The sequence below is a fragment of the Heptranchias perlo genome, chromosome 15 (genome assembly GCF_035084215.1).
Source record: "Heptranchias perlo isolate sHepPer1 chromosome 15, sHepPer1.hap1, whole genome shotgun sequence".
Classification (NCBI taxonomy): Eukaryota; Metazoa; Chordata; class Chondrichthyes; order Hexanchiformes; family Hexanchidae; genus Heptranchias; species Heptranchias perlo.
In genome coordinates, this window is record NC_090339.1 from 38,827,073 (window position 1) to 38,954,431 (window position 127,359).

General features: G+C 42.7%; 1 protein-coding gene across 2 annotated transcripts; it reads left to right on the forward strand.

The window, feature by feature from the left end:
- The first annotated feature begins 24,237 nt into the window (after positions 1–24,237).
- Positions 24,238–110,772, forward strand: LOC137333025 (CMRF35-like molecule 3). Of its 2 annotated transcripts, XM_067997107.1 has the most exons (8): positions 24,238–24,454; positions 44,531–44,642; positions 72,927–73,283; positions 80,464–80,520; positions 95,683–95,733; positions 98,328–98,441; positions 101,034–101,055; positions 109,161–110,772. In XM_067997107.1, the coding sequence occupies exons 2-8, from the start codon at positions 44,627–44,629 to the stop codon at positions 109,315–109,317; spliced, it is 774 nt and encodes a 257-aa protein (XP_067853208.1). In that variant the 5' UTR covers positions 24,238–24,454; positions 44,531–44,626; the 3' UTR covers positions 109,318–110,772. The 2 variants fall into 2 exon arrangements, with proteins under 2 accessions (XP_067853208.1, XP_067853207.1); XM_067997106.1 differs by lacking the exons at positions 24,238–24,454; positions 44,531–44,642 and adding an exon at positions 59,873–59,932.
- The last annotated feature ends 16,587 nt before the right edge of the window (positions 110,773–127,359 follow it).

Genomic DNA, 127,359 nt, shown 5'->3' on the forward strand with positions numbered 1-127,359 from the left:
CTGCTGAACCAATTCTCAATAACCTAAACCATTTGTCAACAATGCTGTGAGCCGTAACCTTCTCTGCTAATCTCACATGATGAACTTTATTGAATGTTTTTTGAAAATCCATGTAAACTACTGGCTACCCTTGTTATCTCAGATTTCCAGTAGCTTTTGTAAGTCACAACCTGTATTATTTCTAAAATCATGCTGTGTAGGATACCTGTGATTTTTAGGTGTTCATTCATAGCATCCTGTAGCATGCCCTCAAGCACTTGTCTTCACTATTCATGTTGAATTGGACAGACTGATTAGTTGGTTCATGCATAATTTTTTTTGAATATTGGAACTAGATTTACTAATGTTATTACTTCAGCAAAAGCATCTCTGATTTTTCTCTCCATTCCTTGACAATGATAGGAAATATCTCAGCCTAGTGGATGTTTAATCCTTCCTATTTCTGCATACTTATTAACGAACCTCTGTGTTATGGATCACTTAGCACATTTACTATTACAGGAGTTTGTCTACAGTCCTTGTGTGTGACACCTGATGGGAAGAATCGATTCAATATATCTGCCATATCCTGCTCATCTGTGATTTTGACTATCCCAAGATATCCTGGGATAAAGGTAATGTATGTGTTCAAAGTGGGGAATGGATCTGAGACTGCTTCCTAGATCAATATGTTTTTAGTCTAATGATGAAAGAAGTACTGTTTGATTTAGTTCTAGGAAATTAAATGGAACAAAACATTAGGAGAACAATTGGGAAGTAGTGACCACAGCATAGGTTCACTGTGAAAAGAGGAAAGGTTAACTGCTGGCCTGGAAAAAGGCAAAGTTCAGTGAGATAAGATGGACTCTGACCCAAATTAACTGGGCAGAAATGTTAGCAAAAAGGGTATTGATTAGCAGTAGGGAATGTTCAAATGAGATTGATTATGTATAAAATAGATACTACTTTAAGGTGGAAGGAGCGCAGCAAAAGATAGTTCCATGAATAAGTAGAGATTAAAACAAAACTGAAACTTAAAAGCTGAGGCACAGTATAAGATGGGCTAACAAAAATCGTAAATATGGAAAATAGAGGGGAGGTGAGAAGGGAGATTAGAATGCTAAAAGGGAATATGAAAAAAAGGCTAGCAGATAAAAGGAAATATTAGGTGCTTTTAAAACTAAAAAGTAAAAGTAACGGCTGAAGGGGAGAATTGAGTTGTGGCGGATGAAGGTACGATGGAGTTATTACATACATTTGATGCATCAGGTTTACTAATGGTAGTGAAAGTGAGCTTACTAGAAGAGGATATGGAACAATTGATAGTAACTGTAGAAAGGAATTGGTTTGAAAAAAATAACAGCCAGTGGGCCCTGGTGGCATGCATCCTAGGCTGTTGCCAGAAGCCAGGGATAGCAAACATTTTGACTGAAATTTTTGAATTCTCTTCAGATATGTAAATTGTGCTGGGGAGAATAGCCAGTGTAATGGCTCTGTTTAAGAATCATAGAAAGGTTACAGCATGGCAAGAGGCCATTTAGCCCATCAAGTCCACGCGAGCTCTATGCTAGTCCCACTCCCCTGCCCTAACCCTATAGCCTTGCAATTTTTTTTTTCCTTTCAAGTACTTATCCCATTCCCTTTTGATGGCCATGATTGAATCTGCCTCCATTACCCCCTCGGGCAATGAATTCCAGATCCTTACCACTTGCAGTGTTTTTTAAAAAAAAAAAGTTTTTCCTCATGTCACCGTTGGTTCTTTTGCCATTCACCTTAAATCTATGCCCTCTGGTTTTTGACCCTTCCGCCAATGGGAACAGTTTCTCTCTCTACTTTGTCTAGACCCTTCACGATTCTGAATACCTCTATCAAATCTCCTCGCAAGCGTCTCTGTTCCAAGGAGAACCCCAACTTCTCGAGTCTATCCACCTAGCTAATGTCCCTCATCCCTAGAATCATTCTAGTAAATCTCATCTGCACCCTCTCTAAGGCCTTCACATCTTTCCTAAAGTGCGGTGCCCAGAAATGGACACAATACTCCAGTTGTGGCCGAACCAGTGTTTTATAAAGGTTGATTGTGACTCCCTTACTTTTGTACTCTGCCTCTATTTATACAGTCCAGGACCCCGTATGCTTTTTTAACAGCTTTCTTAACCTGCCCTGCCACCTTCAACGATTTGTGTACATACAGCCCCAGATCTCTGTTCCTTTACCCCTTTTAGAATTGTGCCCTTTAGTTCATATTGCCTCTCCTCAATTTTCCTACCGAAATGCGTTAAATTTCATTAGCCACGTGTCTGTCCATACCACCAGCCTGTCTATTTCCTCTTGAAAGTCTATCACTATCCTCCTCACTGTTCACTACCCTTCCATGTTTTGTGTCATCTGCAAATTTGGAAATTGTGCCCTGTACACCCGAGTCCAAGTCATTACTATATATATCAAGAAAAGCAGTGGCCCTAGTACCAACCCCTGGGGAACAGCACTGTACACCTCCCTCCAGTCCAAAAAACAACTGTGCACCACTACTCTCTCTTTCCTGTTACTTAGCCAATTCTGTACCCATGTTGCTACTGCCCCCTTTATTCCATGGGCTGCAATCTTGATGACAAGCCTACCATGTGGCATTTTATCAAACGCCTTTTGAAAGTCCAAATACACCACATCAACTGCATTGCCCTTATCTACCCTCTCTTGTTACCTCATCAAAAAACACTCTCAGGTTAGTTAATCACGATTTGCCTTTAACAAATCTGTGCCGTCTTTCCCTAATCAATCTACGCTCGACCAAGACTCTTAATTCTGTCCTGGATTATCGATTCTAAAAGTTTACCCGCCACCGGAGTTAAACTGGCCTATAGTTGCTGGGATTATCCTTGCACCCTTTTTTGAACAAGGGTGTAACATTTGCAGTTCTCCAGTCCTCTGGCATCACCCCCATATCTAAGGATGTTTGGAACATTATGGCCAGTACCCCTGCAATTTCCACCCATACTTCCCTCAGCAACCTATGATGCATCCCATCTGGACCAGGTGACTTATCTACTTTAAGTACAGTTAGCTTTTCAAGTACCTCATCAATTTTTAGCCCATCTAGTATCTCAACTCTATCATCCTTTTACTGAGACTCGCAGTATCTTCTTCCTTGGTAAAGGCAGATCCAAAGTACTCATTTAGTACCTCAGCCATGTCCTCTGCCTCCATGAGTAGATCTCCTTTATGGTCCCTAATCAGCCCCATCCCTCCTGTTACGACCCGTTTACTGTTTACATCCCTGTAGAAGAGTTTTGGATTCCCTTTTTTATGTTGGCTGCCAGTCTGTTCTCATACTTTATCTCTCTGCTCCTCATTTCCTTTTTCACGTCCCCTCTGAATTTTCTATATTCTGCCTGGTTCTCACTTGTGTTATCAACCTGACATCTCTCTCTCTCTCTCTCTCTCTCTCTCTCTCGCTCTCGCTCTCGCTCTCGCCATCCAGGGAGCTCTGGCTTTTGTTGTCCTACCTTTCTCCCTTGTGGGAATGTACCTAGACTGTACCCTCTTTAAAGGCCAATATTCAATTAGAGTTTTGCCTGCCAATCTTTGATTCCAATTTACACAGGCCAGATCTGTTCTCATCCCACTGAAATTGGCCCTCCTCCAATTGAATATTTTTACTTTAGAATGGTCTATGTCCTTTACCGTAGCTATTCTAAACCTTATACTATGATCGCTGCTCCCTAAATGTTCCCCCACTGACACTTGCTCCACTTGGCCCGCCTCATTCCCTAGAACCAAGTCCAGCAATGCCTCCTTCCTTGCTGGGTCAGAAACGTACTGGTCAAGAAGGTTATCCCGAACACATTTCAAAAATTCCTCCCCCTCTTTACCCCTTATTATCCCACTCTATATTAGGATAGTTGAAGTCCTCTGTCACCATTCTATAGCTTTTACACCTCTTTGTAATTTCCCTGCAAATTTGCTCCTCTATATCCTTCCCACTAGTTGGTGGCCTACAGAATACACCCAGTAGTGTAATGGCACCTCTTCTCTGTTTATTAACTCTAACCAAATAGATTCTGCCCGTGAGTCCTCCAGGACATCCCCTCTCTCCAGCACTGCAATATTCTCCTTGCCACCCACCCCCATCCCCCTTTCCTTCCCTATCTTTCCTGAACACCTTGTATCCAGGAATATTTAGTACCCAATCTTGTCCTTTTTTGAGCCAGGTCTCCATTTTCGCCACGACATCGTATTCCCATGTGGTTATTTGTGCCTGCAGCTCACCAGCCTGGTTTACCACGCTTCATGTGTTTACACACATGCACTGCAAACCAGTCTTAGACTTTATTGTACTCTTAGTCTGATCCCACCTAATACGATACTATTTATTGCTCTAGTGCTGTTTTTCTCTCCCGATCATTTGTGCCCCTTGTTTCTCATTTCCAATGCTACACCCTGGTGCCCACCCCCCTGCCAAATTAGGTTTAACCCCCCCCCAACAGCACTAGCGAACCTCCCCACGAGGACGTTGGTCCCAGCTCTGAGGTGCAACCTTTCCGGCCTGTACAGGTCCCCACCTCCCCCAGAACTGATCCCAGTGCCCCAGGAATCTAAAGCCTTCCCTCCTGCACCATCTCTCCAGCCATGCATTCATCTGCTTTATCCTCTTATTTCTATACTCATTAGCATGTGGCATCAGGAGTAATCTGGAGATTACAACCTTTTGAGGTAGTAAGAAGGATAGACAAGGTAACTTTAGTTCAGTTGCAGGCAAATTCTTAAGAATCCATAATTTGAGTCAGATTAATGAGCATTGAGAGATTTAGATAATTGAGGCCAGCCAGCATGGACTTGGTAGACTCATTCTGTTTGACAAGTGTAACAGTTTCTTTTAAAGGAGTGACCGACTATAGATAAATGGAATGCATTGGATGAAATATATGTGCACGTTCTGTAGACATTCATTAAGGTGTCTTTCGGCATATGGTATATGAGGAAATGTTGAAGTGTGGATATGAAGTTGATTGTTAGACAGGAAACAGTGTTCGAGGGTTAATGGGTGTTGCTTGCATTGGAGATGGGTTGGAAGTAGTGTACCCCAGGGGCCAGTGCTGGGCATACTCTTTGTTAAGCTATCAGAATATATGCATGATTTTGGTTTGAGATTTAGGTAGTATGACAGATTTGCTAATGACCCAAGGTAGGTGTAACAAACTGGGGATCACTATCAGACTTGAGGGCAGAATGCCATACAGGTGGCAGATGTAATTTGTGAAGAAGTGTGAATAACGTACTATAAGGGAAAATGAGGACTGAGAATATAAACTAAATGAAAAGGTGCTGCAGGGTCTGGCGAAACAGACATCTAGGGGTGTAAACAAAAATCCTTGAAAGTGTGGTTAGATATGCCATAAACAATCCAATAGGATTCTGAGGTTTATAAATTGGGGCGAAGAGTACCAGACCATAGAGCTGATAAGTTTGTACTATGCAATGGTTAGGCCACAGTTAGTGTGCTGTGTGCAGTTTTGGGCACCCCATTATAGAAAAGACAGAGGGGTAGATTTTCACCCTGCCTGATAGTGCCAGCGGAAGCCCCAATCCATTTTGAGCCAGATCTTTAGTATTCGGCTGCAGGTGAAATAAGAACGCAAACCCGCCTGCGGTCGTCTGAACATCTGCAGATGGGTCAGAAGAAGGTGGGTCTGTGAGGGGTGGGAAGTGGCAGTAGACCAGCACTTCTGCTCCTCCCCTCTCCACAAAAATAAACAACTTGCATGTTGGCTCCTCATCGGCTGGACCACCAATGGATACTGGGCGAGGTATGTGCAGGGCGCGCTGGAGCCTGGGACTGTTCTAAAATGGCCGGCCGGCCAGATTCCGGCAGCCACAGTGACTGTAGAGATGGGGTGATAAGTCACTTCCCACCATATTTGGGGCGCTAGCACCCCGCTTCTGCAGAGTGGGAGGTCTCGAAATCTACCCTGGAGAGTTTACAGTGTTGATTCAGTATGTTGGCACAAGGGATGGGAAAATGCAATTAGGAGAGACTTGAGATGATGGGACTATTTCCATTGGAAGAGGGAACGCCAAGGGAAAATTGAATAGAGGTTTTAAAAATTATTATGAAGTGTTCTAATAGGGTGAATGGTAAAAGACTATCACCTCAGGTTGGTGAGCCAACGTTGAGGGATGATCAATTTAAAATGGTCAGAAGAGAAGTTACGAGAAATTTCTTTACGCAGAGTGGTTAGAAGGATGGAATGATTTGCCACAGGGAGTAGTTGAGGCAATATAAAAGATAAACGTTTGAAGTGGAGAAAGATAGGAGCTAAGGAACAAAAAAGGGGCAGTCACACTATTGGGGGTGTACTATAGACCCCAAACAGTCAGAGGGAGATAGAAGAGCAAATATGTAGGCAAATTTCTGAAAAGTGCAAAGACAGTAGGGGATTTCAAGCACCCTAATATTAACTGGGACACAAATAGTGTGAAGGGAATAGAGGGTGCAAAATTCTTAAATTGCATTCAGGAGAACTTTTTAGCCAGTAGGTAGCAAGCCGAACAAGAGAGGGGGCAGTTCTGGATTTAGTTGTAAGAAATGAGGCTGGGCAGTTGGAAGGAGTATCAGTGGGAGAGCATTTTGGTGGTCGTGATCATAATTCAGTTAGCTTTAGTATAGTTATGGAAAAGGACAAAGATAGAGCAGGAGTTAAAGTTCTCAATTGGGGAACGGCCAATTTTGCTAAATCATTTCTTAGCTTAGCAAAAGTGGACTGGAAACAGTCAGAGCAGTGGGAGGCATTCTAGAGGAAGATTCAAGGGGTGCAGAGTAAATATGTTCCCACAAAGAAAAAGGGTGGGACTGCCAAATCTAGAGCCCCCTGGATGTGGAGGAGCATATAGGGTACGATAAGGCAGAAAAGTAAAGCTATGTCAATCCCTGAGAACTCAATACTACAGAGAGCCTGGAGCAGTATAAAAAGTGCAGGGGTGAAATTAAAGAAGAAATTAGGAAAGCAGAGCACAAAAAAATATTGGCAAGGAAAATCCAAAGATGTTTTATAAATACGTAAAGAGCAAGAAGATAACTAAGGAAAGAGTAGGGCCTATTAGAGATCAAAAAGGTAACCTATATGTGGAGGTGCAAGATGTTGGTATGGGTCTTGATGAATACTTTGCGTCTGTTTTCACAAAAGAGAGTGACGATGCAGACATTGTAGTTAGGGGGGAGGGGTGTGAAATATTGGATGGGATAAACTTAGTGAGAGGGGAAGTGTTAAGGTGATTAGTATCTTCGAAAGTAGATAAATCACCAGGGGCGGACGAAATGTATCCAGGCTGTTAAAAGAATCAAGAGAGGAAATAGCGGAGGCTCTGACCATTATTTTCCAATCCTCATTGGATATAGGTGTGGTGCCGGAGGACTGCTAATGTTGAACCATTGTTTTAAAAAGGGAGCGAGGGATAGACCAAGTAATTACAGGCCAGTCAGTCCAACCTCTGGTGGGCAAATTATTGGAATCAATTCTGAGGGACAGGATAAACAGTCACTTAGAAAGGCACAGAGTAATCAAGGACAGTCGGCATGGATTTGTTAAGGGAAGGTCATGTCTGACAAATGATTGAATTTTTTGAGGAGGGTAGCAAGTTTGATGTAGTCTACATGAATTTTAGCAAGGCTTTTGACAAGGTCCCACATGGCAGACTGGTCAAAAAAGTACAAGCCCATGGGATCCAAGGGAAAGTGGCAAGATGGATCGAAAATTGGCTCAGTGGCAGAAAGCAAAGGGTAATGGTCAACGGGTGTTTTTGTGACTGGAAGGCTATTTCCAGTTGGGTTCCCCACGGCTCAGTACTAGGTTCCCTTTTGTGATGATATATTAATGATTTGGACTTAAAAAGTTTGCAGATGGTACAAAAATTGGCTGTGTGGTTGATAGTGAGGAGGAAAGCTGTAGACTGCAGGAAGATATCAATGGACTGGTCAGGTGGGCAAAAAAATGGCAAATGAAATTCAATTTGGAGAAGTGAGAGGTAATGCATTTGGGGAGGGCAAACAAGGCAAGGGAATACACAATAAATGGGAGGATACTGAAAGGTGTAGAGGAAGTGAGGGACCTTGGAGTGCATGTCCACAGATCCCTGAAGGTAGCAGAATAGGTAGATACAGTGGTTAAGAAGGCTCATGCAATACTTTCCTTTATTAGCTGAGGCATAAAATATAAGAGCAGGGAAGTTATGCTGGACCTGTATAAAACACTGGTTAGGCCACAGCTTGAGTACTGTGTACAGTTCTGGTCACCACATTACACTAGAGAGGGTACAGAGGAGATTTATGAGGATGTTGCCAGGACTGGAGAATTTTAGCTATGAGGAAAGAGTGGATAGGCTGGGTTGTTCTCTTTGGAACAGAGGAGGCTGAGGGGTGATTTAATTGAGGTGTACAAAATTATATGGGGCCTAGATAGAGTGGATAAGAAGGAGCTATTTCCCTTAGCAGAGAGGTCAATAACCAGGGGCCATAGATTTAAAGTGATTGGTAGAAGGATTAGAGGGGAACTGAGGAAAATATTTTTCACCCAGAGGGCAATGGGGGTCTGGAATTCTGCCTGAAAGGGAGGTAGAGGCAGAAACCCTCAACTCATTTTAAAAATTAACTGGATGTGCACCTGAAGTGCCGTGACAAGGCTACGGACCAAGTGCTGGAAAGTGGGATTAGGCTGGGTGGTTCATTTTCGGCTGGCGCGAACATGATGGGCTGAATGGCCTCCTGTGCCGTAAATTTTCAATGATAGCAGATAAGGAAGAGAATGGGACGTTGGGAGTAGTTTTGAATAGCTCCAGGACAGAGATGGCACAGACATGATGGGCTAAATGGCTCCTGTCTTTGCAGTAAACCTCTGGTTCTATGTTATAGAACTACATAATTTATCCTTTTAATAAACCTGGTTCTTTGACCATTCTACTATCGATGTGATTCTAAGAGTTTTTATTTCCCTCTTGATGCTCTGCGCTTCACTTTTTAAAAAGAAACATATTATCTATTTTCAGTTAATTTATGAATCCCAGTCCTTTTTTTGTATCTTTTAAAGTATTTTTGCTTGTTTTTAGTTCCTTCTCTCATTAAATCACTGTGGTCTAGGCCTTGCTAGGTTTCTTTCTTTTTAAAGATGATCAATATTTTCTCTCCACATCCTGTTTTCGTCTGTTCTATTTTTATGCATGGTCCCCTGAGACTCTTCTCATAGCTTAACAGTATGTTCTCGAGTCTTTTAGCACTGTCTCATTTTTGCAATGGTGTTGACAAAAGTAACAACTTTAGCAATACAAAATAATTGCTAGATCTGAGGTGATCAACCTCTAGGGTAAATGGACAAATCAAGGATAACAGGTAGAGATGAGTGAAAATAAAAACAAGTTCACTGAGGTGGTTCCTCGCATGCGGCCAGTTACTAGAGCAGAAGCTGTGTTGGATTGGAGTGTCGCATTCCACTGGAACTGATTAGCATACTGTGATCTGCAGCCCTCCTGTCCTACCCCAAAACCCCCCTCTTGCCTACTCATTTAGTGGCCTATGGCAAGTACCAAATAATAATTTGCTGCCCTTATTATTATCCATTTTATTTCAACCTGATTCCCCATTTGCTACAACCTTTTTTACAACCGCTGAATTGTTTATCAATAACCTAACTTGTACGTCTATCTTTGTGAAACATTTTATACCCTGTCAGCGACTGGCTATTCTCTGCTGTTGGCCATGTTTGAGATGCCAGTACTTCATTCCTGATGTGCCTGTGTTTTGTATATTAAAAAAAACATTTACGGCTTTGCTTCAAAACATTGCTTCTGTGTGATTTTTGTGCCGTTGATAGAAATCTATTTTCTTTTTGGTTTGTTTTATTTATCTCATGCCTTATTAGTATAAATTCTTTCCCCATGCCCTATTCTTGCTGAAAAACATTGGTACCAGTTTGGTTCATCTCTTCCCTTCCTCAGAACTTGTCCAAATGTCCAGAATCTGAAACAGCTTGCATTTGCATAGTGGCTTTAGCATAGAAAAAATTTCTTGAGGCTTCCCAAAAGCATAATCGGACAAAAATGGACGCTGAGCCAAAGAAGGAGATATTAAGAAGGCTTTGATCAAAGAAGTGGGTTTTAAGGAGGGCCTTAAAGGAGGAGAGGGAAGTGGAGAGGTTTTGGGAGGAAATTCAATAGGGACTTGAAGACACTACCTGGGGTGGGGGGGAAGAGTACAGGACAAAGCAAAGTGGGGGATGTACAAGAGGCCAGCATCAGAGGAAAGGAGAGTTTGGGGGTTGTCGCGCTGAAGCACATTAGAAAGGGAGATGTGAGGCCATGTAGCGATTTAAATACGAGGATGAGATTTTTAAATTGGTACTGGACAGGAATGATGGGTGAGCAATACTTGGCGTAGGATAGCATATGGGCAGCAGAGTTTGGGTGAACTGAAGTTTAGAGTGAGGAGAATTGGCCACCCGGAGCATTGGAATATTAGATTCTGGAGTTGACAAATGCAAGGGCAAGGATGAGCATTTTATTCGCAGATGGGCTGAGGGAGGAGCAGAGCTGGGTGATGTCATGGAGGTGGAAGTAGGCGGTAAACCCTACATCTTCGTGATCTCTCTCCAGTCGCATACAGACATATTTGTTTCTCCCTAACTAACCTAGTGCATAATTCCTACCCTTGAGGTCTTGTACTGTAGATCTCAACTCAAATTCCTTCTGCAAAATCTGTGTCCTATTCTCCTGTGCCAGTGGCTCAAATGTGAACCATGACCTCTGATTGTTTTCCCTCCTTTTCCAGACATTTTTCTATTCACTGTTAATTCCTTTACTCATTGGGAACTCTTGTTTAAGGGTGCAAATCAGGCGGATGCCCCCTTATTATGGAATCCACACTACCATTGTGTTTGTCCTCATAGTGTTCTACTTTCCCATGGGTAACTGCTTGCCCCATGATGCTACAGTGGTGGTTTTGGTTACTTTCCAAATCATAGGTGTTGAACTGTATACCTATTAGGCAAATCAGGCCAGCAGAGTTTACCTTTTCTGGTTTCCCCTGGAGGTGATCACCTGATTCCTCCTCTATGCTTCATTGTTGTTTTCAATCTGGGTGACCACCATTTGGAATGTGTCTTCCTTGTATGTTGTGAGCACAGCCAGTTGACCCTTGTTCAGTGTTTCTCTGCTGGAGCAACATAACTGACATTTCATGTGTATGTATTTCCTCTTGAATATCTAAATATGTGGAATAACCCACATCATGCATGTTGCACACAAAACTAATGTGCCACCATTTTTATACTCCCAACTACAGTGCTACTCACATTAACTGGAATTAATTTCACTTACTTACCCTGGTCTTGACAGACTGACTCGTTGCTGAACTCCTGCTCAGGCTAAATTCCCTTCTCACCTTTTCTCAGTGCAAACTCTCTCAGCTTTTTACTTTTTTTTGCAGTTTAAGTAGTTTCACCTGCAAACCAATTACATTTGTACTTATTGAAATAACTGGTTAATGATATTTGTGTTTTTGGGGGAGGAGAAATTTCTTCACTCTTTCTGATTCCTATTTTAGATCCCAAAGTGATGTTCACCACAATGCTCGTGAAGCATTTATGACCTTGGAAGATACATTATTGGTATAAACTTAATTCTGCTTCCTTATGCAAATGTTACTACTATGTACCTTTTTATTTAAGTGCATATAGAAAATTGTACCTTTACCAGAAGGCTTCCATTTGGCTGAAGAAAACCGGGGTAGATGCAAGTAAATTTATACTGACAAGAAATTGGTGACTGAATTCAAACTGAATTACAATGGAAGAATCTCTGAAATAAACCCGGGCTTTTACAGCTTTATTTCTAAATACAGTGGAACTTCCATTATTTCCATTGAGTTGCCCACCAGAATTTTTGTGGGCGGTGGGGAGGGGTTGGGGGAAGAGAACCTGGTAGGAAATATTAAAGCTGTATAATGTAGGTTTTGTTTGTATTTTTTCTCATGAATATAACGAAACAATGTTTCTTTTATTTATAATGTTCTTGTCTTTCCTGTCTCTGATGTACCATACATACAAGACTAAAATTGAACGATGCAGAAACTTGATTAATTGCCAATTTCCAAATGTTAGAAATTCCACTGTATTGGGGGGGGGGTGGGGGGTTGCTTTAGTTTACTGTGTTTATTTCAACGTGTGTCATTAGTGACTGGAATACATCAGTTTTGAAGTCCAGAATTATGTGCTTAATCCACAAGGCTGTGCACCCAGCTAAAAATAACATTGCTTTATTGTAATGTACAGCACATGTGCTGAACTGTGGCCAAATTGATGTACTGTACAAATGTGTTTAAATACTAAGTAAGAAGTTTTAAGTGCTTATGGGCTGCAAAAAAAAAAGCCCTTTTTTGAAAAGCAAATCTCTTGGTAAGTTGCATACCTATGGAAACTAACTCCAATGCAGATAGTGTTAAATCTCATTGTATTGCTTATTAGGTATTTTTCTTTTCCTCTCCTTCCTTGCCTTCCTCTTTCACCTCTAAATTGCCAAGAAAGATCCCAAGTAAAATGAGTTTTATGGTTCAGATGTTTGTTTATCTTTTTAAAGCATCCCAAATTCCTAGTAGTTAACTTAAGCATCTGAATTAATATTTAAAGGTTCCCGATCTTCAGTATTGTTGTCAATTTGATGTTGCTGCTCAAGTTCTTAAAGGAAGTTCTGGACAGCATTAGGTATGTAGATAAAAGGAAAAACTTCTGCACAATAATTGGACATTCTCACAATGTTATTGTGGGATTTTAGATTTGGTATGCTTTTTCAGTTTGCGACTGCACCAGTTGGAAGAGTTCACACAGTAAAAACATAAACAGGAGCAGGAGTAGGCTGTTTGGCCCCTTGAGCCTGTTCTGCCATTCAATAAGATCATGACTGATCTTCTACCTCAACTCCACTTTCCCACCCTCCCCAATATCCTTTGATTCCCTTAGTGTCCAAATATCCATCGATCTTAGTCTTGAATATACTCAACAACTGAGCATCCACAGCCCTCGGGTAGAGAATGCCAGAGATTCGCAATCCACTGAGAGAAGAAATGCCTCCTCGTTTTGGTCCTAAATGGTCGACCCCTTATCTTGAGACTATACCCTCTAAGAATTTTATACGTTTCAGTGAGATCACCTCTCATTCTTCCAAACTCCAGAGAATATAGGCCCATTCTACTCAGTCTCTCCTCATAGGGCAACCCTATGAGACGAGATTGAGGAATGCAATAACATTTAAGATCTTGAATTTCTCAACACAGGTCATATTTGTGCTCAGAATTTAGAAGTGATGCAAAGCTATTTTAAGGCAGTGAACAAGTTTCAAAGAAGAAACATTTAGTATTTTTATATGATGTTCGCAAACCTTGGTTTTGACTGACATTTTCACCAGAGATTCCACCATATCTTATTTGGCAGTTTTGACTGTTGAACACAATGCAGAAGTTCACTTGCTTTTCAATACCCATTGCAAGTAAGCTACATAGTTATAGTCAAACCAATATTTGCCTGTCTGTTAATTTGTATGGAGGATTATATGCCTCTCTGCAATGGAGGAAAAGAGATTGTTCTAAGATCTTGGTGCAGATTTCAAAAGGGCCTCTATTTGAAGATAGTGGATTAAAAAATAACTATTACAGGAAGCATGAAAAGTAAAAGGACTTTGTTCTTGGTTGTCTTGTGATACTTCTGTACTTTTATCTGTTCCTTTTTTTTTTGCATTTCATTCTATTTTGTCATTTGCTATGTAGTTGTATTTCTTCCCTTCTAACAGCCCTCAGGTGTCAGCTGTGGCTTAGTGGTAGCACTTGCCTGTGAGTCTGTTGGTTGTGGGTTCAAGTCCCACTCCAGATACTTGAGCACAAAATCTAGGCTGACACTTCAGTGCAATACTGAGGGAGTGCTGCACTGTTGGAAGTGCTGTCTTTCGGATGAGATGTTAAACAGACGTCTGCCCCCTCAGGTGGCGGTAAAAGATCCCATGGCACTATTTTGAAGAGCAGGGAGTTCTCTCCAGTGTCCTGTCCAATATTTATCTAAATCAACGTCACTAATTCAGATTATTTGGTAATTATCACATTGCTATTTGTGGGACCTTGCTGTGTGCCCATTGGCTGCCGTGTTTCCTGCATTACAACAGTGGCTACCATCAAACGTACTTCAGTGGCTGTAATGCGCTTTGGGATGTCCTGAGGTGGTGAAAAGCGCTATAAAAATGCAAGTCTTTCTTGTGGCTTTTTAAGCTGAAACCTTTATACTGAATAATTTAGCATTTCCTTCTACTTCCTTATAGCTTGTTCCTTTATTGTTTTTCCTCCTGATTTTCTACTTTGCTCTCCTGATTCTTGCTGGGATATGGTTCCGTGAATACAGTGTGCGCTCTGTTAATATACACAAGTGGCCAGCAAGTATTTGGATATTCAACTATTTGTCGAATTTTTTTTCGCAAACCTACCATTCATGAATCAGCACAGCCAATCAAATTGCTCAGTTTTCCTGCACCTTCCTTTGAGGATATGATGCTTTTTGAGTCACAAACTGGGTATAATCTAAAAATTGATCTTATAACAAACATTACAGTAAATGGTTTTTCAACAAAATTACACGTGGCCATAAACCTATTTTATCTTTATAATCACTGTAAAATCTATCTTCTACATTGGCCTGCCCTGTTTTTGTGCCTTGAGGGCTAGGGTGCTGCCAGGTTCCTGGGCTTGTGAGTATGCTCCACCTATTTGCAGCCTCTAACAAATTGTAAGGCTACCATTTTTATGCCTGTAAAAATATTTCTGGTTTTGTAATATCTTGCTCTTCACTGCTGCAATAAGTTGATGTAGGGGATTTCAGAAATAGAGATGGACTGCAAGAAATAGGTTGTAAAATGGACTAACAGACCGCATTTATTTTTGCGGCATTCTGGGCTGTAACTAATATATTTGGAACTAGTTGTGTGACTAAACTGACTTGCACAAACTCCTGAGTTCATTTTCAGTATCAGCCAGACTTTGACCATCCTCAATACTAATAACAACTAATGTAAGCACTCTCGCACCGTTGACTATGAATAAAACTCTATCCTACTAATACTGTGTATAATTATAAAATTGAACACAATATATAATATGGCCAAAACTGCAGCCCATTAATAAGACAGCACTGAGCAGCAATATTATTAATACACCCAGAACTGCATGCCTAATGTATGATCTGTCTTGCCATGAGCATTGGGAGCAAACTTATAGCTTTGTGGTAGCATTCCCACCTTGAGTCAGAAGGTGCAGGGTTCGAAACCTGCTCCAGGCAGTCCCAAAGTGTGAACTGGAGCTTTACCTCTGAATTCTTGTTTGATATCCAGTGGGATCCTTGCGTTGGGTGGTCATAGGTTGTGGGAGCCCATAAAACCCTCCTGCTGCATAAGACCATCAGTTGACATAAAAGTGTTACGGCCATGGAGGTGTGTACACGTCGCATTGTTTGGCCTGCAAATCCTTCCACCATGTCACACTTTTCCAAGGGAAAAAGTGTGAAGAGACGAAAACAGCCACGAGCAATGCTCTACTATTATTGCACAATGCATTGCATATCTTTCAGAATGCTGCTGTCATAGATATATCTTCCAACACCATAGGGATATATCTACCTCTACAGGATGTGGTAAAGTCATTAGTGTAAGAAAATTTTTGTGACATACAGCACAGAATATTTTGATCAGCTCACGTTTGGGGGAAACACTCTGTATATGTCTCAAAAAATTATAGATTTCTCACCAACTCCACTATTTATCACTACAAATAAAGATTTATAACCAATACTGAAAACATCTTTTAAAAATTGCATGAAACGCACCAATGAATTCATAAACTTCCATGTTTCAACTCCTTGCAGTGCAAACTTTTTCCCACAGGCTTTCATTTTCTCAGCAACATCAGCCTTTAGTTATCTTCCAGCGCCAGAGGTGCCGTCTTTTGGAAGAGGCATTAAACTGAGGTCCCGTCTGCACACTCAGATGGACATGAGATCCTATGGCACTACTTAAAGAAGAGCAAGTGTCGTAGCCAATATTTATCTCTCAAACAACATCACTTTTTAAAAGAAAATTAATTATCTGATCATTTATCTCATTGCTGTTTGTTGGATCTTACTATGTGCAAATTTGGCTGTTGTGTTTTCTTATGTTACAGCTGTATTTCATTGACTGTAAAGTGCTTTGGCATACTGTGAGCTCCTGAAAGCTACTATATAAATGCAAATTCATTCTTTGCAATAGCTTCCATCTTTTCTGGATGAGGTTATTCGGGGCCTCCATGCATGCAGACCTTGATTGCCTTTTACACACTGCAGTCTTAATTCCGTGTCTTCTGTACCCTGCTGAAGTGCATCCTCTTGGGCTTCTGTATGCAGGCCTTACTGAATCTCTCTTGTGAGGACTTTTATCTTGCACACTATATTTTCCCACCCTGCACAATGCTGAAAATAAATCCTTCTTTCTGTCCTGCTCACTGCACTCTCGGGCTCTGCCAGCAGATCATCAATCACCACCCTTCTCTGCATTTCTCTCCAGAATGTCTGTTCGCTTGCAAACAAGGCCCTTGACATCATGATCTTACTGTGGATGGTTGCATTGACAACATGGCTTTGACTGAAACTTGGCATATGGGTGGGAACACTTAATCTTTTAACGAAGCCTCCCTGCTTGGCTATACTTTCCACCACGTGTCTCTCCCAAACTGCCTCAGTAGAAGTGTGGCCTTGGTTTCTCCCTCAATTTCCAGCAAAGGCTTCTCTTTCTACCCCACACTGTTACGTCTGGAGTCCCCCAAGGAGCTATCTGTGTTGGCCACTTCCTCATCTGGCTGTTGCCCCTTTGGGGCATCATCCTCATGTACACTGATGACACCAGCTCTATCTCTCCTCAACTTCTCTCAACCCCTCCACTGCATGTGAACGGTCAGACTTTTTGTCTGACATCAAGTCTTGGATAAACCATCGTTATCTTTGGCCCCTGCCACAATCTCTGCCCGTGCCACTGATTCCACCCACCTCCCTGCCATTGTCTTAGGTTGAACCAGACTGTTCGCAACATTGGCGTCCTAGTTGACCCCGAGCTGAGCATCCGACGTGTAACCTCCCATCACTGGTGGCTGCACTTTTAGCTTTCTAGGCTCTCTAATTCCCTCCAGCTTTCCACCTCGGTCTCCTCCTTTAAGACCCTCCCTAAAACCCACCTTTTTGTCATCTCTCCTAATATCTCATTGCTTGGGGTCCATTTTTTTTTGGCTGATTATGCCTCTGTGAAGCAACTTTTGGGGTATCTTTCTATATTAAAGCCACTATATAAATGCAAGTTGTTGAAACATGCAGTAAGTTCTTAATACCAGCTATCACTTTTAACCATCAACAGCTGCCTCTTCAATTCCTTCATCAGACTTCTCGTTTCTAACAGTTTATTTTGTGGGTAAGTTCAAGATGGTTTCTAGTCATGAGAAGAGATAGTTAATCCTTCTTGCTATTGACTGCAGGTGGAATTGTAGAAGCTGGTGATTATGGTGGCCAAGTGGGTGTAGAATACAGTGAACTCAAATCCCAAAGATTTTTTTGAAAAAGCAAGTTTGTTTTGGGATCATTTCACTTTCGTTATGTTACATTAATGTGCATTTAGCCTTCAGTGAACATGCACTAATATGCTCCACCAGACGTGTGCATCCAGTTCAGAGCTGTATAATACATGTATTGTTACTTATCAACATTTCCTCTGACTTGCTGTGAGTAATGCTATCATATATTTAAAAAAAACAAATTTACTAATTACAGTATAAGTATCAAAGTATGGTACAGCACAGAAGGAGGCCATTCGGCCCATCGTGCCTCTGCTGGCTCTTTGGAAGAGCTATCCAGTTAGTCCCACTCCCCAGCTCTTTCCTCATAGCCCTGTAAATTTTTCTCTAGTATTTATCCAATTCCCTTTTGAAAGTTACTATTGAATCTGTTTCCACCATCCTTTCAGGCAGTGCATTCCAGATCGTAACAACTCACTTTTTTAAAAAAAAAAGTTTCTTCGTGTTGCCTCTGGTTTTTTTTGACAATCACTTTTTTTATTCGTTCATGGGATGTGGGCGTTGCTGGCGAGGCTGGCATTTATTGCCCATCCCTAATTGCCCTTGAGAAGGTGGTGGTGAGCTGCATTCTTGAACTGCTGCAGTCAGTGTGGTGAAGGTTCTCCCACAGTGCTGTTAGGAAGGGAGTTCCAGGATTTTGACCCAGCGATGATGAAGGAATGGCAATATATTTCCAAGTGATTTGGAGGGGAACGTGCAGGTGGTGTTCCAATGTACCTGCTGCTCTTGTCCTTGAATCTGTGTCCTCTGGTTACCGACCCTTCTGCTGCTGGAAACAGCTTTGCCTTATTTATTCTGTCAAAACTGTTCATGATTTTGGACACCTCTATCAAATCTCCTCTTAACCGTCTCTGTTCTAAGGAGAACAACCCCAGCTTCTCCAGTCTCCACATAACTGAAGTCCCTCATCCCTGGTACCATTCGAGTAAATCTCTTCTGCACCCTCTCTAAGGCCTTGACATCCTTCCTAATGTGTGGTACCCAGAATTGAACACATTACTCCAGCTGAGGCCGAACCAGTGTGTTATAAATGTTTAGTATAACTTCCTTGCTTTTGTACTCGATGCCTGTATTTATAAAGCCAAGGTTCCCATATGCTTTTTTAACAACCTTCTCAACTTGTCCTGCCACCTTCAAAGATTTGTGTACATACACCCCCAGGTCTCTCTCTTCCTGCACTCTCTTTAAAATTGTACCATTTAATTTATATTGCCTCTCCTCATTTTTCCTACCAAAATGTGTATCTTCACACTTCTCTGCATTTAATTTCTTTTGCTGTGTGTCTGCCTATTTCACCATTCTGCCTGTGTCCTTCTGAAGTCTGTTACTATCCTCCACATTGTTTACTATTGTATTAATGTATTCAGGCTAGTGAAGCTTTTATTGGGAATAATGCTTATTGGTTACTGATACTATTCACGCAGTATTACTTTAATACTTTATTATATAATAATGTACTATTTTTAAAGGGAGTAGTTAATCTTAGACACCAATACTTTAAAGTATTTTGTAGGAGCTAACTCAACAACTAAATGAGAATTAAGCTGTTTAATTCTTTTGTCCTTTTTTATAATGAGATGACATGGAAATTGGAGTGAGGCAGTTATAATCCCAAATATATGATCGAATGTAAAAATAAACTGCAGTTTTGTAGATTACTGAGTAATGTTTTTAGAAACTCTTTTTCTCTCTCGGTTTCTCTTACTATAGTTGACTAAGTTCCTTTCACTCTATCCAAGAATGTGCCTCAGCCCAAATCTCAAAAAACCTTTTCTCCACCATGCTGCGCAGTCGGATTCTTATATTTGCAATCCTTCAGCCTCCCTGATTGATTTTGCCAATTTAGTGGTGAATTGGGACAGATTTGTAGGTGGATAATATAACTGATAGGGAAACTATTGTAATTAAAAGACTACCTAACTTAACAGCGAACAAGAATCCACTTTCCATGAAACTGGATTTTTTTTTTGCAATTTAACTTTTTTTGTTATTCCAGGCCTCTTAGATTGGGAAACCAGGTGGCAGGTGCAAGAACCAAGGGAATTAAAGAGCAAGCCAACACTACACACTCTGGTATCTATTTATATTCAGGGAAAATGTTTCATAGCTGTAAAGATCAATACAAATACAAGATATGTTCTACATCAACCCTACCTCCTTTTTTAAAAAGAAAGTCAATATTGAACAAGAAATATGGCAATATTCATCCTTTGACAAAGTAGTGAAATAATTTCTTTTTTGCTTACACTAACGCTTTAAACAGGGCACTTAAGCCATTTTTTATCTCTCATTCCAAGTGAAGAGTGGGCCAGTGGATGTCTTGTACTATCAGAATTTGAACTCACTGGATTGGAAACAGAACCTTTGAAAAGCTGCTCAATTTTTCTACATGCACTTCATTATATTTTTTAAATAATACATAAGGACTTGTATTCAAAGCAGTGATGGGGCAGCTGCAAAGTAAAAAGTGTGTTCGTGTCACCATACTGATGTTTCCTGGTTGCCTGATTACAGGATGCCTGTCTCAAAAGGAAAATTGAGTCAAGTTACACCCCAGTCAAATCATCATCAGAAGAGGTGAATTTTTATCGGCAGTGAAATGGGAAGTGAATTTTTATTTGGCGTGAAGTGGCAGTCCACTATTGTGTGAGGATTGTGCTGTATTTTACTTGAAATATTCCTTGCAGAAATGGATCACAGGGCCTCCTTTTTAAATTAACACTAGAATGACAATATAGTATTGTGATCTACAGCCTCTTAAATACAATAACATCTTTTCACCAAGAACAAGAAAATAATTTTCTTACGCCAGGTGATGTTTACAGTTAAAATGAATGGCCAATATAAAGGTTATGCTGTTTTATTTAATATTTCCCTTTTATAGAATTATACATTTCAGATGTATTCACTAAAATTTAATACGCATTCAAACCTGTCCACTTGTACTAAATTTTGCATTGCACATTTTTTCTGTTCTAAGATGCAAATTTTAATGCTTTTTCACGACATACTTCTGCACTTAAAAAAACATTTTAAATAAGATGTATTTTATCCCCATGTCCTCTGATCGATCTTTGCCTCATCAAGATCCCTGATCAAGAAGTCATGCAGACAACTGCTCCCAGAGTTCTGTCAGTTCTGATATATATTTCCGACAACTAGGAGGTGAATTTAGGTGTGCAAAATGAGGATTTCTGGTACTGGGGTATGATACACATTTATCTTTGAATGTTGTGCTCATCAAGGTGAGTGGTGTTGGGAATGGAGCACTTTCTATTTTAGGCACCCATGTCAGCATTAAACATTCCCAGGTCAGCTACAGCAAGGTTAGCTATGTAGTAAAGCTAATTTTACACTGCTTCAGATGCAGAACCGCATTCTCCATTGTACTAATGTGACATGTTTACATTTTCCACGCAAGGTAGCCTGTGGCAGCTGAGAGAGATTGCTAAATAGTCCTGGATCAGGACATTGTTATGTTGTAGGCCCAGGTGCATTAGGAAATGGATGAGACTGCTCAAAATCTTAGAACTCTTACTGCCAACAGACAGAGGAGTCTTTCAGCCCATCAGTCTGGGCTAAACTTGAAATTGGTCAGAGAAATGAAAGGCCACTGTCCAAAGTACTGCACTATCCACTTCCTCCTCCCTCCCCTCAGGCGGTGAGGAAGCAACTTTTTAAAGTTTGGGCGTTTTCTCAAGGCCTTCACTTGTGCAAATGTTTAGATGACAAGTTTCCATTCAAAGACTGAGTTTCACATGAACTGAAACCTGTATCTTTATTCTTTGCCAATTCACAAAAGCATGAAGATGAGCAAGATATTAATATATAGTCGCCAAGCTTACACTGTATATAAACTGCATTGACTTTTTTTTAGAATGGCAGAATTGGTCATGCAGTTCCTCTTACCAAATTCTTAGAAACACTGTCTGGTGGTAAATATGAATTTCTTGAATTCCTATCGCCCCCCTTTACATAGAGGCTCAGCAAATAGAAATCTGAGAATGCCCCTCGAAGTAGCAGTTTCCTTGATTGTCCTTTAGCAAACAGAATCTGACCAGACTTGCATCACAGTACATAATGAGCTAGTGGTCTAGGAATTGTTTCTCCTTTTGATAATATCTTCTCAGCTGGAATGGTTTTCAACACCTGCTAGCTGACACTGAGACAAATTCATGTAAAATAGTCTGTGGAGGATACCACAGACACTAAACAATGGACTGTATTTTGGGCAACCCACTGGCGATATGAAACAGCTCCAAAAATACATTTAGCGCATTGAATAAGTTGATAAGGGCTTACATATGTCCTGCAGCCAGTTATGTGTATTAGCCATCTAGACTAACCTTGCCACATAAAAGAAATTTCATGGATATCCAAGACGCAGCTGGTTGTCATTTCTAACATGGATTTACCCTTCTTAAAATCATATGGAATAAAAAGGGAAATGGCTATTTTTGTCATGCATCTATCCTCCACTTGTGATATCCTTATGACTGCATTGCTTGCTGAGGGGCATTGTGGCAGTGAACACTTGCCATACCATTGTAGCATAACTAATTGAGTATCATTGTTACTGCCCTTTAATTGACTTTGTTTTATATCTGCTTGAACTAGCCAATATGTTTGTTCACTTCACCTCCCTTTCCTCAAATGTAATGGCCAATTAGGACAAATGGTTACCGTTACAATTTAAGGATTTTAAAATACACGTTTTCTTTTGGTGGTTTTACTGGTTCCAGTGGGCAGATCTTATCCCCTAAAATCCAGAAGCTGTACCTTTTTAGATAAACTGTCCTCAACAGTGGTGTATATCCAGAGGATTAACAGTTGCTCTGCTTGTAGTAATTTGTTTACTGGACTAAATATGCTTTTGTCCTATGTTACACTTTGGAATAACAGATATTAAAAACAGACCAGGTTTTACAAACTACAGCAACATATGAAGCACAAATGTTCAGTAGCAATAAGTGCATTATATGAACATACATATTAGAAAGCTTTGTATTGTGGTCAACCTTGCATAAGAAAGATTTATGGACTGTATTTTGGGCAACCCACTGGTGGTATGAAACAACCCCAAAAATACAGCACGTGTTAAACAAAGTTCTCTCAATGGTTATTTCCTCCCTTTCCCTTGGCTGAAACGGCTACATGGAAGCAAAATATTACTTTTAACATGTTAATTCTTTTGAAGTGAGATTCTATGACAAACTTAACTCACATTAATTTTACAATTTATAACATTACATACAATATGCTCATAAAATACACTATGCAAGTGTGGAGCTGAACAAGATTCATGCCATAAATTGCAGGAAAATGCATTTGTGTCAGAAGATCATTGAAGATTCAAGCACTATTAATCCATCAATGAATGTAACAATGACTGGTGAAATTGATTTTTTGAAATAAAAATTGTATTGATTTTTAGAACAGTACTGAAGGTTAGGTTTTGCTCTTTATATTGCCATTTCTAACAGTAATTGTTATTTTGAACACTGAACTACTGATTGGTAATTTCCTTTGTTCTTCATACTGAAAGGGATTGATAAGACTGTATATTGATGCATAACTGTTTATGCTGAAATAAGGAATTTTTTTGCAGTAAATCAGCTCACTGCATTATCTAATAATATATCAAATCTTACAGAATCATAGAAATTTCAGATGGAACAAGGCCTCTTGGCTCATTTTGTCCTGATCTCAAGCTATCTACTTTGATCCTATTTCCCAGTTCTTTCCCCATAACCGTTAATATTTTTCTTTTTGTGTTGTAACTTGTTTAATCCCCTCCTGAATAAAAATAAAATTGAATTATCTTCTGGGAAATGCCCCTAGGGAGGTGCCCATAACTTGTTTTAGAGAAGGTCCACTATTTGTAAATTAACTCACTATCACATGAGTTGGTATTGAATCTAATCCAAACATTCATTTTACAAAATAACTTCTCGAACAAGAAATTTCAGTGTATGAAAAATGGCAGATATTAATTGTGCAACATAATGGAAGTGAGGGATAATGTTTGAATCAATATTTTAAGTGTTGGGTAAGGAATTTGATAGTTTGGGATTTCTTTTTTTCTTTTCGTGTGCTTATCCTCTTCCCAGAAATGTTTCTGTTCACGATGCTCCTGCTAAGAAAGTGGATTGGCTGAAATGGCAACTTCTGTATTTTTTCACTAGTTTTCCTTTTTTCCCTTGAACTCCTGAAAGTTGGGGTAAAGTTCCTCAGGGACCAGGAACCTTTAAGTATCTTGCCCAAATGGCCCAATTGTGAGCCTGGACAGTGAGTATTGGCAAGGTATTTGACCTTGGAAAGAATCATAGCTGAGCCTGATATCCTGACCCACTTTCAGTGGCCCCATGTGATAGCAGTCAGGATTGGGAACCTTGCTTGATTTCCTTCCCCACATTAGCCCACGGCTGCTGAGAGCAATTTTAGTAACCTGGTTGTCCACTCTTACTGGAATAGAGTCTAGGACCTCCTGGTCTGTATGCCTTAGTGAACTTGAATAAGTGTTTTTAGTTGAATTGATTTAGTTCGGCTCCTGATCGCCTAGCTATCTGATGAATAGCTGAGCCACTTCGCAAGAAGGTCCCAGGTTTGATACCTGATCTGTACTGAGTTAATTATTGCCAGTAGGGGTGTCACAGTTGGACCCAGTACCGTGAGGCTAAGGAGGGGAAAATTGCCCATTGTCTTGCTTCTGATTATTATCCAGTGACTCCTGAAAGCACACGTGTGGATGTTGGTGACGAATGGATTGGAAAGCATTATCATGAAGAAGAACCAAGGAATACTATTGGGAAGGTAAACTCATTATCTGGAATCTTTACATTTCAGTGTCTGCAGCTATAGGATTGTGATGGCTAGCTCACGATAAACTTAAACTAAATCCAGTTTACATTTAGATCAAAGGTTTAATGTAACTTTAAGACAAAGTGTCTATGAGAAGCAGGTTGAATCCTTATTTCATATGGGTTGCCAAAACATATATGGAACTTTTATGAATGAACGAACCTCCAGGCACGACATTATTAGATATAAGATTTCATACTACTGAGGACATTTTGTTCCCTTTGAAGAGAATTGCCTATATTCATTAGGATAAGGCAGTTGAGCCCCTATTGGAGCATTGTTCATTGGCTTACAAGGACTGAATGTTGAAATCGAATTTTATTGCATAGGATTTTTAACCAGTGTTTTAAGGATCGTATTCTACAATTCTGTCTGCTGTTCCATGAAAATCTTGTCTACAATATTCAAAGGGACTGTTAATTGTTACGATTTGGGGCTTTTTAACTCACTCTCACTGCAAAAGGTAGCGTCCATAGGCGAACCCAATGCCTTATGGTCTGAAACTTAACCTGTGAATAGTATAAACTATATAATGTGCTGTAAGACAAACAATCCTTCCTTTCATTGCACACTTTCTACTGATAGTATGTAAGATTCCATTGTGTCTGATTCCACTGTGTCTTGCATCATTTCAGAAGATCGAAACATCAGCCATGCAAGATACTTTTCGTAGCAGGTTTATTCATAAATAAATTATTTACAAAAAATGATGCTCAGGATCCTGTCTACACACTTCCTGCTACCACTTTTCATGACATTAACCCAGCCCCCTCTGCACTTGGATGCCTCCTATCGCCCCCAACTGGACCTCAAGCCGTAGCTCATGCTGTCTCCTGTCCCTTGACCTGATCTTGAAGCTCACCTGCACCAAAAGCTTCATTCTGGACTGCTGCTGGGAGCCAGCTTTTGGTGTTTTCATTGTTTTTAAAATCAATGCTGATTTTAAAACTGCAGAAAGAACTTGAAGAAGCTGATACCCAGCAGCAGCTGGGAATGTGGTTTGGCACTGGGCAGATCAAGAAATTTGGGACTCCAATGGCTCACAGGAGACCAGGAACAGTGGAAAACCTATATTATTTAAAATAGTGATATTTATTGAAAATAAAATAGATTTTTCCAGTCATTAAGAAATCAACTAACCCCAGTTTATGACCAGATCCCACAGCTGCCCCTGCAGTGAATGGACCCCAAGGCCGGCATGGGGTCCGGTTATGGCAGGAAGTGGTGAGATTTGTTGAAAGGGTTCTCCCAGCAGTGACTGGAGAAAGACTGCATTATAATTAAAATAAATGTATGTGGCTGCACTTTAAGTCATACAGGTTTCCCCACATCATTTAAAAGAAAAATCAATCCCACCTGCTTGCCACAATCCAAACCCCTCCCAGCCTATTTTGAGCACCTCTGGCTTCTCTGTTCACTGCTGTCTCGCTCTTGAGATAGCCCCTATCGCCTTTGCTTTGTCAGCAGCATCCTGAAACCCATCCCCTAGTTATCCTGCACTCAGTACCCTCTTTTGCAATGCTTTTATACCCTGCCACCATGATCCTAATGTGGCTATACCCTAAATCCACCTTCCTACTGTCTCAAGCAGCACTTTTTCCCAGTGCTAACGCACCCTGAGGCCCCACTGTTACTCCCCAGAATTACATCTCCCTCCCCCAATGTTTATATTCTGACACACCTCCCCTACACCTGCCAGCCCCCTGTACCCTCTTCTCAGTGGGCCCAAAGTGACCATTCCCTCTAGTTCTTCCTCTTGCATCTCAGACCTTTGTACCTTCCCCAGTGCTCTTATATCCCATGACCCTTGCACCCAAAGTCCCACCCTCCCAATGCTACTAACTGACTTGTCCCTTTGATTCCTCATCACTTTGATTCCCCATCACTACTACACCCAGTTTCTATAACCTACCTTCTATCTACCAGTAATGTGGAATACTTTCTGCTGTAGCCTGAACTTTAAAAGAAGCGTAGAGATAAAATTAATTGCTTCGTTAAACAAAATTTTAATGTAATCAAGTCCACCGATTTAACAGCCTCCATGCAAATATCAAATGGTATGAGTCTGCAAATATAATTAACACATCTACACTACTTTGTAATAAAAATGCAGTTTGACTTAATCACCTTCAGGCACTAGCCCTGATAATATCTTGTGCATTACATTACATTATTCTCTTAACTCACTATGAGCAATGCCATGGGAGATTTAGTAATAGTCTGACATGGAGTGTGCAATTTTTATCATTTTTCCTTTGAGTTTTTCTGACACTCTTGATTGGCTCAAAGTAAGATAGCAAATCAGAGCTGATGAGGTATGGAATGTATGAATCAAAAGAAAAGTAACCAACACTGAGGAACCGTTATGGTCTCATGAGAACAACCAATCCTGAATGACCAGTCAGAAGAACACCCCACTAAAAGAAAAAGGTGATCCAATAAAATTGCTCAAAACACTCTGAATTTGTTTTCTTAGCTTGGCATGTATTACTTAAAAATAAGATTCAATCTTTCTACCCTCAGTACACTAATATGGCAACGGGGATCTGTTCCGCTGGGTATTTGCCAGTTTTTATGGTAGTTTGATTGTCTCACTCCCTAATCTTAAAAAAAATTAAATCAAGGCATAATGAAGTTTTGGCATCATGCAAAATGTTTTTGGTCATTATGCCTTCCTTTGTGACTCATTTAAGGGACATCTGTATAAAAGAGGTGTTCCTCATTACTAAGACTCAATAGTCAAGGTGGAAGTGCCTTCAAGCTATCATAATTGTGTATTTGGCTGTTACTGGCAAAAACTTATTGTTCAGCCTTTGGTCAGTTCTGTCACCAGGGTTATAATGGAGCACAGAATTATAATGTGGAAGGCATACTTCCAAGTGCCTTGGATCTGCTGCAGCTCTGCAGTAAAGTATGGTAACAAGAAGTGGTGGTGTACTGAATGGTTAACAACTTGGCTTTGGAACGAAGTCATGGAAGAAGACAACCAAAGGCATCAGGGCTATGAGGAACATGACCAGCAGCAGCAAAATGAGTTTGCCCAGCTGATTTGGGAAATCTGAGAACAACATCTTCCCACTGCATTAATAGTCCTGTCAATATTCCATGCCTATCCCTGAGAATTCACTATGCCTAGAATCTTAAGCAATCCCATCAAAACACCCAGCTTCCATTCATCAGATATCATCCCAGCCACTTGCTAGCCATTTTTTTGTCTTTTTTTTCTGTCATACCTTTCAGCTACACTTTTTGTCATACTTAGATGATTGGCTCAAAACAAAAGCAGCAAATCAGAATTGAATAGATAGGAAACATACAAATCAAAGCAAGGAAAGGGGCTAGAAAACTAATCCTGGATGACCAGTCAGGAGAATTTATGCATAAAAGGAGATGGTGACACAATTGAATTTGTATGCCAGTTTTTTCTCAGAAACTGAAATTTGTAATCTTCAAAATAAAGATTAACCAAAATAAAAACATTTAAAAAAATTGAATGATAACGTGATTAAAATTACTCATAGAATTGTCTTTTGTCTCTTTAATGCCTTCATTTTTGCATCAAGGGCAGAGCTGTCTCAAAAGCATAGGCTTCACCGGATAGTGTTTCTGCAGAAGGAGTTACCAACCATACATGCGCAATCTAAGCATAAATATTTTTCAGAATTTCCCATCGTCCGTTAGTAAGTTTCTCTGGATTTTTCAAGCACAAACTTTATCCTGTCATACTGTGACAATATTTCTGTTTCTTTGTATTTGAAAATATTTGAATACCATCCAGACCATACCATTTGTAAACACTACATTAATTTAAGCTATTACCAAATGTCTAATTTTTATTTTGGCGCTAGCCTTGGCTCAGTGGTAGCACTCTCACTTGAGTCAGAAGGTCATGGGTTCAAGCCATAAGCACATAGTCTATGCTGACATTTCAGTCTGCACTGTCAGAGGTTCTGTCTTTTGGATGAGATGTTAAACCAAGGTCTACTGTCAGGTGAACATAAACGATCTCATTGAACCATTCGAGGAAGAGCAAGGGAGTTCCACCAGTGTACTGGACAATATTTATCCCTCGACCAACATCACCAAAGTGGATTATCTCATTCTTTGTTGGACCTTCCTGACTGCTGCATTTCCCTACATTCCAACAGTGACTACTCTGCAAAAGTACTTCATTGGCTGTAAAGTACTTTGGGGCATCCTGAGATTGTGAAAGATGCTATGTAAATGTATGTTCTTTCTTTGAAAGAGCATAATTTAAACATTGCTGGAGAGAAATAGGGACATGCAGATAGAGGGAGGGAACAGCTTTAGTAGGTATTGGAGAAACAGCACAGATTTAATCATATAATTGTAAAGTTGTATTTTTGTGTGTTTATTATCTTAGTTTATTTTGGAGGTTTTATTTCTTATATATGACAAACAAATAAAACTTCAGTTCAGCAGAGCAAGCTAATTACATCAGCTATGTTATCTAATTGTAAACATAATCAACTACAGCTGTGTTAGTTATCGAATATGTGTACAGTTAGCAACTATATTGTTATAAAGTGCATTTCGTGCTTAAAACTGGCCTGAGGCTCATAGGCCCACTGTACCCCCGAACCAACCCCCATAATTGCTGCAAAACCCTACAACCCTATTCCTACTACTGTTATGTCACATATGCCTATCTCCATCTTTTTTGTATCCTGGGTTTTAAAAAAGGTAAAAGATCAAAATTAAATATGTAGGTAGAAGAGCATCTAATAATAATACGTGCTACTCGTTTATGGTTTACCGTCTTTTGCACAAGATGTAAAATTGAAGCACCTTCTGCCTGTTCAGATGGATGTAAAAGATCCTGTGGCACTATTCAAAGAAGATCTGGGGAGTTTCTTCTGGTGTTCTGGTGAATATTTATCTCTGAAACAATTAAACCAAAACAGATTGACTGATTATTTGTCTTAATTTGTTGGTTGTGGGACCTTGCTATGTTTAAATTATCTGCTGCTTTATCCAACATAACAACAGGTACTACATTTAAAAGTAATTCATTAGCTGTGAAGTACTTTGGGGCATCTTGAGAATGTGAAAGGTGCTATATGAATGCAAGTTCTTTTCTTTCATGAAAAAAATGAGCAGAGTGCAGAATTCAACTTCCAAAATACTAATAAAAATATTAAGATACAATGTAATAAAAACAGAATTTGACTTATACATTACTGTAAATCCATGGTACTGGTAATATATTGTGCATTATGTGGTATAACACCCCTATTGTTAAAGAACAACATATTCCTTGTCACACTTACAAGCTTGTTTAATCTAGGCAAATTTCTTGTAGCTGATTGGCTCATATGCACATTTTTCTCAACAATTTATTTTTAGAAAAAAGGTAAAGAAAGTAAGTCATTGAAATTTAAAGAGCAACTTCTTCCCCTACATGAAAAACTTTATCAACACAGGAGTCAGAAATCAAAATCTTTAGTTTGGCCATTGTGCTAGCAGAAGTGTGCGGGCCGAGGTTTCTCCTGATACCATGCGTAAGTTGAAGACCTTAACCGATTTTCTAGGGTCAGCGAATTTAAATAATGTTGGGCTTCCAGGAGTTGGTAGTTTGTTTCAGGTGGAAAACCTCATGCTACTACAGGATTTAGTATTGCAGCAGTTTAAATGGCCAGACAGTACAGGAGTAAACGAATTAAATCACTGGCAGCGAGGACTACTTTGCTATGCCGGGCAACAGATTTAACTGCTAGTGAGCTGGAGGTTCTTCTGCAGGAGTTGAGGCAGAGGAGGCATGATCTGTTTGGTGTGTTAGGCAAAAGATCAAGGTCAGTGGCTGCAGCACAATGGGGGGAGGGGGCACTACCAGTAAGATGCCATATGACCTAATGCTATGTTTACTTAACAACAATTCAATTTTGTAGCTTTAAAGGAACACAGGTGCAATTTAGTGGCAGAATAATACATTGTGCATTACAAGGGATAACACTCCTGTCCTTATACATCAGTACAGCATCCAACTTACCAGGAGCAGTGCCACAGAAGACCTGCTGGTATAATAATAAATATGGTATGTGTGAGCATTTATTGTACCTCATGTCACACTCCCTGTGCTGCCATTTCTGTCATACTTAATTATAGGGAAATTCTAAGCATGTAATTGGCTCATGCAAAATGTTTCCACCAATCTTAAAAAAGGTCACTAATTTAGAATGTAAAGAGAAACTCCCCCACCAACAGAAAAGTGAAGAGGATCCGGTACCAAATTGGTAGGACTGGAGTGTGCAGAGCATTACACCCACCAGTATAGACAAGTACCAACTGCATGGGATTTTCCATAGTCAGCTGATTTAATATATTCAGATTTAAGCAGGTGAGCTCTTGTGCTAAATTGAGTTTGCACTTGGAGTTCTTGGTGGGGGAAGGAGTCTTGTCCTCTTCAAAAATTAAAAGCAATGTGGCCACTTAAGTTGGAAGTGGTGGCCAGCTGAACTCTGTGTGTACTATCCAGGAGACCTGGAAACAGATGTGGAAGCAGATGGCACATCTTCAGTGTCAACATAAGCCTATCCAATGGTACCCAGTATGCATGCCAAAAAGTAGAGCATACTGTTGTACATTTATTAATGGCCTTGTCTACTTTGGAAATAAAAGCAGTGCAGCTGTGTGATGCTTCTCGTGCTATTGAGAAGCAAAATAGATGAAATGGCTGTACTTACTGATATATCAGTTCCATGTAGTTGTGGGCAGCGCATTAGCTAATATTGGAAATGATCCTTAGATTGGAAGAAAGCGAAGAAATAAAATTGAGTGCACTGGTACGGGGAAGTTTTCTAATTGGGTATCAAATGGGACACTATTGGTAGTGCGTCGGCAGTCCCTACCCAATGTGGCAACCTAGAAGCGCACACTTTTCCTGGGCGCTCCGCTACAGTTCACTGGTGTCCTGCGACAAAAAAACGGTCGGCTGTAGCAGGCTGGAAGAGTTTTGTAGCACCTGGAGGAGCACTCCTGCTTCCGGCCCTACAAAAATCTTAAAAAAGAACCACCGATTAGGCTTCTCAACACCAGGAGAAAGTGGGACTAGCATGTGCCATGCACGCTGCGTTCATTTCTCCACAAAAATTGCAATCTACGAGTAGAACCTCGATTTGCATATTAACACAAAATATGCCTGCTTCGGGTGGGAGTGCTGGGCACCCATTTAAAGGCCTGCAGGCCCCCACCAGATTTCCCTCCACTAGTCACCTCTTTTTCAGGCGAGAAACGGATGGCTAGCAGTTGTAAATCCACCCCCCGCCCCCGGTAAACTTGCACGCCACTGCCTATCTCTACGATGCAGGTTGGCTACAAGTTTCCTTGCAGCAGATGGAACAATCTGCAAGCGGGGGTTCCATGCTGATCTCAGAGACTACAGACATTCCAGAGTAGATTTTCTGCCTTTTCTGCTAAATTTTTCCTGTAATTTGGGTAGGCAGCGGTGGGAAATTACTTTGGGGTATGTGCTGTGCTGCATCCCTGTCCATTTTTATATCATTTTAATTTAGTCCTAGGTTGGTCCTCCCAACTGCATCTCCCAGGCTCATTATTTTCACTGAACAACCCTTACTTCTGCTGACTAGGTTACTTACAGAAGTACCAAGTACTTTTCAAACTCCTACTACCTTATTTCTTTTTCTGATCACATTCATCTTGAAGAAGAATAGTTTCTGAAAATTCTATCTGATGTGAAAATAAATAAGTCTGCGAGGGCACCTGATCCACTGACCAAAAATTAAATAAACAATTGTGTTTGAGTTCTAAATCAATTAGATGTTTAACTTATATGCTGATTGCATGGGTTCCCTCACACTGTGCGTAAAATATGTAATTTGTAAATATAAATTTAAATGAGGTGCTGACCATACAAGGTCATGAAAATAAATAATTAATGAGTGGAACCACCCATCCCAATGGGTGAAAATTAATTAATTTATCATATGTGAGCTACAAATTAATAAATCTAATTTGTAGGTTTAGTTTATGTGCTACCTTAATACTTTTCTTGTGTGAAATGTGCATACATATATTTATATTGTGCCCATACCATGTGAGGCCGACACGAAAATAAATAAATAAAATAAAATTACCCGACTCACCCAGTGAAAATTAATTAAATAAATAAATGATTGTCTGCAAGGTACAAATTAATTAACAAAATTGTGGACGTTTAATTTATGTGCTCACTCATTGGAGATAATGTTAACTTTTGGCGTTGGTGTAAAATGGGCGATATTGGATTGGCCTCCCGTTATACACACTGCCTGTTTTTCACCATCGGCGAAAGTTAAAATTACATCCATTTTTTTTTTCAAAATCTGTATGAAATGTGTATCTCTAAAATTAAATAATGTCCTTATTGTGTGAGCATTATGTGGAAATAATTATTTTGGTGAGAACACCAAGTATTCAGATGAGACATTTTAAGTTGGTACAGGTTTTGACTCCTGTGTGTAATCGATTAAGTATAATATGTGGCAATGCTGATGATGAGACAGAGGGTATGGTGTTTTATAACAATAGGCATGTTATCAACAAACTGATTGGGAAAGTGTGACAAGTAAAATGTTACTGGAGTTAGATGTCACACTTTATAGGCAAGACTTTTAATATATTAATAATATATACAAATATATCAACCCTTTAATATGTACATATACAATATCAAATATGTAAGAATTTCCTGTGGTATAATTTGTGGTGAGTTGCAGCATATGTGTTTTACAACAATAGAGTGATTGATTTACTGTGACAGGCATATCAATAGTAAATGGGTAGTAAGAGGAGGGGTGGGGCCAATTAAGGACCATAAAGGAGATCTACTCACAGAGGCAGAGGGCATGGCCGAGGTACTAAGTGAGCACTTTGCATCTGTCTTTACCAAGGAAGAAGATGCTGCCAGAGTCTCAGTAAAGGAAGACATAGTTGAGATACTGGATGGGCTAAAAATTGATAAAGCTACTAGAAGTACTAGAAAGGCTAGCTGTACTTATAGTAGATAAGTCACCTGGTCCGGATGGGATGCATCCTAGGTTGCTGAGGGAAGTACGGGTGGAAATTTCAGAATTACTGGCTATAAACTTCCAAACATCCTTAGATACGGGGGTGGTGCCAGAGGACTGGAGAATTGTAAATGTTACACCCTTGTTCAAAAAAAGATGTAAGGATAAACCCAGCAACTATAGGCCAGTCAGTTTAACTTTGGTCGTGGGGAAACTTCTAGAAACAATAATCCGAGACAGAATTAACAGTCACTTGGACAAGTGTGGATTGATTAGGGAAAGCCAGCACGGATTTGTTAAAGGCAAATCGTGTTTAACTAACCTGAGAGTTTTTAGATGAGGTAACAGAGAGGGTAAATGAGGGCAATGCAGTTGATATGGTGTATATGGACTTTCAAAAGGCGTTTGCTAAAGTACTGCGTGGTAGGCTTGTCATCAAGATTGCGGCCCATTGAATAAAGGGGGCAGTGGCAACATGGATACAGAATTGGCTACGGGACAGGAAACAGAGAGTAGTAGTGAACGGTTGTTTTTCAGACTGGAAGGAGGTGTACAGTGGTGGTCCCCAGGGTCGGTGCTGGGACTACTGCATTTCTTGATATATATTAATGATTTGGACTTGGGTGTACAGGGCACAATTTCAAAATTTGCAGATGACATAAAACTTGGAAGGGTAGTGAACAGTGAGGAGGATAGTGATAGACTTCAAGAGGATATAGACAGAATGATGGCATGGGCGGACACTTGGCAGATGAAATTTAACGCAGAAAAATGAGAAGTGATACATTTCAGTAGGAAGAACGAGGAGAGGCAATATAAACTAGAGGGTACAATTCTAAAAGAGTCTAGAGACAGAACTGAGGGTATATGTACACAAATCGTTGAAGGTGGCAGGGCAAGTTGAGAAAGCGGTTAAAAAAGCTTACGGAATCCTGGGTTTATAAATAGAGACATAGAAAACAAAAGCAAGGAAGTCACGAAGAACCTTTATAAAACACTTGTTCGGCCACAACTGGAGTGGTGTGTCCAGTTCTGGGCACCGCACTTTAGGAAAGATGTGAAGGCCTTAGAGGGGGTGCAGAAGAGATTTACTAGAATGATTCCAGGGATGATGGACTTTAGTTACATGGATAGACTGGAGAAGCTGGGGTTGTTCTTCTTGGAACAGAGAAGGTTGTGAGAAGATTTGATAGAGGTATTCAAAATCATGAAGGGTCTAGACAGAGTAGGTCGAGAGAAACTGTTCACATTGGCGGACGGGTCAAGAACCAGAGGACATAGATTTAAGGTGATTGGCAAAAGAACCAAAGGTGACATGAGGAAAAACTTTTTTACACAGCGAGTGGTTAGGATTTGGAATGCACTGCCTGAGGGGGTGGTGGAGGCAGATTCAATCATGGCCTTCAAAAGGGTACTGGATAAGTACTTGAAAGTAAAAAATTTGCAGGGCTATGGGGATAGAGCGGGGGAGTGGGACTAGCTGGATTGCTCTTGCACAGAGCTGGCGTGGACTCAATGGGCCGAATGGCCTCCTTCCAGGCTGTTACCTTTCTATGATTCAATGACTGAATTATGTCCAATTCCATTTGAGGAGTCTTACCAGTGTTTGGGGATCGAATTCTGCAACTTTGCCCATTATTCTGCAAAAAACTGCAAATGAATGGCTTTCCTGCATATGTATTTCTTTACCCATGTAACTGCTTTGATTGTGACCCATGTCATTTTGGGGTCATGATGTTTAGCAGCATTGGAGCGTTTCTCAGGTTTGGCAGAACTAGGTTAGGGGTCTTGAAGTTTGGCTGCAATGAGCCAGGAGTGCTGGGCTTTGGTGCCACAGTGCAGTCTGGCGGAACTCAGGTGGGAATCATAGAACGATACGCACAGAAGGAGGCCATTTGGCCCATCGTGCCTGTGTTGGCTCTTTGCAAAAGCTATCCAATTAGTCCCAATCCCCTGCTCTTTTCCCATAGCTTTGCAAATTTTTCCGCTTCAAGTAATTATCCAATTCCCTTTTGAAAGTTACCATTGAATCTGCTTCCACCATCCTTTCATGCAGCGCATTCCAGATCATAACAACTCGCTGCGTAAAAACTTTTTTCCTCATGTCGCCTCTGATTCTTTTGCCAATTACCTTAAATCTGTGTCCTTTGGTTACCGACCCTTCTGCCACTGGATGTTTCCTCACCTGGCACAAGGTGGAGCCCTCAGCTTGGGCAATTTTCACAATGGGGATCCACATAATAGAGAAGATCATACACCAGCCAAGTGCTGTTGCCCAGACAGCGTACTCAACAGGTCCATATGTTGATGGGGCAAATGTTGCTGAGGACCAGATTAAGATTGCTGCCAAATGTGGGGTTTGATTCATTGGTTGATTCCTGGAGTCCTACAGCCCTGGAAGCATTAAGAGGATGGGGAGAAGGAGGCACTCAATTAAGCGTTTATGATAGGTTCTTGTAAAATAAGTAAATGCCATTTTCCTTAGATAAATAAATGACACAGCTACATAAATAAGTATAAAGATTCTACTCTCTCTGCCTCTGTCTCTACCTCCCTGGAGTGGTAAATAGACACATAGCAGCTTTAACTTTATTTTTACTTTCAATGAGCAAAATTCAGTCAGCAATTTTTTCATCTCTTGGAGAGTGTTTGAGAGAGGTCAGAATTCCAATTTGTAGCCTTTGTACACTCTTGTTAATCACAAACACTAATAAAAATTACCTCAGAAACATTATTTATCTGAGTCCCAATGTATCCAGGAAAATAAAAAATTACAGAATGTACAGCACAGAAACAGACCATTTGGTCCAACAGCTCCAGGCCGGTGTTTATGCTCCACACGAGTCGCCTTCCACCCTTCTACATCTAACCCCATCAACATATCCTTCTATTCCTTTCTTCCTCTTGTGTTTATCTAGCTTGCCCTTAAATGCACCTATGCTAGTCACCTGTGTTCATGAGAACGTTCTTGATCAGTATGTTTCCGACCCAACGAGGAAGGAGGCATTGCTGGATCTAGTTCTGGGGAATGAAGTGGGTCAAGTGGAGCAAGTCTCAGTGGGGGAATATTTAGGGAACGGTGATCATAGTATCATAAGGCTTAGATTAGTTATGGAAAAGGACATGGAGCAATCTAGAGTAAAAATGCTTAATTGGAGGAGGGCCAACTTCAGTGGGATGAGAACAGATCTGGCCTGGGTAAATTGGAATCAAAGATTGACAAGCAAAACTGTAATGGAACTGTAATGTAAAGAGATGGTTCAGATACAGTCTAGGTACATTCCCACGAGGGGGAAAGATAGGGCAACCAAAGCCAGAGTTGACAAAAGAGATAGAGTGTAAGATAAAGCAGAAAATGGGGGCATATGACAGATGTCAGGTTGATAATACAAGTGAGAACCAGGCTGAATATAGAAATTACAGAGGAGAAGTGAGAAAGGAAATAAGAGGGGCAAAGAGAGAGTATGAGAATAGACTAGCAGCTAATATAAAAAGGAATTCAAAAGTCTTCTATAGGTATATAAATAGTAAACGGGTGGTAAGAAGAGGGGTGGGGCCGATTAGGGACCAAAGAGGAGATCGACACAGGGAGGCAGAGGGCATAGCTGAGGTACTAAAAGAGTACTTTGCATCTGTCTTTACCAAGGAAGAAGATACTGCCAAAGTTACAGTAAAAGAGGAGGTAGTTGAGAAACTGGATGGGCTAAAAATTGATAAAGAGGATGTACTAGAAAGGCTGTCTGTACTTAAAGTAGATAAGTCACTTGGTCTGGATGGGATGCATCCTTAGTTGCTGAGGGAAGCAAGAGTGGAAATTGCAGAGGTGCTGGCCATAATCTTCCAATCCTCCTTAGATATGGGGGTAGTGCCAGAGGACTGGAGAATTGCAAATGTTACCCCCTTGTTCAAAAAAGGGTGTAAGGATAAATCCGACAACCACAGGCCAGTGGTGGGTAAGCTTTTAGAAACGATAATCCGGGACAAAATTAATAGTCACTTGGACAAGTTTGGATTAGTAAAGGAAAGCCAGCACAGATTTGTTAAAGGCAAATCGTGTTTACCTAACTTGATTGAGCTTTTTGATGAGGTAACAGAGAGGGTTGATGAGGGCAATACGGTTGATGTGTATATGGACTTTCAAAAGTCATTTGATAAAGTGCCACATAATAGGCTTGTGAGCAAAACTGAAGCCCATGGAATAAAAGGGGCAGTGGCAGCATGGATACAAAATTGGCTAAGTGACAGGAAGCAGAGAGTAGTGAACATTTGTTTTTTGGACTAGAGGAAAGTATACAGTGGTGTTTCCCGGGGGTCAGTACTAGGACCACTGCTTTTTTTGACATATATTAATGACTTGGACTTGGGTCTATCGGGCACAATTTCAAAAATTGCAGATAACACAAAACTTGGAAGTGTAGTAAATAGTGAGGTGGATAGTAATAGACTTCAAGAGGACATAGACAAGCTGGTGGAGTGGGTGGACATGTGGCAGATGAAATTTAATGCAGAGAAGTGCGAAGTGATACATTTTGGCAGGAAGAATGAGAAGAGGCAATATAAACTAAAGGGGGTGCAGGAACAAAGAAACCTGGGGGGTATATGTACACAAATCTTTGAAGGTGGCAGGACAGGTTGAGAAAGCGGTTAAAAAAAGCATACAGTATCCTGGGCTTTATAAAAGCAAGGAAGTTATGTTGAGCCTTTATGAAACACTGGTTCAGCCACAACTGGAGCATTGTGCCCAATTCTGGGCATTGCACTTAAGGAAGGATGTGAAGGCAGAGAGGGTGCAGAAAAGATTTACTAGAATGATTCCAGGGATGACGGACTTCAATTATGTGGATAGACTGGAGAAGCTGGGGTTGTTCTCCTTAGAGCGGAGAAGGTTAAGAGGAGATTTGATGGGGTTGTTCAAAACCATGAAGGGTTTAGATAAAGCAAATAAAAAGAAACTTCCCATTGGCGGAAGGGTCGAGAACCAGAGGATGCAGATTTAAGGTGATTGGCAAAAAAACCAAAGATGACATGAGGAGAAAATTTTTTACGCACCGAGTAGTATGATCTGGAATGCGCTGCCTGAAAGAGTGGAAGCAGATTCAATCGTGCCTTTCAAAAAGGAATTGGATAAATACTTGAAGGGAAAATGTTTGCAGGGCTAAGGAGAAAGAGCAGGGGATTGGAACTAACTGGATTGCTCTTACAAAGCCGGTACAGGCTCGATGGGCTGAATGGCCTTCGCCTGTGCTTTAACCATTCCATGATTCAGAGAATTCAATATGGTTGGTGAAGCCATGACCTTCCCTTTTGAAATCTGTGCTGACTATTATTATATTTTTGGTTTCCAGATGATTTTCTATTACATCTTTGAGTAAGCAATCCATTATCTTTCCTACCACTGATGTTAGCTAACTGGTCTATAGTTCCCTGGACTTGTTCTATCTCCCTTTTTAAATTTAGTAATCACATTGGCTCTCTGCCAATCCTGGCACTATTCCCTTTTCTATTGAATTTTTATATATGTGTAGTAGTGCCTCTGCTACCTCTTCCTTAACTTATTTTAGTGTGCATAGATGTAATCCATTCGGACCAGGGGTTTTATCCTCTCTAAAGTTTGATTGGTTTATCAATTATCTCCCCCCTTTCTATCTTAAATGTCTTTATATCTTCTTTGATCTCTTCTAATGTCATGCCCACCATGTTAGTCTCCCTGTTAAATACTGAGGCATAGTTATTATTTAATATTTCTGCCAGTTCGCTGTCATTACCTGTGATTTTATCGTGTGTATCCCTTAGTGGCCCTATCCCTATCCTGATTTTTCTTTTGTTATTTATGTGTCTGTAGAATACTTAACTATTTCTTTTTATAATATCCTTGATAATTTAATTTCATAGTTTCTCTTTGTCTTCCTGATTGTTTTTTTTGACTTCTTTCCTAACCTTTTCGTATTCCCTTTTGTCATCCTCTCCTTTGATGTCTCTGTACTTAGTGTATGCCTTTCTCTTTAGTTTCAGTTTTGCCCTTATTTCTTTATTCATCCATAGTGTGTCATTACTGGCTAGTTTGTACTTGCTTTTTAGTGGGATATATTTCTCCTGGACTCTACTGATCACTGTTCTAAATGTTTCCCACTGCTGTTCTATTTCTTTGTTTGTCAGTAAATTTTTCCAGTTTATTTTCCCTAGTTGCATTCTCATCCCCTTAAAATCAGCTTTTTCCAATTTATTACTTTGGTCTTTGCCTTACTTATGTCCTCAATCTTTATCTTAAACATGATGTGGAGATGCCGGTGATGGACTGGGGTGGACAAATGTAAGGAGTCACACAACACCAGGTTATAGTCCAACAGCTTTATTTGAAATCACAAGCTTTCGGAGCTTTGCTCCTTCATCACCTGACACACTATGGATGAATAAAGAAATAAGGGCAAAACTGAAACTAAAGAGAAAGGCATACACTAAGTACATAGACATCAGAGGAGAGGATGACAAAAGGAAATATGAAAAGGTTAGGAAAGAAGTAAAAAAAACAATCAGGAAGACAAAGAGAAACTATGAAATTAAATTATCAAGGATATTATAAAAAGAAATAGTTAAGTATTCTACAGACACATAAATAACAAAAGAAAAATCAGGATAGGGATAGGGCCACAAACTCCGAAAGCTTGTGATTTCAAATAAAGCTGTTGGACTATAACCTGGTGTTGTGCGACTCCTTATATTTATCTTAAACGTTATTATGCTGTGATCGCTATTGCCTAAATGTTCCCCTACGTTCACTTCGCTTATCTGTTCTGGTTCATTTCCCATTACTACATCCAGCAGTGCTTCCACGCTTGTTGGGCTTTTTACATACTGGGTAAGAAAGGAGTCCTGCACATATTGTAAAAACTCCATTCCCTTTACCTACCTCTTCTTGCCAGTTCATTTGGGGGTAGTTAAAATCTCCCATGATTATTATTCTATGTCCTTTACTCATTTCACATACTTCTTTCTCAACCTCCTTTCCACTATTAGGTGATCTGTAGTATGCCCCTATTTGTCTGTCTGATTGATCCCTTATCTTTTATTTCAAACCATATGGATTCAGTTTCTATCCTTCGGTTAATTACGTCCCTTTTTTCTACTGCCATTATGTTATCCCTAATTAGTACAGCTACTCCAACACCCGCCCCCCCCCCGCTTCTCCCCTATCCTTTCTGATTATGCTATAACCACCAATATTTAGTTACCAGTCCTGTTCTTTATGTAGCCATGTTTCAGTTATTCCTACTGTATCTGGTTCCGCGTTATGGATTATTGCCTCTAGTTCCCCATTTTATTTTGGACACTGTGCACATTGCTATACAGGCAGTTTAATTCGTCTTTAATAGTTATTCCTTTTATTTGTAACAGTCCTTTTATACTTCTGTTTTATAACTGTTTTTGTTTCTTGACCGTTCATGTTATCTTTATTCCTTACCCTGGTTTGACCTTTAAACTCGTCTCCTGTTTCTTTTATCTTTAGGCTTTTGTTATTGCTACCAGATCCTTCCCCCCATCTTGCTAGTTTAAAGCCTTATCCACCGCCCTATTTATCCTTTCTGCTAGGACTCTGGTCTCACTCTGGTTCAGGTGGAGCCCAGTACTGGTGCCAGTGTCCCATGAAATGGAACCCTCCTTCCTACACCACTCTTTCAGCCACGCATTCACCTTTCTGATCTGCCTATCAGTATGTCAATTAGCCTGTGGCTCAGGTAGTAATCCTGAGATTACCACCCGTGAGGTCCTGCTTTTTAATTTAGTTCATAGAAACATAGAAAATAGGAGCAAGAGTAGGCCATTCTCCCTGCATCTAGTCTGTCTAGTCCTGTTAGAATTTTATATGTTTCGATGAGATCACCTCTCATTCTTCTAAACTCTACTGAATATAGGCCTAGTCGATCCAATCTCTCCTCATACGTCAGTCCTGCCATCGAAGGAATCAGTCTGGTAAACCTTCGTTGCACTCCCTCCATGGCAAGGACATCCTTCCTCAGATAAGGAGAACAAAAACGCTTCTGATACTAGCTTCTGATATTCTCTTAGCAGGACCTCCTCCTTGTTCTTCCTTATGTCATTGGTGCCGACATGGACCACAATAACTGGATCCTCCCCATCCCTTTCCAAGTTCCTCTCCAGTTGCTCTGAGATGTTTTTTATCCTTGCACTGGGTAGGCAATACACCCTCCTGGACTCTGTCGTGACTGCAGAGGATGCTATGTATCCCCCTAATTTTGGAATCCCGTATGACTACAACCTTTCTATTCTAGTCCTCCCCCTCCATTCCACCTCCCCCTCCACCCCCCTTGGACTGCCTCATGCTCCAGGTTCCCTTAGTATTCTGGAAATCCTCCCTGCAGCTTTCATCCTTATCCTCACAGGTATCAAGTACCTTGCACCTGTTGGATAGGACTAGTGTCTGCGGGACCTCCTTCTCTGCCTCCTAAGTTCCCATTACCCTGCTGAGTGACAGTTACACTTTCCCCTTCTTGCACCTGTGCTTTCCTCTTGAGGTGTGACTGTACTCTGGAAAAACTATCTAGATATTCTTCCCCCTCCCGTATGTGTCGGAGTGTCTCTAACTCGCACTCCAGCTCAAAGACTCTGAGCTGGAGTGTCTCAAGCCAGAGACATTTCCTGCAGATGTGGCAATCTGGGACCGTCTCGCTGTCCACAAACTCCCACACATTACAGTCCTGAGACACATTACAGTACTGCCATTTCTAGTTTTTTTTTATTATTATCAGTAATTTCTAGGACTAATAGAATCACTTGAGATCTAGATTATATATAGTAAATGGATTTTGAAATTATTAGTAATTACTTAGTCTTTAAAATTTAAGTTTTAAGAGTTGATTGATTAGTTTATAGTTCCTTGGTTTACATTACTTAGCACCTCCTTCCCCCTCTGCACCTAATTCTCATGCTCACCAAATTCCCAGTTGAAAGTTCTCACTCTGTTAGCAGTTCACTCCGTTAGAAGTTCACTGTCTGTCTTTACCAACCTCACAAGCTCAGTTAACAAGTTAACATGCAAAAAAATGAATGACCTCAGTGTTATATGGTTTTACAATTTGAAGATAAACAGAAGCAGTCCAGGTGTGTAATTAGTACATTTTGTCATGTTTGCACGTTTCTGTGTTTCCCTCTCACATACAGCCAATTTTTAGTTTTAAAAACTCAATATTAATTCTACCTGAATAAAGCTTTTGAAATTTGTTCTTAGTTTTCCGTAGTTATTTCAAGAAAAACTTATCATACTGTAGGAGGTTGAAGACAAGCATTTTGCCTGTTGAGCTGATAAAATGTTAATAACACATCCTAGGAAATTGTGCACACTGCACATGCTGAGATTGCAGGCTCTGCTTTCAGCTAACAGTCATAGCTCTGAGCAAAAATACAAATCCAAGGCCAAGCTTTTGAGAGATGCTAAAGTAAAAACATTAATGAAAGTATTCAAAGAAACAAAAGAAAACTTTGTAGTTAAATTTAATAATGTTATTCAAAAATTTGTGATTTTTATGCCCATATATGTTACAAACCTTATTTTGGACAACATAAATATCAGTTACTGAGTGAAAAACAGGGGGCATTGTTTTTCAAACAGTGATTTTAGTGTTTTGATTGTTACAACTTCTTTGTTTTATAGGTAGGTTCTCCTCACTGGCCACTGAGGAGTGGTTGTTTTCATAAGACCTTAAAAGTGTGACAGAAAAGGAGTAATTAAAAGGAAGTAATTGTTACTTGAAAATACAGGAAGAAAGAAAAATTGACAGATAAAACAGAGGACAAACAATAGGAAACTTTCAAACAGGAGATAATTAGGATGCAAATTAAATATATTCTGACAAGAACTAAAAGGGTTCTTAGATGGATAGGGAAATTGAAATGAAAATGACAATTGCAGGTCTAATAATACAAATTGTAAACAATTTTACAACACCAAGTTATAGTCCAACGATTTTTATTTGAAATCTACAAGCTTTCGGAGGCTTCCTCCTTCCTCAGACATTTACCTGAGGAAGGAGGAAGCCTCCGAAAGCTTGTAGATTTCAAATAAAAATCGTTGGACTATAATTTGGTGTTGTAAAATTGTTTACAATTGTCAACCCCAGTCCATCACCGGCATCTCCACATCATAATAATACAAAGACAATCAAGTAGGAAGTCCTCTGGTTAGGCACAACAATGAAGGTGTTTGGCAGAACTGGGGTATGGAATGTGAGGTTTGGCTCACTAGTAGATTCCTGCAGTTTGGCAATACTTGGGGAATAAGAGCACAGGTCTGATATAACTGAGGCAGGGTCTCATTCTGGTTCGTAAGTTTCAAAGAGATCTTTGCAGGCCTTAAGTTAAATGTTTGTGGTTGATTTCAAACCCAAAGACTGTCACTGGGAAATAAAGTGGTCAAGCTCCAAGGTGGCAGGGAGCACAGTGATGGGAAGGCCTGAGGCACAAAGGTCATGGGGACAGGAGTTGGAAATAAAATATCTGAGTCCTGAACCCTATATATTGCCGTTCCTTCATTGTCGCTGGGTCAAAATCGTGGCACTCCCTACCTAACAGCACTGTGGGAGTACCTTCACGGACTGCAGCGGTTCAAGAAGGCAGCTCACCACCACCTTCTCAAAGGCAATTAGGGATGGGCAATAAATGCTGGCCTTGCCAGCGACGCCCACATCCGATGAATTAATTTTAAAAAAACCCTGAGGTGGCAAGGAGCAAATTGAAAACAGTGGGGGGGAGGCTGATGACAGTGTGAGTGGAATAGGCAACTTGGCGGCAGGGGGAACAGGCCAGGGTAGGCTGATGGGCAAAGGAGCGGGACATGGGAAGCTGAAAGCAGTAGGAGCAGGCCACAATTTTGGCCTCAGTGGTGACGGGAATAGTGTGGGTGAGAGTGACAAACAAGAAAGTTGAAATGTTAATAAAAGATTTAAATTTAAATATGATTTTTTCTAAACTTAAAAAATTTACTTCTAAGGTCTGATGCTTACCAAAGCAAACCAAAGCCGGAGATGGATCCAGGAAGTCTCAAAGATAAATAGGAAACAGCACCACCGACCTTAGAGATCTAGTAATGCAGGGCCCAAGAGGTAAGTAAAATCAATTGTAAACTATCACAAAAATGTGACAGATGCTGCAACACTAGTACGACTGACACAAGAACCATGACGGAAAAAAATGTTTTGGAAGCGCATGCTGCACAACAGTAAGTGCGCACAGGTATAAGACTTTCAATATATAATGCGTTGTGGATCTGTTGTAACATTGCTTATGGGAAGATGAACAGTGGGGTAAATCTTAACCCCATGAACGGGTGGGTTGGGGGCGGGTGGGAAGGTAGAAATCATAAAAAAAGTAAAACCCGACGCGGTTTTAACGGAGGCGGGTCGAGAGGCAGGCGACCAACCCGTTCCGAGAAGGCAGGTCGGTCAATTAAATCTTTTAAGGAGGCTGTGGGCCTCCATTTTGACAGGTTTTTTATTTTTAACTCATGGTGGCCGGGGTTCCTGGACCTTCTGCTTCACGCCACTTAAGAGGAGGCGCAGCCTTTATTGCACTGCTTGTGGGCCCTGAGGAGCAGGAGTATTTCCTCCAAGCCCAACAAGCCTACCTGCTGTGATCCCACACGTGCGATTGGTGACCCCCTCCCCACATCCGACCCCCCCCTCACGATCTCCGACCCCCCTCACGATCTCCGACCCCCCTCACGATCTCCGAGCCCCCTCCCACGATCTCCGAGCCCCCTCCCACGATCTCTGACCTCCACCCCGCGATCTCTGCCCCCCAAGATCATCGACCCCCCATGACTGAGCCCCTGATAACCCCCCCAATGACTGCTTCCCTTGACCCTGGCCCCCCCCAGACAACTGCCCCCACCGATGATGGTCCCCCGATGACTGACTCCCCCGTGACTGACCCCACCTGATGACCCCAGACCCCCCCGATGATTGACCCCCCCCGATAACTGTTCCCCCCGTAACCCAGACCCCTCCCGATGACCCTGATGACCGACCGCCGCACAATGACTGACCCTCCCGATGACCCCTGATCTCTGATGATTAACTCCCCGATTACCGACTTCCCCCCCCCCTCCGATGTCCCCCGACTCCCCCCCCCCCCCCCCCCCATCTAAGACTTACCAGCTGGCATCTGCTCCCTGGCTGGTCTCCCGCCCGACTGACTGCCAGCCTGTCAATCCGCCGGCCAGTCGGGCGGGAAGCCTATGGAAAAAAATTAAAGACGTCCTTACGCCAAAACCGTAAGGACATCCGGGAAACCCGTACTTCCGGGTTTCCCATCAGGAATCCCCCTCCCCACCGCCCTCTTCCCGGCTCCCCTTTAAAATTTAACCCAATATGTTTGATTAGAAGAGGAGGATTAGATGATGTAGTAGAGAATATATAATTCTAATGGTTTATTTGAGATTTTTGGGGAATAAAGGGAATTTTAATTAAAAATAAATTAATGTAAAACAAATTAAATGATCAAGAATATGTACAAAAAGATGAATGTAATTGAAAAATTACTTGAAATTGTATATTGTGAGGTTTTATATAATTGTAGTTATATGTGTAAAGGATTTGGGATTTAAATAAATTAATGTGAAATAATATGAAATAGTATATTAAAATGTATCCATGTTAATGGAACTTCAGAGTGTGTACATAATCTTTGTAGAGTAGATATTTTTATATAATGTGTGTATTTGATTTAATTGTGTGGAGTATTTTGTATGTAGATGAACATAATAAAAATATTTTAGAATTTTATATTTATATTTGTCAGTTTCTATGTGGGTGGAAGGTGATGTTTAGTTTACTGAATTTGTGAATGTGTTTTGAGGGAGGAAAAACACAAGCACTGGAAATGGGGCTACAAAAACACAGTGGGGGTGAAATTGAAATTGTGGCAGGCTGCAGCAGTTAAAAGACTGCTGGAGCTGAAATGACCAGAAGCACAACAGGTCACTCAGAAGAGGAAGAAAGAGAAATAAAGCTGGAGCTGAACCTGAACATTGAAAAGCGATGGCAGAAGGGGGAACATACTCTGGGAGGTCTGCAATGACCAAGGGCCCAAGGTTTTATAAGCTCTGGTGGAGATTTTTTTTTTAGCAATAGGAGCAGGAGTAGGCCAAATGGCCCCTCGAGCCTGCTCCGCCATTCATTAAGATCATGGCTGATCTTCGACCTCAAATCCACTTTCCCGCCGATCCCCATATCCCTTGATTCACTGAGAGTCCAAAAATCTATCTATCTCAGCCTTGAGTATACTCAACGACTGAGCATCCACAGCACCCTGGGTAGAGAATTCCAAAGATTCACAACCCTCTGAATGAAGAAATTCCTCCTCATCTCAGTCTTAAATGGCCGATTCTTTATCCTTAGACTATGCCCCCTAGTTCTAGACTCTCCAGCCCGGGGAAACAACTGGCAGAGATAAGGGCCAGAAGACAAAGGCTCTTTCGCATCCAGAGAGTTATGTCTCAGAAAAAGGATTTGTGTCTCTGCCTCTCCATCTCCCCGCTTAACATGCTTTCTGAAGTAAAAAAAAAAGTTTGATGCTCAGTGCCATCTCTACAACTCACAGTTATTAAGTGCCAGAAGTGTTTTAATGATCTCAAGGTAAAATCTGACAAGCAGCCTGGCACCTCCAGAGCTGTGGACAATAGAGTCACACCTTTCAGAACTTGTGGGCTGCAAGGAGTGGGCACAGGTGACAATACACCTTCTTTATTGGAAGAGGTTGGTAATGATCTACCTAATGGAGTGCCTATGCCCATCTAGATTCTTCTTTTGAGCAAGGAGATTGGTCTCTTCTTCCCCTTCACCCTCTGGGCTTGGAAGGCACAAACCCTTGGTAATGGGCAAATTATACAGGATGCAGTAAACCACTACAATTCTGGAAACCATTACTGGACTATACTGCAGGGACCAGGCTGATGTCCAGGCACCAGAAATGGGACTTGACAATTCGAATGGTCTGTTCCACAATAATCTTGGTAGCACCCAAGGGGATTCACTTTAATAGTGAAGCTCGGCGTAAATGGGAAATAGCGGCAGGTAGATGGCATCGGGCCATTAATGCCCTGTTTACACTGGCATCCTGGCCGCTGCCATCTTGTTAGGTGCCTTTAGATGGGTGGCCGGACTGCCTGCTTGTCTCGGGTGGAAGGCCATTTTTACCATGCAAATTTGGGTCCTCTTATGTGCATGGGATACCGATTGCAATTTTGAGGTACAAATGGGTAGACAGTGTGCCACGCATGTTCCGCCCATTTTTAATAGCATTGAGCAGCCTAATTCCCCCGAATGGTTCTTAAAGGGACCACTAGAGGCGTCTTAAAAATGGCCCAAAACTATTTTGATCTTTTATTTCTGTGGAGCCAGGAGGAGCAGAAATGTTCCTCCCGGCCCAACAAAAATACTTTGACCCTCTGCTGGCCTTTGCATGGCCTCCCTGGGATTGTCTAACCACCACCGTCCCCAGGCCTGGACTGTCAGCTGGCTCAGTGTAGGAGCCAGACGATTTCTTGCTATCCCCACCATCAAGCTCCATCATAGGAACAGGAGTAGGCCATTCAGCCCCTCGTGCCTGCTCCGCCATTTGATAAGATCATGGCTGATCTGTATCTAACTCCATATACCCGCCTTAGGCCCCTATCCCTTAATACCTTTGATTGCCAAAAAGCTATCTATCTCATATTTAAATTTAGCAATTGAGCTAGTATCAATTGCCGTTTGCGGAAGAGAGTTCCAAACTTCTACAACCCTTTGTGTGTAGAAATGTTTTCTAATCTCGCTCCTGAAAGGTCTGGCTCTAATTTTTAGATTGTGCCCCCTACTCCTAGAATCCCCAACCAGCGGAAATAGTTTCTCTCTATCCACCCTATCTGTTCCCCTTAATATCTTATAAACTTTGATCAGATCACCCCATAACCTTCAAAACTCTAGAGAATACAAGCCCAATTTGTGTTATCTCTCCTCATAACTTAACCCTTGAAGTCCGGGTATCATTCTAGTAAACCTACGCTGCACTCCCTCCAAGGCCAATATGTCCTTCCGAAGGTGCAGTGCCCAGAACTGCTCACAGTACTCCAGGTGCGGTCTAACCAGGGTTTTGTATAGCTGCAGCATAACTTCTGTCCCCTTGTACTCTAGTTCTCGAGATATAAAGGCCAGCATTCCATTAGCCTTCTTGATTATTTTCTGCACCTGTTCATGACACTTCAATGATCTATGTACCTGAACCCCTAGGTCCCTTTGGACATCCACTGTTTTTAACTTTTTACCATTTAGAAAGTACCCTGTTCTATCCTTTTTTGATCCAAAGTGGATGACCTCACATTTGTCTACATTGAATTCCATTTGCCACAGTTTTGCCCATTCACCTAATCTATCAATATCGCTTTGTAATTTTATGTTTTCATCTACACTGCTTACAATGCCACCAATCTTTGTGTCATCGGCAAACTTAGATATCAGACTTTCTATGCCTTCATCTAAGTCGTTAATAAATATTGTGAATAATTGAGGCCCCAAGACGGATCCCTGCAGGACTCCACTGGTCACATCCTGCGAATGTGAGTACCTACCCATTATTCCTACTCTCTGTCGCCTTTCGCTCAGCCAACTTCCTAACCAAGTCCGTACTTTTCCCTCGATTCCATGGGCTTCCATCTTAGCTAACAGTCTCTTATGTGGGACCTTATCAAATGCCTTCTGAAAGTCCATATAAATAACATCCATTGACATTCCCCTGTCCACTACTTTAGTCACCTCTTCAAAAAATTCAATCAGGTTTGTCAGGCATGACCTACCTTTCAGAAATCCATGCTTGGCTCTCTCTGATTAACTGAAAATTCTCAAGGTGTTCAGTCACCCTATCCTTAATTATAGACTCCAGCATTTTCCCCACAACAGATGTTAGGCTAACAGATCTATAATTCCCTGGTTTCCCTCTCTCTCCTTTCTTAAAAAGCGGAGTGACGTGCAATTTTTCAATCTAGAGGGACAGTTCCTGAATCTAGAGAACTTCGAAACGTTATAGTTAGGGCATCTGCAATGTGCTCACCAACTTCCTTTAAAACCCTGGGATGGAAACCATCTGGTCCTGGGGATTTGTCACTCTTTAGTGCTATTATTTTCTTCATTACTGTTGTTTTACTTATGTTAATTTTATCGAGTCCCTGTCCCCGATTCAATATTAGTTTTCTTGGGATTTCCGGCATGCTATCCTCTTTTTCGACTGTAAATACTGACGCAAAGTAATGGTTCAACATGTCCGCCATTTCCCCATTGTCAATGACAATATCCCCACTTTCAGTTTTTAAGAGGCCAACACTGCTCCTGACCACCCTCTTTTTCCTAATATAACTATAAAAGTTCTTCGTATTGGTTTTGATATCCCTTGCAAGTTTCCTTTCATACTCTCTTTTTGTAGCTCTTACTATCTGTTTTGTGATCCTTTGTTGATCTTTGTATCTTTCCCATTCACCAGGATCTGTGCCATTTTTTGCCTTTTTGTATGCCCTTTCCTTATGTCTTATACTGTCCCTTACCTCTTGGCAAGTAGAGTTCTTGCCCCTCAGGTATAAACCGATTCTGTATCACGTTAAATGTTTCTTTAAACATTTCCCACTGATCATCAGTCGTTTTACCCATTAACAGATTTGCCCAGTTTATTGTGGACAGTCTCTGTCTCATCCCATTGAAGTCGGCCTTACCCAAGGCTAGAATCTTAGCAGCTGACTCACTTTTTTCCCTTTCAAACACTACATTGAACTCGATCATGTTATGATCGCCATTGGATAGATGTTCGCCTACAGTTAAGCCGTTAACTAAATCTGGTTCATTACTCATTACTAAATCTAGTATGGCTTGCCCCCTTGTTGCCTCTAGGACATACTGCTGTAGAAAACTATCCTGGACACACTCAAGAAATTCACTACCTTTCTGACAGTTGCTGGTCTGCTTTTCCCAATCTATGTGAAGGTTAAAGTCCCCCATTAAGACCACTATGCCTTTGTTACACGTTTGTCTAATCTCTGCATTTATACAATCTAGCACTTCAGAGCTGCTGCCAGGGGTCCTATACACAATTCCCACTATAGTCTTAGATCCTTTCCTATTTCTCAATTCAACCCATAAGGTCTCTGTTGGCTGCTTACCTCTCGTTATAGCCTCCTTTATCATTGAAGTGATTTCATCTCTAATCATTAAGGCTACTCCTCCCCCTCTTCCATTTTCCCTATCTCTCCTGTAGACCTTATAACCTGGTATGTTTAGTTCCCAATCCTGACCATCCTGCAGCCATGTCTCAGTAATAGCTTTCATGTCATACCCTCCAATTTGAATTTAAACCTGTAGTTCATTTAATTCATTCCTTATACTCCGTGTATTTGTATATAGAACTCTTAGTTGGGCCACACACCCTAGCCTGACTTTCAGCTTTGATGCTGGGTTAATCGCCTTACACCTTCTTGTTTTCACTTTATCTGTCGTGTCTAAAGTACACTTTCTTTCTGCTGCTCTACGCTTTTCCCTTTCACTTGTTCTTGAACAATTGTTTGTATTATTTGTATTGTAAATTTCCCCTGGGTCTTCCCCTCTCTTGCTGCTCTCAACTTTACTCCCTTCTGACTCCCTGCTCAGGTTCCCAGATCTATGTAAATGAGGCCCTGGCCTCAAAATGGCTCGGGCCTCACAGCAGCGGCAGTAGGTGCGCTCTGCCCGTTGACAACCCATTTTGTGCCAAATGTTAAAATCAGCTCCAATCCCCGCGGATTGGAAGTTGGCAAATGTAACACGGCTATTCAAGAAAGGAGGGTGAGAGAAAACAGGGAACTATAGGCCAGTTAGCCTGACATCAGTAGTCGGGAAAATGCTAGGATCTATCATTAAGGACATTGTAACAGTGCACTTAGAAAATCATAACATGATTAGACAGAGTCAGCACGGATTTATGAAAGGGAAATCGTGTTTGACAAATCTATTAGAGTTTTTTGAGGGTGTAACTAGCAGGGAAGATAAGGGAGAACCAATGGATTTATTATATTTGGATTTTCAAAAGACATTCGATAAGGGGCCATGCAAGAAGTTGTTACACAAGATTAGGGCTTCTGGGATTGAGGGTAATATATTAGCATGGATTGAGGATTGATTAATGGATAGAAAACAGAGAGTAGGAATAAACGGGTCATTTTTGGGTTGGCAGGTTGTAATTAGTGGGACACCGCAAGGATCAGTGCTTGGGCCTCAGCTGTTTACAATATATATCAATGACTTAGATGAGGGGACTGAGTGTAATGAATCCAAGTTTGCTGGTGAAACAAAGCTAGGTGGGAAAGTAAGCTGTAAGAAGGATGTGAAGAGGATATGGACAGGTTAAGTGAGTCATAGAGTCATAGAAGTTTACAACATGGAAACAGGCCCTTCGGCCCAACATGTCCATGTTGCCCAGTTTATACCACTAAGCTAGTCCCAATTGCCTGCACTTGGCCCATATCCCTCTATACCCATCTTACCCATGTAACTATCCAAATGCGTTTTAAAAGACAAAATTGTACCCGCCTCTACTACTGCCTCTGGCAGCTCGTTCCAGACACTCACCACCCTTTGAGTGAAAAAATTGCCCCTCTGGACCTTTTTGTATCTCTCCCCTCTCACCTTAAATCTATGTCCCCTTGTTATAGACTCCCCTACCTTTGGGAAAAGATTTTGACTATCGACCTTATCTATGCCCCTCATTATTTTATAGACTTCTATAAGATCTCCCCTTAACCTCCTACTCTCCAGGGAAAAAAGTCCCAGTCTATCCAACCTCTCCCTATAAGTCAAACCATCAAGTCCCGGTAGCATCCTAGTGGGCAAGAAGGTGGCAGATGGAGTATGACGTGGGGATATGTGAAATTATTCACTTTGGTAGGAAGAATAGAAAAGCATAATATTTTTTAAAAGGTGAGAGACTAAGAAATGTTGATACTCAGAGGGATTTGGGTCTCCTTGTACACGAATCACAGAAAGTTAACATGCAGGTACAGCAAGCAATTAGGAAGGCAAATGTTAATCTTTATTGCAAGGGGTTTGGAGTATAAGAGTAAGGACATCTTACTGTAATTATATAGGGCACTGGTGAGACCACACCTGGAGTACTGTGTACAGTTTTGGTTTCCTTACCTAAGGAAGGATATACTTGCCTTGGAGGGGGTGCAACGAAGGTTCACTAGATTGATTCCTGGGATGAGAGGGATTGAGTAGAATGGGCTTATTTTCTCTGGAGTTTAGAAGAATGAGAGGTCATCTCATTGAAATGTATAAAATTTTTAGTGGGCTTGATAGTGTAGATGCTGAGAGGCTGTTTCACCTGGCTGGTGAGTCTAGAAGTAGGGGTCATAGTCTCAAGATAAGAAGTCGGTTATTTTGGACCGAGATGAGGAATAATTTCTTCACTCAGGGAGTTGTGAATCTTTGGAATTCTCTACCCCAGAGTGCTATGGATGCTCAGTCATTGAGTATATTCAAGATTGAGATCGATAGATTTTTGGACATGAGGGCAGGAAAGTGGAGTTGAGGTCGAAGATCAGCCATGATCTTATTGAATGGCAGAGCAGGCTCGAGGGGCCTTATGGTCTACTCCTGCTTCTATTTCTTATGTTCTTATGATCACATTAAACATGTTTTCGGCCTCTGTCCTTGGATTCTGAAAAGATGTCAACAGTCAAGGCTGTCGTGGGTCACTCTGGTCTCCTATCAGCCACATTGTTGTGGCTGAACAGTGCAGGTATTCTGGATTGCCTGAGAATAAATGAATCCCTGGGTACCATTGAAGCCAATGGAAAGAAAAATTGAGTGAGGTGTATAATGGGCTACTATCAGTATTCACTACTATCAGTATTGAAAGTTAAAATCTACCCCATTTCCTTGAAAGGTTTGCTAATTTGCTCTTTTAGTAGCTCTTTTTCATATGTTTTAAGTGGGCTTGTTTTTACCATAGTATTGGGTTGGATTACCAGTGATAAATTACAGTATGTTAATTTTTGAAAGCTAATTTCCTGGGTCACCTCATGCACTGTCCTTTGGATGAGAAACCACATATTTTGCAAGACCACTTTTTCTCACAACAGGCGAGCTTAAATGACTAGTTCCACTTATATATAGTTACATAATGTCATCTGATCTGCACCAGTTGGAAGGTTGCACAACCAGATTTCCTACTACGAGGCAAAAAAATGAAGGATATCAGCTGAGACCAAAATAGCATGGACACTGTGTACCAGCAGGCTGTTTGAGTATACAGTAATTACAGCTGTGTTTTGAGTCCAATCCTGTACTCACCTAATATCCACAATGCACACTTCAAGTAGGGGGTCGCTGGATTGCAATCAGGAGCAGGAACCCTAATTTTCTTTCCCATTTCTAGCCCAGAGAAACGGAAGCTTACTGTAGTAATTCTAGGTGAAATTAGCTAACTCAGCATAAATGGAGATTGAACCTGAGAGTTTAATGGTCTATGTGGCTCAGCATCATATATAGGAACATAGGAACAGGAGTTGACCATTCAGCCCCTTGTGCCTGCTCCGCCATTTGATAAGATCATGGCTGATCTGTGATCTAACTCCATATACCTGCCTTTGGCCCATATCCCTTAATACCTTTGGTTGCCAAAAAGCTATCTATCTCAGATTTAAATATAGCAATTGAGCTAGTATCAATTGCCGTTTGCGGAAGAGAGTTCCAAACTTCTACAACCCTTTGTGTGTAGAAATGTTTTCTAATCTCGCTCCTGAAAGGTCTGGCTCTAATTTTTAGACTGTGCCCCCTACACCTAAAATCCCCAACCAGCAGAAATAGTTTCTCTCTATCCACCCTATCTGTTCCCCTTAATATCTTATAAACTTTGATCAGATCACCCCTTAACCTTCGAAACGCCAGAGATTACAACCCCAATTTGTGAAATCTCTCCTCGTAACTTAACCCTTGAAGTCCTGGTATCATTCTAGTAAACCTACGCTGCACTCCCTCCAAGGCCAATATGTCCTTCCGAAGGTGCGGTGCCCAGAACTGCTCACAGTACTCCAGGTGCGGTCTAACCAGGGTTTTGTATCGCTGCAGCATAACTTCTGCCCCCTTGTATGATGTGGTGCATTGGGAGAAGGGGGTGGATTGAATGGACTGAAACTTATTTCTTTGCTGTATGATCAGAAATATCTTCACTGACATAAAAATAGCAATGACACAAAAGCGATGCAATATTGGCCCATAATTTGCTGTACCAGGGCAACAAATGGCGTCCGCCATTAGACTTACCCTTGCCCGTATATCTTAATGATATTTTGCTTGCCAAGTTGCTGAAAGTGCGAGCTGATAATGTTGCAGCGAGGAAAACAGGGCATCTGGGACCTGAGTGAACAGGGTAAGCAACTGTGTATCTTCTTAATTTCACAATTATCAATTGGATTGGTTAACAGTGTAAGGACTGAGAAGGAAGTGTAAATTAGAGTCGGTGAATTCAATGTCAAATCAGGTACAGAAAGAGAGATAAAGAGAGGGAAAGAAAGATTGAATTAAGAGAGAGAGAAAAAAGAGATAGAAAGGAAAAGTTAAAAAAAATTAATTTAAAATTTTTTAATTATCCAGTAACAATTAAAACCTGAAGGAATGAGACTCCATACTTGTAATAGTTAATTTTCAGTGCCCAAGGGGTTCATTGACAGTAATTGACACTTAGCACATCATTAAAAGAATCTGACAGTGAATCCAGACTAATAAAATATGCGCAGACCATAAATGACTTCAAAACAGGTCCTTGTGTCACTTCAGACCAACTCTAACATTCTGTAGTGAGTTTAGTTCCTATCTACCACAGAAGTACAGCAACTTCACGCCATTCAATATATTTCAATGGTGAGCCAGATAGCGGGATGCTGTTTTCGCGAAGCTAACGGTGGAGTGGAGCAACTCTGACAGCAATATTTGGATTTCTGCATTTAATGGCATGCCTGCCCCTCACTTGAAGTTTCTGTCGCATTTGCACATAAATAACGGTGAGCGCCATTAGCCTCGCCGTTATTTTGACAGCAAATTATGGGCCATGATGACTTTCCTCAGCTGTTTGGTTACAATGCATCTTTTTTCATTTCATAAAAAAATGCTATTGATTTATATATCACTGTTATACATTTTAAGCCTTTCTCACTCACAAGTAGAGGTAACGTATGTTGTAATATGTCATATAAACTCCTTCCAGCAGTGATATGAATAAGTAGATAGAATACTTGAAGGAAAATCATAGCACTTATAGCACTTATTAAAATTATTTTTGAAGGTAAAACATTTAATTTGCTATAAAGTAGAGGGTTCGTACAGTGTTGCAGATGTGTAGCAGCTATGTCACAAATGTGTAAATGATTTGCAGTTGACTGTTCATCAAGTGTTACAAATGAAGTCATACTGTTTTTTCTCTAATTTTCTCCTCTCCCAAAGGCACTGATTTTTGCTGGGGTTTGGTTCAGCAGGTGCTGGCAGCCTCAGCCAGTGACCGTAGAGCCGTACGGTCACTGACCGTAGGTACCGTGTTCCTCGAACATCCTTCTTTCCATGATGTGGAATTTAAAATAAATTTGTTGGACTATAACTTGGTGTTGTAAAATTGTTTACAATCCTTCTTTCCAGGTGAGTACCTACGAGTTTTGGGTCCCACAACTCCTGAGCCATCAGCATTTTTCTCCTTGGCCTCCACTGATGGCACATGCTCACCCACTCCAAGCTCCTCTGGCTCCCTCGTGCTCTGAGAATCACTTGGTGTCACATTCTCACTAACACTATTCAATTCCTGCCAGGTGAAAGTATCTGAGCTGATATGATGGAGCAAAAAAGCAAGTGGTGCAGAGGCGAGATTAATTGAGTTGGGACAGAAGAATGCTGAGCAGGATATCGGTCCAGAAACTCATGGGTGGGCTTGACCTTCACTCTGCTCCCCATTTATCATGATTCTCATTGGCTTTATCACCCTCATAGAATTTTCATTTCTCTTGCTGCTGCTCTACATTTTCATCATCTTCCTCATCCTCTGCACAACCTCCCCATTGCTGTGATAGATCTGTAGGTAAGGAGGGTTCAAGCTTTTTTTTTATTCGTTCATGGGATGTGGGCATTGCTGGCAAGGCCAGCATTTATTGCCCATCCCTAATTGCCCTTGAGAAGATGGTGGTGAGCCGCTAAGAATAGGTGAGCATTACTCACCCATTTTGTCTTTCCAGAGGTAGCGTGGTTAGGGAGTGGGTGAGTGGTGTGCGACATTGCGCCATTGACTGAGTGGAATGGACTTGATTGGCCTAATTGTCTATCCTTACCCATCACCCCTGTGCTCGCTGACCTAAATTGGCCCCCGGTCCAGGAACACCTCGATTTTAAAATTCTCATCCATGTTTTCAAATCCCTCCATGACCTCGCCCCTCCCTACCTCTGTAGCCTCCTCTAACCCTACAATCCTCTGAGATCTCTGAGCTCCTCCAATTCTGGTCTCTTGTGCATCCCTAATTTTAACCACTCCATCATTGGCGACCGTGCCTTCAGCTGCCTAGGCCCTAATCTCTGGAATTCCCTCCTTAAGCCTCCCGCCTCTCTAACTCTCTCCTCCTTTAAGATGCTCCTTAAAACCTACCTCTTTGACCTGTCCTAATATCTTCTTATGTGGCGAGGTGTCAAATGTTGTTTGATAATCACTCCTGTGTTAAATCTAAATGCAAGTTTTTGTTGTTGCTTGTATGTATCAATGAATCCCTGCACTTTTTGAGAAACCTACTAACTGGTAAAAATGCTGTTACCTCCTTTTCATGGGGAAACAAATTTTTACCGTCTTTTTGATGCACAAAGGACTAACTGACCTGGTAAATGTCTTTGATGGTGGCTTCGAAGGAGCTGGTAGCATGGAAATTTAATGCTGTGATCACCTTCACAGTCATGGGCAGAGCTGTCCCTGTGATAGAACTTGTCTGGAGATCACATTCAAGGAAATGGCATAACTGCTTCATTCGTGAATTACAGACGATGAAGGCAGGTCTCTTCATATGTATTCCTGTAGATGTGTCCACGTCTTAATATGCGGCTGCTGGGAAGAGAGCACCAAACGCCTGAGGTACCTGCCTTTCTTCTTGACATAAATTCCTCTGCCTTCCCCAAATCCAAGACTGCCATAGAAATGCTCAAAGAAATTTCTATGTTTGCTACAAGTGAAATGGCACTTTTCAGCAACATTGTTGTGGGAAAAAGATTGTGGAGAATAGTCTAGCAATGCAAAGAAGCACCATACAACAGTAGGTAGTTAGTTATGTACTGAGGACAATGCAGATACAGATATCAAAAGAGCCAAAAAAAAGCCTACAGCTTCAGATGCAGTAAGAAACAGTCAAGCACATCATTAAGAATGAAATTCCCGAAAGCCTGAGCAGCAAATCCCTGCTGCTCCTGTTTTATATGGGTGAGCAGGTGGAAAAATTAGTGACTTATGACTAATTAAATTAAATTGAGGCTCTTAATTGCTTTTTATATGGCCTCCAAAAAGTTGAAAAATTTTGGCGACTCACAAATCCAGAGCTCAGGCTGCTGGCTGGACTCAGTGAGGTGCGCTGTCTGAATGGTTAGTTGTATTTATATTGCTGAATCAACCCTATATTTTCTGCTACTCATTAATTTTAGTTTAAAAGTAAAATTTTTTGCTTTATGCTTGTGCCCACCAGTGAACTGCAGAAGATATACCTTATTGTTAATATAAATAACAAATCATAGTATCATAGCAGGTACAGGAGGAGGCCTTTCGGCCCATCATGCCTGTGCCGGCTCTTTGAAAGAGCTATCGAATTAGGCCCATTCCCCTGCTCTTTCCCCATAGCCCTGTAAATTTTTTCCCTTCAAGTATTTATATAATTCCCTTTTGAAAGTTACCGTTGAACCTGCTTCCACCACCCTATCGGGCAGTGCATTCCAGGTCATTACAACTCACTGCATTAAAAAATGTTTCCTCATATCGCCTCTGGCTCTTTTGCTGATCTCCTTAAATCTGTGTCCTCTGGTTACCGGCCCTTCTACCACTGGAAACAGTTTCTCTTTATTTACTCTATCAAAACCATTCATGATCTTGAACACCTTTATCAAATCTCCCCTTAACCTTCCCTGTTCTAAGGAGAACAACCCCAGCTTCTCCAGTCTCTCCACATAACTGAAGTCCCTCATCCCTGGTACCATTCTAGTAAATCTCTCTGCACCCTTTCTAAGGCCTTGACATCCTTTCTAAAGTATGGTGCCTAGAATTGAACACAGTACTTCAGCTGAGGCCTAACCATTGTTTTATAAAGGTTTAACATAACTTCCTTGCTTTTGTATTCTATGTCCCAGTTAATAGAGCCCTGGATCCCATATGCTTTTTAACAGCCTTCTCAATTTATCCTTCAAAGATTTGTGTATGTGCACCCCCTTTAAAATTGTACCATTTAGTTTATATTGCCTCTCCTCATTCTTCGTACCAAAATGCATCACTTCATATTTCTCTGCATTAAATTTCATCTGCCATGCGTCTGCCTATTTCACCAGTCTGTCCATGTCGTCCTGAAGTCTGTTACTATCCTCCACATTGTTTACTACATTTCCCAGTTTCGTGTCATCTGCAAACTTTGAAATTATACCCTTTATACCCTAGTCCAGGTCATTAATATATATCAAAAAGATTAGTGGTCCTAACACCGACCCCTGGGGAACACCACTGTATACTTCCCTCCAGTCTGAAAAACAACTGTTCACCACTACTCTCTGCTTTCTATCCCCTAGCCAGTTTTGTATCCACGCTGCCACTGTCCCTTCAATCCCATGGGCTTTAATTTTGCTAACAAGTCCATTATGTGATATTTTATCAAATGCCTTTTGAAAGTCCATATACACAACATCAATTGCACTACCCTCATCAACCCTCTCCGTTACTTCATCAAAGGACTCAATCATGTTAGTCAAGCATGATTTTCCTTTAACAAATCCTTGGTGACTTTCATTTATTTGCCCATACTTTTCCAAGTGCCAGTTAATTTTGTCCCGGATTATTGTCTCTAAAAGTTTCTCCACCACCGATGTTAGGCTGACTGGCCTGTAATTGCCAGGTTTATCACTCTCCCCTTTTTTGAACAGGGTGTAACATTTGCAATCCTCTAGCCCAAATGAGAGGGAAATTATCATAATGTTAATGTATTGGTGTACAAGGGTTAACTTGAAGGAAAAAGGAAGTATTTCTCAACTGCCAAACCTTAAAGGCAATCCCAACTGACTTAATAGAGTTAGTTGCAACATGGAGAAGCAAGTATGTTCAATGTTGGTTTTGATTTTGTTCCTGGATCTCAGTAAGTGTTAACTTTATCTTTCTCCTCGGCTAAAAAATGTCCATTAAGTTTGATCACGAAATATTTATGTATGTGAACTATTGTTTTTGTCCCAGTATTTTCAATGATATAATCAAAGTTAAATCAGTCTACAAATTAAATTATTTTTAATTGTCTGAAATGGATATACATTATAGAACTGAAAATAACAGTAATATGTCTGAAAATATCACTCCCAGCTCATGCGATGGCTCTTGAGGTAAAGCCAAGAGTGTAGTACTGAGCCATAGAGACCACAAGGTCCCAGGTTTCATCAGTCTATACTGATTTAGCTGTCAGCAGTAGGGACACAATGATTAGCCTCAGTGCTCCTTGGCTAGGGAGGGGAAAATCAGTCAGAGTTCCCACTCCTGATTGCTTTCCAGTGACTTATGCTGGAAGGTTCACATAAGTCCATATCAGGTGTGAACAGAATTGGGTTTGGCTGTGATGATCCTAATGTTGAATAACCTGTTGACGCTCTCTGCCTGAGCTCATACTTGAATGATCACTTGGGCAATGCAGTGGTAGGTGGAAGGTGCTTGTGATGGTATTCCGCAACAGAAGTCAGCACCTTCAGGATGGTGCATTGTGTGTTTACTTCACTGTGATTATTAAAATCATTGTATGACAAAGAAACTTTCCTGCTCCTGTAATTTCTATGAATTCTCACCTCACCTCATCTTACCTCACCTCACTTCAACTTTTCTCACCTCATCTCACCTTACTTTGCATTGTCACCTCACCTTGCCTCTCCTCACCTCACTTCACCTTACTTTGCTTTGTCTCACATCACTTCACCTGACCTCACCTTACTTTGCTTTGTCACCACAACTCACCGTACTTCGCTTTAACTCACCTCACTTCACCTAACTTCACCTCACCATTCATTGATACCATATTCTGTTTGGTAGCTCTGGGAGATCATCCCTATTCTTGACAGTAATACCAATGGAGGATCTCCGGGTTATTTGTGGAATAGCCTCTTAATTTGAAGACAGTTTGTCTTATTGAACAAGATCTTGATTCTAGAATTCAGTGCATCTTAACGAGGTGCTAATCAGTGAGTAAGTACAAAAGCAAAATGCTGCGGATGCTGGAAATCTCAAATAAAAACAGAAAATGCTGGAGAAGCTCAGCAAGTCAGGCAGCAGTTGTGGAGAAAGAAACAGAGTTAATGTTTCAGGTCGAAGACCTTTCGTCAGAACTGGTACGTACAGCTGTTTCTGCCCGAAATAAACAGAGCACCTAAAATGCTATGAGCGGCAACTTTGAAATTGACGTTACTACAAATTGATAATGATTATCCCTTTATCGCTGATATAAGCGACTACTCGTTTTAAACATGGACATTTTATGTGGTAGGGCTTGTTCTTTACCTGGAGCTAGAACTGTGCACATTAAGGAGAAGTTATTTTTTTTATTCATTCATGGGATGTGGGCGTTGCTAGCAAGGCCAGCATTTATTGCCCATCCCTAATTGCCCTTGAGAAGGTGGTGATGAGCCACCTTCTTGAACCGCTGCAGTCCGTGTGGTGAAGGTTCTCCCACAGTGCTGTTAGGTAGGGAGTTCCAGGATTTTGACCCAGCGACGATGAAGGAACAGCGACATATTTCCAAGTCGGGATGGTGTGTGTCTTGGAGGGGAACGTGCAGGTGGTGTTGTTCCCATGTGCCTACTGCTCTTGTCCTTCTAGGTAGTAGAGGTTGCAGATTTGGGAGGTGCTGTCGAAGAAGCCTTGGCGAGTTGCTACAATGCATCCCGTAGATGGTACACACTGCAACCATGGTGTGCCGGTGGTGAAGGGAGTGAATGTTTAGGGTGGTGGATGGGGTGCTAATCAAGCGGGCTGCTTTGTCCTGGATGGTGTCGAGCTTCTTGAGTGTTTTTGGAGCTGCACACATCCAGACAAGTGGAGAGTATTCCATCACACTCCTGACTTGTGCTTTGTAGATGGTGGAAAGGCTTTGGGGAGTCAGGAGGTGAGTCACTCTCCACAGAATACCCAGCCTCTGACCTGCTCTTGTAACCACAGTATTTATATGGCTGGTCCAGTTAAGTTTCTGGTCAATGGTAACCCCCAGGATGTTGATGGTGGGGGATTCGGCGATGATAATGCTGTTGAATGTCAAGGGGAGGTGGTTAGACTCTCTCTTGTTGGAGATGGTCATTGCCTGGCACTTGTCTGGCGCAAATCTTCCAAAATTCTATAGATTATGGAACAGTTCCTGCGGATTGGAGGGTGGCAAATGTAACCTCACTATTTAAAAAAGGAGGGAGAGAGAAAACAGGGAACCACAGACCAGTTAGCCTAACATCAGTAGTAGGGAAAATGCTAGAGTCTATTATAAAGGATGTGATAACAGGACATTTAGAAAATATCAATGGGATTAGACAAAGTCAACATGGATTTATGAAAGGGAAATCATGTTTGACAAACCTACTGGAGTTTTTTGAGGATTTAACTGGTAGAATAGATAAGGAAGAACCAGTGGATGTGGTTTATTTGGATTTTCAGAAGGCCTTTGATAAAGTCCCACATAAGTGTGCAAAATTAAAGCACATGGGATTGGGGGTAATATACTGGCATGGATTGAAAATTGGTTAACAGACAGGAAACAGAGAGTAGGAATAAATGGGTCTTTCTCGGGGTGGCAGGCTAGTGGGGTACCGCAGGGATCAGTGCTTGGGCCCCAGCTATTCACAATATATATCAATGATTTGGATGAGGTAACCAAATGTAATATTTCCAAGCTTACTGACGACACAAAACTAGGTGAAATCGTGAGTTGTGAGGAGGATGCAAAGAGGCTTCACGGCGATTTAGACAAGTTGAGCGGGCAAATACATGGCAGATGCATTATAATGTGGATAAATGTGAAGTTATCCACTTCGGAAGGAAAAACAGAAAGGCAAAGTATTATTTAAATGGTGATAGATTGTGGAATATTGATGTACAAAGGGACCTGGGTGTCCTTGTACACCAGTCACTGAAAACAAATATGCAGGTGCAGCAAGCAGTTAGGAAGGCAAATGGTATGTTGGCCTTCATTGCAAGAGGATTTGATTATAGGAGCAAGGATGTCTTACTGCAGTTATACAGGGCCTTGGTGAGACCACACCTGGAGTATTGTGTGCAGTTTTGGTCTCCTTACCTAAGAAAGGATATACTTGCCATAGAGGGAGTGCGGTGAAGATTCACCATATTGATTCCTGGGATGGCAGGACTGTCATATGAGGAGAGATTGGGTCGACTCGGCCTGTATTCACTCGAGTTTAGACAAATGAGAGTGGACCTCATTGAAACATATAAAATTCTGACAGGGCTAGACAGACTGGATGCAGGGAGGATGTTTCCCCTGGCTGGGGGGTCCAGAATGAGGGGTCACAGTCTCAGGATACGGGGTAGGACATTTAGGACTGAGATGAGGAGAAATTTCTTCACTCAGAGGGTGGGGAACCTGTGGAATTCTCTACCACAGAAGGCTGTGGAGGCCAAGTCACTGAATATATTTAAGATGGAACTAGATAGATTTCTAAACACAAAAGGCATCAAGGGGTATGGAGAGAGAGCGGGAATATGGTATTGAGATAGAGGATCAGCTATGATCATATTGAATGGCAGAGCAGGCTCGAAGGGCCGAATGGCCTACTCCTGCTCCTATTTTCTATGTTTCCATGAATGTTACTTGCCACTTATCAGCCCAAGCCTGGATGTTGTCCAGGTCTTGCTGCATGCGAGCACGGACTGCTTCATTATCTGAGGGGTTATGAATGGAACTGAACACTGTGCAATCATCAGCAAACATCCCTATTTCTGACCTTATGATGGAGGGAAGGTCATTGATGAAGCAGCTGAAGATGGTTGGTCCTAGGACACTGCCCTGAGGAACTCCTGCAGCAATGTTCTTGGGCTGAGATGATTGGCCTCCAACAACCACTACCATCTTCGTTTGTGCTAGGTATGGCTCCAGCCACTGGGGAGTTTTCCCCCTGATTCCCATTGACTTCAGTTTTACTAGGGCTCCTTGGTGCCGCACTCGGTCAAATGCTGCCTTGATGTCAAGGGCAGTCACTCTAAGCTCATCTCTGGAATTCAGCTCTTTTGTCCATGTTTGGACCAAGGCTGTAATGAGGTCTGGAGTCGAGTGGTCCTGGCAGAACCTAAACTCAGCATCAGTGAGCAGGATATTGGTGAGTAAGTGCAGCTTGATAGCACTGTCGATGACACCTTCCATCACTTTGCTGATGATTGAGAGTAGACTGATGGGGTGGTAATTGGCCGAAGGACTGACGAAGAGACCAGGAAAAGATTAGCTGGTGTGAGTCCGCGTAGGGGTCAACTACATTGAGACCAATTGTAGAAGCACTCAAAGGCATAAGTGTGAGGATCATCTCCAAATTTAATGATGAATAATGTACAATAATATTCTCTAGTATAGTTCTGGAGTTTGGTAACGGAGATGAGTTCACCAAATGTATAGAAAATACAAATTAATGTCTGCCAAACTTGTGAAATAATAGTGATCCCATTTTCATAAGTAATTGCGTCTGGTTTCAGGACAAAAAAGGACTGCTTTAGGAGGCATAGTTTGCACCATAATACTTAGGAGGAACTTAGCTGTTGAAAATCCTCATCTCACCTCACAGAAAAACCTACAGTTCCCATTCTCCATCACAGCATCCAGCTGTCTCTTAAATGATACCAAGTTTTTTTCCTCCGCTACTCTACATGGAAGTCCATTTGCAGCAGAGTGAGGGTAGGGAGGAAACTGGATCCCACATAAGACTGATATGAAAGTAGATGTTCACCAAGTGGTGGGTATGAGCACACGAACTCAGGGAGAAATACTGGATCTAGATATCAGTACCATGCAGCCATGGAAACTAAGAAGAAGTAAATCTATATTAAGCCTGCATAGACATGAAGGCTAGAAGGATTTGTAATAAGATGCCTGAACTTTAGGTTGTTGTGGTAGTAGGAACTACACTGTAATAGGAATATCAGAAACAGGGCTAATCCCAGAAAATGCTAATGAATAAAACATGCAAGGTTTTAGTGTTCAGGAAAAACAAATAGGAAAGGACGTGTGTAGTCTTATATGTTAGAGGCGCATGGGAGGCTAGGAATTCCTACATTACGACAGTGACTACACTTCAAAAAATACTTCATTGGCTGTAATGCGTTTTGGGACATTCTGAGGTTGTGAAAGGTGCTATATAAATGCAAGTTCTTTCTTTCATTTTCTTTCTTTAGGATGTAGATTCCATGGTAAGAAAGAGAAAGAACTTGGATGAAAAACTATCTAACAAACTACTCTGGCTAGATGTTTTTATGATGTTTTTAGTTCAAGAGAAGCAAAAATAACATAAGGGGTTTGAATTGACTGTCAGGCAAGAACAAGAAGGAAGACTATTTATGGAGAGATAAGCAGGGTATGTGAAAATCAGAAGGTTGTATTAATGAGGGATTTCAGCCAACCTAATATAAATTGATAATGACTGAAAGGTTTAGAGTCTGAGTTAGTATATGTAATGCACGACTGTTTCATGACCCAGTGCATTTGGGAAGCCACAGGTATTTTTTCCTTGACATGTTCACTAAAGGAGATACTGGTAACATACCTTCCATTATCAAAGATAATTTAAATAGATTTACTGACTTTGACATCAGTGAGACGGAGGTTCTAGCCATGCTCAGAAGGTTCAAAACAAACAATTTTCCAGGAATATATGGTATTTATCCCAGAATACTAAAAGAGACAGGGATGTGATTTGTGAAATACTGACTAAAAGAGTAATTAACTCTTTGAAGTGTAGTGGAGACAACCTTAGAATAATAGGAACATAGGAACAGGAGTAGGCCATTCAGCCCCTTGTGCCTGCTCCGCCATTTGATAAGATCATGGCTGATCTGCCTTTTGCCCATATCCCTTAATACCTTTGGTTCCAAAAAGCTATCTCAGATTTAAATTTAGCAATTGATCTAGTATCAATTGTCGTTTGGGAAGAGAGTTCCAAACTTCTACCACCCTTTGTGTGTAGAAATGTTTTCTAATCTCGTTCCCGAAAGGTCTGGCTCTAATTTTTAGACTGTGCCCCCTACACCTAAAATCCCCAACCAGCGGAAATAGTTTCTCTCTATCCACCCTATCTGTTCCCCTTAATATCTTATAAACTTTGATCAGATCACCCCTTAACCTTCTAAACTCTAGAGAATACAACCCCAATTTGTGTAATCTCTCCTCATAACTTAACCCTTGAAGTCCGGGTATCATTCTAGTAAACCTACTTCCTCCTTCCGAAGGTGCGGTGCCCAGAACTGTTCACAGTACTCCAGGTGCAGTCTAACCAGGGTTTTGTATAGCTGCAGCATAACTTCTGCCCCCTTGTACTCTAGTCCTCTAGATATAAAGACCAGCATCCCATTAGCCTTCTTGATTATTTTCTGCACCTGTTCATGACACTTCAATGATCTATGTACCTGAACCCCTAGGTCCCTTTGGACATCCACTGTTTTTAACTTTTTACCATTTAGAAAGTACCCTGTTCTATCCTTTTTTGATCCAAAGTGGATGACCTCACATTTTTCTACATTGAATTCCATTTGCCACAGTTTTGCCCATTCACCTAATCTATCAATATCGCTTTGTAATTTTATGTTTTCATCTACACTGCTTACAATGCCACCAATCTTTGTGTCATCGGCAAACTTAGATATCAGACTTTCTATGCCTTCATCTAAGTCGTTAATGAATATTGTGAATAATTGAGGCCCCAAGACGGATCCCTGCGGGACTCCACTAGTCACATCCTGCCAATGTGAGTACCTACCCATTATCCCTCCTCTCTGTCGCCTTTCGCTCAGCCAACTTCCTAACCAAGTCCGTACTTTTCCCTCGATTCCATGGGCTTCTATCTTAGCTAACAGTCTCTTATGTGGGACCTTATCAAATGCCTTCTGAATGTCCATATAAATAACATCCATTGACATTCCCCTGTCCACTACTTTAGTCACCTCTTCAAAAAATTCAGTCAGGTTTGTCAGGCACGACCTACCTTTCACAAATCCATGCTTGGCTCTCTCTGATTAACTGAAAATTCTCAAGGTGTTCAGTCACCCTATCCTTAATTATAGACTCCAGCATTTTCCCCACAACAGATGTTAGGCTAACTGGTCTATAATTCCCTGGTTTCCCTCTCTCTCCTTTCTTAAAAAGCGGAGTGACATGTGCAATTTTCCAATCTAGAGGGACAGTTCCTGAATCTAGAGAACTTTGAAAGATTATAATTAGGGCATCCAAAATGTGCTCACCTACTTCCTTTAAAACCCTGGAATGGAAACCATTTGGTCCTGGGGATTTGTCACTCTTTAGTGCTATTATTTTCTTCATTACTGTTGCTTTACTTATGTTAATTTTATCGAGTCCCTGTCCCCGATTCAATATTAGTTTTCTTGGGATTTCCGGCATGCTATCCTCTTTTTCGACTGTAAATACTGACGCAAAGTAATTGTTCAACATGTCCGCCATTTCCCCATTGTCAATGACAATATCCCCACTTTCAGTTTTTAAGGGGCCAACACTGCTCCTGACCACCCTCTTTTTCCTAATATAACTATAAAAGTTCTTCGTATTGGTTTTGATATCCCTTGCGAGTTTCTTTTCATACTCTCTTTTTGTAGCTCTTACTATCTGTTTTATGATCCTTTGTTGTATTTGTATCTTTCCCATTCACCAGGATCTGTGTCATTTTTTGCCTTTTTGTATGCCCTTTATGTCTTATACTGTCCCTTACATCTTTAGTTGTCCATGGCTGTTTTTTATGGCAAGGAGAGTTCTTGCCCCTCAGGGATATAAACCGATTCTGTATCACGTTAAATGTTTCTTTAAACATTGCCCACTGATCATCAGTCGTTTTACCCATTAACAGATTTGCCCAGTTTACTGTGGACGGTCTCTGTCTCATTCCATTGAAGTCGGCTTTACCCAAGTCTAGAATCTTAGCAGCTGATTCACTTTTTTCCCTTTCAAACACTACCTTGAACTCGATCATGTTATGATCACTATTGGATAGATGTTCACGCACAGTTAAGCCGTTAACTAAATCTGGTTCATTACTCATTACTAAATCTAGTATGGTTTGCCCCCTTGTTGCCTCTAGGACATACTGCTGTAGAAAACTATCCCGGACACACTCAAGAAATTCACTACCTTTCTGACAGTTGCTAGTCTGCTTTTCCCAATCTATGTGAAGGTTAAAGTCCCCCATTAAGACCACTCTGCCTTTGTTACACGTTTGTCTAATCTCTGCATTTATACAATCTAGCACTTCAGAGCTGCTGCCAGGGCTCCTTTATACAACTCCCACCATAGTCTTAGATCCTTTCCTATTTCTCAATTCAACCCATAAGGTCTCTGTTGGCTGTTTACCTCTCGTTATATCCCCCTTTATCATTGAAGTGATTTCATCTCTAATCATTAAGACTACTCCTCCCCCTCTTCCATTTTCCCTATCTCTCCTGTAGACCTTATAACCTGGTATATTTAGTTCCCAATCCTGACCATCCTGCAGCCATGTCTCCGTAATAGCTATCATGTCATACCCTCCAATTTGAATTTGAACCTGTAGTTCATTTAATTTATTCCTTATACTCTGTGCATTTGTATATAGAACTCTTATTTGGGCCACACACCCTAGCCTGACCTTCAGCTTTGATGCTGGGTTAATCGCCTTATGCCTTCTAGTTTTTACTTTATCTGTAGTGCCTGAAGTACACTTTCTTTCCGCTGCTCTACGCTTTTCCCTTTCACTTGTTCTTGAACAACTGTTTGTACTATTTGTATTGTAAATTTCCCCTGGGTCTTCCCCTCTCTTGCTGCTCTCTACTTTACTCCCTACTGACTCCCCGCTCAGGTTCCCATCCCCCTGCCACTCTAGTTTAAACCTTCCCCAACAGCACTAGCAAACACCCCCGCGAGGACATTGGTCCCGGTCCTGCTCGGGTGTAACCCGTCCCGCTTGTACAGGTCCCACCTTCTCCAGAACCGGTCCCAATGTCCCAGGAATCTAAATCCCTCCCTCCTACACCATCCCTGCAGCCATGCATTCATCCGGTCTATTCTCCTGTTCCTATACTCACTAGCACGTGGCACTGGTAGTAATCCTGAGATCACTACCTTTGAAGTCCTGCTTTATAATTTATCTCCTAACTCCTTAAATTCACCTTGCAGGACCTCATCCCTTTTTTTCACCTATGTCATTGGTACCAATATGGACCATGACTACTGGCTGTTCACCCTCCCCCTCCAGAATGCCCTGCAGCCGCTCCGCGACATCCTTGACCCTAGCACCTAATTTAAGAGAAAGTTGAAGACTATGATGGGGGAAGTAGGGTATTGTAGATTTTCCTGAATGGATGACCTAAGATGGACTTTATCCTTGCTCATTCAAAGCAGGTGATCAAGAAGGCCAACGGAACGTTGGCGTTTATTGCTAGGGGGATAGAATATAAAAACAGGGAGGTATTGCTGCAGTTATGTAAGGTATTGGTGAGACCGCACCTGGAATACTGCATACAGTTTTGGTCTCCATACATAAGAAAAGACATACTTGCTCTCGAGGCAGTACAAAGAAGGTTCACTCAGTTAATCCCGGGGATGAGGGGGCGGACATATGAGGAGAGGTTGAGTAGATTGGGACTCTACTCATTGGAGTTCAGAAGAATGAGAGGCGATCTTATTGAAACATATAAGATTGTGAAGGGGCTTGATCGGGTGGATGCGGTGAGGATGTTCCCAAGGATGGGTGAAACTAGAACTAGGGGGCATAATCTTAGAATAAGGGGCTGCTCCTTCAAAACTGAGATGAGGGGAATCTTCTTCACTCAGAGGGTGGTAGGTCTGTGGAATTTGCTGTGCCAGGAAGCTGTGGAAGCTACATCATTGAATAAATTCAAAGCAGAAATCGACAGTTTCCTAGAAGTAAAGGGAATTAGGGGTTACGGGGAGCGGGCAGGAAATTGGACATTAATTTAGATTTGAGGTTAGGATCAGATCAGCCATGATCTTATTGAATGGCGGAGCAGGCTCGAAGGGCCAATTGGCCTACTCCTGCTCCTATTTCTTATGTTCTTATGTGCTTATTATCTTGTTATTTTCTGAATTAGGTTTAGTTTTTGTGACAACAGATTAGTACTATTTCCATTATTATGCATCAGTCAATGATCAAAAGAGCTTTGATTGCAGAAATAGTGATGAATCATGATTCTTCTACAGCTGTACTATGGCTCAGTGCATATGATACTGCATGAGGCATACAAAATAGGAAGGTCCCAAGTTCACTTTGTAGTTTGTGCGCTGAACAATGTGATAATAGGATGCTAAAATTAGCAATAACAAACCGCTGCCATTCTTTCGGTTCCTATTTGCTATCCAGTGCACCTGCTAAAGCGTGTATGGACATTGGGTGAAGACAGTAGTCTGTGACACTTCCATGGTTACTTTATCCAGTTTGGGATGATATATTTGAGGGCCGAATTTAACTTTGGACAGATAACGGGATGTGCCTGCCACCCACCAGCTGTTGGCGAATCAGCTGTGCACAAATGCATCAAACAAGTTACAGATGCACTCTTTGTTTGCAGATAGACAGCACATCAGTTTCCTCAGCAATATTAACCGCTAGCATTTCATGCTCCCAACAACCATCTAAGTAAACAAAATTTCTTCAAACCTTTCTCCTTATTCTTCTAGTCCCATTTTAATTTGATGACCCCTTCATCACTGACTTGCCAACCAGAGAAAATAGTCTTTTTCTATTCACTATCAAAATCCTTTATAATTTTAAAAACCTTTATTAAATCTCCTGTAACTTGTTTGATGCATTTGTGCACAGCTGATTCGCCAGTATTACTGATGATTTCAGAGGTAGCCTGAAATAACCTCAGCAAAACAATTCAGGGTGATCTTTACAGCCTCTGGCAATGCAGTGCCAATGGTGGAGATGAGCTACAGGTCAGGTTCCGCATGTGGCATAACTCATTGACAAGTTGCCTTGTTTAGTGCAAACGCTATTGCTGGGTCAGGGGGCAGGTCGGAACCTTGGTCAGTACATTCAACAGGTAATGGTGGGTGAGTGTCAGGTGCCTCCTATGCTGGCTGACCAGCCTGATCTCCCTACTTTCCTACTCCGCATTCTCTTCTTCCAACTCCAACTAACAGAGATAGACAGATATTCCCAAAAGAAAACTCGTAGCCATCAGTGATGAAGAGTGAGAAGGCAAAAATGGAAACTCCACAGCAGTAGGTAGAAAGTTCAGCATTCTAGCAGTAGTGGGTGGGAGAAAAGCAAAAAAATACTAAGAAAAATGGTTCAGAAATTAAAATTATACTTTTTCCAGTACCAGTTATGGCCCTTTAAATTTATTTCTGTCTTTATGTCACTGTCAAGTAACGGTGGATGCCAGTTTTATACTGTTGCTCTTAACATTGGGCAGAAACAAGATAGTTTGATGAGATTATATAATTTGTATATCATTTCCCATTCGCTTGTCCAAATCTGGACAGATGGGGCTCGATTTTCCCGGGAAAATGCGGGTGCGTTGGGGCGGGGGGCTCCGAAAATCGCGGAAATACCGTTTGGGTTCGGAGCTCGGCTCCAACCCGCCGACTTCCGAGTTCCCCACCGATACACCTGTGTGCGCGCGGGGGTCCCGAATCTGGAAGTCCCGCCAGCAATTAAAGCCAGTGGTATGTTAGTTAAGGAGCCAAATGTACCTCATTGAGGTACTTAAGGCACTTTACTTGTGACATATTACGTACTTATAACGATTTTTAACTTACCTGGGCGGCTTTCCTACGGCTTCTGATTCACGCCTGGTAAAACCAGGCATCAAGGGCCGGATCAGGCAAAAAGAAACAAAATAAATTACATAAAAAACCATTGCATGAAGTTAAAACACAAAATCAACCTACCTTACCACCCTGCTCCGATGTCCGATGTCTCCCTCTCCGATCTCCCCCTCTTCACCCACCCCCGATGTCCCCCCCGATCTCCCCTCTTCAGCCCCCCCCCGATGTTCCCCTGATCTCCCCTTCAACCCGATCCCCCCGATCTTCCCCTCTCCAACCCCCCCCCCCACCCCCCGTTCTTCTATTCCAGCGCCAGATGACGTCTTGCTCTCATTCCTTCTCACCCCCCCCAACACACTTTGCATTGCAGCTCCTGACGGCAGCCAGCCTATCAGTCAGGCTGGCTGCCGGGCGCGAAACCCGGACAGCACGTTAATCACCATCAATTGCAATGCGATCGCGTCGGAAATGGTAAGGTTTGTTTTTTCTGGTTTGCCACGGGCACCTTTCTCCCCCCCACCCCCCCACTCCCAACCCGCCACCATTTCAAAATTGAGCCCATGCTTCCTGCCACCACCATCACCTTTGGCAGGAAATCATGACTGGCATTAATTTCATGCTACCATCCACCCCAGAACCACCTGAAATCAGCATAGAAAAGCTAAGCCTATTACTTCTTAACAGTGAGGAGGTTCTAGTAATCAAGATAGTGCTGTGAGTTTTGCTACGAATTATATTTAAAAGGGAAGGAAGATGTAGAGGGGTACTTTTTGTTCAAAGTATTCTCCCATATTATAGAGAAAAATAATATGCTAATCAAAATTTGGTTTGATGTTTTTAAATAAAAACATAAATTTTATTATTTGTATGGAGACCCTAAAATTGGGCATCCTTTCTGCTAGTCTGCTGTGTGACGTCACTAATTGGGACTGTCCTTTTCCATCCCAGAATGGCTTCATTGATTGCAATGGGGCTGTGATTTTGTACCAGCATGACAGCTGATCTGGAGCTGCAAGACCCAGAAAAACCACACTACTGGTTGAGCATTCCCCTAGACTGTCCTCCCCTTTAAGTGGATCACAGAGTCTTATCATTTAATATCTTCTGTTTATCTATTTTACAGCTGATTCACTTCCACTGACTGTTCCTGAGGATGTGACAGGGCTGTTGAGAAAATCAGTCACTATTCCTTGTACCTACAGTCCATCTGCTCTGTACACTGAGGTAGAAGTCACCTGGTACATTAATATATACACCACTATTATACGAAGAGATGAAACAGGTGATCATATTCCCCGTTCTAACAATCGGGACAGAATCAGTATTAATCATGATCGTAAGTCTGGTGATGTTTCACTTACCCTGAAAAATCTGGCGTACAGTGATCGAGGGACTTATACTTGTGAAGTAAAATGGCTGTCTCGTGATGGAATAAATAAAATCAGGAAAACAGCAAATGTCAATTTAATAGTGATAAGAGGTAAGTGATTTTTTTTAGTTGTTAGTTATTTTACTTTCTAATGCGAATACTTGCTGGAAAAATATGTGATTCTGCATGTTACAATTTAAGATTAAAGAACCAGTTTCTTTCTCAATAGATTCTCAGCAGTTGCTATTAGGATTTTTAAAATTGATAATCTGACCTTCACAGAGTTGTATAATATGTAGGTTAACAATTACCCTTCTTATACTAATTTGCTTGCTAGATTCCATACACAATTGCGATATGCCACACACTTACTTTGGAGTGGTAGATTTTAAACTCAGACAGACAGACCGCCATAATTTATATTTACTTACTGTTCAATATAGATATGAAACACAGAGCATTCAACAAACTACTAACAAGTATAATATGAAGCATAAATGTAATAGGTTAATTACCCTTCATAAGACCTCCTCAAGTAAAAAAAAAGTATTTTGGGTTTTGGAAAGCAAAGCTCTGGCAACTGCCAAAACAAATTTAGTAGTTTTCTTTTCTTATACTTCTTTTGCTATTGGTGTAGTGCAAATCTCCCTCAAGCAAGGAGCTAAAAGTAAGTCCTCTATCTACTCAAACAACAGAAACTATCATATCTGCAATACTTTTTGGGGCTTCATACACTCTTTTTCCCTGACAATTTAACAACATTCATAAATACAAAAGCCGCAATTAATATATTGAATCAATACATGCCCAAATGGAGCATGATAGAAATCATGCTATATTAAATCAACAGGAAAATAATGGCCCTGAATTTCTTGGATCGTATTTATGCATAAATTATACCAAAACTTATACTGGTTTTTACACCAATCTTACTGATGGGAACTTAACCAAAATTTCCCGTGGAGCTCATTTGCCTAAGCTGGAACATAAAATCTGGCAAAAAACAAGCACAAACACAGCACTATCAATTGTTGTCCATTTTTATTACGACTTTAGATGCTTCTTAAAAAATGTTGTATTCACCATAGAAAATAAAGGCCTACTGCATGTGGCTGTATTACTGTTTAGAATCATAGAAATTTATGGTACAGAGGAGGCCATTCGGCCCATTGTGTCTGTGCCGGCCAAAAAAGAGCTATCTAGCCTCATCCCACTTTCCAGCACTTGGTCTGTAGCCCTGTAGGCTACGGCACTGCAAGTGCACATCCAAGTACTTTTTAAATGAGTTGAGGGTTTCTGCCTCTGCCACCCTTTCAGGCAGTGAGTTCCAGACCCCCACCACCCTCTGGGTGAAAAAATTTCTCCTCAGCTCCCTTTTAATCCTTCTACCAATTACTTTAAATCTATGCCCCCTGGTTATTGACCTCTCTGCTAAAGGAAATAGCTCCTTCCTACCCACTCTATCTAGGCCCCTCATAATTTTACACACCTCAATTAAATCACCCCTCAGCATCCTCTGTTTTAGTGGAAACAACCCCAGCCCATCCACTCCTTCCTCACAGCTAAAATTCTCTAGTCCTGGCAACATCTTCGTAAATCTCCTCTGTACCCTTTCTAGTGCAATCACATCTTTCCTGTAATGTGGTGACCAGAACTGTACACAGTACTCAAGCTGTGGCCTAACTATTTTTTTATACAGTTCCAGCATAATCTCCCTGCTCTTACATTCTATGCCTCGGCTAATAAAAGAAAGTATCCCGTATGCCTTCTTAAGCACCTTATCTACCTGTTCTGTTACCTTCGGGGATCTGTGGACATGCACTCCAAGGTCCCTCTCTTCCTCTACACTTCTCAGCATCCTCCCATTTATTGTGGACTCCCTTGCCTTGTTTGCCATCCCGAAATGCATTACCTCACACTGCTCCGTATTGAATTCCATTTGCCACTTTTCTGCCCACCTGACCAGTGCATTGATATCTTGCTGCAGTCTACAGCTTTCCTCCTCACTATCAACCACACGGTCAGTTTTTGTATCATCTGCAAACTTCTTAATCATGCCACCTACATTTTGGTGGATTTATTTTGTAAAATTGTGATACTTGCATTGTGTGGAGTGTGAAATAGAGCATTCTGATGCTTCACAAGAGCAGTGCTGCATCATTTAGCAATCTGGCAAGAACCACCAAAACTTGTAATGACGGGAAGGATATGTGAACCTCAGTTACGTTTCGGTTTGAACTCACAGTTTTCCAGTTGAGATCCCTGATATTTTACCACCAGGCCTACTGGATAGGAACTTACTTCTGGTTTAGCCTCTCATTTCTACATGAACTGAAAAGACAGCCGCTCCATTGCTATGCCCAGTAACAGAGCTTAATTTGCAACCTTCATTATGGTGTCAATATGGGCAGCATCCAACACTGGTGTCAAAAAGCCATTGATAACACTGTCAAAGTCTGAATTGTTCAGAATTACCTTCTGAGGTTAATATCCCTACCAGATGTAGTTTTACTTTTGAGTGATATTATGTTGCTAGTGACTTCAGTCCGTTAGTGCCTTCTGCCAAAGCGCCTCACTTTCAGAACCTCTAGCCTCAGCTGCTCTTCCTCATCTTTTATTATTATGCACAACAGGGGTATGCCCATTGGGAAGACCATTCCAGCTGCTTAGTTCTTTGAACATGTGTAGTGACGAGGCAGGGTTACGAAAAATTTTGGCTGAGACTGTCAGCACTTTGGTTAAGTATAGTGCAGGACTCAGTAAGAACAATTCAAAAAAATACCGTGAAGAAAATCGCTTTCAAACTCCAGAAATCTCAGTTACATTGATATCAGGTGGGCCTAAATTTTTAGGGATAAATCTATGCCAGTGCATTAATCACGTGAGTCCAGGAAACTCGTGTGTGCTGGTCTTTTGCATGGGGGTGCGAGGCTATGTAAATAAGCGGCAGAGGGTTTCAGTGGATGGACCTAGGAAGCGGTGCAAACAATCAAGGAAATCTGTGCAGTAATCTGACGTAAATCTCAGAAAACAAATGGCGCAGTGCTACTCTTATGCTGCAGTTACGCTGAAACTTTCCAGGAAATTCCAGGTCAATTATTTGTGTGTGCACAGATCCAAACCCCTTTTAATACTTTCCCCTCAATTACTTATTAAAACGAATTCCATCAAATGACAGAGTCTGCTTCTTTGGCTAACAAAAAATAGCCACAAATTAGCAGCTGCTAATTGAATAATAAGCAACAATAAACAACACTCAGCAGGTCAGGCAGCATCTGAGAGAAACAGAGTTAATGGGCGTCATTTTAGCACCCGCTATCGGGTGCGCTCCTGGCGGGGGGGCTCCGAAATTCGGAGAATCCCGGCGCGGTACCGGAGCCCGCCCCGAACTTGCGCACTTCCGGGTTCCCCGCTGATGCGCCGGAGTGCGCGCGCAGCCCCCGCTGGTGGGAATCCCTCAGGCAATTAAAGCCAGCGGGGTTCCACTTGAAGGTATTTATTTAGGTATTTCAGGTCATTGACCTGATTAAGGGATTATGTGGGATTTAAGAGCAAACTGGGACTGTTTCCCATACTGGGGGAAACACTCCCAGGTTAAATGGACGTGTTGCAGCTGTCAGCCTGTGGCAGCTGCAAAGGTCCATTTGACAGGTGTGGGGGGGAGACCCTCACCCATTGCAGGAGGCCACTCTGTCACTTGGGACAAAGTTTGGCCTCCACCACCCTCCTCCTGACAATCAAAGTCACCAACCTGCACACTTACCCCGGGGTCCAGAGACATGTATCTACCTTGTGGACCCCCTCAGATGTACATCTTGTGGATGGGGTCCGCTGTAGCTGCAGTCATGGCCTCCTTGGAGGGCGAACAGCATCACCAGCCTCGCCATCCACGCCGTCCACCTCTGACACGTGGAGCTCCACAACAGAGTGCTGTGACACATCCACCTGTACAGCAGGAGGGAGGTCTACCGCAGAGAGAGATGCATCGCAGAGGGCACTACCCTCGCCACAGGGTCCACAGACCGAGGCTCAGCCTCCTGGACCTCTCTGAGCAGCAGTGCACACGGAGGCTCAGAGTCACTCGACATGTAGTCGTGGACATCTGCAGCCTCTTTCATGCCGAGCTGCTCCTGGCTGGCCCGAACACCATCTTCTTGCCTGTCGCTGTCAAAGTCACCACTGCCCTCAACAACTTCTCCTCCGCATCCTTCCAGGGTGCAACCGGGGACATCGCCGATGTGTCTCAGTCGTCTGCGCAAAAGAGCCCTGCAAATACACGTACACCCACTCTGCAGTGACACAAAGGGTGGCATCAGTTGTGGGTCCTCATAGTGATCCTCAGGAGAGGGCATTATTGCACAAACCAGACAGGATTTGCGAAGACATGGCAGTAGTGGTGCCAATATAATATGTAATGTGAGTTGGTCAGAAATTCAATATAAGTAACACCCATGACAAACCCTCAAACACCCTTGTGCATCCCCTTCATGCTCACGACACGTTTGCCTTACGCTGCCTAATGCACATATGTGATGCATGCCCTGTGGCTGCATCACAGGTAGTGGCAGGTTGAGTGAGGCTGGCCGTGAAAGAGATGCACGAGAGGGTGAGTATGAGATAGAGCCATGAGATTGTATGAGGATTGGGTTGAGTGGTAGTGGCGGGATGAGTACTGGCAAGGTGAGTAAGTGCAGGTAAGATGAGGATGAGGTTTGAGTGGGTATGAGGGGTGATGTGACAGAGTTGTGTTGGCAGTGCAGAAGGAGATGTGGGGTGGGGGCAGTGATGTGGCAGACGGAATGTAGGGGAAAGACTACGTGTACTCACTTTGGCTGACCGTCTGAGGTCATTGGAGCGCCTCCTGCACTGTATGCAGGTGGGCGATATGTTGGTTGCGCTGGTGACCTCTGCCACCTCGAGCCTGGCCTTCCTGGTGGCAGAGGTAGGCCGCTTCCTCCCGCCCGCTGGGGGGAAGATCTCTGTCCTCCCCCTCCTCCTCACCCCATGTATTAATACCTGGAGTGAGGCATCATTAAACTGGGAGCAGCCTTCCCCCTGGGCTGCTCCATGCTGTCATTTTTGCTATTTGTTGCAGCATCTGTCAGTGGAGGACTGCCCCTTTAAATAGAGCGCCTCCAGCTGACAGATCTTACTGCGCATGCGCAGCCCGCCCGACGCGCAGATCAGCAGTGGGGAACCCGGAGGAGCAGGTAAGTTGATCCAATTAATGGATTGTATGCTACAATCGCGCGGGAAGCTGACTAATTTAACTGGGCGCGTTACCCACGCGCCCGATAGCCCCCCGCCGAGAACCCGCAGCCCTGCTAACATCGGGCCCAATGTTTCAGGTCGATGACCTTTCATCGGAACTAGAAGATGCTAGCGATTAACAGCTTTTAAGCAAGTACATAGCCAGGGAAAAGGGGAGCAGGAAAGGTACAAAAGGGAGAAGACTGTGAGGGAGGGCAGGAGTGATTAAATGACAAAAGTGATGAGGGTGCAAGGCAAAATTAGACTTTAAACTGATCTTGTTTAATCCAGTTTGGGCCTACCAGATGCAAATATGATTGTACTTTTTAAAAATGGTTGTATGCTTTCACTGAAGGACCGAACAGCTCCAGATAAGCCATCATTTCAGCAACTAAGATTAGCCAGCTCTGTCTAATAGCAGCTGAAAGTTCTGAACAGATTTTACATATGCACTCCAATCAATATTCACTACAAGCAGTGGTGCTGGAAGCAATTTGAGGTGATGAATTAAGAGTGTCACTGGAGTATACAGCATAGTGACTTAATTTTTCCGGCAGCATATGGGTACCAAGTATGATGGCAATCCTAAAGACTGGAAATTACTGCTGGTGATATTATTGGATGAATACTGAATGTCTATGTGTGACATTCCTCTGTTCTCTACTTTCACGGAGGGAGTGAATAATCATTCTGATCGCCTCTGCCAAAATAGCAACGGATTGCAATGCAAACACATAAATGGATATAGAATTGGCTACAGGACAGGAAACAGAGTAGTGGTGAACGGTTGTTTTTCAGACTGGAGGGACGTGTACAGTGGTGTTCCCCAGGGGCCAGTGCTGGGACCACTGCATTTCTTGATATATATTAATGACTTGGACTTGGTGTACAGGGCACAATTTCAAAATTTGCAGGTGACTTAAAAATTGGAAGGGTAGTGAACAGTGAGGAGGATAGTGATAGGCTTCAAGAGGATATAGACAGGCTGATGGCATGAGCGGACACGTGGCAGATGAAATTTAACGTAGAAAAATGCGAAGTGATACATTTCGGTAGGAAGAACGAGGAGAGGCAATATAAACTAGAGGGCACAACTCTAAAAGTGTTCAGGAACAGAGAGATCCGGGGGTATATGTGCACAAATTGTTGAAGGTGGCAGGGCTGTTTGAGAAAGCGGTTAAAAAAGTATACGGGATCCTGGGCTTTATAAATAGAGGCATAGAGTACAAAAGTAAGGAAGTCATGAAGAACCTTTATAAAACACTGGCTCGGCCACAACTGGAGTATTGTGTCCAGTTCTGGGCACCGCACTTCAGGAAAGATGTGAAGGCCTTAGAGGGGGTGCAGAAGAGATTTACTAGAATGATTCTAGGGATGAGGGACTTTAGTTAAGTGGATAGACTGGTGAAGCTGGGGTTTTTCTCTTTGGAACAGAGACGGATGCGAGGAGATTTGATAGAGGTATTCAAAATCGTGAAAGGTCTAGACAGAGTAGATAGAGAGAAACTTTTCCCATTGGCGGAAGGGTCAAGAACCAGAGGACATAGATTTAAGATGATTGGCAAAAGAACCAAAGGTGACATGAGGAAAAACTTTTTTACACAGCGAGTGGTTAGGATCTGGAATGCACTGCCCGAGGGGGTGGTGGAGGCAGATTCAATCATGGCCTTCAAAAGGGAACTGGATAAGTACTTGAAAGGAAAAAATTTGCAGGGCTATGGGGATAGGGCAGGGGAGTGAGACTAGCTGGATTGCTCTTGCATAGAGCTGGCGCAGACTCGATGGGCCGAATGTCCTCCTCCGTGCTGTAACCTTTCTATGATTCTATGAAATGTTCATCCACTAATGTCACCAACCTTAATTTCAAGCCTCAAGTGTTAAGAATTGTACTGATACATTAAAAGCATATTAAACAGAATTGTATTTTGATGTTTGTTGCAGTACTGCTGAATCAGTCTATACATATATTCATTGTAGGATGTATTTTCACATCTTAAGATGAAACACTATCTGTCTAACATCTTAATTATTATTTTCCCAGCTTTCCGTTCCACCACATCCCCGACTAGTCTGTCCCCTGTGGTTATTCCTACCAGTGGTAAGATAGTTATTCTATTTTCTTAGTCCTGTGTAGCATGATTTTGTTTTCTTTAATACATTTTTACTCAAGTTTTTTCTTTTGGAAAAACAAAGAATAGCATGACTAACTCTCCACCCCAGATCCTCAGTGAAGAATCTCTGAGTACAGAGTCTCCCACTGGTTTGCTTAACCATGCCAGGTAGTAAAATGTTCCACTGATGAAAAATGAAGGCAAGACACTGCACAGAAAGATTTCCTCTGAAAGAGAATCCAGAGTGCAAGGGTGTGATGACTGAAGACTCTTGTCACAGATGCTTTTGTGGGGGTGAGGCCTGCACAAAAGACCAGAGGCAGAAGCACTGAGGGTGTGAGTTGGATGTAAGGCTAGAGGAGATAGCAGGGGTGTGGTTTAGCAAGGGCATTGAGGGATTTATAAATGAGGACAAAGATTTTGAATTCAATATGCTTGGGGAGGGGGAGTTTCTGCAGGTTTGCGAAGTAAGACGCAGAAGTAAATGGGGGAGAAAAGCAATGTACAACTGGAAGTTCTGAATAAATCCTGTGACCAAGCCTAATGCTTCAGGGCAACTGAATAACTTGAAATTTTTAATATTGCATTGGATTTCAGGATTTCTGTTAATGTTCTGGGATCACATTCCTCAATTTACTTTGTTTTTCTGTGAACCCTGAAACCCAGTGGCCTCACATATTACATATGAGAAGAAGTAGTTACGGTGGGAGTACAGTGCGACATGAATTTGACTTAAGCTGCAGCTATTCCCAACATGAGGTTGGCAATGGGAATGGTCAGTGACACTGAGGCCAAGTGGAATATCTAGAGTAATGATCAAAAATGTAACAATAATCCTTCATAATCTGGAAGACCTCTATCAGGTTACCACTTAATTGTCACAGCTGTAATGCAGATAGCTCTAACTTTTCAAGTCTTTCCTTGTAACTCACCCCTTTGCCCTGGTAAACATCCTAGTGAAACTATACTGTATCTTTTCAATTACTTTTATATCCTTCCTGCAATGGAGTACCCAGAACTGCCCATAGTACTCTTAAGTGTCAGCCTTGGCTCAGTGGTAGCAGTCTTGCCTCTAAGTCAGAAGGTTGTGCAGCACTGCTGAATCAATCCATACATATATTCATTGTTAGCGTGTATTTTCACTTCTTAAGATGAAACTCTGGGGTAATTTTAACCCCAAAGAACGGGCGGGTTCGGGGCAGGTGGGAGGTTGAAGGAGCAGTTTTTTGAAGCACGACCGAAAACCAGCTCCAACGCGCCCACTTCTGTGTTTAACCCAGGTGCGTTTGGATGCACGCGCACATCCGAAACCCGAAAGTCGCATCCCCACATAATGCTGGCAGGCGGATTGTTAAAGGGGCAATATACTCCCCCCGATGTTTGAACCTCTCTTCTCCCCCCCCCTTCCCATAGGAGACCCCCTGACAGCTGAGCCCTCCCCCCCACAAAGGTAGACCTCTCCCCCCCGACCTCTGAATCCGACCACCGACTGCCGACCCGATCACCTCCCTGCCTGCGATCTTCTCCAAGGGCCCCCCCCCCCCACCATGTCCTCCACAGCCGCCCACCCCACCATGTCCTCCACGGTCCACGATCTCTCCCTCCCACCCTCCTCTCCAGTTCCCAGCTCCCTTCCCTCCCGACAGGCAGCCAGCCTGTCAATCTGGCTGGCTGTCGCAAGGGAAACCCGGAAGCAAAAATAATTACCTTCAGTTGAGTTGCGATCACAGATTCCGACGCACTCAACTCACTTCCAGGTTTCCCACGTGGAAATCTATCTACCCGCTGAGTTCTCGGCCTCGGTGTAATAGTCCCATGGCCCTATTCGAAGAAGAGCAAGGGAGTTCTCCCCAATATCTTGGCCAATATTTATCCTGCTACCAACATCACTAAAAAATAGATGATCCGGTCATTATCTCATTGCTGCTGGTGAGACCTTGGCTGCTATGTTTCCTACATTTCAAGTGACTTCACTTCAAAAAGTACTTAATTGGCTGAAAAGCGCTTTGGGACGTCCTGAGATCGTGAAAGGTGCTATACAAATACAAGTTCTTTCTTTAACTAAGTCCTAACTAAAATCTGGTACAAGTTCTCCTTGCTTCTGTATCCCATGCCTCTAGATATAAAACTAAGGATGCTAATGTTGCACAATGTCGTTTTACTTAATTAGTGTTTACAGCCTCTAAATTCTCAGACAAACCAGTCAAAAAGCCCTACTATCTTGTTAAAACTGGATGGATGGTAAACCTGGAAAACACCATGCCTAGTGGACAAGAGTCTTCTACTGTCAACACAACAAATGCAGCAACCAGTACCTCAAGAATTAAGATCGATCAATGGTCATTTTCATTGCAGTTAAGCAACAATTGGACTGTTTACATGGTTGTCCACCTTTCGTATGATTGTAGATAAATTGAAAGACTAATAATGAACTGAGCAAAAATGTTGGAGTTATTTTAACAGGTAGCTCCTCACGATGTTTTAAGATTAGGGTAGCAATGCAATAATGACAAATGTGAGTTCAGATTTGGACTTGCAATAGTTTTGAAAGATTCTGATACCTTTCAAGCGTTAGATAGATGCAATTTCATTCTATTTATCTTGTGTAGCCTCATACCACTTTAATATTACTGAACCGATAGCCTGTATGAAAGAGATAACCAGTCTGAAGATGATAGAAGCTTTACATTGTTTTGGCTTACATTCGAGAGTTTCTCTTGTCTCTGACAGAAACACTAGTGGCAATGAACTCCTTGATCTTTCATAAGATAAGAAGATTGATATAGATGAGGAAGGCCATTTGATCCATCCTAGCTTATGCACTAAAAAATGCCTCCAGTCCTTCCTCCATCACAGCATCCACTTGTTCTTCAAAGATTCCAAGGTTTTTGCCTCCGCTATCCTACCCAGAAGTTGATTTCACCATATTGTAATCCTTTAACTTGAAGTAATATTCTGGATTTATCTCTCTATACCATTTACTATCTTACATACCTTTATGTGATCCTTTCGTTGTCACCTTTTTGCTTGAAGGAATGATCTAAGATATTTCTGAGAGTGACAATCACTGTTAAGTGACTGATGAGCAGCAGAGGGCAGTAATAACCCACTAGTTGAGTGGCCAAGGGTGAAATTACTTCCTTCCACGGGACAAAATGCACTAGAGGAGACTAACACAGAGTTAGTACTTTTTGCCAAGTCTAAAGCTAAATGGGGTTGGTTAGGAGTGGGTTATGGGTGGATCATGGTTTGAGTCCAGTTGCTTTCTTTACTGTTGCTGAAAATTCATCAAAAACCTTAATAACTAATGTCTTCACTTCATAAAGACAACAACTTATACTTACATAGCGTCTTTAACATAACAAAATCTATAAAGATACCAAGCACGAAATTGGGAGGGAGGTTACTGGAGGCAACACAAGTGCTAAAGAGTTAGGTTTTGAGGTGGCTTTTGAAAGTGGGACACGATATGTCAAGGTGCAGGATCTTTGGTAGAAATCATATTTTAGATAGTCCAATGGGGGTTACGCTGGTATATACTGTGTGTCACTAATCATTGTCAAACACTTGGGAAAGTGCCACTAATAAATTTCAATTGATCCACCTAAACTAAAATTATTTTCAGGTACTTACACCTGCATTTTGCAGGAATGACATACAATATTGTGAATCCCTTGCGAAACGGTGGACGTGATCAAACGCAACGGTCACCCAGGCATGCACTAGAGCTCCGGACAAGCAGCATGAGAGCCAACTCCCAGCTATCTTATGTATCCTAGGCCTGGGTATGGTGGCTTTCACCAGGTCCAGGAGCGGAGCCACTATGAGATCCTCTGACCTGATTTCCCGGCACATCAGGTGACCAAAGATAAAATAGTAGCCAATTATCAGGGAGCAGCACCCTCAGATAGTGAAAAAGGAATTGAATGTGGCTTTGTCTTGGCTGCAGAATGGACAGGCGGCCTAAACATTGGTAAACTGTCTGAGATGGTGATTAGTGGCCACTGTGCCGTGCAAATCTCTCCACTCCAGGTCCCCAGTGATGCTGCAAAGTTTCTCTGGGTACAAAGTCTTCCACTGGGGATGCTTGCCCACACCAGGTGGTAGAATGCTCCGCTAGGATGGATCCTGATGGAAGACAAAGGTGAGGGTCTGCACGGAGGGATTTCCTTTGAAAGAGAATCCAGAGTGCAGGAATGTCCCAACACTGGACAAACAGGGGACTCTAGGGGGGGGAGGAGCTAAATACGATTAAAATCACTCAGGAGATGGTACTCAGTAAAATAATGGGACTCAAAGCGGATAAATCCCCTGGACCTGATGGCTTACATCCTAGGGTCTTGAGGGAAGTGGCAGTAGGGATTGTGGATGCTTTGGTGATAGTTTTCCAAAATTCCCTGGACTCAGGAGAGGTCCCGGCAGATTGGAAAACTGCTAATGTAACACCCTTATTTAAAAAGGGTAGTAGGCAGAAGGCTGAAGGTGCCACATAAAAGATTATTACTTAAGATAAAAAATCACGGGATTGGGGGTAATATTCTGGCATGGGTGGAGGATTGGTTATCGAACAGGAAGCAGAGAGTTGGGATAAATGGTTCATTCTCGGACTGGCAACCAGTAACCAGTGGTGTTCCACAGGGGTCGGTGCTGGGTCCCCAACTCTTTACAATCTATATTAATGATTTGGAGGAGGGGACCGAGTGCAACATATCAAAATTTGCAGATGATACAAAGATGAGAGGGAAAGTAGAGAGTGAGGAGGACATTAAAAACCTGCAAGGGGATATAGAAAGGCTGGGTGAGTGGGCGGAGATTTGGCAGATGCAATATAATATTGGAAAATGTGAGGTTATGCACTTTGGCGGGAAAAATCAGAGAGCAAGTTATTTTCTTAATGACGAGAGACTGGAAAGTACTGCAGTACAAAGGGATCTGGGGGTCCTAGTGCAAGAAAATCAAAAAGTTGGTATGCAGGTGCAGCAGGTGATCAAGAAAGCCAACGGAATGTTGGCTTTTATTGCTAGGGGGATAGAATATAAAAACAGGGAGGTATTGCTGCAGTTATATAAGGTATTGGTGAGACCGCACCTGGAATACTGCATACAGTTTTGGTGTCCACACTTAAGAAAAGACATACTTGCTCTCGAGGCAGTACAAAGAAGGTTCACTCGGTTAATCCCGGGGATGAGGGGGCGGACATATGAGGAGAGGTTGAGTAGATTGGGACTCTACTCATTGGAGTTCAGAAGAATGAGAGGCGATCTTATTGAAACATATAAGATTGTGAGGGGTCTTGATCGGGTGGATGCAGTAAGGATGTTCCCAAGGATGGGTGAAACTAGAACTAGGGGGCATAATCTTAGAATAAGGGGCTGCTCTTTCAAAACTGAGATGAGGAGAAACTTCTTCACTCAGAGGGTAGTAGGTCTGTGGAATTTGCTGCCCCAGGAAGCTGTGGAAGCTACATCATTAGATAAATTTAAAACAGAAATAGACAGTTTCCTAGAAGTAAAGGGAATTAGGGGTTATGGGGAGCGGGCAGGAAATTGGACATGAAGCTGAGTTCGGATCGGTCAAGGCCCTGTGGGTGGCGGAGAGGGCCCAGGGGCTGAGTGGCCGGGTCCTCCTACTTCTTGTGTTCTTTAGATTTGTTATTTGTGGTTGGGATCAGATCAGCCATGATCTTATTGAATGGCGGAGCAGGCTCGAGGGGCCGATTGGCCTACTCCTGCTCCAATTTCTTATGTTCTTATGTAATGTAATGACTGAAGACTGTGCCACAGATGCCATTGTGGAGAAGGGGCTGAAACAATACAACAGAGGCAGACGAGCTGAGGGTGTGAGCTGGGATGTAGGGCTAGATGAGATAGCATGGGTGCGGTTTAGCAAGGCCATTGAAGGATTTATAAATGAGGACAAAGATTTTGAATTCAATGTGCTTGGGGATGGGGAGTCATTGCAAGCTAAGGAAAAGCTCACAAAATAAGGTGCAGAAGTAAGTGGAAAAAATTTACTTTGATTTTAAAAGCCAGACTTTTGATGCCTGGCTTAGAAATGGTCAGACAGCCTACTCAAAGACCAGAATGTGTAATCCTAAACTGGACTGTTTAATCCAAAACCAGATGGATAGGAATTCTAGTCCCCCTCACTACATGGCTATTCTGCACCACAGTTTAATACTTCACTCTATCCTTCTGTCAGATCTAATGTGCTGCTTGTGTGGCACTTACTAAAATAGTTTGTCTGGCTTTGGCTGACTTTTGTGAATCAAGGAGTTTCTGGCATGCGGGGTTTGTGGGTGTGTGAGCTGCTGTGGTTCTCCATTTTAAAATGACAAATATTGACTGGCAGCTGCAATCAATCCTCCAATCCCATAAAGTCGGGGGCAGCTGTTTGACCCAGGTTGTGGATGTGCACTGCGATCAAGGGAGAGTGAGGTGGAGTAAAGAGCATGATGAGGGCCACTGGTGGAGACCCAAGTGAACCAGGTCCTGGGACGTAGTGAGAGACAGGACATTATGTGCACTAGACCCTGGCAACAAAGAAAAGACAACATAGGACATTGAACGTTTCAGGCTCTGGGGCACAGAGACAGGACATGACAGGAACCCAACTTTTATTTAAAATCTAATTTTCTTTGTTTTCTCTCTCTTCCTCACTTCTGTGCTCCTCGGTCAGAGGATGTGTTGATTCAGCCCCTGAAAGTTGCATTGATATCACCAATCCTCTTTAAAAGATCTGGGCATGAAGCAAGAGGCCCGAGGATCAATAGAAACTGGTTCTCGGGCCTCGTCTAAATAATTGGGGCAAGCTGCTGGTGCAGGTCCCGCCCGGCAGGAGAAGTCAACTTCGGGCTGTCTTCCTCTCCAGCAGCGGCAATCAGGTAAGTCACGGCAGGGGGATTGGAGTGGGCAATGGGAGGAGGGAGGGTGATGATTGCAACTCATATTGAGTTGGGGGAGCACTCTTGCTTCTCCTGGCTCCATAGGAAGATTTTTTTTACATTTTCAAGGGTCCTATTGTCTGTTTTAGGTGTAAGCCTAAAAAATGGGCCCCATGAATTTGGCAGTGGGACCCAACGCCTCTGCAGATTGGGCGCAGGCCGTCCCACTGCTAAATTGATACGCTTTGTGCCTGTTTTATGCCCAAAAGATAGACACAGCACATTCCAATTTCTACCCCAAAAAGTGTAGAGGAAAGTCCCTGTCATGTTTCATTCTTTAGTACATAAAGCATGCTGCCACTGTAACAAAAAAAAGTCGCAACATTTTCGCTGCCAAATTTGGTGGGAACTGCACAGAAGATCCTATAAAGCCACTCAAAGCTCAAATCTACATTTGCATTTCTGGCTGCTCATCCTTCCATATTTACAGCACGCTAGCAGAAAGATAAGCAGTAAAAATAAAATAAATGTTCTGCGGCAAGAAAGAGCCTACACAATCTTTCAGAAATGTTTTGAAACAAAGAGTTGTTTTGAAACAAAATGTTCACAAGTTAATGACATTGAGAAATTTTCCTCCCAGGGGAAGTTCACTGCACCAAAGTTCAGCTCAAAGTCAGGCCTTTTCCCCTCGGTCATAAAGAGTCTGCATATGGTACATTCTCCCATGTGAGTCGTTGAGTACCAAAGCTGCCTTTTAGGTAGCTCTGAATTCCATCACTACAGTGGGTGCTGAAGATAAATGTTGTGCTCTCCTACGTCTGGAGGAGAAGGATGGAAAAGACTTGAAAGAATTGGAGCAAAAAGAACTAGAAGATTGGCAAAGGGATAGATTAGAGAGAATACAATTGAGGACACAAAGGGGAGATTTTCTGGGCACCATGGCCAATGGCACTGAACTGCAATGAGCGACTTGGGGCCGAGAAATTGGGCAAAGATCAGTCTCACTGGATTTATGTCCACTGCGCACAATGTGCGACCTTCCATCTGGCACTTCAAGACGGCCTAAAGCACCCTTGCACAAAATGTGAGACATCTTCAATTAAATATTACAGTGGATGGTAATGAGATGAAAATCAGCACAGGCACAATTCTCTGATTCTTTCAAAAGGAAAGCACTGTGCACTTAGTTTGCCTCCATAAAACTGGCGATCTGGGTTGGGCACATTCTGGGCTGACAGGAAGTCAGTGTTTAATGGGGGAGCGGTTGCATTTTTATTTGGAGCATATGTACAAGTGGATTTTTCTGTTTTTTGGCAATTTGTTTATTATTGGAGGCTTTTTTTGTCCCAGATTTTTGACGAGATTTTCCACTGCTCCAATGAAAAATCTGGATTTGGTATTGCAATAGGCATTCCTCTCATTTTGAGTTACTTGGAGGAGGAAGAAGAGGATGAGGGGAGGGTGCTAGTAGGTTTTATTATATTAGGTGGACTGTTCTTACCCACACGGCCATGTTTATAGGCCCAGGAACACCTATCTGGGAATGTCTGAGGGAACTGCCTTTGGAGGCTTTGCTTCACCAGGGAGGCAGTGACAAAGTTGTGCCATCTGCTCATAATTGACCTGCTGGCTGCCCTCCACAGGGATGGCACGACTAATGGAAGTCAAAGTCACCACAACCTTTATGCTACAGGCTAATTCCAAGCTACTGCATAGAACATCAGCAAAATCAGCCAATCCACTGTGCATTGATACACCAAGAAGGGCACTCATGTATTGTTCACTATGGAAAACAACTTCCTAATTTTCCTTGTGACAGCAGGGTTCCACAAAGTCCAGAGCATTATTGATTGTCCAGGCACCATCTGGGTCTCTGCACACAACCTCTTGGCTTTCATGAACTGAAGGAATTCCACTCCATCATTGTGCAAGTGGCCAGTGACTAGCAGCACAATATCATGTAGGTCAATGCCTGTGTTCAGACAACAGTCATAGGCCTAGAGATTGGTCCGTGACCATTTTTGGGCACATGGAGGAGGGGTGTAGTTCGCAGCCCACGCACCTGAATGGTGAGGCCTGAGGTTCTCCAGATATTGGGCGTAGGGCCTGGTTTCAGTGGAACTGGTGAAGCTTCAAGAGCTTGCCAGTTATGAGGGCTCTAACGACTTAGATGAAGGCATAGAAAGTCTGATATCTAAGTTTGCCGATGACACAAAGATTGGTGGCATTGTAAGCAGTGTAGATGAAAACATAAAATTACAAAGCGATATTGATAGATTAGGTGAATGGGCAAAATTGTGGCAAATGGAATTCAATGTAGACAATTGTGAGGTCATCCACTTTGGATCAAAAAAGGATAGAACAGGGTACTTTCTAAATGGTAAAAAGTTAAAAACAGTGGATGTTCAAAGGGACCTAGGGGTTCAGGTACATAGATCATTGAAGTGTCATGAACAGGTGCAGAAAATAATCAAGAAGGCAAATGGAATGCTGGCCTTTATATCTAGAGGACTGGAGTACAAGGGGGCAGAAGTTATGCTGCAGCTATACAAAACCCTGGTTAGACCGCACCTGGAGTACTGTGAGCAGTTCTGGGCACCGCACCTTCGCAAGATTGGCCTTGAAGGGAGTGCAGCGTAGGGTTAAGTTACGAGGAGAGATTACACAAATTGGGGTTGTTTTCTCTCGAGTTTAGAAGGTTAAGGGGTGATCTGATCGAAGTTTATAAGATATTAAGGGGAACAGATAGGGTGGATAGAGAGAAACTATTTCCGCTGGTTGGGGATTTTAGGAGTAGGGGGCACAGTCTAAAAATTAGAGCCAGACCTTTCAGGAGTGAGATTAGAAAACATTTCTACACACAAAGGGTTGTAGAAGTTTGGAACTCTCTTCCGCAAACGGCAATTGATACTAGCTCAATTGCTATATTTAAATCTAAGATAGATAGCTTTTTGGCAACCAAAGGTATTAAGGGATATGGGCCAAAGGCAGGTATATGGAGTTAGATCACAGATCAGCCATGATCTTATCAAATGGCAGAGCAGGCACGAGGGGCTGAATGGCCTACTCCTGTTCCTATGTTCCTATCCTATGTTCCTAAGTTTCGGCTGCTGCTAGGGTCGCAGCGACCCTCAGGTTAAGTGTTGTTGGTGAACGGGTCGGGGTTGGGGCTTGGGTTGGGGACCGGGGCCTGGATCAGAGATGGTCTGGGGTCGGGGATTGCTTGGCTCTGTGCCAAGGGTTGGGAATTGCGGGGTTCGGGTCAGGAGCAGAGGGGAGGTTGGGAGCGGCAACGATAGGGGCACGATCAGGTCTTTTAATGTTTAAGGAATGCTCCTCCCGGCTCCACATTCTTTGTTGCAGGCGATCCCTAGGGCTGGTTTCTCCAAGCTCAGCCCGTGATGGCATGGGCTGCCTCAGGGCAAACCAATCTTACAGCATGGGGACTCTAAAAGGGGTTAGGCCTCTTATTTGCATATGCATCCACCTAGATCAGGATTGCAGCATGCCTGCAAGGAGATGGAGCCAAGTTTCAGACCGTATTTGATCATTATTATCATTGGATGTGCCACTCTGATGCTGCATAGTAGCTGCAAGAGTCCTGCTGACTCATACCTAATGTAAGGAATCTTACAACACCAGGTTATAGTTCAACAGTTTTATTTGAAAATCACAAGCTTTCGAAGCTTACCTCCTTCGTCAGGTGAGTGAGTGAAGGGTTCTAAAATCGCATCGCATATATTAGGCTGGGAGACAATCACAGCAAACAAAGGTGTCGTTGGTGTTCAGACAGGTTAGCCACAGAAAACATTACATCCCAGTATACTGAATACACAATGGGTCAGATTGCACAGACAGAGAGAGAAAGAGACCCGAAAGGCAGAGAGAGAGAGAATGTCCAGTTGTATTAAAAACAGATAACTTTTTTTTCCCGCTAGTGGGGTTACGTGTAGCGTGACATGAACCCAAGATCCCGGTTGAGGCCGTCCTCATGGGTGCGCAACTTGGCTACCAATTTCTGCTCGACGATTTTGCGTTGTCGTGTGTCTCGAAGGCCGCCTTGGAGAACGCTTACCCGAAGATCGGTGGCTGAATGTCCTTGACTGCTGAAGTGTTCCCTGACTGGGAGGGAACCCTCCTGTCTGGCGATTGTTGCGCGGTGTCCGTTCATCCGTTGTCGCAGCGTCTGCATGGTCTCGCCAATGTACCATGCTCCGGGGCATCCTTTCCTGCACGTATGAGGTAGACAATGTTGGCCGAGTCACAGGAGTATGAACCATGTACCTGGTGGGTGGTGTCCTCTTGTGTGATGGTGGTATCCGTGTCGATGATCTGGCATGTCTTGCAGAGGTTGCCATGGCAGGGTTGTGTGGTGTCGTGGATGCTGTTCTCCTGAAAGCTAGGTAATTTGCTGTGAACGATGGTCTGTTTGAGGTTGGGTGGCTGTTTGAAGGCGAGTAGTGGAGGCGTGGGGATGGCCATAGCGAGGTGTTCGTCGTCATCGATGACATGTTGAAGGCTGCGGAGAACATGGCGTAGTTTCTCCCCTTCGGGGAAGTACTGGACGACGAAGGGTACTCTGTTGGTTGCGTCCCGTGTTTGTCTTCTGAGGAGGTCTATGCGATTCTTCGCTGTGGCCCGTCGTAGAAACTACGCCATGTTCTCCGCAGCCTTCAACATGTCATCGATGACGACGAACACCTCGCTAAGGCCATCCCCACGCCTCCACTACTCGCCTTCAAACAGCCACCCAACCTCAAACAGACCATCGTTTGCAGCAAATTACCCAGCTTTCAGGAGAACAGCGTCCACGACACCACACAACCCTGCCACGGCAACCTCTGCAAGACATGCCAGATCATCGACACGGATACCACCATCACACGAGAGGACACCACCCACCAGGTACATGGTTCATACACCTGTGACTCGGCCAACGTTGTCTACCTCATACGTTGCAGGAAAGGATGCCCCGGAGCATGGTACATTGGCGAGACCATGCAGACACTGCGACAACGGACACCGCGCAACAATCGCCAGACAGGAGGGTTCCCTCCCAGTCGGGGAACATTTCAGCAGTCAAGGACATTCAGCCACCGATCTTCGGGTAAGCGTTTTCCAAGGCGGCCTTCGAGACACACGACAACGCAAAATCATCGAGCAGAAATTGATAGCCAAGTTCCGCACCCATGAGGACGGTCTCAACCGGGATCTTGGGTTCATGTCATGCTACATGTAACCCCACCAGCGGGAAAAAAAAGTTATCTGTTTTTAATACAACTGGACATTCTCTCTCTCCCTCTCTGCCTTTCGGGTCTCTTTCTCTCTCTGTCTGTGTAATCTGACCCATTGTGTATTCAGTATACTGGGATGTAATGTTTTCCGTGGCTAACCTGTCTGAACACCAACGACACCTTTGTTTGCTGTGAATGTCTCCCAGCCTAATATATGCGATGCGATTTTAGAACCCTTCACTCACTCACCTGACGAAGGAGGTAAGCTCCGAAAGCTTGTGATTTTCAAATAAAACTGTTGGACTATAACCTGGTGTTGTAAAATTCCTTACATTTGTCCACCCCAGTCCATCACCGGCATCTCCACATCATACCTAATGAAGATAGTTGCCAACTGGTATTGTTACATTGGTTTACCAAGGCCTGAGGAAATGGCATCTTGCTGGATGTGGCCAATCAGTCTATACTGACTGTTGATTACCCTGGCATGCCTTTCATGCCGTGCTTTGAAAGCCTGACATACTATGATTGGGATGTTTTCAAGGAAGCATCTAAGATTGAGGTTAGTCAGACATTCACATAACTTAGTGGTGCCATTAGGGTCTCCTGTCCCAGCTTCCTTTGGGAAAAGAGTCTCTCCATGCACGAATTGTCTGCCAAAGCAAAATATGTGCACCTCTGTTTGTAGATGTGGGTGTGCGGGTACTGGTGATTGGGCAAAGAGCTTCTTTCACACAACCTGACCAGCCTGGCATCCCACCCTAGGTCTTCCTCTTCTTGCACATACGTCTGATGGAGAATTCCTTTGGGAAACCATTGATGCCAGTAATGGCGTGGGAGGGGAAATTTGTTTATAACAATTGGCACAAAAGCTCATGAGAACTTAAGTACCATAGAAACATAGAAAATAGGAGCAGGAGTAGGCCATTCAGCCCTTTGAGCCTGCTCCGCCATTCAATATGATCATGGCTGATCCTCTATCTCAATTACATATTCCCGCTCTCTCCCCATGCCCCTTGATGCCTTTTCTATCTAGAAATCTATCTATCTCCTTCTTAAATATATTCAGTGACTTGGCCTCCACAGCCTTCTGTGGTAGAGAATTCCACAGGTTCACCATCCTCTGAGTGAAGAAATTTCTCCTCATTTCAGTCCTAAATGTCCTACCCCGTATCCTGAGACTGTGACCCTCGTTCTGGACTCCCCAGCCAGGGGAAACATCCTCCCTGCATCCAGTCTGTCTAGCCCTGTCAGAATTTTATATGTTTCAATGAGATCCCCCCTCATTCTTCTAAACTTGAGTGAATACAGGCCGAGTCGACCCAATCTCTCCTCACTCGACAGTCCTGCCATCCCAGGAATCAATCTGGTGAACCTTCGCTGCACTCTCTCTAAGGCAAGTATATCCCTTCTTAGGTAAGGAGACCAAAACTGCACACAATACTCCAGGTGTGGTCTCACCAAGGCCCTGTATAACTGCAGTAAGACATCCTTGCTCCTATACTCCAACCCATTGCAATAAAGGCCAACATATCATTTACCTTCCTAACTGCTTGCTGCACCTGTTTATTTGCTTTCAGTGACTGGTGTACAAGGACACCCAGGTCCCTTTGTACATCAATATTCCCCAATCTATCACCATTTAAATAATACCCTGCCTTTCTGTTTTTCCTTCCGAAGTGGATAACTTCACATTTAACCACTTTATACTGCATTTGCTATGTATTTGCCCACTCACTCAACTTGTCTAAATCACCGTGAAGCCTCTTTGCATCCTCCTCACAACTCACGAACCCACCTAGTTTTGTGTCATCAGCAAACTTGGAAATATTACATTTGGTTCCCTCATCCAAATCATTGATGTATATTGTGAATAGCTGGGGCCCAAGCACTGATCCCTGAGGTACCCCACTAGTCACTGCCTGCCACCCCGAAAAAGACCCATTTATTCCTACTCTCTGTTTCCTGTCAACTAATTTTCCATCCATGCCAGTATATTACCCCCAATCCCATGTGCTTTAATTTTGCACACTAACCTCTTAAGTGGGACTTTACCAAAGGACTTCCGAAAATCTAAATAAACCACATCCACTGGTTTTCCCTTATCTATTCTACCAGTTACATCCTCAGAAAACTCCAGTAGGTTTGTCAAACATGATTTCCCTTTCATAAATCCATGTTGACTTTGTCTAATCCCGTTGATATTTTCTAAATGTCCTATTATCACATCCTTTTATCATCTTTTTACCAGCAGATAAGAAGATGAAAATGGTCAAAAATGACTAAAATATGAAGAAATTAGTTTATTTACCCTGGGTCCATTAAAGATTCTATTACTACAACTGATTTTATAACAATCCTTGATGCCAATTTCAATTGGGCACCTTTCAGTTTGACGCTCTGCATGCCTGAATGACAATAAGTTGGTGTTCTGGATTGACATGCTTCAAAACACATATTTATATGAAATGCCTATCTATTTGAGGAGGCAACTCCAACCACGCTGATCGTGAACCCTGGAAAGTAAACAGAGACGCAAAGAGGATAGAGTTCCAGTGAGATAGAAATCCCAACCTTTTTTCCACCTGCCCAAATCTGCCCTATTTATGTTGCAACAATGTCCTAAATATTGGCAGGCTATTTTTCTGTGGCGAACATTACAGCTGAACTGTAATTACAGCTGAACCCTGTCCTCACCCAATAAACAAATACATGTATCCATTGACTCCAACTGGAAAGGAGTGTGTGTGGATTTTAGGTGAGAATAGGATTGGGCTCAGATGTAATGCCTCTCACAATCATGTAGCTGGCTGGCACTCACTAGCTCACACATGAGGAATAGACACTCAGGTAGAATAGCATGGAGCCATAGCCAACAAATCAGCATTTTTATGGGAGGAAACAAAAGCTTCGAAAATGATGTGTAATCCTGGGGACTGGACATATAGTGGAAAGGACGTAATATTTGTTAAATGGCTGTTCATAATCACGTTTAAAGAGCTTGATACAGAATTCTTTTTTTGCCTTTTCAGCATCTCCTTCTTCTCACAGAACAACTGGAACTTCATCATCAGATAACCAAGGTATGCTGAAAGGTCCTTCAACGACTGGACTAATATAGAAATATACTGGAATCCAGGCAACATGAATTTGCCATAGAACTTTTAAAAAAATAAGTAGCATAAACAAATGGAGATAAAAAGAAAAACTGTGTATGCTGGAAATTAGCTGTCGGTCAGAAGGTTCTTGTTTCAAGCCTCACAAAGATCAGTTACAAAAATAAATACAGATCAGGGGGGTCGTAATTCAGCTCACCTAACTCATCCTTCTGTCAAAATCTACCAAATCCCTGCTACTTTGTTTGAAGAAATGTTTCCTGACACCAGTCTTGAACTTGCCTTTTACCAGCTCGTACCTTGTCCTGTAGCCATGGTTTAATTCAAAATAGTGCTCAAGATTAACTGTTTTTATTCCACTTAATATTTCATATACGTCTATAATGTCCCTCTAATTCACCTCCTTTCAAATCTGAAGAATCCAAATTTCCTGTAACCTTCCCTCAGAACTCAGTCACTAAGATCAACTTCTTGATCCTTCTCAGCACCATTGTTTCCCCTGTGCTTCGCTGACTACAATTGACTGCAGTATTCAAGCTATGGTTTGTTCAGAGCGCTATACAGTTTCAGTAAATCAGCCTCAGACTTCTATTCTGCTGATAAGGTATTATAGTTAAAATTTATGCATAATATAGTCTGACACTCCAGTGCAGTACTCAAGAGAGTCCTAAATTATTGGAGGTGCTGTCCTTCCGATGAGACCCTAAACTAAGACGCTGTCTGTCCCATGCCAGTGGCCACCAGTGGTGGTGTTGTGGGGTGGGGGGGGGAGGGTTAATGCTCCAGTCATCCCCTGATCAAAGGGGTCGGTCTATCTATTGGTGTACCAGCCACCACTACCACGCTGGGTCCCCAGTGAACCTCAGGAGCCTCTGCCCCCAGACTCACCTGCTCCTGGGGCAGACGGAAGACCCACTCCTTACGAAGCAACCACGCAACTCCAGAAATGGTGGCGATCTGAAGAAACCGGGTTTCCCATTTCCTTGGGTCAGTCTCCTGCTGAAGTTATCCATAAGTATCTTGTGATCTTATGATTTAAGTGTCTATGATCTGGAGCAAAAACGATACTAAAAGTAGGCCCTAGATCGAGGGTTGGGTCAGAGTTTAATCTCTCTCGATATATGTGCAGGATTTCCACTACGTACCACATCACTTATGAGGGTGATTAGTATCAGTTTTACCTGACATTTTTGTATCAGACTGAACTACCAAATAAGTTTATGCAAAGAGCCTTTTTCAGCAGCAGAAAAATGCAGCCAGTTGTTGAAGTCAGCACAAATAGCACAGGACTTTTGAATATTCACCTTGACTCCCTGTCCATTGCAGCTCAGTCAAAATTGTAACTAACTAGAAAATCACAAATGTTCAAAGCTTACACTTCTTTGAAATGTAGTCTCGCCTTTGGAAAAGCCAATTTGCCAGTTTAAGACAACTACTTGCACAATAGATTGCAGCTACATCAATACTTGTACAAAAGGCCAGTGTAACACCGCCCTAAGGAGTTGATGAGGGCTGTCCTGAATATATTGTAACATTAATTAATTGCTAGAGATTAATGATAAGTGTTTCTAGCACTTGGTCATTGTTTTTCCTCAGATGTTATGTCTGTTGTTAAGCAACAGCTTGACTGACTTCCTTCTGATGTGCTTCAGGCAAGTCCACAGAGACATAACCAATTTGCCAGCATGCAATAGCAGAAGGCATTTTAAGGGTGGGTATCTTTCATAAAAGAACCATTTAAAAAAAAAGTAATACACAGTAAAGACATATACTATGGAGGAAAAAAACTTTGGGGTTGAATTTCTGTGGGGGTTCGCCTGATTGTCCGCAGAAACCCAGGAGAAATAGTGTAAAAGCTGTTTCTCTGAGGTTTCTGCAGATCTTCTGTCGAGATTACGGTAGACAATCGGGAGAACCCCCCCTTGGAAATTCGAGCGCTTCATTTTTATTACAGTTCTAAAACATAACAACAACTTGCATTTATATAGCGCCTGTAACGTAGTAAAATGTCCTATGCGCTTCACAGGAGCGTTATCAAACAAAATTTGACATCGAGCCACATAAGGACATATTAGGACAGGTGATAAAAAGCTTGGTCAAACAGGTAGATTTTATGGAGCGTCTTAAAGGAGGAGAGAGAGGCAGAGAGGTTTAGGGAGGGAATTCTAGGGCTTAGGGCCTAGGCAGCTGAAGGCACAGCCGCCAATGGTGGAGCAAAGAAAATTGGGCATGCGCATGAGGCCAGAATTGGAGGAGATATCGGAGGGTTGTAGACCTGGAGGAGTTACAGAGATAGGGAGGGGCGAATCCATAGAGGGATTTGGAAACAAGGATGAGAATGTTAAAATTGAAGCATTGCTTGATCAGGAGCCAGTGTAGGTCAGCAAAATCACCTGCAGTGCAACATGTGCAGTAGAAAGTAGGGTCTATAAGAGTCCTTCGGGGCGTCACTACTCTGTATAAAACTATTTAATTCTTTATTAGATTTAATTAGATTTAATTCTTTGTGCATGTATGTCTATGGATATATGAGTAGTGATTACTGTGACTCTGTTTTCTAGGATCTAGCAACGTGAAAATTCCAGTCTGGGTGTTTGTGTTGACAATTATTCTGATCGTATTGTTTTTTTCTGTTATCATTATCTGCATCATGTTCAGGACAATGAATAAGACAGGTAAGAGTATAGGTTACTTAGAAAATAACTGACTAAGAATAGCTGTGGTCTTCCATGCTGAGTTAACAGCCAGGGTGGCAGGAGTGGCACTGCAATTGACCTTAGCAGTCTTGGGCTAGGAAAAAAAAATTAGCCTAAGTTCCGCTCCTGATCGCTATCCAGCACTGCCTGCTGGAAAATGCATGTATATGGACATAGGTGGGGACAAGATCGGGCTTAGCTGTGATGCCGCCACAGTTGACTAGCCCGCTGATACTCACTGTCTAGGCTGAAGAATAAAGAATAGCCACCAGGGAGCGCTGTCCTCATCCATGGAACCGTACTCCCGTAATAGTCAGCCTTTTGCGGAGTGATGGGGAGAACATTGGAGAGGCTAGAGTAGAGGAAAAAGCTAAGGGTGAGACTATGGGGATAATTTTCTGACGCTCCCATGGCGGCAGGGAACCTCAATCACCCCCAGTGCATATAGGGAAATTGTAGGCCCAGTGCCATCCATTCAGTTAGAAATTCATAGGCAGCGGGCCTGTGATTTTCTGATCCATGCTGGCAATGGGCAAGGTTTCCTGCTGATAGTGCGTGCTTGGAAGATTCCCCATATCACTCGTCTTCTACTGGAACACCCTGAAGTAAGTTAATAAGATCGTTTTTGTTGCCCCTTTCTGTACCATTTATAATGTATTCTTTGTCTGGCATGGTGACCAAAATTGAACACAATGGGGGTAATAATGTGGCCTGCTCATGGCACCAGTGGCACTGCACAAGCATTTCATGCAACTCTTTGAATAAAGTGATGTGTCTATTTGCATACAATGGTATGCCTCGCAGAATGTGCCAGGAGTCTTAGAGCCACGTTGTCAGGCACCCCAGCAGCCAGCAAAGGGCCACTGGCTCCCTGTTGTGCACCATGCACTTAATGGCATAGTGTCGCCACCGGGGCGTGGGTCGAGGAGCATGGGGGGGGGGGGTCAAAGGGCACTGGGGTCAGGATTGGCAGGGTTGGGAGGTGTAAAGGGTAGTAATGCTGAATATTTTAAAAATTTCAGTGGGGGCCTTCCCTTTAGTGGACACTGTGTGACTGGAGTGCTGCTCAGGCATTCCAGCTGTATTATGAGTGGACACTTTATTTGCATAATAACAAAAACTTGCATTTATATAGCGCCTTTAACATAGTAAAATGTCCCAAGGCGCTTCACGTGTGCGATTATCAAATAAAATTTGACATCGAGCCACATAAGGAGATATTCGGACAGGTGACCAAAAGCTTGGTCAAAGAGATAGGTTTTAAGGAGTGTCTTAAAGGAGGAGAGAGAGGTAGAAAGCTGGAGAGGTTTAGGGAAGGAATTCCAGAGCTTAGGGACTAGGCAGCTGAAGGCATGGCCTCCAGTGGTGGAGCGATTAAAAATCAGGGATGCGTAAGAGGAAGAATTGGAGGAGCGCAGAGATCTCGGAGGGTTGTAGGGCTGGAGGAGATTACAGAGATAGGGAGGGGTGAGGCCATGGAGGGATTAGAAAACAAGGATGAGAATTTTAAAATCGAAGCATTGCCTGACTGGGAGCCAATGTACGTCAGCAAGCACAGAGGTGATAGGTGAATGGGACTTGGTGCAAGTTAGGATACGGGCAGCAAAGTTTTGGATGAGCTCAAGTTTATGGAGGGTGGAAGGAGGGAGGCCGGTCAGGAGAGCATTGGAATAGTCAAGTCTAGAGGTAACAAAGGCATGGATGAGAGTTTTAGCAGCAGATGATCTGAGGTAGGGGCGGACAGGCGATGTTATGGAGGTGGAAGTAGGCAGTCTTGGTGATGGAGCGGATATGCGGTTGGAAGCTCATCTCATGGTCAGATAGGACACCAAGATTGCAAATGGTCTGATTCAGCCTCAGAGAGCGGCCAGGGAGAGGGATGGAGCCGGTTGCTAGGAAATGGAGTTTGTGGTGAGGACCGAAGACAATGGCCTTGGTCTTCCCAATATTTAGTTGGAGGAAATTTTTTTCATCCAGTACTGGATGTCAGACAAGCAGTGTGACAAGTCAGAGACAGTGGAGGCATCAAGGGAGGTGGTGGTGAGGTGGAGCTGGGTGTTGTCAGCGTACGTATGGATCCTGACGTGTTTTCGGATGATATCGCGAGGGGCAGCATGTAGATGAGAAATAGGAAGGGGCCATGGATAGATCCTCGGGAAACTTCAGAGGTACACACACTTTATGCGAAAGCTCCCACTCCCTTTGCACGTTGCAGGCCTAAGGTCTCCATGCCCGATTTTCTAGGGAATGACTACTTGCCATCGTGTTATCTGTCCCTGTATCCTAAATGTGGTGTAACCAATGCAGTCTAATGCCTTGGTATAACTTTTGTAAAAGTTCTGCACTATTTTGTTCCGGTTATATATTGTAGCATTCTGTTTTGACACATTGTCTGGACATTGAAAGTGACAAATCTACCATTGCTCCTAAATCCTTTTTAAATCTCCCTGTGCTGATTCAGTTCCATTCATTGGATACTTATGTCTCATATTTGGTGGTTATTATGTGTTATTACAAAGAATGTAGTATATTGCATTCAGATTCTAATTGAACCTCTGTTCTTTTCTTTAGGGCATATATATGAATTGCCAAGGTAGGTGCATATTGATCTTCATTGCTCAAGTGTTACCTTTAGGCCACAGGCGACTGGATAAGTCAAATTCCATTTTTATTACATGGGATTCTGGGACTTTTGCTTCTGTTTTGGGAATTGCAGTCTGTGATTATTTCCGTTTTTCTGTGGGAACCTCATAGCAATGACCTTCTTCATAAATTGCAGTTCTTCATTTCTTTTACCATTTAAATCCAGCAAAAAATAAAAAAATTCTGTCAGGAGATTCCTCCTTAAAATCTACCTCTTTGACCAAGCTGTTGGTCACCCCTCCTAATTTCTCTTGATTTGGCTTGGTATATGTTTTCTTCATGCCTTTGCCTAGGTAGGACATTTCACTATGTTAAGGATGCTATATGAATGCAAATTGTTGTTGTTGTTGGACACATAACTACTTTAGTGCAACCATTCATATATTCCTACAGTTTCTTTGAATTTCTGTTACCTTGGTGCTGTTGCGTGTTGTTTGCCCCCTAAATGCTAGCCTCGTACTTCTCCTAAGTGCTCTCTGAGTTGCAGGAGTGTGTGAGGTAACGGGCTGCAATGTCCTCCAGGAATCTCCTGGGTCTAAGATAGCCCTTCTCTCAAGGCAGCAATGTACTAAGAGGAACTTGCTGCAGGGTACCTCTTCTGTGCTGCTTCAAGGGTATTCTTCCCCTGTCCCTTCTGTCACATGTGCAGGTATCTGAGAGGGCTGGTGGGAGGCAGGTATCTGCTAATATCCTGAAATACCTGCCATCCCACCAGTACTATGCGTTGGCTGTGCATGGTCACTGATGGGCAGGAAAGTAGATCAGAGCTCGAGCACAACAGTGTGAACTACTAACAAAGTGAGCTGGGAACAGAGTGAGGACTTCAAAATGGGGATTATGGTGAGAGTGGGAAGTAAATGCAGAGGGGGAAGGAGGTGCTGAGTAAATTAACTGAGGGACAAAAGCAAAAGAGAAAGAAAAGAGGGAGGAGGGGAAGTCAAGGAAGTTACATCATCATCATCAAGTCTACAGCACAGAACAGGCCATTTGGTCTATGCCAGTGTTGATGCTCCACATGAGCCTCCTCCCACCCCTCTTCATCCAACCCTATCAGCATACCCTTCTATTCTTTTCTCCCTCATGTTTTTAACTAGCTTTCCCTTAAATGCATCTATGTTATTTGCCTCAGCTACTCCTTGGGGTAGCATGTTCCAAATTCTTACCACTCTTTGGGTAAAGAAGTTTCTCCTGAATTCCCTATTGGATTTATTAGTGACTATCTTATATTTATGACCTCTAGTTTTAGACTCCCCTACAAGTGGAAACATTTTGCCTTCGTCTTTTTTTTTCTCCTTAAGGTCATTTTTAAAAAACTCTTTTACAACCGTCAAACTTTAAAGTTGTGCAAGGATGGACTACTTTGTGCGTTGTAGAAGTTGTGAAATGTTTGCCTTCCAAGACCAGTTTCTGGAGGATTTCACCGGCACTAACTGCAAGCTGATCAATGCACTCAAAGTTAAGTGGTCAATGTTAGTGAACAACTGGCCACTCATCAAAATATTGGGGGGAGAAGTTTTTATAGATGAAGTTTTAGAGAAGACCACACTGGGGGTCGTAGTGGGAGAGGAGACCCAGTACCAAGAGGAGGAAAGTCAGCCTCTGAAAGGGGGCCAGAAGTCATGATTGGATAATGGGGCAGGAGTAGACATCCCTGGTGCTCTCCAACAGTTTCTCTTCTCTGGAAAGAGATAATGTGGAGACTCAAGACGGTGGCTACAACAGGTAAAGATGTGCCATGCACTGAGGCAATCCAGCAACCTGTTAAGGAAGGAGGGGAAAAAGAGAAAGAGTAGCAGACAAGTTGTGATATTAGGACATTTGATTATCCGGTTTACAGATAGAATTCTGTGCAAACCAAACCCAGAAAAATGAATGGTATGTTGCATCCCAGGTGCATAGGTTGAGGGTCTGAGATTTTGGATTGACAGAGTGCTAGAAGGTGAAGAACCAATTGTTGTCGTCAGTGAGGGGACGAATAACATCAGTAGAAGTAGACCAGAGATGCTTCATGCTTAATTTAAGGCATTAGGAAGGAAGCTTAAGGGAAGGGCCTCATGTGTATTTTTTTCTGAAATACTACCTGTGCCACGTGTTAATGAAGAGGGACAGAATGTAATTAGGCAGACGAACACGTAGCTAAGGCTTTGGTGTAGGGAATCAGGGTTTCAATTCCTCAACTGACACCTTTTGGAATGACAGGAGCCTATACAGACTGGGTTCATTCATGTTTAGCTGTGAGAGAAGGAACATTTGCAGGTGAAGGCTGGGGGTTTGAAGGATCCTGTAGTATCTTCTGAATATTGAAAGTAAGCTATTGAAGTAGTTCATTACAGTGAGGAGATGGTGGTTTTAAGTGGAAAATATACTTAGTACAGTGCATTCTTAGAAGATGTGACTGTCTTCTGTACCTTGGCTGCTCAGATGAGATCATTGAACTTTTTGCGGCACTGAGTTTCTATGCAGGGCATGGTGGAGATGCCACTTATTGCCAAGGCTACCTCTTTCCACTATGCCGATGCAGTTCCTATGGATAGACACCTCTGCCTCTTTCCAAAGAGGTCTTCCCTCCTTTGCCTTACTTGGGACAGCAGCACATTAACCGAAGAGTCTGAGAACTTGGGGACTATGTGCCCTGCAGCTGACATCTCTGATGTGCTTTTCCGAATTCCATTGCTGAACTGTAATCAGTCTTCCATTCAGAGCGGCCTTTTAAATGGCTGAAGCCATTTTGATCCCACAGCAACTCATGATCTCCCTCTTAGGAATATTCCAGAATGTGAAGAGCTGAATGAGGAGGTGACATTTGATGCTCAGATTTTCACTACAGATGTTTTATAAAACGTACTCCAATCCTGCTCCAAACATATGCAATAATTTGGAGACAATATACACGCAGTTTAAAAAAATGTTCTTTCCCTCCCTGTTGAGGTTCGTTTCCACGCCAGCATCCATCCAGGGCCTCACTCACGGGGCCGCTCTTCATGCATGAGCCAGGCACTTTGACCAGAGAGGACATCACAGTCAAGTCCATAAGAGATAGGAGCAGGAGTAGGCCATTCGGCCCCTCGAGCCTGATCCGCCATTTAATAAGATCATGGCTGATCTGAGTTTTACTTCAACTCCACTTTCCCGCCCTTTCCCCATATCGTTTGACTCCCTTGCTGAGCAAAAATTTGTCTAATTCAGCCTTGAATGTATTCAATGACTCAGCCTCCACAGCTTTTTGGGGTAAAGAATTCCAAAGATTCACCACCCTCTGGGAGAAGAAATTCCTCCTAATTTCCGTCTTAAATTCTGAGACTATGCCCTCTAGTTTTAGAATCCCCCATGAGGGGTTACATCCTCTCAGCATCTACCCTATCGAGTCTCCTCAGAATCTTGTGTGTTTCAATAAGATCTCCTCTCATTCTTCTAAACTCCAATGAGTATAGGCCCAACCTGTTCAATCTTTCCTCATGAGACAACCCTTCCATACTTGGAATCAACCTAGTGAACCTTCTCTGAACTGCCTCCTATGCAAGTATGTCCTTCCTTAAATAAGGGCACCAGAACCGTACGCAGTACTCCAGGTGTGGTCTCACCAGCACCATGTACAGTTGTAGCACGACTTCCCTGCTTTTATACTCCAGCCCCCTAGAAACAAAGGCCAATATTCCATTTGCCTTCCAGATTACCTGCTGCACCTGTATGTTGACTTTTTGTGTTTCATGTACGAGGACACCCAGATCCCTCTGTACCGCAGCATTTTGTAGTATTTCTCCATTCAAATAATATTTTGCTTTTTTATTTTTCCTCCCAAAGTGGATGACTTCACATTTTCCCACATTATATTCCATCTGCCAAATTTTTGCCCATTCACTTAACCTGTCAATATCCCTTTGCAGACACTTTGTGTCCTCATCGCAACTTGCTTTTCCACCAATCTTTGTTTCATCAGCAAATCTGGCCACAAGACACTGTTCCTTCATCCAAGTCATTGATATATATTGTAAATAGTTGAGGCCCCAGCGCTGATCCCTGCGGCACCCCATTAGTTACAGATTGCCATTTTGAAAATGATCCTTTTATTCCGACTCTTTGTTTTCTGTTAGTTAGCCAATCCTCTATCCATGCCAATATATTACCCCCAACACCATGAGCTCTTATCTTGTGCAGTAACCTTTTATGTGGCACCTTATCGAATGTCTTTTGGAAATCCAAATATACTGCACCATTGGTTCCCCTTTATCCACCCTGCCTCTTACTTCCTCAAAGAACTCAAATAAATTTGTCAGATACAATTTCCCCTTCATCAAACCATGTTGACTTTCCATGATTGTATTACGAGTCTCCAAATGTCCTGCTACTACTTCCTTAATAATGGATTCTAGCATTTTCCCAATGTTGGACTAACTGGTCTATAGTTACCTGCTTTCTGTCTCACTCCCTTCTTGAATAGGGGTGTTAGGTTTGCGGTTTTCCAATCCGCTGGGATCTTTCCAGAATCTAGTGAATTTTGGATGACTACAACCAATGCATCCACTATCTCTGTAGCCACTTCCTTTAAGACCCTTGGATGCAAGCCATCAGGTCCAGGGGACTTGTCAACCTTTAGACCCATTAGTTTACCTCGTACTTTTTCTCTAGTGATAGTGATTGTTTTTAGTTCCTCCCTCCTCTTTGCCCCTTGATTTTCTACTATTATTGGTATATTATTAGTGCCTTCTACTGTGAAGATAGATACAAAATATCTGTTCAATTCCTCTGCCATTTCCTTGTTTTCCATTATTATTTCCCCAGTCTCATCCTCTAAGGGACCAATGTTTACTTTAGCTACCCTCTTCCTTTTTATATGCTTGTAGAAGCTTTTACTGTCAGTTTTTATATTTCTTGCTAGTTTACTCTTATAATTTATTTTCTCCCTCTTTATTATTCTTTTAGTCATCCTTTGCTGTTTTTTAAAGTTTTCCCAATTTTTGGGCTTACCAGTAATCTTTGCCATGTTGTATGCTTTTTCTTTAAACTGATACCATCCTTGACTTATCTCCTGATTTATATTTTGCCCTACAGTGTAGCTACTGTTAAGGGGCCTATATACTACTCCCACCAGTAATTCCTTTCCCTTGCGATTTTTTACCTCCATCCAAATTGATTCGACATCTTGATCTTCTGAGCCAAGATCATTTCTCACTATTATACCAATTTCATCCTTTCTTAACAGAGCTACCCCACCACCTTTACATTTTTTCCTATCCTTCCGAAATGTTAAATAACACTGAATATTTAGCTCCCAACCTTGGTCACCTTGCAACCACGCCTCTGCAATAGCCACGAGATCATACCCATTTGTTTCTATTTATGCCTTCAGTTCAGAATTGTAAACAATTTTACAACACCAAGTTATAGTCCAGCAATTTTATTTTAAATTCACAAGCTTTCGGAGGCTTCCTCCTTCCTCAGGTAAATTCAGTTCAGAAATTACAGAATGAGTTGGACAAAATATGTAAGTGTGTAGAACAATGGCAGATGAAATTTAATGTAAACAAGTGTAAATTGCTACACATAGGAAGGAATAATAGATGACATGACTACTGCATGAATGGTGTTGAACTAGCTAAGGATGAATGTAAGGAATCTTACAACACCAGGTTATAGTCCAACAGTTTTATTTGAAAATTACAAGCTTTTGGAGCTTACCTCCTTCGTCAGGTGAGTGAGTGAAAGGTTCTAAAATCGCATAGCATATATTAGGCTGGGAGACGATCACACCAATCAAAGGTGTCGTTGGTGTTCTGGGGTGGACAAATGTAAGATTCCTTACATTTGTCCACCCCAGTCCATCACCGGCATCTCCACATCATAGCTAAGGATGAAGCTGAAAGTGTCCTCTCCTAGGCATCTCAGTAGGTTCATTGTTAAACAGCCAATGCAGGGCAGCAATCAACAAAACCAATAGGATGTTGAACTATCTAGCCTAAACAGTAGAATATAATGCATACGAGGTAATGATTAGACTTTATACTGCATTTGAATAATGTGTCCAGTTCTGGCTGCCGAGAAACAAGAGAGTCATTCAAATGCTGGAGGGAGTCCAGAGAAGAGCCATTGGGCTGATAACCTAGTGTCAAAGGTCTTGAGTCATGAGGAAAGACTGGATAGACTTGGGCTTTTCAGCCTAGCAAGGAGACGCCTGAGAGGTAATTGTAGGACTCATCAGGAAATTCTTCTTTACACAAAGAGTATTCAATGTGTGGAATAGAGTAGTGAAGACAAACCCCTGTAATTATTTAAGAAACAATTGGATGCTACAATAGGGTGACTTTAGGATCTCTTTGAATGGATGAATTAATGGCCTTGATCATCCGTAATTATCTTGTGATCTTATGAGGAAGGCAAAAAACATTGTGCGAGGTCCTACCCTCATGAAGACTAACTACAGATTCCTACAATAAATCACAAAAATCACAAGGGAGGTTTGGATTAAGAAGGCCTTTTGACTCATTTTCATCTTATTCTTCCACAATACCAACCATAGTGTCTTTGTATTGTAGCATCTAGCTGTTCATAAATGAGCCCATTGTACTGGCCTCAACAACCCATTTCAGCTTTAAAAGCATCAGTGACTATGGGCTGAAATGGGAAGTGGAACTCACATGGTTAGTTACCAAATGTGCAATTACTAGAGAAAAGCTAGCTAGTGGTTTTAGAGCAGAATATAAATTCAGCACCAAGGGTTCCTACTTCATTATAATATCTGCAGGGTCCACTTAACTGGTGACAGGATAAATACTAAAAAGATTCCTTACTGAAAAAAATTGGAGAGCTGAGGGAGAAAAAGAACATGTGATGGGACTGATTTCATGATTGGGCTCCAAACTCCTGTTTATAATATAGAACAAATCAAAAGGTTGCACACTGATTTAAATAAGCTGGATTAATCGGTCTGCGTGTGGCAGAAGGCATTTAATGTGGAGGAGCACAGTTTCACGCCGTGTGGTTAGGAAACTTCAGGCATACTTGATCTGTGAGTAGTAGTTGTTTGCTTGTTAAAGGTGCACAAACAGGCAGAGTTTACTCAAAGAGCACTCCATCTGACCTCACCTGTATTTCCAGATTCAGGTAGTTTTACTAGGCCTGATGTTCCACCTTGGCAGGGCGTTGTACCTGGAAGTGGGAGAGAAAAGCCAACCACTGTGACAAGCCTAAGGCCTGCAGCACCAGTAATGGCTGTCTGTTTTGGGACCGTCTGACTGCTGTTCAAAAACCCTGATCCTGGTCTTGTTTCATCTAAAAATGAAGCAACTATCTTCTAGCTCACTCCAAAAGTTTGTACTCAGATTGGAGCATCTGAGTGGGCTGGGTGTATGGAGTAAGGCCCACTATTAGTGAGCAGCCCTATTATTGGGCTTCTGCTGAGTGGAGACCCGTGAAAATGAGGCAGGAGACATTGTGATAGCACTTCTGTCTCATTACTCTCTAGGTGCACTCCACCTCCCAGAAACCTGCAGAAATCTGAAATCTGAAATGCTCGAAGTTTCCTAACCACACTGTGTGGCACTGTGCTCATCCACATTAAATGCCTTCTGTCACACGCAGACCGATTAATCCACAGGCAACACAATGGGGCAGAGACCTGGCGTAACAGTTCGCTGCCCCCCTTTTCCTTTGCTTTATGTCTGGAGAATAAGTATTACCTGGACGCAAAGCAGAAGGAAATCAGCCCTGACATTTCCAGTTATAGGGGGTAAATTGCTAGTTAGGTGTGATTAGATGAATCATAGGAAAGTGCGGTATCCTGGAACTTGCTTGATTGCTTTAGAGATTCGGAGAGGAATTTCACAGAGCTTTTCCTAAATTGACTACAGTTTTTTTCCTTTGTTTTTGTGCCTTTCCCAGATAAAAGCATGGTTAGGGGGCGGATGGATGACGTGCTAAGTTGCACCATTGACGGGATGGGGATGGGCTTAATGGGCCTGATGGCCTTTTCTTGCCCTTCTGATATTATGTTGGTATGTTAACCGTCTTCTCTTAAGGCTGTAGAGATTGATTCACATTGAGTTTTCTTTTGACTTTCAGTGTTAGATATGAAAGCTTCCCACATCAGGCACCTGTGCACATACACTTAAGTGAAAATAACGAATACGAAGTGATGACGAAAGCAAGGGAGAGTGAATATTCAGTAATACCCAAGAGATTCTCATGTGCCTCTGAACAATCAAATGCTTCAGTGTGAAGAATAACATAAAGTTTTCTCCCTATGCAGCTTCAGAAGAATGCAAGCTTAAAATTACAACACCGCACTCTGTTTATTTCATTACTCAACTCCTAGAAGAAATGGCAAAAATAATTGTTCCATTTTTAAGTTATAAGACTTTAAATCCCCCGCTCTCCCAAATTTTTTCTCTGTTGAAGGCACTAATTCCTTACAGTTCTACAGATGCCGGCAGCCTCTGATTCCTCTCCCGGGTGACCATTCTTCATGTATGAGCCTACACAGTAAGTTTCGACAGGCTATTCAATCGTGGAGGGTCAACAGCCAAGCCTGGTTCAATCCTCAGCTGATGCCCCTTTGCTCACACTTTCCAGGAGCACCAACTCATTTCTTCCCCCACTTCCTAACCCTGGGGTACTGAGACTGATTGTGGTATTCCAATTGCTACCCTGGCTGGTAGCATCTAATTCAGTATAGATTGGGGACCAAACCTGCAACCTTTCTGGCTCATTGCAACACTGAGCAGTGCACTTACTCAACTGTGCCATTGGAAAAACTCACAAATGTTAAAGGGGCATGGCTAGGTGTATTATATGTTACTAAATCGGGTTTGCGTGTAGGACAGCGTACATAGATGTGACAGTGCCACCTCAACATCAATACACTTTTTTTCTATCTAGATCAGATAAAAATGTTGAGATTTTTACACATCTGTTAGTTTTAGACAAGTATTTCGTTGTAGCGCATGTTATATTTTTCTTTTATAATTATTAATATCAATGTAATTTTCGGTTTGCCTCTGATAATCCCACTAAAATGGATAATAATGTTTTGTGTCAGGTTCGTATCTGCTGTTAATTTTTTTAACTTGTAAAACTTTGGGCTGCAGCAGATTTTGAAGCCATCAGGACAGTGTTTGAGCAGTTTATGACCCTGTCGTTTTTCACAATTCCAATGAAAAATCCCAATGCAGCTTCAAAGTCCTTGTCAGTTTTCCAATTTTCTCTATTTCCTTCCTGAAGGCACTGCAGATTCTTGCTGAGGTACGGTTGCAACGGCCCTGGTAGCTTTATAGTATATTTGCTCAAATGGCCATTTTTCATTCATAACTCTGGAGGGTGAATTTTGACAGGCATCACAGCCAAGCCTGATAATGTCCTCACTTGACATCCACATGTGTGCACTTTCCAGCAGGTGTCATTGGATAGTGACCAGGAACAGGAACCCTTTCTCATTGATTCCCCTTTCTAACTCCAGGAAATTAAGGCCAATTATAGATTTTTAAAAGGCTCTGTTTCATTATATTCTTTATATTCTTGCATTAATAGTTAAATTGTAACAAGTACTTCCTATTTTTCTTTTAAGTACTGCATGTTTTCTTTCTAGATTATATGAAAGGATTGAGATTTTTACACATTTGTTGTTTTATATTTAGTTATATATTGCTTTTACAATTAAAATCAATATAATTTCCAATATGTCTGTGATTTACTCATTAAAATGGATATATTTGTCAGTTTGGTATACTGCCATCTTTTACAGTAATAATCTATCAGCTATTTGCAACAGTAACTCCCTGATGGCCCAATTGTTCACATTTACTACAGGAGCATGAAATTAGTAGGTATGTGTCTTTCACTTTGCCCCTAAGCGCATAAAGCGCCTCTTGTAACTTTGGACCTTGAACGTATTTGCATATAAGGACCAAAGATGTGCACAGCCTATCTGATTTCCTCCATAACGCTCAAATTAATGGGTCCTCATTTGACATCCACAAGAGTATGCTTTCCAGCAGGGGTCAGTTGATAGTGATCAGAACAACTAAAACTACTTGCATTTATATAGCACCTTTAATGTAGAAAAACATCCCAAGGTATTTTACAGAAGCACTATTAGGTAAAAATGGATGCTGAGCCAAAGAAGGAGATATTAGGAGGGGTGACTAAAAGCTTGGTCAAATAAGTTGGTTTTAAGGAGGGTCTTAAAGGAGGAGAGAGAGGCGGAGAGGCGAAGACATTTAGGGAGGGAATTCCAGAGCATAGGTCCAAGGTGGCTGAAGGCACAGCCACCAACAGTGGGATGAAAAGAGTGGCAAATGCATAAGAGGCCAGAATCGGAGGAATGCACAATTGCCGGTAGGTTGTAAGGCTGGAGGAGGTTACAGAGATAGGGAGGGCGAGGCCATGAAGGGATTTAAACACAATGACAATTTTAAATTTGAGACGTTTAGGGATTGGGAGCCAATGTAGGTTAGCGAACACGTTCATGAGTGGGCAGAACTTGGTATGGGATAGGATATGGGCAGCAGAATTTTGGATGAGTTGAAGTTTACGGACTGTGGAGGATGGGAGATTGGTCAGGAGAGCACATTCAAAACAAGTATTGATTGCTAGTTATTATTCTGTTCACCTTGATGTCTACAACTTTAAGTGTGCAATAATAGACAACAGAGGTGGATAGATAATTGCAATAATAGAATGAATTTCTGTTTGCATTAAATTTAATGAAACCAAAGTGACAAACTATTTTGCATATTGCATCTGCATCACTGCACAAGATTCATTTGGATAGAATGACATAATGTCTGGAAAGTGGGATTTTACTGGTGTGATGGTGCTTTTATTTTAAATTTTCTCCCCTTTTTTTCTGAAGATGTTGGCTCTTGTTGGGTATAGTTCCATTATGCCCAGTGGTTGTTCTTTTCGTGTGACTCTAAACAGTGAGTGTCAACAAACTATTCAAACTTGGAGGAAGCATCACAGCTACGCCTAGTCCTGCCCTCACCCAATATCTACACACTATACTTTGTAGGAATTCATCAATTATCCTGCCCATAGAGCAGGTGAAATTGTAGCCCAAGGCCTGTGTAGCAGCAGCTTCTGCATTCTCTATAGAGGCAGACTGGCATTGTAGCCTCTGTTATGAGGGACTGTGTTGAAGATGGTCCTGGAACTACCATTCTTTCCAAGGCTGACTCTCCACGTGCTTCATTGCCTGACACATATAGTGTGTGGAATCCTCCACTCTCGCCACTCTCATGCTCGGAAAGCATCCTTTTAAAAGCTGAATCCCTGTGATTGAGATCCCTGTCCTCAGCAGCTGCAGATGGAGGCTACCTCACCCACTGGTGAGATGCCCCTTCTTCCTGCTCCATCACCTCCCCCTGTTCCAGCTCACCTGTGCTCTGTTTATCACCTGATGTGCTGACCTCTGACTATCTTGCCTCAGTGAGTTGCAGTGACAGGGTACTGGGTGAGATGCTTGTTTTGTTCTGGAAGGAGACGCCTGCAGGTGCTTTCATCACACTTGTTGAGACAGAAAGAGGAACCCGTTAGGAGAATTTCCTCAGAAGAACTTACTGGTGAACCCTCTTTGGCAGGAGCCGGCATGCTGTAGCTGGCGTTGGTCAGTTTGTGTGTCCTTGCGCGTTGGAGTATATAGGATGGAGTGTGAAAGAAGGATCAGTTGTGGACAAACCTTGAGCTGGCACCATACCTTTTTCTTCCCCATCTCCTGCCTTCTGAAGATCATGACTCTGGATCTGCAGGGCCCTCTCCTCAAAAGGCGTTAAGTTCTGAATTGAAACTTGACTACCTCCAGTGGCAGAAAACTGCCTTCTGTTGTGTGTGGCCTTCTAGAAAAGAAGAAGCAGAGATGACAAAGATCACAATGTATGCATGGAATTTGCATACCACCATGTGTGAAGGAACACGCTGTTAGCCTGGGGAAGAAATGGTTGTGTTGAAGAAAAGGGTGATGGGCAAGGGAGATGGAGAAAAGTGTACAGGTCATTTACATTCACACCCATGGGTGTGAAGGAATGCAGGGGTGGGAGGAATCAAATGATGCTGGTTCAAAGCATAGAAAATATGCTGCTTTGCACATGCCTACTTGCCCTCCTGGTGAGATTATTGAATTTTTTCTGGCACTGCAGGTTTTACCCTTGCCCTTGCTGCTGGCATTACCCAGTCTGCCATCTGCTGCCATGCTGCACTTGCCACAGTCTTTCCCCATCTTACGGCCATAGCTTGGGCACAGAATCTCCCACCTCTCCTCGCTTCCATGTTTTCAGGATCTCAACATCAAAGTGAAAGCTTGTTTCTACTGGGAGTGCTGCCAGACATTACAAATTACTTCTACCGTCTAAAAGGCAGACAGGCAATAAAACAATAGGGAGCTATGCAACCAAAACCATCAAAAAATGTATAAACCCAAGGCAACCAGAGCACAGAAAAAAGGTAGCTCCATGGGAACAATTACAAGCAGCAGGTCCACAGTTCATTGACATATTCAACACAGCTCGGTTCCTTTAAAGCCTGCAGCTGCAATCACGCCCAGTGGCTGGCAGATAAGCCTGCCTGGGGCATGTCCACTCCATGATAATGAACCAACTGAAAATATGGGCAGGCTGAACTGTGTGTGGTGATGTTGGGGGGGGTGGGGGGTGCTAGGGGAATGGGCTCCCTTATGTAATCTCTTTAAAATGTGACAGCTGCTTGAGGTTTGCAGATTCACGTCTGGTGCTAATGTGATTCGGATGGTAGATTAGAAGCTCTTTCCTGAAAGCACACACAAGGAGCAGAATTTTCACTTTGAGGCGGGAAGGGTGGGGGGGGGATGATTTTCGGGTGCGAAACCCGGAAGGTAAGTTGGCGATCTTAATAAGGCCAATGAATTTTACTTCCGGGCTTTGTGCCCAACAGCCAGCATGATAGACAGGCAGCCTGGCTGTCGGGCAGGAAGGTCTGTGGTAACAGGCCGCAGCCAGGGATCGAAGGGAGGGACCATGGGCTGGGGAGGAGATTGGATGGGCTGGGAAGAAGATCGGGGGGCCAGGAAGAAGATCGGGGGGCCGGGAAGGAGATCAGGGGGCTGGGAAGAAGATTGGGGGGCCGGGGAGGAGATTGCATGGGCTGGGGAGGAGATTGGATGGGCCAGGAAGAAGATCAGGTGGCCGGGACTTGGAGATCGGAGGTTGCTGGAGGTCGGGTGAAGAGTCGGAGGTAGGTGGGGGTCCACCATTAGGGGGAGCATGGGGCCCACCATCAGGGTAGGGGGATGGCGAATCTCGAGGTTCCCGTTACCCAGTTGGGCTTGTTGGGCCTGGATGAAGCACTCCTGCTCCTCCTGGCCCACAAGCAGTGCAGTAAGGGCATCCTCCCCCCCCCCCCCTCCATGGATCCGGCTCTTCCCGCCTACTTTCACCTGACCTGACCAGAAGCGATGGGAAACCCAAACAGGTATGGTTAAATTCATTTTAATTTTCCAATACACAAAATATTAAGTATCTCAAGTGTTTCAATGAGGTACATTGCCCTTTTAAATATCGGCCCTCCAGCTTTAAGTTGTGGCAGGACTTCCTGGTGTCTGTTGTGCACACGCATCCAAACCTGCCTGGATTAAACCCACAAGTGAATTGGAGCAGGGATACTGTCCTGCCCCAAAAAGCTGTTATTTTAACCTCCCACCCTCCCCCAACCCACTCTTGGGGTTAAAATTTACCCCAAGGTATCTAGATGTTAGAAATTGGCAGAACATCTGGATGGCCCCTATGACCAGTCTACAACCTTGTCTGACTACATTACAATGTACTTTCTGATTGCAGTGTTGGTTCAGGGCACACTTCTCAACATTTATGTGTCACAGTGCAAGCTGTTTGTGTGCCCCACAAAAACTATATTGGCTAACTTCTTTATCCAGAGAATGGTTAGAATGTGGAACTTGCTACCACATGGAGTAGTTGAGGCGAAAAGCATAGATGCATTTAAGGGGAAGCTAGATAAGTACAGGAGGGAGAAAGGAATAGAAGGTTATGCTCATAGGCTCGTAGATGAAGTAGTGTGGGAGGAGGCTCGTGTGGAGCATAAACACCAGCATATACCAGTTCGGCCGAATGGCCTGTTTGTGTGCTGTAAATTCTATGTACAGCTTCTTTCTGCAATAACAGCGTGTGCAGAAAAGGGGAGGCTCCATGCTTTGAATGCTGCCTCCCTGTGAGTCAGGAGCAGAGCTAAGGTCAAACGATTGGAGGGGTCGAGGTCCAGATTTGGCCAACTTGGCACATCACAGTCATAACATTCATCATCTAATGCTGCGTTGCCATTCATATCAGACAAAACTGCAACAGGATCGGGAATTTAAGAGTTAAGTGAGTAAATTATTTGCAGTTACTTTTGGCTGAGTCCTGACATATAAAATTGGCCAATCTTAAAAAAAAGTGAAGTGGGGGGGAGGGGTCATGACCGCCCCACTGGCTCTGCCATTGCTGAGGGTACTGTAGCTCACTACTTTGTGCTATGTGTGCTCTACCCCAATAGTAACTTTGTGTGCAAAGGTGGGTACACTTACCATGACCATCCCCCGATATCTGCGGACCTCTTTCTCATTTGCTACCAGGCCCTGCAGATCTGGGAAACTGCATTCACTCACTGGGTAAACTTGATCCAAGCATCTTGTACTTCTATTTTCACAAGAGGGTAACCTTCAGCTCCTAAGAGGGCAACATTCTTTGCTGCACCTCTTGCAGCATGAACTCCAAGGCCTTACTGGTAAACATGTAGCCATTTTTTTTGCAACCAGACAAAATTTTTCAAGTCAAAAAATGACAACCCCTTTAAAGGCGAGCAATAGTCTCTTGCTGAATTGGCTAACCCCCAGTCAATTGTGCTGCTGGTTATGCATTTGTTTTTCATATACAAGGAGCCTACTAAAATTGGAAGGAGCTGGCCTCACAAACTCAAACAAAGCAAGCCATCTCCAGTACCAGCACAAGCCTGCCGCACTACCAGTGAGCTTGTCACCAATTTTGCATTGATTGCAAAATCAAGGCGGTGTAATAGATGTGAGTCTGAAGATTCTTTATCAGGATTGGAAATATTACAAAAAGTGTAAGAGCACTCCAGGTTTCTCCACTTTGAAAGTGCTATTTTATTTAATTTAGAGTGGTGTGAAGGGAAAAGAAAGCTATTTTCTACATTACCCAACTTTCCAACACGCATTCCAAATATAGCTATCTGTATCAACAGTCCACCACACATCCCTTTTTGCTGAAACCCTGTTCTGCTAGAAGAGGAAGTCACGAATAACATTGCTATGGACAGATAGCAGAAACGAGCTATTATGACATGACCTACCTCTGATGCAGAGAATGCTTATTCATTATTTTGATCACTTAGTATAGTTGGTTGTGAAATAACAATATTTTTCAGCTTAATTTCCACATTATAAACTAAACATGTAATGATTGTATTTTAACATTTTGTATTAAATTTGTTTACATCAAAATGTAAAACAAAGTGGAACTGCAGATGAAAATTTACCAAGACTGATTAAATGTCATCTCCACAGGAAATGGAAAATATTTGAGTTCAAATATGTATATGACATCTTTAGGCACTTTATTATTTGAGCAGTCCTGATAACCCAACAAGTTCACATGTGATAATCAGGCCTTAAAGTGTATTTTTTTTGTATTATTGACATTCCAGGAGAAGGGCTAAGGTCCATTGTGCAGAGCACTACTCAGATTGAAAAGAGTAAGAAAGAAGAAAGAAAGAACTTGCATTTGTATAGAGCCTTTCACAACCTAAGGACATCCAAAAGCACTTTACAGCCAATGAAGTACCTTTGAAGTGTAGTCACAGTTGTAATGCAGGAAATGTGGCAGCCAATATGTGCACAACAAGGTCCCACAAACAACAATGAAAATAAATGGCCAGATCATCTTTATTTTAGGTGTTGGTTGAGGAATAAACGTTGGCCAGGACACCTGGAGAACTTCCCAGCTCTTCGAATAGTGCTGTGGGATCTTTTACGTCCACCTGAAAGGGCAGACAAAGCCTCAGTTTAGTGTCTCACCTGAAAGATGGAACCTCTAACAGTGCAGCCAGTACTCCCTCAATATTGCATTGAAGTACCAGCTTATATTATGTGTTCAAAGTCTCTGGAGTGGGACATGAACCCATAACCTACTGACTCAGCGGAGAGCATGCTTCCACTGAGTCATGGCCTAGGAAAAGATAAGGTGTATCATGAAGTCATTGTTAGTGGATGCCAAGCTTGGGTATTAAAAGCCATGAGACTGTAGGAGGAAGAAAAAACAGAGGGAGGTGAAGACTTTCACTGTTTTAAGGTCCTGGAAAAGAATAAGATAGAAGAGGGCACAGTACAATGAGACTAGATTCCAATATTGAGGCTGCAAGAAGGAAGACGAATCTATAGGTTAATGTACTTGCAGCTTAGAAGGAATAAGAAAGAAAACTTCAGGGGAGTAATGACCGTGGTAGTATATTTATTCATAAAATAAAGCTAGACAAGAAAGGCTGCCAGAGATAGAGGGAGGCGGGTATGGGCTAGAGGTGAGAGGGATCACCTGTCAAATTACAAGGTTTTCTTTTTTATGCGCCTTGGGATGTTTTGCTACATTAAAGACGCTATTTAAATGCAAGTTGTTATTGTAAAAAGCATGCTTTATCTTGCTCGGTGATTGTGGAACATTATAACTTGACAAAGGGCAGTTTAATGCTGTTGTTGTATCAGCTGGAATCGCACCCTCTATTGATTAATCTTAGAGTGTTATTGGGTGCAGTCATGGAAAGGTCCACAGTTTGCGCTGCTCTGTTCCTTTGCCTGAAGAAGGATACATGAAGGCCTAGAGCCAAAAATAGGAGTTCAGTAGCTGATTATAAAATCTAATTGCAATAATTAGTCCTCCATGAAACTAAGTAATAAGAAACCAGAGAGTAGAATATTCAACTTGTTATTTTCCAAAGCGATATTGTGCAAATAGAAGATTAACATGTCAGAGAGATTAGAAGTTGATAATGGGTCTCTTGACTAATGCAAAGACATTATCTCATTAGAATTTTAGATATGTTGATTTAGATGTGATAATGTTGATAATTTTTCAGATCGCTCAGAAAGATCTACTGCAGAATGAAATGAAACATCCGTCTAGCGTAGGCTGCTCTCTTGTTATTTTTCTCTAAGGTAATCATCAAGGCAAAGAGTGTTAGTGTTGGAGAATGGAATAGTTTCTATGTCAGGCCCCCATCAATATAGATGGCTCAAATTGGTCAGAATAAAGTAAGTAATCAGCCAAAACCTTTCACTATCATTAAAGGTAAAGAAAGAACATAAATACTTAAAGGAAGAGAAGTGTTTTGGGTCCAATTCATGAGTGCTTTTAGAAATCCTGCATCTGTCACATTTGTGGAATTGGTGGTGCAATGTGGTTTTGTGGCACATTTTGCATCTGCAGCAAGCTTCTGTTAACATTGACCATGCTTTTCTCTTAAGCCTTGTGTCATTGAGTCTTGTAAAAAAAAAAATTCTGTGGGCATATCTACAAAAGTTGGGGAAATGTTAGCTGCTACTTTGAACTTTGAGTTTGCACTGCCCAAACCACACCTTTTATGTATAAGATTGAGAAAAACATCTACTCCAAATGTTAACATTTGTTTTGCTCTTGACCTCATCAGGTCCCCTTTTGGAGAAGCTTTTTGAATTGTGAACATTTATAGATAGGCAGTTTTAATTATTGTGCCATTTCTACATAAGAATCAGAAAAGACATTTCAGTTCATCAAACCTGCTCCTTCCACAGTCCATGTATGACTACAATAACAACAACAACTTGCATTTATATAGTATCTTTAACGTAGCAAAACGACCCAAGACTATCTGAATCATGGCCTCCCCGCCCCCAAGATCTTTTCACTGCCTTGCTATTTCTCATGTAAGTCAAACAGACCTATTAATATCTCTATAATCCTTAACGCCCTTTCTTAACGGTTAGCAATCCAGTTCCTCTGCTTCATATAATTTATATGCTCCAAAATATTATTTCAATTTTTACAGAAGAAAACTGATGTGGAAGCTTGTGGTGGAGTCAGTTAGACTGGTGTTGTTGATAAGAACAGTCACATACTCCCATATGGAAGTCCTAGGTGTTGAAATTAAATATTCCCATCAGTGTGACTCAATATGGAAGTAGTCAGGGATAAAAAGAAAAAACTAATTGCAAGAAATAGGGGATAAAAACAGAAAATGCTGCAAATATATAGCCGCTGGGTCAGCATCTGAAAAAAAAGGATGATGTTTGGGGTGGAGACTCTAGCCTGAATTTTTCTTTGGAAAGATGTCCATTTTTGGGCTGTGCTAGAGAAATGCAGCAGGAAAAATGGGATGGGGATGCCTACCTCTGAATCCCCAACCCTTAAATTGACCCACCGAAATTCTCCCCCCTCCCACGAGCAGGGATCTCAGCTGCTTGCCCTTTGATCACCCTGCCGTGTTTAAATGACCACGGGCGGGCTTTGGAAAGCGACCAATTTCTCTGCCATCCTGGCACAATACTGCCGACCCCCAGCTAGACTCATACTGGGCGGTGGGGTGCATCGACTTTTGCGGCAGGAAGAACGTGCCATTCAATGGAACAGGGGGAAGGCCTAGTTTTGGCCACCTCACTCTCTCCTATGCCCCATCAGGTCTTTGGAGGCTCATTCAGAGCCATCAAAATGCACAGTTTTGGAGGCCTTCAGAGGGTTTCTGCCCCTTTAAGGTGCTGCAGTGAGTGGCACCCACTGCAGTCTATATGATTCTCCTCTCTTACAGTGAAAGGCTCCTAGTCCAAGGATTCTTCTGTTACTTTACACATTTAAAGAGTTGTAGTTTGTACCCTGGTTCTTTTTTTTATTAATTCTTGGGATGTGGGTGTTGCTGTCAAGGCTAGCATTTATTGCCCATCCCTAGTTGCCTGTTGATGTAACTGAGTGGTTTTCTAGAACCACATTGGTTTGGGACTGGAGTCACATATAAGCCAGACTGGGTAAGGACAGCAGGTTTGCTTTCTTAAAGGACATTAGTGAACCAGTTGGGTTTTTATGACAATCCAACAATTTCACATTCACTTTTACTGAAACCAATTGTTTTATTTCCAGATTTAAAAAAAAACTGAATTCAAATTCTTAAACTGCCATGGTGGGATTTGAATTATTTAGTCCCAGCCTCTGGTTTACTAAAACAATAATAACTATTACATTACTATACCCACTTCAGGTAGTAGGATTTCATTATGTTTACATACTAGTTATGGGTTCATTTCCACTTATTTAATCCATCTATATAGATATTTAATGCTTTATACCCTGACAAAATAAAATAGTTACAAATAACTTTTAGTACAAACTACTTCATAAATTACACAGAATATTGAACAATTTCCAACATCTAGAAGAAATGCAATAGTGGTTTTAACAAAACATTTGTGAAATGAGGGTAAAATTCTGGGGCTGTAAACATTTCTCAATTTCCAGTGGAGATGTGTTAGAAATGTTGAGCAGTACTGCCTGAGGTCATGGTCTGTGCATAATGATTACAAAAACCCACAGCTTCTCCTTTTGCTGACACAATTGCAACAGCTTGCCTACACTCTTCTATGTTTTAGAGTTTTTATGCTTTAAGTTCAAGAGCTGGAGAGTTGAGTAGTTTAAGTACAACGGAGGATGCAGTATAAGTGAAGACATGCAAAAAAAATCCTGTTTAATTTGGAGTCAGAAGGTTACATTAGCTTGTAAAATACTCAAGACCTTATTTTTTCCCCTATTCCAGTTTTCTTCCCTTCTTTCCTGAAGATCCTATTGACAGAGGTACAGTTCCACAGGCACTGACAGCCTTCCAGTATATCCACAAGTAGTTATTCTTCATGGTTGAATCTAGACTGTGTCGGCAGTCTATTTGATTGTGGAAAAGATCATAGTCAAGCTTGATCCTGTTCTCACTCTGTTTTTAGATTTATGCACTTTCCAGCATGGGTTAGCAATCAGGAGTGGGAGTTCTGGCTGAGTTTTCCCCTCCCTAGCCCAAGGTCACTGAGATTGAGTGTAATGCTCCAACAGCTGCTCTGATTGCAGAAAGCCTAGAGGAGTATAGAATTTAAAATAAAATTGCTGGACTATAACTTGGTGTTGTAAAATTGTTTACAATTGTCAACCCCAGTCCATCACCGGCATCTCCACATCATGAGTATAGAAAGTGCAGGGGTGAAATTAAAAAGGAAATTAGGAAGGCAAAGAGAGGGCATGAAAAAATTCTGGCAAGTAAAATTAAGGAAAACCCAAAAATGTTTTATAAATATATAAAGAGCAAGAGGATAACTAAGGAAAGAGTAGGGCCTATTAGAGACCAAAAAGGTAACCTATGTGTGGAGGCGGAAGATGTGGGTATGGTTTTAATGAATACTTTGGGGCTGATTTTCAGATGGTGGAGCAGGTGCATTGGGGGTGGGGGCCTCCTAAAATTGTATAAATCCGGAGCGGCTTCGGAGCCTGGCTCCAACCCGCTGACTTCCGGGTTCTCCAGTGACACGTTCAGGTGCGCGCGCGCCTCCCGAATGCGGGACTCCCGCCGGCAATTAAAGCCGGCGGGATGATTATTTACATACCTTGACAGATAGTTAAGGTACTTGAGAGACCTCATTGAGTAGACATTTTGGCAGGGGTGCAATTTTGAAGGATCCTCAGCGTGTTTCCTGTGCTGTGGGAAACACTCCCTGTTGGAGCAGACGTGTTTCAGCCAGCAAACAGTGGGAGATGCAAATGATTATTTGACAGTTGGGGAGAAAACCTCATTTATTGCAGCAGGGCACTCTGTCACTTCAGACAAAGTTTTGGTTGCAAGAACTTTGTGTTTTCACTCAAAATTCTTACTTTCCATCCAAAACCCCGCTGTGCAAACACATTTACCTACTTTGCAGACCCGCTCAAACTCACACCGTCAGGATGGGGGGGTACCATAGCTGCATTCATCACTTCATCCGAGGACGAGCAACATCACCAGCCTCGCCAGGCACGCCGTCCACCTCCGCCACGTGGAGCTCCACAACACAGTGCTGCGCCACACGCACCTGCACAAGAGCACGGAGGGCAACAACAGAGAGAACGACGTCGCAGGAGGCACTACCCTCGCAACAGAGACTACAGACTGAGGCTCAGCTTCCTGGACCTCTCTGAGGAGCAGTGCATACGGAGGCTCAGAGTCGGTCGCCAGGTAGTCGCAGACATCTGCAGCCTCCTTCATGCCGAGCTGCTCCTGGCTGTGCCGAGCAGCATCTCCTTAGCTGTCACTAAGCCACCACTGCCCTCAACCTCCGGATTGTTCCAGGGTGCCACCGGGGTCTCTCAGTCATCTGCACACAAGTGCATAAGGCAGGTCACCGACGGCTTGTTTCGCAGGGCCTCGAACTACTTCAACTTCCCCATGGATGACCTCAGCCAGACGGAGAGGGCAGTGGGATTCCACGCTGTGGCTGGCTTCCCACGGTTGCAGGGTGTAATCAATTGCACCCATATAGCAATACGAGCACCTCCACATGAGCCAGGACTGTTCATCAACAGAAAGGGCTATCACTCCATCAACACTCAGCTCATCTGTGACCACCGCAAGAGGTTCCTTCACGTGTGTGCCAGATACCCTGGCAGCTGTCACGACTCCTTCATCCTTTGGGAGTCCAACATCCCGCCCCTCTTCCACGCATCGAACACCCGCAAGGGCTGGCTCCTCTGGGACAAGGGATACCCTCTGCACACGTGGCTCATGACACCTCCGAGGAACCTCACACACCGACCAACAGCATCAATATAATGACAGCCACATCACTACCAGGTCTACAATTGAGCATGCTATAGGGCTGCTCAAGATGCGCTTCAGGTGCCTTGATCGTTCTGGGGGAGCGCTTCAATATGCACCAGACAGAGTGGGACGCATTATAGTCGTGCATAGCACAACAGAGAGGGGTGCTGCTTGAGGAGGCCCCATCCACATCTGCCACCCACATTGAGGAGGAGGAGGAGGGAGGAGCAACCCATGGGGAGAACAGTGGCTCACCTGGCTGCCCATGAGGCCAGGGAGTCACTGATATGTGAACGGTTCTCCTAACATCAGTGTGAAGAGTCCAATCCTCACCACCTGGACAGAGCAGCGGCAACACCAGCCCTCTCCCCACTCCCTGCACAAAACAGTCCTGCAACTACACATACACCCACTGTAGAATGACCCAATGGGTGGCATCAAATGTGGGCATTCATGGTGAACCTCATGCAAGGGCCTTATTATGGAAGCCAGTCAAGAATGCCCAGAACGTGGCAGTAGTGGTGACAATAATAATATTTAATGTGCGTTTAACAAAAAGCAAATATAAATAAAAAACATGACAAACCGTCAAACACACTTATGCATCCCCTTTGTGCTCACAAAACCATCGCCTTTTGCTTCCGGCTACTCCCATGTGGAGCGTCCCCTGTGGCTGCAGCAGAGGTAGTGGCAGGTTGCTCTTGTTCATGCCCTGACCGATTAGATGCTTTGGGCCTATGTCTTCTGGGTTTTGATGCCCGTGAGGGCCCCTCCAAAGACTGCTCCACCTGCACCTGTGCAGGGGCAGACTCGGCCACCTGGAGAGGAGGCAGCATTGTGGGTACTGGTTGAGAGGGCGGCAATGGGTGAGACGTGGGGGCGCTTTGAGTGGTGTCCCCACTTCCATGTCCCCTTGCGCCATCATCCCTCCCTTGGGCCAGGCCCACACCACTCCTAACTCTCTGCTGGACGACAGTTTGGAGGACATGTGTGAAGCCTTGTAAGCCCAATGCTAGAGTATCTGCCTGCCTGTTTAAGGCGGCAGAATGTTGTCCACCCTGAGTCCAAAGGGCTGTTGTCAGGGCCTGAATGGACTCATTGGTGAGCTGTGCTTGAAGCTCCATGGAGGCTAGCCTTCCCTCCGTCGCAGACATTCCCGCACTTACCCGTGACACTATCTCAGAGATGTCCTCACGTCCCTGTGACAGTATCTCAGAGATGCCCTCCCTTACCTCTGCCATCATTCCACTCATGCAGGAGTTGGACCCCTCCTTCCTCTGCGCGATTGTGGAGAGTGCGCGTGACACCTGTTCCAGCACCTCGCAAATGTGCTGCTGCCCCTCGATCATTCTCCTTTTAATGGATGGCCCCCAGGGTTCAGCATCTGTGTCCAGCTGAGCAGAGCCTGGAGAAGAGTGCTCCCATCGTCTCAGACTCTCCATAGCTGCCCCTGCCACCAGTATCTGCTTGTGCTCACGTGTGTGCTGACTCACCATGTGCGACCCCAACCATGTGAGGACGGGGACCCACTGAGGTGTGTGTAACTGCGCCGGTGGATGGCTCATATGTTGGGTGCCAGTCTCGGCATCCCCGACGGACAGGCACTCGAGGGTGCGGCTCAGCTCCAGCGCCTCCTGCTCCATGTCTGTTAACACGACTACCTGTTGCGGTCCCCCTCCGGTCCTCGCTCTCTCCCGTGCATTCTGGGCTCTCCTCCTATAAGGGGAGAAGGTAGAGAGGCATGAGTGAGGGATGGTGACATGGCCAACCGCTGAATGCATTGGTTTGGGTGTGGCTGACCGTGAAAGAGATGCATCAGAGGGTGAATATGAGACAGAGCCATGACATTGTATGAAGATTGGGTTGAGTGGTAGTGGTGGGGTGAGTACTGGGGAGGTGAGGAAGTGGTGAGGAGTGCAGGTAAGTTGAGGATGAGCTTTGAGTGGGTGTGAGGAGTGATGTGATAGAGTAGTGTTGGCAGTGCAGAATGAGTTGGGGGGTGGGGGGGTGATATGAAAGATGGAATGTAGGAGAATGAGTAAGTGTACTCACTTTGGCTGACCTAGTTAGATCATTGAAGCGCTTCCTGCACTGGATCCAGGTGTGGGAGATGTTACTGCTGCTGGTGACCTCCCCTGCCACCTCGAGCCAGGCCTTCTTGGTGGCAGAGGCAGGCCGCTTCCTCCTGTCCGCCCGGCAAAAGACTTCCCACCTCCTCCTCATCCCATCCACTAGGACCTGGAGTGAGGCATCACTTAATCTAGGAGCAGCCTTTCCCCTGGGCTGCGCCATTGTGCTGTGAGGGTGTTTGCTCCAGGAGCAGCCATTGGGGAACTTCCCCTTTAAATAGAGCTCCTCCAGCTGACAGCATGTGATGCGGGTATGCAGTCCGCCCGCTGCGCAGGTTTCCGACGGCAAACCCGGAAGCCACGTTAAGTGGCTCCAATTTACCCATGATCGCGTGGGGAATGGACGGATTTTACTGGGCAGGTTATCCACGCGCCCAATCACCCCCCCCCCCCCCCCGCCATCCCGCCTTCCCGCTAATATCGGGGCCCTTGTATCTGACTTCACAAAAGAGAGGGACGATGCAGAGATTGTAGTTAAGGAGGAGGAGTGTGAAATATTGGATGGGATAAACATAGTGAGAGAGGAAGTATTAAGGGGATTAGCATCTTTGAAAGTAGATAAATCACCAGGCCCAGATGAAATGTATCCCAGACTGTTAAGAGAAGCAAGGGAGGAAATAACGGAAGCTCTGACCATCAGTTTCCAATCCTTCCTGGCTGTAGGCATGGTGCCGGAGGATTGGAGGACTGCTAAAGTACCGTTGTTTAAAAAGGGACAAAGAGATAGACCAAGTAATTGCAGGCCAGTCAGTCTAACCTTGGTGTTGGGCAAATTATTGGAATCGATTCTGAGGGACAGCATTATTCGTCATTTAGAAAGGCATGGGTTAATCAAGGATAGTCAGCATGGATTTGTTAAGGGAAGGTCTTGTCTGACTAACTTGATTCCATTTTTTGAGGAGGTAACAAGGAGGGTCGATGAAGGTAAAGTGTTTGATGTAGCGTACATGGATTTCAGCAAGGCTTTTGACAAGGTCCCTCACGGCAGACTGGTCAAAGAAGTAAAAGCCCATGGGATCCAAGGGAAAGAGGCTTGTTGGATCCAAAATTGGCTCAGTGGCAGGAAGCAAAGGATAATGGTTGAGGGGTGTTTTTGCGATTGGAAGGCTGTTTCCAGTGAGGTCCCGCAAGGCTCAGTACTAGGTCCCTTGCTTTTTGTGGTATATATTAATGATTTGGACTTGAATGTGAGGGGCTTGATCAAGAAGTTTGCAGATGATACAAAAATTGGCCATGTGATGATAGCAAGGAGGAAAGCTGTAGACTGCAGGAAGATATCAATGGACTGGTCAGGTGGGCAGAAAAGTGGCAAATGGAATTCAATCCAGAGAAGTGTGAGGTAATTCATTTGGGGCGGGCAAACAAGGCAAGGGAATACACAATAAATGGAAGGATACTGAGAGGGGTAGAGGAACAAAGGGACCTTGGAGTGCATGTCCACAGATCCCTGAAGGTAGCAGGACAGGTAGATAAGGTGGTTAAGAAGGGCTATGGGATACTTTCCTTTATTAGCCAAGGCATAGTATATAAGAGTAGGGAGGTTATGCTAGAACTGTATAAAACATTGGTTAGGCCACAGCTTGAGTCCTGCATACAGTTCTGGTCACCACATTACAGGAAAAATGTGATTGCACTAGCGAGGGTACAGAGGAGATTTACGAGCATGTTGCCAGGGCTGGAGAATTTTAGCTATGAGAAAGGATTGGATAGGCTGGGGTTGTTTTCTTTGGAACAAAAGGAAGCTGAGGGGAGATTTAATTGAGGTGTATAAAATTATGACAGGACTAGATAGATTGGATAGGGTGGACCTATTTTCCTTAGCAGAGGGGTCAGTGACCAGGAGGCATAGATTTAAAGTAATTGGTAGAAGGATTAGTGGGGGGGCTGAGGAGAAATTTTTTCACCCAGAGGGTGGTGGGGTCTGGAACTCGCTGCCTGAAAGGGTGGTCGAGGCAGAAACCCCCAACTCATTTCAAAAGTACTTTGATGAGCACTTGAAGTGCCGTAACCTACAGGGCTACGGACTAAATGCTGGAAAGTGGGATTAAGCTGGGTAGCTCTTTTTTGGCTGGCACAGACACGATGGGCCGAATGGCCTCCTTCTGTGCCATAACTTTCTATGATTCTATGACTGAGAGCAGCTAACCCAGCACAGACCCAGCATTAAATCTGGATCTTCTAGCCTTTATGACATAGTGTTGTGCCATTAACTACTGAGCTATTGGGGAACCTGGTCAGCCATCAGAAAATCTCCCCTCAAATATTAATGGCAGAGAGCAATTGTTTTTCCAGCAACGCATTGTTAC

Excerpts from the sequence above, each read along its gene's own strand:
- LOC137333025 (XM_067997106.1), top strand. The coding sequence starts at position 59,881 with ATGGAGAAGCAAGTATGTTCAATGTTGGTTTTGATTTTGTTCCTGGAT. Across the intron at positions 59,933-72,926 it reads GATTTTGTTCCTGGATCTCA|CTGATTCACTTCCACTGACT; the intron begins GTAAGTGTTAAC and ends TCTATTTTACAG. Across the intron at positions 98,442-101,033 it reads CAGGACAATGAATAAGACAG|GGCATATATATGAATTGCCA; the intron begins GTAAGAGTATAG and ends TCTTTTCTTTAG.